This window comes from Saccostrea cucullata, unplaced genomic scaffold (genome assembly GCF_032062105.1).
Source record: "Saccostrea cucullata isolate Sc308-1 unplaced genomic scaffold, CSIRO_AGI_Scuc_v1 ctg234, whole genome shotgun sequence".
Lineage (NCBI taxonomy): Eukaryota > Metazoa > Mollusca > Bivalvia > Ostreida > Ostreidae > Saccostrea > Saccostrea cuccullata.
Window position 1 is genome coordinate 152,810 of NW_026931351.1, and position 144,179 is coordinate 296,988.

Below are 144,179 nucleotides of genomic sequence, written 5' to 3' on the forward strand. Positions count from 1 at the left end.
TGTTAATAAAGTATATCACAACAAATTTCACAAGGCTTGTGGAATCTTATATTAAAATTCCAATACAAGCATTAACAATAGAATAATGTTCTCGTTAATATTAATATTCGTCTAAGCTGACTAATTAATCTACAGTCATTCAGATGACACACACAGTAGGGACATTAATAATCATTTAACTTTCAACGACTTAATGATATTCATTACATACTAAAAATTTTGCAATATGTTTAGGATCTGATGATCATGCAATCATAATTCTGTTTTTGTAACAGCAAGATTATTATCACAAAATAATATTGCTTTTGTAACAGCAATTAAGATAATTAATGCAAAAGTACATACAAAATCGACGGCGTGGTAGATATAGCTGGAAAAAAGGGACACGATAATTTTTTCAGACATTATTTTCTTCCTGAGAAAAATATAAAATGGGAAAACTTCAAACTTTAAATACAATAACTATCTAAGTCTATCTAGGTTTTTCATGAAATATCACCTATCAAAAATATCTTAAAGATACGAAAATGACTCGAAAGTATAATTTTGTTCCTTTTCAACAGCTTTAGCAGTCTAGCAAATTATTGAAAATACTTCATACGGAAAGACATTATAATCAAGAATATTTCAGTATGTGTTAAACAGTTTGTTTTATAGAGGTTGATACACTTGGAAGAAATTTATTTTGATATAGAAATCTTAAGATATCTTTATATTAATGTAGTATCTCGTGCACTTTACTGAAGATGAAGCTATACCATATTACTTAAGGAAGAAATTAACGAAGAAAAATTACCCAGTCCAGATATTTCAGAGAATTTTTTATTATACTTTACATCAAAAAGAGATCAATACTTTCATTAGATTAACTAGATTTAGAAAGTTGTGATTTTACTTCATTAATATTATTTTCAGATATACCCCCTTGATGTCTATTATTAAATAACAACAAAAAGAAACTAATAAAATAGTGCAAAAATCCTCAAGAAAAAAGAAATTTCTGGTTTTTTACAAATAACTGATTTTGAAACAGCTTTTAATACTGTTTCCTGGCATTTTATACAAATGAACAGCACATGTTAGCTTGGACCTGATACTCATAAATGGATGGAGTTATTTTATCATAATATTATTTCTGCTATGAATCAAGTGGCAATCTCTAGCCATTCTTTAATATCCAAAAGAAGCTGAGGATAAGTAGGCCTCTATCATGATATATTTTTCTTCTTTGTGCTGAAATTTTACAAATATAAATTAAGAAAATAATTAAGATACAAAAGATCGAAACAGAAATTAAAGTTACATAATGAGTCAATTAAAATTATGTTTTTCTTTTAAGATATATTTGTATCATGCAGCAAAAGATTTTTGAAAATTACATGTATAAGTCTTAAGCAAAGATAAAACTAAACCGCGCTGTAAAGCAAAAACAGACTGCACAATACAAGTAGTTGTATCTACCGTTTTGTTGTTTTCGTCTTTGCCAAGGTCATGCCACTTTTATGTTTAGCTCAAACGCGTAAACACCATTCAATTGGTGCAAAAGTGACAAAATATGTTCTAAAAACGATTCTTGGTGATGTCTGTCTATATTCAGACCATTGTAACCATGGTAACTTATTTGACTTTTCTGCGCACGCGTACAATAGCGAAGAGGAAGAAACACAGCAATATTTTCGTGCTAGAGCACACTGAAATTATTTTTACTTACATTTTTTTCAATAAAGGTCACAAGATGAAACACACCCTTTAAGTCTGGCTTAATGGTGGCTTATAGGTCCTTAATGGTGGTTTAATGGTTGTCTTTAAGTCACCATTAAGTCACCATTAAGCACCTTTAAGTAACATTTACACCACCATTAAGTTACCATTAAGCCAACTCAAAGTCCTTAATGGGTGCTTAAATGTAGCTTAATGGTAGCTTAATGGTGGCTTACAGGTCCTTAATGGTAACTTTTAGACCACCATTAAGTCACCATTAAGCTACCATTAAGCTAGACTTACAGGTGTTTAATGTTCAAACTCCATTAAGCTACCATTAAGCTACCATTAAGCCACCATTAAGCCACCATTAAGTCACATTACGCAGTCGATAATATTGTTTATATGGGTGAAAAATTATTTTTATAGTGATTTGTTATCAATATTATAAATGTAGAGTTCGCTTATATCTTGATCTGGTAAAAATTATGAAAAAGAACGAAATTCAAAATCCAAGATAAAAAAAAATCCGCCTCAGTCGGGGTGCGATCCCATGACCTTAGGGTTGCAAGGCGAACGCCTTCTCCATTAGGCTATCGCCGCTCTTGATAATGTAATGAAAATATTAAATATTTGACCTTTATTTTTTTTTCAAATTTTTTTTGGACTTGTAAAGGTATTTACTAGTATTTTGTTGAACATTTCCAAAAGTCTTGAATTGATTTATTAATCAAAATATAAACAATTTTATTTGTGGATCTTACATTAATATATATTTCTACACTGAGTTCGGCTCTTAGATTGATGTAATGTGATTGAGTTCTTCGCTCTGTTATTCGAAAATTTTCGAAATGTAAGCATTAAATCATGATTGAAAATAAATTAATTATAGATAAAACACAAAAGTCTATCATCGAGAAAGAAAGAGGAAAAAACAGATTCTACTATTATTTTTAATATACTGCGGATATTAACGGTTTCTGTGTCAACAATTTAGTGACAATCCTCGCGTAAGAGTTACCTGGTTAATTACGTTGACAAAAACTTTTTTTAGAATATCATATTCAGTTTCAATTCTTTTTGTATCATAATGGGTATCAAAAATAATTGACTTTTTACGATGAATCATAATTTTTGATTTGTTATATGCTTGCGTTAAATTTGAATTTTTTAAAATAATTGATCATTAAAATCTGTCAGTGTACGTTGTGTATGTATAGTTTCCTGTTAGTTAACCGGGGACGGGGGGACACCTAATTAAGGTCTATTGTCTGACCAGTCGGTTTACTGTACACCGATCATCTGTTAATCTTACCCCGTTTCTCAATGTGTATACATCTGGTCGGATGTCATGTTTAGTCAGATCGGCCGTTCCTCTGAAAATCGATTTTGAAATAACAATCATTGAAGACCGACTAGATTTTGACAGATACTTACCGCTGCATTATTAAAAAAAAATAACGAATTAAATAGAATTATTCATGATGTAAAAGCCATTAAAAAGTTTTTCATGGTAAAAGTCAATCTTTGAAAACTAAACATTTGTATACCAGTAGCCCCCCCCCCAAAAAAAAAAGGACAGAGATTTTTTTTCATGAGATTATATAGTTATATTCCTATGAATTCTGTAGCGGAATGTTTCTTTTAACACATGAAATAAAAATACCATTTTGTTTTTAAAACGTAATATATATTTTGTGTTCATGAATATAGATAATTTTAAGAACAAATTGATTTTTGGTATTGTAAATTTAAGATATTTCACAAGGACTTGCTCACGGTGTGTAATAATTATTTATTTTTAAAAATCATATACACTAAAAATAAAAACAACGCATGTAATAATGATTTATTTGAAAAAAATGATATACGGTTCTGATACAGGATGTCTTGTTTTATTATCACTGTAAATGATTTTAAGAAAAGATTAGACACCTCGAGCGAGCCCCTGTGGCTATTAGCTAATTTTGTTCCCAGTGATCAATTTTATGCATGTTGACAAAAAACTCGTAGAAATTATGATCGAGACAGAATTATGAGTTGGAATAGATTTTGCGTAAATGATATTAAAATAACTAAAAGTTAGTTCAAAGATTCTATATAAGATGCGTAAAAGTTTAATGAGGGTTGACCATTAAGTCACCATTAAGCTCAGCTTAATGGTGGCTTAATGGTAGCTTAATGAAGTTTGGACATTAAGCACCTGTAAGTTGCAGCTTAATGGTGGCTTAATGGTGGCTTAAAGGAATTAACTTCTTTAAGCCACCATTAAGTCACCATTAAGCTACTATTAAGCGATTGCTTAAAGGTGGTCTTTCGGCTTGTGGGTAGATTTTACAGGTTCTGAAAACTAGTTTTCTGAAACATAATACTTTCAGGAATTGAAAATTCAGAAGGGTCTTCTTAGTTAACTTTGTCAATTTTCATCTTTGTGCGTCACTGTGTTTCTTTCAATAAAAAACTGAAACAATGATTGCATGGTTATGGTGTCCTTTTAAAAATATTTAAAATTCATAACCCCAGTGTCAAGGGGTAAGGCTTTTTTGAATGAATATTTGAGAATCCATTGTTCATAAAGAAACATACTGAATGCATTAATTTGATAAACAAGAGAGCTTCGAAAGAAGATATTCTCCTTTGCTATTTAGCTATGATATTTAGACAATGCAAATATTAACTTAAATGTGAAATGGCAAAATGACCTTAAATTAAAACTATAACAAAATGGATTAGCGATAGAGCGAAATACAAGTTCCTTTCTAGTATTTGAAAAAAAAACCAAATAATAAGTACTAGTAATTGAATAAAAAAAATGATAAAAGCTTTGCAAGTAATAGTGAAATTTTACAAGAAATATGTCTTTAAAAAGATAAATAAATACGTATATACAATCAAATCTTTTGATGATTACAATATTTGGTAATATTTGCAAGACATTGAATGTCCAAAATCAATGGTCGCGAGTTTTGCGACACCTATCCTACATTTAGTCAATGTTCAAACGTGGTTCATAACTTAAAGAGCCTAGAATCTCCCGGTTTAAATAAATTAAATGAATTAAATGAAAAGGACTACATGTATATGCGGTAAATTGTATATTTTTGTCCCATCAAAAGTTATCTTTTGAAAATGTCTTTAAATATGCTGAACTGTATATATTGTATGAGAAATTTTGATTAATAAAACATAATTTACAACGACGAATATTGTAGTTTTAAATTGTTTTGTGAATTAAGATTTCTCATTGATGTCCATTCTGATTTAAGACGTCAGAAACTATTCGGATATTGTATTATTTTTCAGAAAGAAGAAAGAATGAACTTTGCTTAATTTTTATATAAAAGTTATAGAGCGCAGGCCTGCTCCAAAACAATATTTTAATATTTCGTTAATATTATCATTCTACACATTACATCAACATATTGAACTTGAGCAGAGTTGCATTCGGTGACCTTGACTCAAAATAACGACATAATATACATCTTTTTCTGTAGAAATCATGCAAATTTAAACACTAGGTCATTTTCCTGACGTCAGAGCAAACATATGATGGATTTGCTAATGAAAATATTCACTGTTTTTAGTCTGCAGATATCTCCCTGTTTTAGAGCATATTTATATATTTCTCCGTCAAAGTTTTTTTTGGAGGGCAAATATTACTCATTACCGAGTATAGCCCTTTAAAATTAGTAAAGAACAATCGGCATTTATCAAAGGACGTTCCAAAGGTATAAATACAAGATCAATATTGGACATTTAGCAATACGGTATGGAAAATGAAAGACAGGGATGATAACTATTTTTAGATTTTGAAAAGGTTTTCGATTCGATTGAGTGGAATTTTCTTTTTCAAGTTCTAAAAAATAACTTAAGTGATAATTTTCTTCAATGGATTATAAATCTATACAATAAACCAATATTAAGAATTAAAAACAATGGTTGAATTTCTAAATCATGAATAGCATGTATAAGACAAGGATATCCTATTGCAGCTCTATTCTAGCAGATATATTGATCATTAAACTTACAAATAGCAAAAATATACAGGACATTAATTGATCAATAGGAAAAGAGATAAAAAAGTTATTCAGTGCGCAGACGACGACATATTGTTTTTAATAGATATATTCTCTGTTAATGCTGCAGTCAATTGATAATGAATTCTATAAACACGCTTGGTTAAAGGTTAATTTAAGATGAAATTATAAATATGAAGTATATATGAAAATAAAATTTACCATCATACCTATCTTATTCTCACTAGAAAACATAATGAATGTTACTTTTTAAATCAAATTATCAAATTGTTTTCTGTGCTTGTAAAATAATATGCATCAATCAACAAGAGTTATCTTTCCATTGTCGCCCTTAAATTTTTTTAGTGAAAAAAAATTAATTAAATGATTATAAAGAATTCTGCATCTGAAATTTCTGTAACAATTAAAAGACTTGTACGTTTCGAGATAGAAATCTCTCAATTTACACATTTTAAAGGAACTGAGTATAAATGTTTCAGGTACACTATTATGAATAATTAATTAAAGTACTGGCAATAGCAACTAAACATTAACGTCAGTGATTGACTACAAGTTGGTCCTCATTGATGAATGCTGTTAAATTTGGCCACACGATTCATTGGATTTCATGGAAAATAGTCCTGGATAAAAATAGTTTTAGGGTGTAGGTCACTATGTTTATAGTGAACAAGAATTATCGACAATCCCAATAATGATGCGTTATCCCATTCAAAAGATAGATTTTCAAATTGTAAAACGGCCGAGGACTCCGATGACGACTTGACCGTAATCTCACCCACTCTTAAAAATGCGTAAAAGGCTTACAAAAACATTGCAGTTATCAGCAGTTGATTATCACAATTTGTTATTGGAAGTCTACAATCCACTGAACCCCTAATATTGTGCGCACCTTTCAAAATCTTTTTTATTAAGAAGTTGTTAGTAGGGTCATTCAGACTGTTGGCTTTGTGTACAAAACTAATTGCAGACATGTGTGTTGCTATTGTGGATGGGCTATAACCCTTCAAAAACAAATAGGCTATATATTGAGTCAACATCACATGGGAAGATGGAAATGCCTGACACTCTTGGAAATAAATGTTGCAAAACTGCACATAATTTTGAATAAATCTGTTATACGATGTAAATGTGGCGGATGACAGTGATGCCTTTAACAGGGATGTAACTAAACTATCAAGAAGTGATCTGGGATATTGGTTGGACAAGGGGCCTACCATGGTGCCAATTTGTGAGCTTTCTGAAAAAGAAAGCGAGAAAGGAGATCACAAATTATGTTATGTTTCCCCTTGATATGTTTAGCTCGGAAGAAGATGTTATAATTATTTCAATACGGCTAAAACTAAACGCCTCACCAATTTCATGACTAATTTGTTCTTTGATGAAGTTTTATTGATTATATCGACAACGGCGGCATTATCCGTAAAAAAATAATATTCTATGGTTTTTTAAATAATGACCCTACAATTCTAAAGCTAACACTATAGGAAACAGTTCTTTGGCAGTAATATGCCAAGACTCCATGTCATTTGACCACTCGCCAGTGAACCATTTACAGCCAAGAACAGCTGCATAACCTCCATGCACACCTGCAGCATCAGAATATAATTTAATTGTATCTGATGAAACCCATTTATCATATAAAAAACAGGATTTTCCGTTAAAATTATCAATAAAAGTAGACCAGGCATGCAAGTCTGACCTAGCTTCAGCATTAAGTGTAATGCGGTATGTCGGACAAGAATGTCCGGTTGTAAGGTCGATCAGTCTACGTAGGAAAGCCCTGCCTGGAATAACAACACTACAGGCAAAGTTTAATAACCCAATTAATGACTGGAGCTCTTGTAAAGAAATGCTGCGTTTTTTCTTAAAAGTATGCAAAATACAAGATGTTTTAGCAATTTTTTTCCTCTGGTAAACGTGCGACCATTAACATGGAATCAATTTCTATTCCATAAATTGTAATAATTTTCGTTGGTAACTGAGTTTTTTCATTCTTAATCGGTACACCAATATCGTTACATAATTCTAAAAATTGATCTAGCGGGTGTGCACAAACACTAGTATTTTGTTTACCGACTAAGAAGAAGTCATCCAGAAGATGTGATATGCCTACCACCCTAAAGTTCTGTGATAAAACCCAATGGAGTGCTGATGAGAATTTCTCAAAAAGCTGACATGAAGATGAGCAACCCATAGGTAAACATGTGTCATGGTAATATTTACCTTCCCATACAAAGCCAAGTAAATGATAATCATTAGGGTGGATAGGAAGCAAACGAAAAGCGTCCTCAATATCTGCTTTTGCCATAAGCGAATTAAACCCATGCGATTGAACTAAACCGATAACTGTCTCTATGTTTTCGTAAGAGACAGAGCAGAACTCTCGTGGAATTGAATCATTAACAGACGCTCCTTTAGGAAAGGACAAATCATGAATGACACGATATTTTCCTACTTCTTTTTTAGGAACCAAACCTAAAGCTGAACAAACAAAATTTGGAAAGGGGGGTTGATCATAAGGACCTCTATATCGACCTAATTTTATTTCCTTATTTATTTTTTCCCAGACAATTTCGGGATTCTCAATAGCACTTTTATGATTTCTACATTTCAAAACTGACTGTATGGAAGGTCCAGCAACAATACGAAATTCAACGGAAAAACCCGAGAGTAAAAAATCTCTGTCAAATTTATTGTAGCCATTAAGATGATACGCTAGCCTATCACACTTCACTGGTGTTTTGAGATTTGGGGGAAATTTGTGATTTCTTTGCAGAGCTACATGTGTCTGATGCATGCATGCTTTTTGCCACAGTGTACACACAGGTGTTTGAGTTTACACTCTTTGAAACCACACTGCCCTGTAGCGCAGAATCTCCAGCAGAAACCTTTAGGGTATTCTGGTCTCTGCTGGATCCTGCCATGAAAGGGGTTTTTGCCACGCTTTGAATTAGAGAAGAGGTTGTAAAGGCCAGCTTTGTTCTGGCTTGTTGCCACCCGCCACAACTCATCATGCATAACTGACCACTCAAGTTTGTGGACTTGACGAAGTTTTCTAAACTCTTCGTCATAAAACCTTGCCGCATGGAAACCATAGTCTAATGCCAATTTTCTGATGTTGTTTCCATACTTTATTAGGTCTAAAGCGAGCGATGGGTATTTTGTAATGTATAGGGACATGTAAATATCAAACGCATTGTTCCATTGATGGACATTGAACAGTGTCTTTATAGGAGTTGAATGACAATTTGTTAGAAGTTTGACACCTGACGAAATATCATGTACTTCGTCAGGTCGCTTGACGTGTGGTAACAAGGCGGCAAAGTCTACATATACATCATCGAAAACGGAATTCTTAAGTTTGTCACTTACATGATAAGCTAATGGTAAAGCATTTTTGACAAGAGAAATGTTGCTAAAATTTACAGGTATTGTTGTACTACCTTCGACAGAACTAACAGATGGTAAATTATTGTCACTGGTGGCTGATGGTACAGGTTGGCTGATCGTAGAGCGTGAGGACAGGTTGCCAATTAAAGACAGCAGATCTTGCGGCATAGGTGTAACAATGGGCGGCTGGCTAGTGACAGTTTGTAAGTTTGGATGGTCGATGCCAGGCGTTGTTGAAGAAGCGGACACAGACTGGGTTGACGAAACGGGCTCATTAATAACGTTAACAGTAGGATTTTGAATTTTCTTAAGAAGGGCCTCTGCAATTTCGTCTGCGGAGGGAACATTTACGTGCTGAGAGGGAACCGATGAGTGTTGTTCAGGGACACACGGGTTAGGTGCATTGGGCGGAACTTGCCTTTTTGAAGAACGCGCCCGTTTAGTATTTGATCCATTTTGGTCTTGCGGGGCCACCTGCACACGTTTTCTCCCTTTAGGCATGGTCACCTAAGTTAAACAAAGTGTAGACACAATCAAATAAAGTTTTGTTCAATTTTTTAGCACCCATTACCTGTAAATACCTTCAAGATTAGGCAATATTCAGAAAATAATAAGACCCGAGAACCGTGTGCCACGAGCTTATAGAGGGCTCACGACCCACAATATACAACAGAGTGGGAATGTGAGCAACCGTAAATGCATAATATTTTATGCAACATAATAAAGAACAAAGGCACAAATCAAATGAGCAATTGTTCAACCACATTCACGTATGCTTCTCGTGTCGAGTATACTTGTGAGCGACCATAAGCAAGGGTCACCCATAACAGGAACTTTATGCATACTAATGTGAGAAACCAATGAGATAAACACACACAACTGCTAAGTATTGCAGATAAAATGTGTACACACAACAGCTGTTGTGAAATATAAACAAGCAGCACAAAAGTCTAGGGTCAAATGATTGTCCGAATACCATAAACAACATCATTAATATTAAACAGTGTAAAATAATATTGTCAGGGTGTTATGCCCTGTAAAGATACATTAAAACTTAAAAACATCCACGTCTATGACAAATATCAATGGCAGATCTAATGTTCTTTGTATATTTCAGCATTCCTAATGGAATTAAATGCACCCCATCACAGAGCATAAGAGATCTGCTGTTTTGCCAAAAACCGCGATGGTGCCAAAAGGTAATCTTTGGATTGCCTCGGCATAAATGTTCAATATGTTTGTTAACTTGACAAACAATGTTGTTAAAGAGTTTCCCGCAACGGCGAGAAAACCTTCGCAACAATTGACCAATGATAATATGCTTAACGTTGTAAGCTTGAACTATAAATGAGGCGAAAGAAACAATATCGCGCGCTAATTTTGCAGGATCCGAGTCAACTCGAATGTCATTGCCTCCGACCTGCAGAAAAAGCACTTGAGGTAAAAACTTCTCTAAGATATTCATATTACAAGGTTTTTGCAAACATTTCTGACCCAGTCGGACAGTTCCACCCCCAATTCCTTTAAAACTAACAAGAAATTGACCGGCATCGAGAGATAAATTTTTCCACTCTCTGTGAGATATGATAAATTCGTCAAGACGACGAATGAAGGAATGACCAAAAACTAACACCCGACAGGTCATAATGAATGCAAAAATATATTATAAAAGAATTATGGTTCGCCTATACCTTTTAAATCGTCCTTGCAGTGCGCAGCCCAATCAAGGAATGCCGCAAACGATTCAGACCCCTGGAAAATCCCGGCTATTATAAATAATTAATAAAAGTACTGGCAATAGCAACTAAACATTAACGTCAGTGATTGACTACAAGTTGGTCCTCATTGATGAATGCTGTTAAATCTGGCCACACGATTCATTGGATTTCATGGAAAATAGTCCTCAGAAAGTTGGCTCTCTTATCAGTGGGATATTCCACCTTATGTTAAATATAACCGAACAAGCGTGTAAACTCGTTGAGCTCGAACACGGATATTGCGAATTCACGGATAAAGCGAAGTCATCTTGCATCCCCAGCTATATTAATTTAATGGATTTCTTATACGGTTATAACGAATTACGGATATAGCGAGGCAATAACATAGGTCCTAGCGATTTCGTTATAACCGAGTTTTGCTGTATATACAAGTAACAAATGTCGATGTTTGGGTACACATTTTGTGACATTGTCCATCATAAAGTTCAATGTTATGAATTGATTTGGTTATAATCTTTTTCAAAATATGTAAAAAAAAAAAAACCTCTTTGAATCTTTAAAAAAAAAAGGAAAATTGACTTAGTATCATATGTCGTTGATTTATTAGTATTTAGGTTCAATACTACAAAAGTATGTTCCCGAACAGCATATTTAACTTCATATGGAATAAACGTGATAGAATAAAAAGAAATACTGTGATCGGAAAATAGGATGATGGTGAAATAGGTTGGATAGATTATAAATTGAAAGAGGTAGGGGTTCAATTGGCCAAAATCGGCCCAAAAACGGAGTTTTAAAAGTTAGTCGAAGAAAAAAGATCACTTATTGTTCACAGTTTATTATCGTAGTATTCCCTATAACTAAACCAACTTCGGGAAAGTTGATTAGTTATGGCGTCATATTTGTGATGTAAACTTTACGTAATTTTGCAAAATACATCAAAATCGTATTATTCATGTTATTGTTGCCATAAAATTATCAAATAAAATATATCCGCACTCATGCACTAAAACTAACTATTTCATGATTTAAATATATATATATATATATATATATATATTTAATAGGAAAGTAACGATTCTTCAGAATATTTTAATACTAAGTATCTTATATGCATCAACATGAATGACAAAGAGTTCAGATTCTACCATGATATTTCAACATAATATGATGTTCACAATAAAAAATAAATGTCTAATTTCTTCAATTTCATCACACATATTACAAAAAGCAGATGTTCCTAAAGATGTCAGAATAAAATTGAAACAAATGATATATCACTTTCTTATGTAATAATATTTAATAATGATGCTGATGATAAAGCAACAATATGGAATTTCGAGTATTACTGAAGTTAACAAAAAAATCATACATGTACATGTAAAAAAAAAAAAAAAAAAGATAGTGACATTTGTAGAAATGTTATAATTAATATTTGTTACTCTGTTTTACTAACTGAGTTAAACCAGGATATTTCGAAATTGCAAATTGGTTTGAATTATGATTGATAAATCACACACACATACCCTCACCCTCACACCCACCCACCCACACACACACACACACAAATAAATAAATAAAAAAAAATTAATAAAGGGAACAGGGATAGATACGAAAAAATTTAACGAAATATTACAAACCCGCAAGCAGTTTATAAAACAGGAACCTTTGGCGGAAATCAGGTGCGAATTTCTGATATTTCAAACAGTATATGAGCAATCAATGATCTCAAAACAATGTACTTTCATGGCATTCACTTTTGCTTAATTTCGCACAGCAAAGTAGAGCGAAGATGACCAATGAAAGAAAATGACAGTATTCAATCTCCAAGTTCAATTAAACAATAAAAAACTGCAGCAGATCAAACACATCCCCCCCAAAACATCAGAGGTGGTATCAAGTGCTACGGAGGAGTAAGCATCTCCTGTCGACCCGCCTTGTGGCCCTTGTTATGACCCGCAAACAATAAAGTGTGCATATATTGGTCAAACACTATGTATGAAAAACGTCGATCAGCATATGACGTATAGACGAAGGATATGGAGATAACGAAGATATTCAGTCTCAAAGTCCATAAAACAATACAAAATAAGAGCAGAGCAAACACGGAAACATCAGAGGTTGGATCTGGTGCCATGGAGGAGTGAGCATCCCCTGCCGACCGATCACACCCGCCGTTTGCTCCTTGTCATGATCAGGAAATAACGGAAAAAATCCGTCGTCAATTCAGTGTATAAATACTGGACTAACAATTGGTATGAAAAACGTCAGTCAGCATTTGACTTAATGATAAATTGTATTTGCTGACAAGGTCATTGTATCGACCATAGAACTTACGAAATGATGACTTTAAACGAGACTGCTGATATTCTTGTTTCATCAACTTGTTTGTCAATAATTTACCTCGTTTTAGAAATTGTTCATACGTAGAGCATGCTCTTGCGTATCGTATAAACTGAGATATGTATACGCCGTATGCAGGTGGTGAAGGTATATTGCTGCATAAGTAAGGGAAGTTGACGATAGAAAAGTTAAAGTCATCACATTTATCATATAGCTTGGTTGTTAGATTACCATTAGTGTCTTAGTTTCAAGTAAAATATCTAAGTATGAAACAGAAGTGTCGGACTCTGTGGTATCTTTTATCTCAAGCTCACCAGGATATATCGTATCGACGTAGGAATGGAAATTACCATTATTAATTGACAATACGTCGTCGATATATCTAAATGTCGAGTTGGAGGCCACAGCAAGTGTTTTCTCCTTTTCACGCATAAGATTTTGCATAAATTCTGCTTCATATGAATATAAAAATAAGTTTGCTAATAACGGAGCGCAATTGGTACCCATAGGAATTCCAATAGATTGTTGGAATACCTGGTCTCCAAAAACCACATAGATATTGTCAATCAGAAACTCAAGCATCTTCTTGATGTCAACTTCAGAGTACTTATGTGTGCAATCAGAATCTGTTTTAACAAAATAATTTTGCAAATGACCAATGACGAGGTAAGTAAATTTACGAGTTCCATTTTTATTGAAGAAGCAGCTGTCAATGATATCAAAAATAAATTGAATTTGCTGACAAGGTCATTGTATCGACCATAGAACTTCCGAAATAATGACTTTTAACGAGATTACAGATATTGTTGTTTCATCAACTTGTTAGTCAATAATTTATCTTGTGTTAGAAATTGTTCATACGTAGAGCATGCTATGGCGTACGTGCATCATATCAACTGAGGGATATCAACCGCGTTTGCAGCTGATGAAGGTATACAAGAGCACAAGAAAGGGAAGTTGTGGATTGAAAAGTAAAAGTTATGCACCTTTGTCATAAAGCTTAATGCTAGATTATATCTTTTTGAAGTAAAATATATAAATATAAAATAGATGTGTAAGACTCTATGGTATCTTTATTTTCAAGTTCACCGGGATATATTGTATCGACATAAAAATGGGAAAAGTCATTGTTAATTGACACTACGTCGTCGTTATATATCTAACAACACAATAAATGCAATGTAAAACAGAAATATGCATTGTATTCTTAGCAGTTGTAGGATATTCAAAACAATTATTAATGGAATTAAACCACCTCCTACCCAACATGCGTAAAACCTTTGTTGCTTTTCGCAAGGACATGCACTTTATAGATCTAGATCGGTTTATGGATCTATACCGAAAGGAAAAAGAAACGCAGGGTAGCATAATATTCGAAATTGTTTTGACTACATGACCGAAAATTACATAAGTTTGGTTGGTGGTGTTTAATATAGATAATAATTGTTTTGAATATCCTATAGATGCAAATGATACAATGAATATTTTTGCTTTTCTTGTAAAATGTCCAAATATAAAGCAGATGTATCAAACTTTGTGAACATATATGTATGGACATAAAAATGGAAATTACCATATTGTTAATTGACAATACGTCGATATACATGTATCTTAATGTCGAGTTGAAGGCCACAGCAAGTGTTTTCTTCTTTTTTACGAAAAAAGATTTTGAACAAATTCTGCTTCGTGTGAATACAAAGATAGATCTGCTAAAGAATAAATGATAACATGTTTATTTAAGGGAGAAGTAAAACACTGTACATTTCAAAGAAAATCAGATCGGAAACAATTACACTTTATGAACTTTTAAGAATTATTCAGGATGTTAAACTAATTTCAAAGTTTTCTCCAAAAAGTTTTTGAATTTTAAATTATTCACCATCTGCAAATTTGACATTTATATTTTAAATACAATTTTAAAATAATTAAAAACCGTTTTTGGAAATAAAATGTAAACTCTTTATACAACCTATCACAAGACTTTTGGAATCTTATATTAAATTCAATTCATAAAATATCAATGTTCTCTTTCTTGATATAAGTCATTGCTGACTAACAATTCTACAAGCATTCATATGGCACAAACAATAGAGACGTGTATTAATAAGCGTTTAACTTTCAATAACTTGATGTAAAATTCATTCTAAAAAGTTACCAAGATGATCAGCATCACATCGTCAACTTGCAATTATAATCTTGTTTTCGTAACCGTAACTTACATATAATAATAAAATTGCTTTTTTAATGAAAATTCAGATCATTAATGAAAAAGTACATACAAAATCTTCGATGTGATTATGCTAGAGAAAGCTGAGAAAAGGTTAAAGGGATTAGGGAAATTGTCCAGACATTATTTTGTATCTTAAGAAAAATATAAAACGGAGAACGTTAAAAACATTTTAAGGGATTAGGGAAATTGTCCAGACATTATTTTGTATCTTAAGAAAAATATAAAACGGAGAACGTTAAAAACATTTTAGGGTAATTATCGAAGTCTTTTCAATTGTTCATGAAATATCACATCTCAAAAATATTTGAAGGATCAGTCAAGTGCTTGATAAGTATCATTTAGTTCTTTTTCAATAGCATTTAGCAGCCACTCAATTAATTTAAAATGCTCAGCAGAAAGATATCATAACTGAAGACTATTTCAGTATGTATTTAACAGTTTGCTGTTTAAAGGCAGGTGCAATTGGAAGGAATTTATTTAAACAATAAAATGCTTTCTTTGTTTGTTATTACTGGAATTAACGGAAGCGGCTGTTGCAGAAAAAAAATACATAACCCGCGTAAGAGGGTTATGTAATTTTTTTCTGCAATAGCTGCGACCGTTAATTCCAGTAATAACAAACAAAGAAAGACATTTTATTGTTTATATTTATATCTGTTTAAATAATCATTTAAAGTACGATTAAAAAGATTTATTATTGTATCAAGATGCGAACGTCTTTATATGTTTCATTGATGGAACAGCCACTGATGAAGAAATCTGTACAAGCGACATGCCTACTGTAGTTCATGCAGTGATTAACGCAATGGGTTTTCTTAAGAAATAAAGGAGAAAATATTCAGTGGATGTAAATATTTGAAATTGATTGGTATTATCATTCTGTTTGATTTGAATTTGTAGAAGTCTCAAGATATCTTTATATTTCTGTAGTACCTTGTGCACTTTAAAGGTACTTGGACACAGATTTGAAGTTAATATTTTCTCTATGATATTACAACTTATATATTTTAATAGCATTTCACACAAAAATTAATTAAAAATCTTATTTCATTTAAAAGTTATTAAAATTTTAATTTTTTGGCGGGTTTGATTGACACATCCTTGCACTTTCACAAATTTTAACTTTATTCTTAATCCTTAAGAAAAGTGGCAATCTTGTTGTGTATTTTTTTACTTCATTTCTAAAAGAAATCAAATACTTTTATTAGGTTAATTGGATTATTATCAGTCAGCTGTGATTTTATTTCAGTAAAATTATTTTCAGATATACCCTCCTGGTGTCTATTATTATTTAACAACTAAAAGACACTGATAAACTGGTGCAGAAATCCATAAAAAGAAGAAAATTCTGGTCCTCAACCAGTTATTGATTTGAAAAAGCTTTTGATACCGTTTCCTGGCATTTTATACAAACTAACGTTATATGTTTGTTTGGACCTGATACTCATAAATGGGTAAATTATCTTATCATAACATTACTTCTGCTAAGAATCAAGTGGTAATCTCTGACCAATCTTTAATATCCGAAGAGGTTTACGACAAGAAGGCCTTTCATCACCGTATGATATGTTTTTCTTCTTTATGCAGAAATTTTACAAGTACAAAGAAGATAAAATATAATGGATCGAACTAGAAATTAAAAAAAGAATGGAAAAAAATAATTACATGCATGCGGTTCTGATATCTTTTTCGAATTTTAAAATGCATAACCACGGGGTCAAGGGGTTTGGTATTAGAGTAAGGCTTTTTGGAATGTATAGAAGAAATTCTTTAACCTATCTGAAATTGTAAAAAGAAATATAATTTTTTTTTTTTTTTTTGAGAATCTATTATTTATAAAGAAACATACTAAGTACATTGATTTGATGAGCAAGAATGCTTCGAAAGAAGATATTCTTCTTTGCTATTTACCTGTGATAGTTTATCAATTCAAATATTAAATTAAAATTGCTAGAGGAGCTTAAATTAGATCTGAAACAAAATGGATAAGCGATAGAACGAAATACAATTTCCTTTCTAGCATTTGAAAAAAAAAATCAAACAGATATTGCCATAATTGAACTAAAAAGGAATAATAAAATATTTGCAAGTAATAGTAAAATTTTACGAGAAATATACTTTTTAAAAAAATAAAATGTATATACAAGCAAATCTGTTACAATTGTAATGATTACAATATTTCGTCATACCGTCAAACTTTCAAAACTATCTGAAATTGTAAAAAAAAAAAAATTACAATAATTTACTTTCTCCTCTCTTTTTCGATTAATTATTTGCTAAAAATATGCGAAAAGTTTTCATCAGGTCTCCCTGTCTGTGTCATATTCTATAAATAAAGGTTTTATTACCAGGCTAACACTGATGGGGAGAACAAATGCCCTAATGAACGCTTGATGCAAAACACCCCGCTTAGGACTCATCTATGCATAATCGTTTGACCTTAATTAATCTTGCTGCATCAGTGTTTGATATAATGAAAACCCCGAAACGATACATGTGATAAATAGTTTACGCTGTTAAATTCTAGCAACCTTTTATTTAATTTTTAAAACTTTTTGTACTATATGTGCCATAGAGATATATGTGTTATGTTACAAACCTGTATTCTTTCATGCACTGTCTGAATTTGTTTTAAACTGTTATTACGGTCTTTTTCATTACCCTGTAACTGGATCCGGTTTTCTGTACCTCTGAGTGCTTTGATTTAATGTAATTTAACCTCTCATGTACGCAGTATTATTAACTGTATATGAAAAAAAGAATTATCATATTCTCAGCGATAAGCACTTATCACTCACTTAATTAAGAAAGGTGAAAAGAATAATCTAAAAATTTGCAGTCCATCGTAAAAGCTTTCTTTCTCCCAAAAAATTATAGTTTCATAAATTTTAGTCTAGAAACAAAAAGTCTTAATAATTGGAATGGACCAAGTCAACCAGATAAGAATCTTCAATAGGTTAAATTTAATTGTTTAAGAGGTGTTCTAATCCATGTGATGACAATTATTTGTCAGTAGCTTGCTTTTGTTTTTAAAAAAAAAATTAATTTACTCATAGCATGCTCTTAATTATCAAATAAGTTGGGAGTTCTAAATCTCACATGCAGATATAGCGAAATATGTCCTAAAAGGTATAAAAGAGGCAAAGATGACGATGGAAATGTAGAAGTCATATAATATATTATTAAATGTAATCGTTAGTTGGCCCTTATTGCGTAAAATTAGCAACACGCTAATACGAATCATATGAATACATGGCATATAACAATGAGTAAATCGTTTATAACAATATATTTTCTGAATCTAGAAATCTCTTGCCATTTTCAAAGAAAATATAGGAATCAAAAAGAATGATATCCATGTACAGGATATTTTTTACTTTATAAACTTTCGTTTTCCCCTATTATTGACAAATCTGAAGCTTGAGAATTTTCTTTTATAAAAAAGATATAGATAATGGTATCGAATGTGGTACGTTATTATTTGTAATCTTCACCTCTTGTAGACATATATAGTTAGTCTTCTACAATACTAGTATTTTTGAAGGATCCATACACATCTTCATATATATACATTTTATCAGCGTATATTTAGCAGCATATACAATTTTTCCTCACAGTTGAAACAATCTATTTAGATTATCTTAATCACCAACACCCCTATAATTTTGTCTTCCGTCCCTGAAAAGAAACTCACTATTAACATGTTCTACAGTGAGCTGAAAACTAAACTAATAAAAATAAAATCTGCCAAGAAAATGAAAAAGTTGACATCTGTGAAGACTGTGCTTCACAGCGATGAAGAACTCATACTAAAAATAATGTTATTTGTGGAAAAACTAGGTTTAACGTTGTATAGCTTCCAGAATAGATATAAAGATTCACAAGTTATACAAAAAAAGAATGGAAATATATAGCAGCCAAAGAGTCGATAGAAATCCAGAAACTTTAAAAAATGAATAGCACTCTTCCTTCCATTTATTTCTTCAATGCTAAAGGTCGCCCGCGTGGCGCAGTGGTCAGAGAGTCTGCTTTAGATTCGAGAAGTAAGGAGTTGATATTTACGTCGCGGGATCGTATCCCACTGTGGGACATGGCGACCGGTCCTTTGAATGAGACTGTATAAATCGAGGTACCATGTCGAAGAAGGTGCTGGCACGTAAAAGGTTTCTCAATGCTCAATGACCCCAAGTGCCGCGTATAGGACAAAATTTTCAGCTATCCATCGGCAAATAGTGGCGTCTCCATATGAGGGAAAATTCTCGAGAGGGACGTTAAACAACATATACAATCAATTAATCAGTGCCAAAAAATCAGACAAATCTCTACATTTTTTTCCGAAATATTTCTTTGATATGTTTTCTAGGGAGTGCAATTGCTATTTGATGATATTTTGTTGATGTAATAAATGTCAATGTAATTTACAGTGCAGAGTAATGAAAGAGAAAATATTAAGGTATCAATCGATGGCCTTCAAGATAACAATTTTAATGAAATAGATTATTTTGACAAAGAATAAGAATACATTGAAAACTATGGACAAAAATTCGATGTAGAGGACATCTTAGATCTTTATAAAAACTGATGCAGATTACATGCACTAATATATATATTTATTGACTTAGTTCGAGGGCAATACGCATTTAGTCGGACCCAAGAACCAAACTGTTTGCAAGAGACCGTTAGGCAATAAATCTGACAAGTAAAAAAAATAGTGACTTTCCCATTTCTTCCTGAAAAATTTCGACAATTTATGACCTTTTTACTGCAGGTGCTGATAAACTTAGAAAAGTGTTGACAACCGTAGTCGGTGCTGATAATGACCTATTTACTGTCTCTGTTAAAAAAACATACACAAGTGTTGACATTTACTGTTATTCGCTGTCTCCATTGTTTTAGCTCTCTACAAAGCTGGGAAGCTATAGTAGTGTGAAACTTATTTTTTGTTCAACTTTTAGAAATGTTAATTTTATTTTCTTCATTTAAAAAACTATTTTTTTTAAAAGAATACTAGTATATGCAATGTCACTCAACGTTTTTTCATGTTGAAGAATCCTTTAAAAAATAACATCTCCGTAAATTTCATTGACCAGCTCTTGACCACTATAAACTAAAAACTGAATTATTTAACAAATGAGATGACTTGATCTTTTCCATTGTCAATTTTTCATATTTACATATTTATAGTGATAGTATAGTTTCATCTGGTGTTTATTCGGCAGTCAAGGCCATTTTCTTAGTAAGAACAAGTTTTAAATTTATGTACGCTATTGACAGATAAGTTTAAGTTACAGTGTTTTCAATCAAGTCATTTTAAATCAGCATTTCATAAATCCTCTGGTTTTGAATATGGACTTGACAACAATGAAAGATATGGAGATAACGAACAGTATTCAAGATCAAATGTCCATAAAACATTACAAATTAGGGGCAGACGGACCTCTGAAACATCAAAGATGGGATCAGGTGTCATGGAGAAGTGAGCATTCCCTGCCGACCGGTCACACCGCCCGTGGGCGCCTTTTCATGATTGGGAAATTACGGAAAATCCGTCGGCAATTCAGTTTATAAGTAATGGACTAACAATTAGTATGTAGAACGTCTGTCAGCATGCTGACGATTTTCATATCAATTGGTTTATATGCTGAATTTGATAAAAAAAAAAGTTATGTCTACCTCATTAATCCCTAGGTATATGGATGGGTGCGTCCGATCAATAGGGAATGTTTACTTTCTTAAGAAATGAATGTTATATTTTTTCCTTTCATCAACGTATCAACGAAAAAATTGGACGGAAAACGTCATCAATGATGGAAACGTCGATCAAAGAAAAAAAAAATAAACACATTTATTTCTAAAGTTATCATTTAATTATGATTTTAAAAATTAAATAAAATGAAACTTTCTCCCACTTTACTATTAAATTAACACATCAAAGACAGTGCGTATGAATATATCACAACAATGTTCACGTTGTTGAAATTCAAAATGGCTAACATGAGCTAAACAACGTTCTCAAATATTGTCGTGTCATTACCAATCTTATAACAATAATTAAAGAAACACCGTGACGCACACAGGGTAAAATTGACAAATGTATAATTTTTGCATGTCCCTTGTAAATTTTGTTTAATTCCTAAAAGTATTAGGTTTCAGAACCTAAAAATTCTAATTTTGAGGAGAGAAATGAAAGTAAAAATAATTTCAGTCTTCCTCCCTAATGCACGCGTGCGCAGAAAAGTTGAATAAGTTTCCATAGTTACCATGGTCTCAAGTACCCAAGAATGAATGTAAGTAGACCAAAATTTTGATGAAATCTTTTTTTAAAAAGTTGTTAAAACATATTTCTCACCTTTGCATGCTCCAGTTGAATGTTATTTTCAAGTCTGAGCTAGAAATAAATGTGGTTTGACCTTGACATACACGAAAACAACAAAACGGTAGATACAACCTTTATTTTAACGGCACGTATATTCTGCAGTCTTTTCTTGCAGTTTAATTGTCATATCTTAGCTATATTTATATCTATAATTTTCATGTCTTTCTCTGTATGCTACGGATATCGTAAAAGAATCATATGAGTTTGACGAATTGTGTTACTATGACAGTTCTTTATAAACACAAAGAACTTACCTGTTATGATATTATAATCTGCTCTATCCCAATGGGTATATTTTACCTGGCACGTTCGTAAATATAAAGGGAAGCTACTCAAATATACTTACAGTTCTAAGTCACAGAAATTTTGGATTTCATTTGCGCATCGTTTCATCTGAATTTCAAACCGAACATATAAATACATATTACGCCTGTCAATGCTGTAAAATCTGGGTGTTGCTAAAACGCGGAACGGAAAACGGAACGGAAAGCGGAACGGAACGGAAAACGGAAAATTTATGTCAAACAAGTAACCTAGATTCGATGTTAATCAGATATAAAAAGCAATATTCTTGATATAAAAGTCATATCTAATAAATATTTATAAACTATGATATTTTCATGAAGCACGTGTACATACATTCAATTATCTATAAAATACATACCAGCTTGACTCAAATCATGAGTATCCATCGTATTTAACGAATCTTTTTTTTTCTCTTAAAGAAAAGAGCTCATTCATGAAAAAAAGACATTTTCTTGAAATAGCATCTAATAAATTGATACTAATATGTACATACATGTATCTGTCAAGACAAAAATAACTACTATAGTATTTTTACATTCACTACGCGCAAAATTGGCGAAACCAGGAATATTGAAATTTAGGGACCAACAGCGACACCAACAAAAATGATTTATTAAATCTTATGTATTTTTGGACACAAATAGGGAATTGCAACTTCGTAGACCATTTCGATGAGCGGATAAACACTCAAATGTTTTACGGGGTCATTCATACCCCCCCCCCCCATGTACCATATACAAATAAACTTAAACTTCATTGAATATAAAGATGCTACTGTATATTTAAATTTACCACTAATATCCAGATTTTTTTTACATAACCATGGTTTATCTAGATATCGAATATTTGAATATTTACATCCCCCAACTTATTTCCAAACATAACCTTTCACAGACCCCCCCCCCCCACACACACACACACACATATGATACACACACACATTTTGATACAATCATTGTAATTACTGTATAGCAAGTTAGTACTGTAAAATTGAAAGAAGAATCCCCCCTCCCGAATAAAACAATTGTTTCTTTCTTGACAAATTCTTATAAGCTCAGTTTAACCCCCCCCCCCCTTCAAACATTCACACATTCATTCAAATTCGATTCTACGTCACTGCTATGTCAACAATTTTCGTGAATAAGAGACTGCACATGACTAAATCAACTTGTATTTAATAATGGAGGATTGAAAAAGTAAAATATATATCGTTTCTGATAAAATTTGTCTACTTGAAGTGATTTTATCTGAAATAATATATTATGTTTTCCGTTCCGTTCCGCTTTCCATTCCGTTTTCCGTTCCGCGTTTTAGCAACACCCGTAAAATCTGAAAGAGTCTGTTGCCGACTGTTTAAAATTAAAAGAATTCCGTCCTCATTCATTCGGTGTCGTTTTTCTCGATCATTGCTTTAACGGATTTACAGCATTTCCAAGCTTTGGGAATAGAAAAACATTTCTCCACAGCTCTATTGTTCACATCAGACAAATATTTAACATAAGAATGCTGATTTCATTCCTTCTTTCCCATAACTGTATTGTTGTCATGCAGACGATTTGGTTTGTTTAGCAAAACGGGGCAATAAAAAAGAAACGAAAGTAGGAAATAAGTCAGGAAGGTAACAGACAATTTTTGAAATTCATGAAAATATATATTGAAGTAAACTATTTAATTATTCCTTTAAAAAGTAATCTGGAAGAGCGGGAAATATACACGGAAAGACAGCCAAAGTAGTTCCGGTGTAACGTTAAATATTGACCTGAGCTGAAAATTGACCCGAGGTTCATTTTTCAACGTTGAATATCGAACCGGGGGTGTTTTTTTCTCCTTTGAAAATTGAGACCAAAAGTCGTTGAATTTATACCAGGGGTCATTTTTCAACAGCTTGATATTTTTTCTTATCCCTGATGACCTCAACAAGTTGAAAATTGACAGTGTTGAATATTGACCCCACCTTTGAACATGTTTTGAACTGGGAAGTTGTTTTACTGGATTTATCAGTATCTCTACCTTTATATTCCGGTTTCGATTTTTTCCCTTTTTCAGAATAATAGAAATAAACTTATCATCCCGTGTATCAGTACATTTTGATCAGTACACGATTTCAGTTATCTTCAAGCATGATAACTTTATTTTTTGACAATACTTTCTAAAATCCATAACATCCATAAATAACCACAAAACTATGAATAGGGCATAAAACAAAAATCCTGGAAATGTGGTGTCTAGAAAGTGAGCCCTATATATATTAATAACGTGGCAGAAAATTCCATCTAGACTAAGTCAAATTCAATATAGAAATTAACAAAATTAATAGCTTAAAAATTAGAATGAAACAAATCGGCCATAATGAATCCAATGATAGCTTATATTTGTGAAAAAGATCAATATAGCGACTATAACATGTAAGTAATGCTGACTTTAAACAAGGTTGGTGAAATCCCTGTAACAAACTTATCTGTCAGTAGCCTGCCTCGACTTAAAATTGATCGTTTTCGGAGCATAACCTTGAGAATGATATTATTCTTATTCCAAAACATCATTCTTATTCGATACAATTTGATTTCTATTCGATTAGTTGTTATTCCTATTCGATAATATGTAATTTGTATTCGATAAATTGCTATTCCCATTGAAGGAAATATGACAATATGATTCCTTTATCATAATATACATGTATGAAGAAGGATATGAAGATAACGAAAAGTTTTCAATATAAAAGTCCATAAAACAATACAAAATTCCTTGTCATGATCGGGAAATAACGGGAAAATCAGTCGTCAATTTAGTGCATAAATAATGGACTAACAATTAGTTTGAAAAACGTCAGTCAGCTTCTGACTCACTGATAAACTGTATTTGCTGACAAGGTCATTGTATCGACCATAAAACTTACGAAATGATGATTTTAAAGAAGACTGCTGATATTCTTGCTTCATCAACTTGCTTGTCAATAATATACCTCGTTTTAGAAATTGTTTATACGTAGAGCATGCTCTTGCGTATCGAATCAACTGAGATATCTAAACTCTGTATGCAGGTGTTGAAGGTATATTGCTGAATAAGTAAAGGAAGTTGACGACAGAAAAGTTAAAGCCATCACGTTTATCATAGAGCTTGGTTGTTAGACTTCTATTAATGTCTTTTCAAGTAAAATATCCAAGTATGAAACAGATGTGTTATCTTTTATCTCAAGCTCACCAGGATATATCGTATCGACGTAGGAATGGAAATTACAATTGTTAATTGACAATACGTCGTCGATATATCTAAATGTCGAGTTGAAGGCCACAGCAAGTGTTTTCTTCTTTTCACGCATACGATTATGCACAAATTCTGCTTCATATGAATACAAAAATAGGTCTGCTAATTACGGAACGCAATTGGTACCCATGGGATTTTCAATAGATTGTTGGAAGACCTGGTCTCCAAAAACAACATAGATATTGTCAATCAGAAAGTCAAGCATCTCTTTGAAGTCAACATCAGAGTACTTGTGTGTGCAATCAGAATGTGTTTTAACTAAATATTTTTGCAAATAACCAATGACCGGTTAAGTAAATTTACGAGGTCCATTTTTTATTGAAAGAGCAGTTGTCAATGAAAAAGCCTGGACTTTAATTTATCGTTGGGAATGGTTGTGTATAGAGTTGAAAAATCGCAAGTTTTTAAGCTGTTGATTTTGGTAAAAAGTTGTGATTTCAAATTTGTTTAAAAGTTCTTTGGAATTTTGGAGTATCCACATCTGATTCACACCACTTCTTGAATATTTTGTTGCACAGTACTCTTGAAGTTTTTCCCTCACTACTGTCAATATCTTAGTGAGGAGTAACGAAAGAGGCTTGGTTGAACATTTACTGGAACCCGCTATGTATCTTTGTTTGTAAGGATTCTAATGAAGTTTCGGAATCCAATATGTATAGGGTAGTTCAAATTCATTTTGGCTCTGTGGAATATTAAAAACATTTTAAACTGACATATGATTTTGGAGAATTTCTTCCTTAGAAAGGGAAGTATGAGTATAAGTTGGATTACCACTTGTAGAATTAAATCCAGGTTCTTCTAAAATACACTTTATATAATGAGCCATACAAACGAAGAAAATGTTGTTACCTGCTTTGTCGGCAGGGATCAGTACGTACTGATCATGTAATCTGTTTAATTCATTTTTTACTTCTGGATTATTGAACGCGACTTTAACATGGATCTGATACATTTAATACATTCCGACAAAGTGTCAGCGCCTTCTTTTTCATATCTGGCTCATTGTATGGCGTAACCTTCAACAGAATCCATAATCATTCTTTTCGAAAACACGCGTTTCCTATTCGATGTCATTCATATTTGAAAACATGCGATTCCTATTCGCTAATTTTGTCATTCCTATTCGATATTTTATCTTTCTTATTCGATAATTATTCGGTTCATATGCAATAAAGTTGTTGTTCGAAAACATACTAGCATCCATTTCTATTCGAAAAAATACGACTCCTGTTCAATAAACTTATCTTATTGCATAATTTTATCTCTCGTATGCGATGTTGGTCTTATTCTTTTTCAATTATTGCATTCTGGGAAATACATGTATGACAAAACTAGAACTGGTTGTAAACTCAATTAAATAGGAATGACATGTTTAACGTGTTTATCGAATATAAATCATTTTATTATCGAATAGAAATGACAACATTATCGAATAGGAATTACATATTTTCGAATAGAACAACAACTTAACGGCGATGAATTCCCGAACAGAAATAACATTTTTTTTCGCAAAAGAATAACAGCTAATCGAATAGGAATCACATTTCATCGAATAGGAATGACATGATTTAGAAATAGAAAAACAAAATTTTTGAATAAGGAAATCAAAAAAGTATTACAAAGCAACATTTTACCGCAATACCATAAACAAGTGATAGCGGAATATTACTTAACAAATAAGGAAAATTCACTTTGGAAAAGATGAAGGAATCATTTCTTCTCTTATATACAGTATAGTTTCAGTTGGCCTTCATCTTTTATAGTCAGTAAAACTTGCAAACCTGAAACAGTTGTGGCACATTCAGTGGCGACTTTAATTTAAAGTTCACTGGGATATTTCGAGTCGACATATGAACTAAAGTAACTATTGTTACTTGAGCATACGTCATCGGTGTATCTAAATGTTGAGCATAACTATCTTTGCAAAAAAAGGGGGGGGCTAGCATCCGTAGCCCCCGTTCCCGACGCCTATGAATTAAGTTTGTTAAAACCAAGTAATAAAAATGTGCTTTTATGCTGTTGAATTTCGAACCGGTTTCATGATCAAAATTCCACGCCCCAGTTCAGTTTTCAACGGACTAGGGTCTAAATTCAACACCTTTGGTCTGTCTCAGTATTCAACTTTGAGAAATGACCCCCGGGGCAATTTTCAACCCAGGTCAAAATTCAACGTTACACCGGCTGCTCAGTGCAAGCGAACTCTAGATTCCATTGATGCAATTATCAAAAGATTTTTTTATCCGATCAGAATCAAGTATTTTATAGAAATTAAATGATTCTCTAATACCTTGAATCCATCTTAGGAATTTCCAGCGGTCAGAGATTTACACTCTGTTCAGTGATTCGTTTGTTTGTTAAATGTCCTTTCTAAAAATTCTCATATTGAGACGACTTCAGTTTTCCGTTGAAGGCAAAAGTGGACCTCTACTTGGAACTTTTAGCAGTGGATGAGTTTTTGCGTGCCAGTAGCTACCTCGACACGGGAACTCGGTTTATATAACCTCATCTGAAGGACCGGCCTTCAGGTCCCATTGTTAGAGCCAATGACTTAAGGATCATCTCAGTGCCTCTATAGAGAAAAAATGAGCTAACCTATGCACCTACATGTAGCGGGCGACGCTAATGAGTTACATAATGAGTCAAAATCATGTGCTGCTTTTAAGATATTTCTATCATACATCGAAAGATTTATGAATATTATGAGTATAGCGAAGATATGACAAGTGAACTGCACAGTAAGGCAAGGAAAAACTGCTCAAAATAAGTGCTGAAAAACAAAGGTTGTATCTACCACTTCGTTGTTTTCAAATATGTCAAGGTCACGTCAATTTTATTTTTAGCTCAGACTTGTAAACAACATGCAACTGGCACGTGCAAAAATAAATTCTTGGTCTACTTACATTCATTCTTATGTACTTGAGGCCATGGCAACCGTCGTAACTTATTCAAATCTTTTGCATACGCGTACAACATGGAGAAAGAAGTAAAGCAATATTTTCGTTATGGGGCATACTAAAATTATTTTTATTACATAATTATTTTTCTCCAAAAAGTAGACTTCTGAAGCCTGTAAAATTCTACGATTGTCAATTTTCCCCTTTGTGCGTCACGATGTGTATTTAATTTTTTTCCTCAAAATACAGATTGAAGACATATTTCCATATTACTGAAGTGATGCACAAGGTTAAAAAGTAAAGAGAAACTAAAAGACTATGTATTTTTAGAAATGTTTCTTTCTTTTATTCAAAAGACAAGTAAAAGTTTCAATGAAAAACACACATACAAAATCAGAAACAGTTCAAATAGTATAACAAATGAATACTGTTGTCTCTGAAGAACTGTAGTTCGTCATTAGCAACATAGCTTCAACTTGAGGAAAAAAACTTCTCGTTATGAAAACCAAAAAAAGCTTCAGCCAAATCCTAGGTGAGCACCCTTCTATGCATAAACAAATTCATAACGTCTGGACTCAATACAAATCGCTGTATTTTGTCGATTATATTCCACCATAGCGCATTTGATTCATCATTTCACAAAAGTAGATTTACTGTCACTAATTGCTTGGAAGCACAGAGGTTGATGGTACGTCTTTTGGATATAGGGTATGTTTCCTTCTTGATCCTTAGCAATGAAGCTGTTCAAACAAATGGTTTCATCTCTTTCACTGACCTCCACTTCTGGGATGCTGTAGTTTCTTGGGAGAACTATAGCCATCTTAAGTTTCTCGAGTGTTGAGTGTAGAGTCGATCTGATTCTGTATGTAGAGACATGTAACGACTCTATTTATACTACTACATCTTATACATGCTACTCTCATTGACTTCAATCGGTATGTACATTCTTACATTAGCAAAATTAGAAATCCAATGGAATGATTTCAAATAATTGAATATGGCAAGTAGGCGTGGTGTAATAGAAATCTAAAGAACAAATCATAAACTTCTAATGCTTACGATTGAACAAAAGATTAAGGAAAGCAACATTCAAGCAGAGTAGCTGACCTTTCTCAATACTTTTTTTGCAAACATGTTTTCAATTGCTATTTTATTCTCTTGCTTAAAATCTTCATCTAAGTTTTTAATTTTTTAAAAATTCCCTTTAAATTTTTTTATTTTATTAATTTATTCACAATTTTTCATTTCTTGTGATTTACATAATACATGTATATACCTTAGAAATTCAATGGAGTAGTTTTACATACTTGAATATATTGAATAGGCGTGGTGTTATGAAAATCTAAAAAACAAATCACGAGCTACTAATGCTTACGTTGAAACAACAGCAGAAAAGAAGTGTAACTGATCTTTAATAATATCTTGCTTAAAATCGTCTTTTTATAGACTTTTTAAAATACAGTTTTTCATATCTAGTGATTTATATTCGATACCTTAGTTTTGAACGTACACTGTAAGTTCACAAATTCAGATCCTTGTTTTAAGTACACTTTAAGGGACAAAATAAAAAAAGTAAAAAGAAAAACCATTATTTTCCCAATGGAATAATCGTTCAGTGCTCTTTTTTTTCGTTGCCAAAAATTGGACCTGAAAAACATTTGATTTTTAAATTCTTTTTAATCAAAAGACGATGTTTTTGATTTTAAGAACAGATAAAAATTTATTAATTAGAAACTTATAAAATTGATTTAATTGAAGGCATCTTATAAAGAAACAAATTTTCTTTCATATATCATAATTCATATGTTTTTTTTCTTGCTTGATAAGAGAAAAACATGTTAATTTCGAACAGCAAAGACATTTTCAATATTATATATGCTCCACGATAAAATTAACCGTTCATAATTTTTCTGTTTATATAATTAGATTTCATGGATCGAACTTTTGCAAAGTGTACAATATATTGTGAGTTCCACTCAAACATAATGTAACAAACATTTAATAATAGGTTGTACATGTACCTTTGCAATAAGTTATACAGTGTACAATAGAAAACGGATGCCAAAGTTCGTCCGCATGACATGTTGAGACTAAAGATCCCGCGACGCAATAAGTGTTGGCATGATGAATGCTTCTGTCTTCTTGATGTTTGAACAACACCATGGATCAGATTCTGGAACATCACCTACTACGATTCCATTAATACTGATGACTCTTAATACTCAAAATATAAAATGCAGCCATTTGAACAATAATCAATTTTCTGATACTTATAACAATTGCAATATGAACCAAAATTTCTAGAAAGGGACGGTAAACAGTATACATGTAGCAAACTATTAACACATTCTTTCAATATTCTGTAAATAATACTTCTTTTAAAAGTAGCACATTAAAACCTGTGTGCAATTACTACTGCCCTTTGTTTTAATTACCTTTATACTTTCAAACTATTCGTCATTTTTCTGACACAATGTTTCAATGCAAACTTTTTCTTTACAGTTCGCTAATTATAATCCCATTCATCAGTGTGTATAGTTATATTATTGTAGTATAATTCTGAAAAAGAAACTCTCATAAATTACATGTATATTAGAAAGATACATAACGAATAAAAAAAATGCTTGACATCCAAGCTTAATTGTTTAGAAGAGATCAACCTTTTAAATTAATTTAATACTACCATTTCAATCTGTAAGCAGGTAAATTTTCCCCAACTTTTTGCATCCTTTTAATTTTGTGGCACATTTTTTTTAAAATTAAATTCCTCTACAAGACTCATAAATTTGGTAGCAGTTTTAACGGGGAAACCAAACTAATCAATTATACTTTAATTTATCACTGAAATTTCTCTTATCAATGCAAACCACACATTAAGTGTTTTTGGTATAACAAATAAATAGTGAATTTTAGTTTTAAAATTTTCGATTTCTTGTTAAGCATTGACAATTTTGAAGTTTTAGATATTATTTTTGATACCAGAAAAAATGAATAAGTGTGACCTGTATAATCTTAGTCTTTTGTTTGTTCGATAGCATAAATCTTGGTATTTTGTTTTACGTGCGTAGTTAACTTCCATCGATCGGACCTTGTGTTTGTACGTTATTAACTTCTATCTCGACCTTTTGTAGACATTTATAATCCCCGAGAAATCAGATTTTTCATTTAATGAAATTACCTGTTTGATTTTTTTTCTCCACATTTTCTTTGACAATCATTCTTTCAACTATTTCTTTAATATTGAATTTGTTCAGACAAAGCTCTTTTACCCTCAGTCTCTTGCATGTTGCAACACTAGGGGAAAATATTGCTTTCTAGGTCGATGATGTTTAATAGATGAACTGAAAGTCAATTAATTTTGTCTACATATTCCTCTTATATGTAAAACAATTGTGCGTTAAAAGTTAAAACTAATTAGGATTTTCTCAACTATTGGTTATAATATCTTTTTATTACATATTGTATGCAATTTGTTTTAACTAGAGAAACTTTATTGCACACGCAGTCCCACTTATTAATATTTCAACACAACTATATGTAACACACGTGTCCTTTATATGTTTTATTTCAATTAAAGGGATCCATCTTGGGTAAACATAATTTTGTGCTGTTTTACATTTAATTAAGGTAACGTAAAGAAATTTACGACATTGAAGTTACAATATTCTAGCATTAGGAGCCCTCTCTACATTACACACTGACGAGTTCTGATTCCTTCATTTTTTTTTTTTTTTTTTTTGCTGTTAGATTGATCTATTCTAGATCTCAATTTTGACCTAGTAGCGCAGTGGTTAGAGCGTCTTCTATAGAGTCGCGGAATAAGGAGTTGATCATTACGTCGCGGGTTCGAATCCCACTGTGGGACGTGGAAACCGGTACTTCGGATGAGACCGTATAAACCGAGGTCCCGTGTCGCAGTAGGTGCTGGCACGATAAAGATCCCTCCCTGCTCAATGGCCGTAAGTGCCGAATATAGGACAACATTGGAGCTCTCCACCGGCAAGTTGTGGCGTCCACCCATTATTTAAAAGAAGCTATGGAATTTAATTAATTACAAAAAGATTTTTTTTCCATATTGAAACATGTTCTTCTAATTAAACGGCCAAACTATATGAGTAAAAGTGATAATATAAGCGTTCGTTTATAATTTTTATAGTTGCCTTATGTTCATGAGATACTGACGCATTTTCCTCCTATTAAAACGACAGTGAGAGATAAATCAGAAAAATTGGACGTCCACCAATTTTAATCGCCATGTTGACCTCCTTACCGCCATTTCTATAAAAGCTTTCATAATGCTTAAATTCCGGAAAAAAACCCCATTGAATCGGAACATTATACAAACTTGATCTTTACCTCAACTAGGTAAGCTCATATTCTAAATTTAAACTCAACAGTTATCTATAAGCATTTAATTAAAAATAAGCGGAAAACCCTTAGAAATTATAATAGCTTTAATTCCCTTAAAATCATTGAAGCGGAACTTATTCCAAAAACACAGCTCATAATCTGCAAGCGTAAAAAATGCAGAAAACCAAGTGGGACAGACAGACGGACGAAATGACAAGGAGAAAACCTATAGTCTGTTCCCTTCCAATTTCACCGGTTAATATTATGTTAATGTTATTTTTAAGATTATTACGATTAAGGGGAGACAGGGCACATGTCACATGACTAAAAAGACATATTGCGTCATAATCGGTGATGATATACATGTTAAACGTTGTTAAAATCAACAGTTCTTGTGTAATTTTGTTCTAAATTCTAAAATGTTTCTTAAACATCTAATTTTAGAAATTATTACTAATAAAATTTTTAAAGATCTTGCCATCATTCAGATATTGTGAAGTTGCCAAATCCACACATTTGTTTCTCTTTACCCTTCAATCTGACGTCAGTGACGTCATAGACGTAGTGTTTGAATTCTCAGTGCAGCGAGATAAAGTACACACACCCGTCATGATCAGTTTTATTTCATAATAAACAGGTCACAGTCAATGTATAGTGATAATTTCTGAAGCAGATTTTTTAATTGATATTTTTTCGTGTTTAGCAGCAGAGATTCTCTCTATTTAGATAATTTTGAATGTTTATGTTTTCGTGTGACGTCACAATTGATTTCCCGCACTCGGAAAATACAAACATGAAGCGTTTGTATCATGCTTACGTCTAATTCAACGATGCCTTCTGCGATATTGAGGTAAGCTTCACCCTGTGATATTTATGCAATAAATAATTACGATGAAGGACTGACATTCAATCGTAAATTTAGAAATATTTATTGACAGAATTTTTTCCAAATGAGGTTTTTGGCGTTGAAGCTGCCTCGAAAATGCAGAAATTATCCCACCCAAATACTATATGAAATTAAAACAATTGCTTTTAGATAATTCAAACACCATGAATATTCTGAAATATTGAGTATATAGTGTTATCTATCATATTTATCGTTTGTGCGTAAAAATTCGCATCATGGACTCCGTTATGGGCTCGTAAACATGAAGTATCTAAACTCCATAAAAACTCTAAACAGGGCGGTATTTGTGGGGTGATATCTTTTAAATAAGTCAAGAAATCCCATGACAGGACCATTTTAAAATGTTAAGTACATATTAAATTAGTAATATAATAAATACGAAAAAAAAATTCATTGACACTTGTCAGGATTTTTTTCAGCGAAAGGTCCTGTTCCTCCTTAATGTCGGTAAGACTTTTACATATCTCAAATATTTGCATCATTTCTTTTTTATTTAACCTAGGTAAAGCAATTTTTCATATTATTATTATTTTTATTATTATTATTATTACTAACCTTTGAGACTTAATTGCACACGTAATCCAGTTATTTAAAAGTACATTTAAATTTCAAGACAGCTATCATATTAAATGTATCATTTGTATATTTTTATTAATTAAAATTAAAGTTATTCGTTTTGGTAAACATGTACTTTTCAGTCTTTACTTTGATAAATTTAAAGTAATTGCTTGTACAAAATAATGCCCACGTACACATCAATGCCCACAACCGCGAAATATGGCTGAAATATTGCTGACTCGACGTTTAACAATAAACAATCAATCAGCCAATTGTATTTCACACCCCCACACACTCACAAAATGTTTTGTTTGACTTTGTAATTGTTCCAACCAAACTGTTATATAAAATAACTTAATATGATTTGGAAACAGTATTTCTCTACCACAGAAACAAGACAAAGAAGTACAAGCATTTATTTCCTCTTTTACAAAAGAAATTTTTTGACTTATGAAAAAGATGGTTTAAGTTTTGATTTTATTTTACATGTAGTTAAATATTCCATAAGAAACATAGCTTTAAAGAAGGATAGGTGATAGGAACTTCAATGCCTAAATACTGTTTTTTTTCAAATCTTTTCACAAAAGGAAGCAAGTGAAAGAAATTCCACCGCTAAAATCTGTATTATTCAAAACATTTCACGAACAAAAGTTTCATAATATTGGTTTTGGAAGGCAAAGATCCCTTGTCATATATATGCTGTTAGTTGCTTTCAGATGAAAAATTACAGCATTGTCAATATCTCAAGTGATTGTTAATTAGCCACGTTCGATGCAGTCAAAGAGTCAATCTAATAAAACATTTTCAATTTACAATCTAATTTCGTTAATATCTAGCTAAAAAAAATAAATCATTTTTTCAATAATTTTTCATTAGTTAGGGTGCAATGTTTATCAATCTACAAAATGTTTTGAGAAACAAAAACTCAGCTCACAGCGCCTTGTAAAACAAATGTTAACTTTTCCTTCTTAAAAGAAAAATAAATAAAAACAAAGCCAAAACAAGTTCCCGTCCTTCAAATAGTAAAACACGTCATGAATCATAGGTCTTTGTTCCAAACAAAAAGAGGAAGAACCACTTTGGGCCTTATTTGGCCCTGGGAATTTCTGAAAAATCAAAACCGCTCAGATAGGCTGAAATGCAGTGGAGTGTTGGTGAACAAGTATCTATTAATCATGACATAATTTTCCCTATAGTCTGTCAATGCATTATGGCGTCATAAAATGTGTCGTTTTCTTCATACTCTGTAAATTTCTTTGAAAATGGCCTATTTCATATAGAACACAACCTCTTATCCAAAATATGCAAATACAAAATGAAAGATATGTTTCTGAAGATCAGAAAACATGTTTTATTTTTTGGATCGTGGGCTGTGCAGATATTTTAATTCTTTGCCGAAGGTAGTCAAATACGAATGTTTTCTGCAAATTTCAAGAGCATTGCAATTTCTCAAAACCTGTTTTCCAATATCTAGATTCTCAAAAAGAAATTTTATTACAGGAAATGAAAGCATCAAGTGTCTACTTTATTTTGATACATTTATATGAAATGTGAAAGAGGGTGATAGTTTATAAATTGATATAAGTACAGGACCATTTTATGCATAAAGTGAACCTAGCTCTTTAAAAGAAAATATGGAATTTAATTAAATACGTGTTTAAAAAATTGTTTTATTATTTTATTATTATTATTATAAATTATTATATACTTAATGGCCATGATGGTCCTGTTTTTAAGTGGGACATCTTTAGACCAATTTTTGAGCTTATCAGATGTACAATAGTCCTGGAAACCTGCCTGGATTCTTATAGGTCAACATTAATGAAGGATTTATTAACGAAGGAATTATTCATACAAAATTCATGCAAACATAGAATTTCGTCCTGTCATCGAGGATTGATCGCCATAAGCTGACGTCAAGAAAATCACAGCTCCTCACTGAATGCTCTAATACATAAATTTTTAGTACAATTGTAAATTTATTATACACTGTACTGACGGAAAAAAAACAAAAAATTAAAAAAATTTAATTAACATTTCTTTATATATATATATATATATATATATATATATATATATATATATATATATATATTGACAAAAAAAAATATATAACAACCTTAAAGATTATGTTGTTTATAATACTTGATTTAATTAACATTTCTTTGATTTATTTATGTATTTAGAGCATTCGCTGTGGAGATGACATTTTCGTGACGTCAGCTGATGGCGATCTAGTCTCAGGACGAAATTCTAAGCTTGCATGGTATTTTACTGATAGCATTATCAACACGGAGGAATTAACATGTATAAAAGGGGTAGATTTTTTCACAAAAAAGCTCTTTTAGGGTCTCTGGATTTTTCACTAAGGAGCATGTTCCTGTGTCCTTTTTTCTTGTACAGACATCTTTGCTTGTTCTTAATGCAGAAACAAAAGTGTTTATTACATCGGATGTTTTGCTTGGAGGCTGCTTAATGAATAACTGTGTGATGATTGCAACGGTGAACTGTGAAAGACAAGCAAAACCTCAGAAACGATTTAATTGTTATAAGAAAAAGGGTCTCTCTATCCTGTGTTTACAGGATACACATTTTACTGATGATTTACTACCATACGTAGAAGCTCAATTGGGGTATAAATGTATTTTTAGTTCCTTCAGATCCAATGCTCGTGGTGTTAGTGTCATTTTTAAAGCAATTTTTGAATTCAGAATGCATAAAGAAAAAAAAGATTGTGAGGTAAATCAAGTAGACAGATATTACAGTCTAGGATAACGGATCAAATCTTATTGCTGTTTATGGTCCAAATCTTGATTAACTAGAATTTTATGAAAAAGTTCGTGAAATCCTTTTGGAATTTGATAATGAATATTTCATAATATGTGTTGATCTAAATCTTGCTTTGAACCCTGTTATTAATACATATAATTATACTCATGTTAACAACCCAAAGGCTAGAGACAAACTGATAGAAGTTATGAAGAATCTACATATTGTTGATTACCTCAGGATCTTGAACCCAGGAAAAAAGTTCATGTAGACAAGGTCGGCTTGATTATAATCTTATATCAGAAGGCTGATCCAACTTTTTAGTAGTAGAAAATTTTACAATAGAACCTGGCTATGGATCAAATCATTCCATTCATTACATGTAGTTTTTAGAGAGATGTTGTGGGTTTTGGAAATTTGATAATAGTTTGTTGTATCACATGACATATGTTGAAAAGGGTAAGTAAGAAATGAAAAAGTAAAATTGAAATATCTACGAAACACAACACCTACTTATGACATTTACTGTACTGATGATAGTTTATTTTTTGAAGTTCTTCTTTTAAAAACAAGGGGAGTTTCCATTTCATATTTTTCATATGAGAAAAAGAAGAGAGATGAACTTGAAAAATCATTAATAGAATAAGTAGAGGATATGGAGTTACAAAATAAAAGCAACACAGTTATTTATGAAGAAAAAAATCAGAAGGTGACCTCCTATATCACGTGATTCGCGCATGAGCAGAACGGTGGCAGATGTGCATTAAAATCGTAGAGGACTAACTTAAAATATAATCGACACTGAAACCAAACACTGTTTATTTTTTGGAAGTTATTCAATTAGTTTGCGAACTCTTTGATCACACGTCGTATATCTGGGTGCCCAAGTTATAGAACAAAGTCTACCATAGACTCCCTTAGTTCAGATACACAATCTGGTTTTATGAAAGGTAGATATATAGGGGAAAATACACGATTTATTTATGATCTTATGTCATACTGCATACAGGGAAATTTTCGCCACCGTTTTATGTTTATCCCTTTTGCACTACACTCGGTTGGGCGAATTTATAACGGGGCGCATTCAAAGATTTCTATATAATGTCCTAAACAAAAATGTTTCTGGGCGAATTTAAAACAGGACGAAATTGTTTGCAAGTGCTTAAGGGCGTAAAGTGCTAAAAAGCGGTGCGAAAATACCCCTGTATAAAATATACATAGTCAAGAAATATGCCATATATCTTAGTCCTTCATGGTTTTGAGAAAGCATTTGACTCAATAGCATGGCCTTTAATTTACAAAGTTTTGAATTATTTTGTCTTGGGGAATAAATTCATCGACTGTATCAAAATTTCGAATACAAATTTTAAAGCATCTGTTCAGCAATGAGGACATTGATCGGTAAATATTCAGAGAAGTCGTAGACAAGGATATCCTGTTGCACCATATTTATTTCTCCTCTGTGAGACAAAATAAAGACATTAAAGGCATTATTATTCAGGAGAAAGAACAAAAAAAATTCACAATATGCTGATGAAACTTCGCTTTCCCTTGATTGTTCACCAAATTCACCTTTTTGCTACTCTTGATACCATAGACATTTTTTCACGGTTATCTGGGTTGAAAATAAACAGTATTAAAACAAAAACTATTTGGATTGGCTTAAAAAAAAATCAAATCAATTTTTTCACCACCGAAGATGGACTTTAGATTGGATGTCAACAACTTCGTCCTTCCTGGGCACTAATTCTTCAGTAGATTTAGAAACAATTATTGACACAAATTATAATTTAATTCTACCTAAAGTAATATCATTGATGCAACAGTGGAATACTAACACCCATTGGTCGAGTCACTGTAGTTAAAACTCTAATATTACCAAAACAGAATCATTTATTTATTTCTCATCCTTCACCTAGCTACATGAAGCATTGTTAAATGAAAAAGTCACTCAGCATTTGACTCAATGATAAATTGTATTTGCTGACAAGGTCATTGTATCTACCATAAAACTAACAAAATGATGACTTTAAACGAGACTGCTGATATTCTTGTTTCATCAACGTTTTTGTCAATAATTTACCTCGTCTTAGAAATTGTTCAAATGTAGAGCATACACTTCCGTATTATATCAACTGAGATGCAAAAACTCCGTATGCATGTGATGAAGGTATATTCCTGCAGAAGTAATGGAAGTAGACGATTGAAAATTTAAATTCATGATATCTATCATAGAGCTTGGTTGTTAGATTACTGCCATTAACGTCTTTTTCAAGTAATATACCGGTATATGAAACAGATGTAACGTGGTATGTTTTATCTCAAGCTCACCAGGATACATGTACTGGTATATCGTATCGACATAGGAATGGACATTACAAATTGTTAATTGACAATACGTCGTCGATATATCTAAATGTCGAGTTGAAGGCCACAGCAAGTGTTTTCTTCTTTTCATGCATAAAATTTTGCACCAACTCTGCTTCATATGAATACAAAAATAGGTCTGCTAATAACGGGGCGCAATGGGTACATATGTGAATTCCAAATAACTGTTAGAGATTTTGTGTCTGAAGATTGTATTTTTCTTTCAAAGTCTGCCTTTAAAAATTCTAATCTTCCCACTCTAAATGGAATGCAGAACAACAGTGTTATTAGTGCTATTGCAATATGTCAATATGTTTTTAAAATCTGGCAATAAAGAGAACAATACTGAAGAAAAGTTGTCTGTCTTATTTAGCATTTTATTTGAATATATTTTTTTAAATACAAAATGTTCAAAAATTATTTACAATGTCATAAACCTGAATTGTATAAAGCCTAATAGTTTGAAAGTGGAATGTAGAGTTATTCCCTCATGGAGTGAATAATATATGCACGAAGGATGTTTTTCGAATGTGTTTCAAGGCAACAAATGATTCTGCTGTACAGTGGCTTCAATACCTACTTCTTCATAGGATACTTCCTGTCGGTTACTATCTCAAAAAATAATATTAAATCACATAATATACTTAAAATTTCAATGCACAAGTAATCCTACTATTTAAAAGTTCATTGAAATTTAAAGACAACTAAAACATTAATTTAATGTGAAATATTTAGGTTTTTATTAAATTAAAGTTGTCCGTCTTGGGTAAACATGTTCTTTTGCAGTCTTTTCTTTGGATTCACATTAAACTAGTGCTTATTGTAACGGGGACCGTTACAGATGTTCCCCAAACGCTCCCCAACTCCCTTTTGGTGCCATATTCCCTGTAAGCTTCATTAAATAAGACAAAAACTTATGCATTTGAGACTTTAACAACGCCAAGTTCATTCAAATTTTAGCATTGCACGCGTGCGCATTTGAATGCATGTGCATAATGACCATATCATCTTGTCGACACAATCTATATATTTTTATATACAAAATATTGAAATATTTAATCCAAAAGTATTAAAAGATATGCTCATTCCAGTATATTTTTGATTTAACCCATTACACGTGCACGTACGTGCATATATGAGCATGGTGACCATATCTTCTTGTAGAAGTCCATTACATCTATGTATGTTCTAAATCCCACCCCGTTTGGTTGAAAACCAAGGGAGTTATAGCTGTTTAAAGTTTCAGTGAGATTGCAGCGCACGTAACGCACGTGTATGCATGTACATGGTGATCATACCTTCTTGTAGAAGTTCCTTATGTCTATCTATGTTCCAAATCCCATCCTGTTTGGTTGAAAACCAAGGGAGTTATAGCTATTTAAAGTTTAAGCCAATCAGATTGCAGCGCACGTGCATGCACGTGTTTTCATGATAATTGCTATACATCACGTTGTAAGACATCTTAATGCATGGCTATGTTCAAAATTTCATAGGATTTCATCGAAAAACAAGAAAGATATAGAGACTTTAGTTTCAGCCAATCAGAGCGAAGCGCACGTGCATACGCGTGAGATATTGCTATTTTGACCATGTCATATTGTCTATGCCACTGAAATATCCTTATATTATGAGTTTCAAAGCATTTCATCAAAAATGTAAAGAGTTACGCCAAAATCAATTAAATCGGTCATTTCACGTGTTGCACGTGCGCGCTCTCGCAAGCACGTGCACGCAAAATGTTTTCTTCGGCAAATCTACATAACATTTTGACCCTAAAAACATTTTACCTTAGTCGGATGTGTAGTTTACAAGAACACTCAAGTACAAAATTTTCCCAGGAAGAAAAATAATAATAATAATAATAAGAAAACGAGTAAAAACAATATGTTCCCCAACTTCGTTTGGGGAACATAATAATTGTACACAACAATGCCCACGTACACATCAATGCCCACACAGTCGAAATATGGCTGAAATATTGCCGACTCGACGTTAAACAAAAAATAATCAATTAACCGATTGTACCGTATAGGTAAAAGGTATTAATTTTGGTGGATAATATTTTGGTGAATTCAAATTCATTACCGTAAAGTCGCAGGTAAAGACAGTGCTCGTGATATGATTACATACCCTCCCAAACTGGCCAAAGTTCGGAAATACTGGGGGGAACGCAGAAACTATGGATAAACCTCACACCCCAAATATGCAGATGCAGATGTACGAGGGCTGTTCGGAAATTATTGAGACATTTACTATAACTTCTTAACGAGCAGAGCTAAATTTACGAAAATTCGTCACCATTTTATAAAGACCAAATAAAACAATTACGCAAGTTTTCTAATTTATAGGACAATTTGATGAGTTGCAGTGAAATTTTAAACATGCATAATTATGTCTGTCGACCTGGAGCAGCATTACGACGTCATTTTAACGTCACGTCAGCTGGAGATGTTTTCGCATCTGAAACAATCGGAAAGCATTAACCCTTTTTTCTTTGTTACCTTATATAACGTTACAAAATTCAAGTTGTTTATTTTTTTTCTTAGATGATTCTTTAAAAAAAAATGTGTGCTGTTGCTACACCAGTATAAAATTTTCTAGTGTCGGGTATACATGATGACTTAGCAAAAGTAATTCTTTGCAGTGTATCAACATTAAATTCTGTTACGTTAAAAATTTCAATGCACAAGCTTTTGATTTTACTCTGGTTGAATTTTAAAAGTTCAATATATATATATATATATATATATATATATATATATATATATATATATATATATATATATATATATATATATATATATATATATTTCAATGAGATAACAAATCCTTAGACATGTGTTTTTTCCTTGCTATTGTTTTAGGTTGGTCAGTCTGGAAAAGAGTTCTAAATAACGCTACACAACATTTTAGGTCTCTAGCTGCTCCGCCTTAACGTCAAAATCCATTTTGTCGTCGTTATCAGATTTCTTTACCGTGCTTTATTTTCTTAATATTCTATGTATTTCCGATCAGAATTCTAACAAACTTCTCTATATGAAGTCAAAATAAAATTGAAAAATTATATGCTTGAATTAAATTATTTTCGCTCTTATTATGGGTACATCGGGGGTTTGAATGTTGATGTTACATGTACATATTTTCAAAACCTGACTTCGTGACTGCGCCAGGTACCCCTACCATTGACACATTTATATACAACTGAAGAAAAGAATTTTAATATTTGTAAAATATGTCTTGCTTTTATAAATTCTTAATGTTTGTACAACGTATATGCAAATTTTCACCGAAAAAAGTTCACAGAAAGAAAAATATACACAATGCAATAAGATGTAGCTCTTATTTTAACTGCACAAATAATTTAATGATTATTTTTAAAGTTAAATTATTTGTATCATTTTAAAACAACGAAAGTAAGACACGAACTTTTTTTTTCGTTGCAAAATCAGACTATATAAAAGCTACATTAATTTTTTACGTATATTTAAGTCTCTGTTGTATTTAAATTGGTATTTGATTATATAAGTTCATAGCTTAAGTATGTAAATATTTCTTGATCACCCCAAGCATGTTGTGACATTTTGCCGACAATGCATTCCAAGTGCTTTCCTGGTTTACCTAAATAAACCATTCCAAGCGCAATTACTTTCACACATAATTATGTATTAATTGATATCAGGTATTTAATTATAACAAGTATAGGTAATGTAAAAAATTAATTGCTGAATAAACTTGATTTGTCATGAGTGTGCTGTTTTAAATGACAGATGATTCGAAACCACTCTTAAACAAACATGACCTTTTTTACTTTAGGGTCGATTGGAGTAAAAGATTTGGCAGTGATGAAATCCAAATTAAAAAGAGATAAATATCATATGTAGAAGTAAATATTTATGTTTATACAAAATAAAAGTCAATAGTATTGATGTGTCCATATTTATAACTGTTTGATTTGGCTTAACCATCATTTATAATGGGGAAGTTTACAAACGCAAGGCGTGTAGACTACAAATTTAGCGGTTTTTATTTTGGTGAATTTTTATAAATCGCCAAAATAGGCCTAAATTACATCCTCGCTAAATAACCGGCTATACGGTATTCCACATTAACACACCCAGAGACTTACAAAAGGTTTGGTTTGACTCTATAATTGTTTCATACAGAAGAGCCGTCGAAATATGACCATACTGGCACACAAAATAAATCAACATGATTTGGAAAAGGTATTTCTAGAATTGATCCCGCGTGGCGCAGTGGCTCCTCTCTTACAATGGGATTTTTTTGACTTAGGAAAAAGATGGTTTAAGTTTTGATTTTTTTTTTATTTTACATGTATTTGAATATTCCCTAAGAAACATAACTTTAGTTGTTTCCAATAGAAGCAGACGGTTTTACAACTGCGCCACCCTTGGTCAATAGTTTACGATTAAAGAAAAGTAGCTTTTTTTGTAAGTCTTAAATATTACATTTCTAATACGACATATATTCGCAAGTCTCAGGAAGAGATAGAGCATGATGAGTAGAACGAAAAAGAGTAGAAGAGGTAAAGGAGAATGTATAGGAAGAATAGGAGCACGAGGATATAGAGGAGGATGAGTAGAGAGGAAATTATTAGGAAGAGGTAGACGACGATGTGCAGGGCGAAAATGAGTAGGAAGAGGAGATAGAGGAGTATGAGTAGGGAGAAAAGGAATAGGAGTAGGAGGTAGAGGAAGAGGAATAGGAAAATGAGGAAGAGTAGGAATAGAAGAGGTAAAGGAGGAGGTGTAGGAAAATGAGGAGAAATAGGAAGAGAAGGGGTAGCGGACAAGGAGTATGGGGTAGAGGAAAAGGAGGAGGAGGTAGAGGAGGAGTTAGAGGAGGAGTAGGAGGTGGAGGTGGGAGTAGGAAGAGAAGAAGGATGAAGAGGAGGACGGAGAATGAGATGAGGAGTATGCATTTAAAAATTTTATTTTAAAACTAATTTTTTGAACATGATATCGATTTTCGAATGAATCTAAAAACAATCTAAAGACAATCTAAACAAAATTTCAATACGTTATTGTGCTTTTAGTAAAATAATTAATTTTTGAAATTAGTTTTCAGAGTTATGATATTTCAAAATTATAAACGTGAAGATAGTTAATTGTAAAATATAATTGTATTAAAATAATGTTTTGAAAATTATTAAAACATGTATTTTATACAATGCCATGGTGTTGATTGATTGAATAAGACACACAGCAACTGTGTGCATGCCTAAGATTAATCCAAAATGATATCACAGTTTCTTAACCGCTCATTCAATTTGTGTCATGTTAAAACAGCAACATATACTGTCCTGTTAATATTCTATTAATATTTTTCTGTTTTTATTCGGAAGACTTACAGACATATCCTGGCAATGTATCGGAAATTGATTAAACAAAAACAAGTTGAATATTCTCTGATCTTTCATAAATATGATGCCACACTTGTGACTATCGAAACTTATTAAAATTATTATTCATTACATCCTTAGACATTTGTCAATATTGGCAAGTTCCCCAAAAATAAAAGTTTTATAAACATATATACGGAATTGCTTTGTAAATTATTAATTGCACTTTACATATATACATCGTTTAAATCTTGTTCGTCTCTTGTTCTGCTTGTTGATGAAAAATAACAGAATACTTTGCATATTATCTGAGTACAAGATCATTTCTATAGACTTAGGTTGTTATAACATACTGCTATATATGTGTTTAGAATTCTGTTCCAGTATTAAGTGAAATATACTGAAAAGAGAGTAACTGTAAAATAAAATCTGAAATACATTTGCAAGAAGAGTTTCAAAATCAGAATTTTGATAATAAATACTCTTTTCACCAATATGTGCAATATATGCAAATTCAGTGATTTTGTTTATTTTTATTGACGATATGTGTAAAACATTTTTTTTAAACAATTGCTGGGCATTTCAGAAAATGTGAAGACAAGAAAGAGAAATAATTCTCAAAACAGTGTCAATACGAGCCTTTTTAGAGAGGTGGAATCATGTGCAAGGAAGAATTGTTTCCCTTGCCTGAAGTGAGAATTATTAGCTGTTTCCAAATCGATCTTAACAAAATTAAGTTTAAAAGTCATGGCCTGAAAATTGACATTAAAACAAATATTCGACGGTAGTAAAAACTGCAAGGTCACTCTAAATCTTTATATAAGATAAAAACTGTCGTGTCATAGAATATATAACGTGTTGTTTCGTATAAAATACATTTTTTTCTTTCACATAACAATACTAGTATTCCAAAGAGCTCTGAAAATATTTACACCCACAACTTACCTTTTTTAATTAGCACATAATATTTGGATCTCAGACGCTTTCTTTAAATAGTTCCTTTTAAAAGAAATAACGTCAAACTACTGGTACATGTATTGCTTATCTAATTTTCGTTTCATAACTTAAGCATAGTACATGTTAGGAGATTCTCTTTTCAAAAGAATGACTTTTGTTAGTTGAAACAGCAGGAGTACATCTGAGAAGAAATCATAAAAATACACATATTCTGATACAGATGGTGCATTAGTTTCTCAGATATATTTTTGCTTTAGGCTTTGTTAAAAATGTTTTTTTTTATTTGTTGTAAATCTTTAATTGAAATTTATTTGTTTGATTTCATCTTTAGAAGGAGCATTGTTCCACGTGTTTGTAAATTCTCAGTACATTATGGAAAACTGAAAAATCATTTTGTGTGTATTAAAAAACGTTTTTGATTGGCGATATTTACGTTTTAACACTATATCAGTTGGAGATTATAAATTTAAACAAAATTTAAAAAGTCATATACTTGAAATGATTTCGTCTCTGAGATCGGTCAAGATATGAAATATAAATATTTTAAACGGTGAAGCGAAATGTTGAGATATATTAAATCGCTCAGCTATTTAGTCAGTCTACAAACTTGTTTTCGATGCCGATGGAACTTGCGGTGCTACCCTACGCTTCACGGTCATTGAGAATGGAAGTGAAATACAGTTATTTAAAACCTGAATTTGTTCCTATAAGACATCAATTCATTTAAAAGCATGTTTTCTTGCACAACACCAACGTGTTAATTATAAAAGATACAGATAAATCAAAAATAATAATACAGGTTTTAAACCGCAAATCTGATTCAAGCCTTTTATTTTGCAATTGTCATTTTTTTAATGAAATTTATTTACAGTTTTTTTGATAAGAAGATGGTAGAATTTTGTGTTTCTTACATATAATGTATAATATAGTATTACTCATCAAATATTATAGTTTGAATAAAATGTCTATTGTAGTATTTGTATAATTTGCCTAAAAATTGTCATTTTCCTATATTTAAAAAACATTGGTTCCCCCAAATGCATGTACACTGAAGTTAATGTAAGTTGTATAACAAACTTATTAGTCGGCCCCCTTAAGCCTTTTATTTTGCAATTGTCATTTTTTTTAATGCAACGAATTGAATCTACGTACGAGGGGTGATGAAAAAGTTCGCGAACTATCTTTATATTTTCAAAACCACGATTCAGATCAGAATGTAAGTTGACACATCTATAGTCATGCACATGTTCTATAAATAGCATATGGAAAGTAATGATTTTCTCCATCATTGTGACGTCACAATGTGAAAATGATGTCAACACATAGGTTACTCTTGGCGAAAAATTGTTGTCTCAGTCTTACTCGAGCAACAATCGGCTGTAAAGTTTAATGTATAACTTGGAAATTCCTTTGAAGTATCTTATAATAACTTGTACAAGGTTTGTGAAGACAATAGACTTTCAATCCAGACATTCAATCATAAATTGGATTGTTTTTTTGTGGAGGAAGGGAGGGAGATGATTAAAAATGACGTTTGTTTTTGTACCCCAAGCTAGGGAAGTGATGTGTCCTTTGGCAATTTGTTATGAAAGATCGCAAAGTTACAGCTAGAAAAATGGTTGAATATCTTAACGATATTGTTATTATTCATTCCCTAAAATATCTTTTTATTTTGACTTTTAACATATTATATATGATAAAAGAAGGTCCCTACAGCTATATTCATATTTGATAAACAACGTTCCTAATACAGAGATCTGGGGTTGTGATGGCCACAATGTTCTTTCTGGGAACCATCCTATCTCCGAGATTTGGTCATTTCTGGCAATTGGACCGTTCTTGTTGTTTTAATAAAAATCAACTTGCATGGTAAGAAATATAAGACTCAGAAAAATATTTTAGAGTCCATGAACAAAATGCTTCAGGGCATGTCACGTGAACATTATATCATTTGTAGACTATAAGTTTAAATAGAATTTCAAAAAAGATATATTGTCATAAAGTTAAAATGATTTTGCCTCTGAAATCGATAAGGATTTGAATTTAAATATATTAAACAGTGAAGCGAAATGTTGGCATATACTGTACACCAACTTTTATTCGCAACGACTTTTTTACGCGGTTTACCGGGCATAAACTAGTTCACAACGATAAATTTTCAAGATCAAGCCTTTTTTAATCTGTTGTTGATAAAACAGAGACTTTAAGGACCGGTTCGCGGCGAGAAATATTCCCGATGACGAGACTCCCACGAACCTCGCAAAAATTTCTCGCACGCGAATAAAAGTTGTTTTACAGTATTAAACCGCTCAGATGTTTAGGCAAGTGTTAAAAATTGCTATCGATGACGATAGAACTTTCGGCGCCTGAATTTGTTCCTATAAATAGGACTGGCAGTTATGTTATATACATCAATTCATTTTAAAGCACATTTTATTGCACAACACCAACCTGTTAATTGATTATAAAAGACAGTTAAATTAAAACTAATAATACTGGTTTTAAACCGCAAAATTTGACTTCTAAAGCCTTTTATTCAGCAATTGATATATTTATTTTCTAATGAAATTTCTTTTCAGTTATTGATCGAAAACTAACGTTTAAAAATTAAGTTGTGGGAAGACTTCGGTAAACAAAGGTTAACAAACTTACATATCCTGTAAATGTAATTGAAATCTAATTAAAAGCAACAAACTGAATAATTATTCCCTAGTCTTCTAAACCAAACTTTGACAACAATAGAGAGGTTGAGATGTTCAACTTGTAAGCGTACGTGTACTTGCGCATATACTTTGACGTACACGTACATGTTTTTGTAGAGCATTGAATTGAATTAGTGATAATTTTTAATCTTACGGCGAAAAAGGGTAATGATTTTCATCAATTCAGTAAAGATTACAAATTGCCATGAATAGGAAAAAACTACGACCCATTCAAAAAATAGTTAGCAACCCATGCCATTATGCACATGTTATAAGAGTAAACCGCAATCATAATGATATAAAATAATTGCCTTAACCAGGTTCGATAATGCTAATTAAACTATATTCAATTAAGACCCAATGCTTAAATTCCAGACCGAAAACATTTAGTGAGGAACTTTATTTTGTGGCGGAAGGTTTTTCAGAAGAGAATAATCAACTTTTCCTCCTTGAAGTATTCAGCATTGTTATGTTTGGATTCTTATTCTTACATGCTGGCTGCACACAGAGTAATTTTGTGCAGTGAGATGTTCTATGCTGGTCCTAGATTATAAATCAAATTAACTGTCGTGAATTCCACTATTATATTTGGCAAAAATATCAAATATATAATGAAAGTACTTGAAAAAAAAATGTAAGCTTAAAATTAGCACTATTTTTGTGATATCTAAAAAATTAAAATCACAGACTCACATTTTTTACTTCATTTTCTGAATATATAAGACCATTTTAACCACTCTGCTTAAATTTAGAAAAGTGTCATTTCAGTAATAATTTTACTGCTGTAAAATCTTTAACACCAGAAAAATAACGTTATTTGAATGCAGAAATTTCAATTAATTGACGATGCGAAGTAAGAAACTTTTTTCATAGGACTGTGTTTGATCCAATAATTCATTTGGATAAAAATATTAAAGGAAAAACCTTTCAAAATTGAATTAGGCGTTTGACTTAAATACAGCAAAAAAGGTCATATTAATTGCTCCGTAGTGCAAGTTTTGTTTGTATGTTGATAACGTCCCTCTCGAAATGTTTCACTCATATGGTGACGGCACCACTTGCCGATGGAGAGCTGGAAATTTTGTCCTATGATTGACACTCTGGGCCATTGATCAGTAAGGGATGTTTTCCGTGACAGCATCTACTTCGAAACGGGACCTCGATTTATATAGTCTCATCCGAAGGACCGGTCTCCACGTCCCATAGTGGAATTCGAACCTGTGACGTAAGGATTAACTACTTATTTCGCAACTCTAGAGCAGACGCTCTAACCACTGTGTCACGCGGGCGAAAGCCACAAAATGTTGAAGAATGGTGTAGATTATGAAATGACATCAAATGACAAAATGAAATGTACAGTTATAAATTAGAATCAATAAGAACCACTCAAAAAGAGGTGGGATCAGTTGAAATCGAATAGATGGTCCTCGAGTCGACGAATGCACTTCTACTGTGTACTCAGTATCAGAAAAAATGAAAATATTCCGTATACTTTTTTTAAACAAATTTCAGATTTAATTTCACATTTATGGATCTTTTTCAATATTTATCACCATAAAATCATGTTTTACACGAGCTCTGCATAACATGACTGGTATGGTGGGCACTACTTACTATAATGTTAAGTTTTTGAAAACTGGAACATACTATTGGTTCGTTTCTTCTTAACACCCTGTTCTCTTCGATCTCTTGTCGTTAATTTGCCGTTAAGAAATTTAATCACAAAGACGGGGTTCTAATAGTTACAATAAATCAAGAGTACCTTCTGTTTGAATTCCAGTTTCAATTACCTCTGAACGATATTTCATTTCAGTCAGCCCAAACGTGAAAATGCTTTTGACAATACGTGGCTTACCATTATTTTCTGGAAGAGACAACTTATATCCTTTCAAAAGCTTACAGTTTTCATCGACAACAACTGGGTTTTCCTTGTCCGTGTAGTAGACTCTTTCCGCTACTGACATTTGTGTCGTTGTAATAGGTTCTGAAGTTCGAATTATCTCAACCCCAGTAGTAGAAACTTTTGTTCCCTTGGCAATCAAAATGCTAAAGGATCGTTTGCATCTAAACTCACCATTTTCATCTTTATATTTTCTAGTATTAGGATGAATTCCTTCTTTAAAAATTGAATCAGATGCGACGCCATATGTGTATTTCATTATTCGTGCCGTTATCGACAACGGTCTGTGTCCATATAAGACGGCCCCCTTTAGAACTGCAAGCCCACATTCATTTGGAATGACAAAAGTTTTATCGACAATTGCTTTTTTAATCTCTTCCTGTAGAAGCCTTGATTCGCTGAAACCTCCAACAAGCAGAATGCTCTTCACCTCTTCATGTTCTTTAAGCAAATTTTGAATATGGCTGACAATTCCACCAACTGGCGTGCAAAACAGACTCTTTATTGCAGAGGGTGCAAATTTAATTTTATCACCATCTATGGAAATGAAATCTTTCATCCCAATTTCGGCAATGTTTTTCTTAAACTTTTTAGGTTTAGATTTAAATCTTTTAGATAAAGTTGTAGCTAACTTCACATTGAAACTCTCCATGTATTCTTCACAAACCAACCGTTTTTTTGTTTCAAAGTTTCTTGCTATAGCTAAGTATTCCTCCATGTCATTTGCTTTCAGTTTCTGCATGGTCTTATATCCAAAGATTTTACTATAAAGTTTCAGGTACTCTTCATCCACGATTGTTCCGGCGTAAGGCCCACCAGTTGCCATATGAATCTCTGTCAAGGTACCATCTTCATTTACCTCATGCACACTGAAATCTGCTGTACCACCTTAAGCGAGAAAATGCAAAGAAAATAAAATTAATTCAGACTGAAATGTGCCAAATAACACTGAAGCAGGTGGGTTAGTGAGTAATGCATTAAAAAAATCTGTTTTGTTCACATTTATTTATTTTTATTTCAATTTTTGTGTTATGCTGGACATATTACATTTTTTAAATTGTATATTTAGAAATGAAGTTATTTTAAACGCATATTTTCTTGTTGCTGTTTTGTATCTAAAATAACAATTTTCAAGTTATAGTAAATATGTATAACATTATATTGCAGTTTGTAAACAAACACTGTCTCAAGGCAGACAGTAGATGAGAGGAGGGAAAACAAAAGCAATTGGTACAGGATTGAAATAAAATATTACAATACAGATGACGTTATTCATAACTTTAATTACTGTTGAGATATTTTTATAAATGTTAATGTGTAACAAATACAGTTCACGTTTAGCACTTATATTTCTTCTTCAACTTGTACGTTTGATAGAAATTATAGATATGTACTAACACTTTTTTCCACAAGAAAGTATATTTTGCTATAAAAAGAAGTCTTCATTTTGTTTTTACAATTTTTAATTCAGGAATAGTTTAAAAGGAATTAGTATTTCTTTAATTAGGAGTAAGAGCTGTATAATTGTAAATTGTAATTATAAGGATCGTGAATAAAAAAAAACCATTTAGCTAGGGTGCTTACTCCTGATAGGCACTTATAGCCTTATAGCCCAGGGATCATGAAACATCGTAGGCTTAAGTCAAAATCTTCATACTGTACTTAAAATTTATAGAAGGCAAATAGATCAAAACTGTAATGTGTTTCAACATTGATCCATAAACATGTTGTTATTTGCATATTTTTAGATCAAATCAATAAAAATTAAACATTTTACAGGCGATTGAAAATTTGACTTAAGTCTAAGTCTTTTTCATGACCCCAGGGCCTGATTCCACCTCTGGACTTTCAAGGAGTACATTTTCCTGCCCTCGTTGCATATTTGTTTTGTTTATCAATTTTTTCTTAGATCAATTTAATTGTTTGTTATCTTCTCCTTTTGCATTTATTTAAGCCAACACTAACTGATTTGTATGTACACCAGCCTGTAAAGATATGACAATTTTCTGAAGATGATTACAAATATCCTCTACCTCCTTCCGAGAAAAAATTATAATTGTAAATTGTAATTATAAGTCATTCCTTATAATTTAATTTTAAAATAATTATTCAACTGGGGATGTAAAATTGTGTTGTTTTTATGAGTTCAAATTTACCGCGCAATAAAACAACCGTAGTAACTTAAAATTTATGGGAAGGCAGGGGAGGTAAAACTGATACATAGATCTAGCAGCCATGATGCTTGTTTACATGATTTTTAAGATCAAGTAACTGTTTGAAATTAAAACATTCATTAAATCTGGAATTTTCCATGAATCTCAAGGACTGGAAATGAGGGGATTGATGGATACAGATGATTATGCTGGTTGTCAAGGGGGTGTGTCCCCATACCAAACCAGATTATACAAAATGTAATGCGTTCCTTTTTGGAAATCAACCAATGAGAGGCAAGAATACAAGCAAAATTAAATTATTCATATTAAAAACATTAAGGGAATGATTTCATTATAAAAGTAATCAATGTATCAAGCATTTAATCAATGTATAAAAAGCTGTGGATGGCATAAAGTGTATAAATTATGATTTTATTTTTAAAAAGTTATTCCAACGTGTCGTGGAAAAACTCTTAACATATACAAAAGGTTTTATATGAGAAAAATGTCCCATTGTATTTAGAAAAAGGACCTGGCATTTGCCCAAACTTTAATGTTATTTAATATCCAGAGCGATTCAATCTTAAAACACCTCCAATATAAAATGCATATTCAATAAATGAATACATTCTTTGCTTTTCGAAATAAATAAAAAAAAATACTTTTAATCACATTCGCTTCATTTAAAATTTGGTGTATGAATTGATAGATATATATTTCTGCGCTTTTTTTTTTTTAAATCCATTAATTTTTAAAATACCCGGTAATACGCTACCCTTAAAAGAATCTTTTAAAATGTCTAATTTCTGATTTCTTTTAGAAAATGTTCAGAATCATAAAGTTTGTCTTTTCGTCTTTAATTTAGAATTTTTAGCAATTTTTAAAGGCTTAATAGAAAAATATTTGAAGAGAAAACTATATGTAGCTAACAATTATTACCTCAAATACATCTTTTCGAACATAAATTATGCAAAGAATTCAGAAAGCCATATTATGAAAAATCTTACAATCAAGGTTCAAAGATAACAACTCTATAATTTATTTGTTCAAAAATATCATTTTTTCCATTAAGGATTATTCACAATAAATATTTGTGTAAAAGAAATTTATTTTTTATGATTTGGGACAATTTAGATTTAAATTCAACAACACTTTAATTTTATTGTTTAAAGATATCATTTTCAACATAAGGAATTTTCACAATGAATATTTGTGTTATAGAAATACATGCATGGTACTTTTAGAAGATTTTGAGAAAAATTGTGAGATTTTTTATATGAATTTTTTACTGATTAAAACCTGAACAGCCGCTGTCCTCATAAACTGCTTCGCGGATTCTGTCCAAATGGCGGGAACTGTAAGTACGAATAATATCTGACTTGTTTCCACTGTGTGCCCTCTGTCTTCAAGGGTTTGAAACAAATGATCCTTCAAGTACTTTATGGAGGAAGAGAAAACCAATATAGCCGGAAGACCTTTTCCAGTGACGTCATTGATTTCCGTGTCGTGTGTCATATCCTAAAACGTCATAACATGATTATTTTTACTTTATTCGTTTCAGTGTGAAATGGGAAATTTAGGTTAGTTTTATGTATTGAAAGTTTGTCCAGCTAATCATGAATTAAATAAAAAGAGCTCTAATTAATGAATTTTTCTGATTTTATTTTTTTTTATAATACATTCTATCAACAATCATTCTAAAGTATAGGAAATAAAAGGAAAAACATATTAAAGCATTATTTCTTTTTCAATACATACCTTCCAATGAAGATCCATTTTAAATCTCATAAAGAAGTAATAGTCTAAGTGTTTTCCTTCCGAGGCTAAATGCACATACTTGTTTTCTGCAGCATAACCAAACGAGTTAAACGATTGATCCGGATTCAAGAGAAGACAAGTGGGGGTCTTCAGTGATGATAAATTCCCTTGCCCCGCATACCATGTTTGAGGACAGAAAAATGTCAGCGGATCATCATGGAAGGAATATGCATATCCACTGTAAGTCGTTCCAAAATCTATTGCCGCCACTAATCGAAATTCGAAAATTTCCTCATAAACACTCTCGGTATTTGTACTATTGGACATTTTATTTTAAATGTAAATGCTTGCTTTTTCTGTATCCTTTCAACCCTGAAAAGTCTCTGTTTTTAGTCACAACTAAATAGATCTTACTTCCTGGTACATATGTACTCTGCATACCTGTCAGATATTTCTTACGTACAAAATGGGGTGTTTTACGGTGTAAAGCTTTTATTTCAAGGTTAAATTTTGTTGTTAAACTCTTTTATTCAACACAGTCACTTAGTCAAAGGTTATATGCATTACAAAGGCAAAATCGTTTGAAGCATCGATATTCATACTATATATTTATCATTTGTTGAAATAACTCATGCTCTTTGTAAAAATACAAACCATGCCAAATAAAAGTTGCCTTTTTATCACTGATTGTAATCTATACGTCTTTATACTTGGCCATTAAGTAAGCATATTTTGGATTTAAAAACGTGAGAAGAAAATGAAGTTGAATGAAAACAATAGAAACTGCAATGTAAAATCACTGATGGGGGAAAGGTTCAAATAAATGAAATATGAGATGTATGACGAACATCAAAATAGACAGTAATTGTTCCTTCGACTTACGCTTGGCACTTTGAAGTGAATGTTGCGGGTTTTTTAAATGGAATCTTAAAAAACCGTGTCACGACATGCAAACCCTTACTGCTCAATGGCCCTGATTGTTCAGTAAAAGTCTAAATTTGAAGCTGACGTGACCAGTAAATGATGACGTTTCTATCTGAGAGAGAAATTCTCGAATGGGACACGAAACAGCAAACTTGTACAATCAATCAATAAATCAATCGATTTTTTTTATGAAGTAAAGAAATGACCTCATAATTAGGAATTTTCCTGTGCAATGAATTTAACCTATGATGTAACAGATAAACAGCCATCACAAAGTCCGATATTGATCAAAAAGTGCGATATAAAGTACAAATCTGTTGTCTGTTCTGATAAATACATGCACAGGATCAAAAGGAACAGAAACAATAAAATGTGCATACAAAAACATAGCATTTTCTTCAAAGGCACGATTTGATCGTAATCCTATTGAAAATCTTAATGACTTTTATAGCAGACAATGAAAGCCATTTTACATAAGTTTCTAATCATTAACATCTGTGCATGCCAGTTGACAACTTTTTATTTATTGCCGTATATATAGCTAAACTATATCTTGCATCACCAAATTAACATATTTCTCTCAAAGTAAGTTTATACAATACGTGATGTGGTTTTACAGATTCTTTTTCGTTGCCCTGTTGATTCAAGTGGCATTTACTTTCAGTAAGTAACATTAAGTTTGATTCTTTCTTTATTTTCAACGTTCCTTTTGAATAATTTCCCTCGTATGGAGACGCCACCACATGCAGGTGAAGGGCTAAAAATTTATATCTATACTCAGCACTCGATGCCAATAAGCAATGAGGGATCTTTTTCGTGCCAAAACACTTGGACACGGAGTCTCTCTTTCTACGGCCTCAACCGAACTTGAGGGACCACGGTCACCACGCACGTCTTGCAGTGGATTCGAATCCATGACGTAAGAATCAGCTTTTTCCCCGCAACTCTAGAACAAATTCTCCAATCAGTGCCACGCAGGCGAAGAGTAACAAGGCCTGATGTAGATAGATAGATATCCTATATATAATTGTATGAAACATGCTAAAGTATAATATATTCTTTCCGCATCAATATAATTTTTGTCTTCCAGCAAAAAGCACTCCTTAATACTTGGAACTTCACGGCATTGCAGAAAATTGCTTAGCATACAGTTTAAAAGATTCATGACACCTTCCAAGTTTTCAAAATGAAATATATGGAATTAATTTCAAAGAAAATGCAATCAATAATTATTTTTCTTCAAAAACGTGATGCATAGGACATGACTTAGATATCTCTAGGACATAAAATGAATTTTATTGACGCATTAAAGAGATTTCAGCATCAGCGCTAATATTTTAATTGTGATTCCCTTCCTCTATTCAAATTCTCGTATTCATACAATTTTTGATTTGTTAGTTTTTAGGTTAGGTTAGTTGCACCGAGAAAGAAATCAATCTACTATTCTACTTAAACTTTGATGTACATGTACAAGTACACGTATCATCTATGTCTTTTATATATAGGCCTATATCTTATAGGTTTTTATTTTTTGTGAGGCATTATTATGTTAGTGTACTCCTTAGAAAAACGGCCATAGTAGTAACAATCTGACAAGGTATTTCAAAATAAATGAAAAAAAAATTCTTTTGGTTGTTTGAATCAGATCAGCTATGGTCAGCCAACCAATCATGGACATTTGAACCATAAATGTTTCGTACAAATGATTCTGCAGATCGCACGCCAAATACGCCCATCTTCTTTAAAACATAAATAATGCAGCTGTGTCTATGCCCCTTTGACGAGTAAAAATGGATTGGTACATAATAAGACCTTTGGGTTTTATAAAATTCGATCACAAAATCATGCAACACATCTTTACATTCCGATGATATTTTAGAAATAATAATAATATTATATTTCCTAAACTTTTGAACTCATAGTTATTAAGTGTTAATATATCACTTAAAGGTCAAGTTCTGTAAATTCACGTAAATCCATGCAAGATAATTAGTTATTTAATTGGTATTTGTTAATTTGTTATTGATTTTTATAATGAGATTTTTTAACAGATTTTTTTTACAATCTACATGTTTAAATTTACAAGTATACATGTACTTATAAAAATAAGGCAACATGGATTTTTTTTTCGAGCAGACTGTCACGCATTATTTCACTAAAATAATGTTCTCACATTTTTTAACGGCACAGAATATCTGACAGAGTGTCAGAATACCTAATGTTTAAAAAATCTTTTGCCTAAGCATATATTCATGTTGCATTGGTATCCATTAGAAACGCCAATTTACCGTCAGAGTTAGTTATGGTTATGTTACCAATTAACCATACCAGTAACATACCTTGCAGTACCATGGTCATTTATACATATGTTACATGAGAGTTTAACTAGTTTTATAAAAATAGAGAATTTAAAACTCACTGTAACCAACTGTGCATTAACTGATGTTGTGAACAAAATAGATAAGTCTGTTACAACCTTAATTTTGGGTTGAAGTCTCATGACAAATTCTATCATTTTGAATTAAAGTGCGAATCAAACCAAAGCCTGGAACAAAAGTCATTCCTTATAACGCTGATGAGGAAACCTTGAAAACAACAGGTGATAAATATGACTCAGCCCTCAAAGGTGAGTGTTTATGTTTTTCCTTTCGTTTAGGTCGAAATATATTTCACAATAGATCTAAATATGTATATATATATTGAATTTTAATCTATTGTATTTCACCCTTTTATTAAAACATAAGTCATAAGATACTGGTTTATTCAAAGATATTTTGTTCTTAAACGTCTGTGGTGAGCTAAGAATAAAACTTATTGCCAAAACATCTACTTGTTTTCATATCTGACAAAAAGGTGAATCCTTCAGGTAGGTAATTTTTTGTATGTCAACTCTTGATGAAGAAAAAACAATAAATATTATTGAATGTCATTTAAGAAGATAGACATTCTGACTTGGACACAGTTTATAAAAAGAAATATAACATAAATCATTGCAATATTTCACAAAAAGGTGATAATATTTAGACCTTTTAAAAAAATCACACCATTCTGAATTTGTTATGATATTAAAAACAAATGTGACATTCATTAATTGTTTCGATTCAATTATTTGCAATCAATAGCTTAAATTCCTATTTGATGGTTGTTAAATACTAAAAATTAATGAAATTACTTTTCAACAGAATTTTCAATATCTTACACTTGTAGAAGACAGATAATACATTTTTTACTTATAAAATAATCTAATAGATAATTATATCATTTGAATAAGGAGAGCATCAAGGTTAAAAAAGCTTAGAGTTGAATTTTTTAATGAATTCGTAATACTTTTGTGACAATCAGGTATAATTTATTTTCCTTTCTCACTATGTACTTATTTTCAATACGGTAATTTTTTTTAAATTTATTTTATTTTTTGAACTTGTGAGAAGATTGATGAAATCTGAAGACTAAGCTTATTTTTGTATATTTTTTTCTTAAATTTCAGTCTTTAGCCTTTAACGATATAGTTATTTAAATCAGGGATGGGGTAATTACTTTCAAAAGTAATTCATTAATTAATTACAATTTGTTTGAAATTTTTCAATTACTAGTAATTAAAATAATATGCAATTATGAATTAATGTCAATAACTTGTATTTAACGGTTTAACTTGTAAAATTGTATTAATTACAGTCAATTACAATTACTTTTTTCAATTACCAAATCCCTTATTCAAATCATACAATATTAAACTATTTATAACCTTATAAACTTACAGACTATAAAAAGTACAATAATATAAAAAAAAAATCAAATGTCCAACAAGAAAAAAATACCACTTCAAAATGTTGTGTAAAGACTTAACATGAAATATTTAAAAATAATAGAAACAAGTTAAAAAACAGAATTCAAATGAAGTTAAAGCAAAAAAATAAATAAATAAATAAAAATAAAAAAGGGGGGTTCTGGTACGCAAAACTTTGGACATTCGCTGGATGTCACGTCTTTAAATAACTTATACAAAGGAATACTACATGTTGCGTTGCAAAGTTGAATAAATGAAGTTTTCAAAATATCAAGTTTAAATCCTTATCTATATTTTTCATCATCAATAATACCAGTATGCACAATGATACTGCAATGAACAAAATTATTCGACACTTTGTTTTAACCAGAAAGTTGAAAAAGTTATTCATCAATTCATTCATGAAGTTATTCAGAAATTAAGATAAAATTATATAATGTACTTGATCTATGCAAATACTCGAAAATGAAATTTGTTCAACCAGACCCATGTACTAGTAATTATTTTTAATAAAATTTTCGTTTAAAAGAAGTGTTTTACAATAGTAAATATATCTTTCAAACTGTGCAGTTTAATGTCAAAATCAACTATCAAATAATTATATATCTTTTTTTAGAATGCGAGACATTTTTGGACTGCTTCTCTCCCCCTTGTCACTGGAGCACTTGTGACCCCAAGACGAAGAAATGTAACTGTATCATATGACTTATGTTATTCAACAGGTTCCTTAAAAAATCAATGATCGAGAAAATGCAATAAATAAAATTGGATACATACATGTTTTATACAGCGTTCGTTCTTGGAATGCACACAAAATTGTGAGCATATGTTTTGTATTTGGAAATGCATTAAAAGATATTAAGTTAACTCTCTATTTGTGATCATTTTGATTCTAAACTACTTTTCAATATATTTTTACGAATTAAATATTTGAAGATATATTTTACCAGACAAAGACATTGACTGCTTAAAACTTTGTGTAAACTTCCTGTATTTTTGTAAAAGTAAATCCTCACCTGTAAGGGGTGTTTATGTCTATAATGTGTAGCATTACCACCTGCATGTGTTGTTTACGTCTTTTATATATCCAGGGAGTCCCTTGATAAGCAATAGGCCTTTCTTTACAGGATTGAGAATTCCCTCTACCACAGAATGCTTTCTACCAACTTTGGTTACATGTACAACTGCATTCTCCACTTGCATCAATACTTTGATGAAATGGACAATATTTTGACTAAATTAAAGGTTTTTTAAATGAAATATTAACAAATTTTGAATGGAGATTATCTCCATTTATATTTGTGCTTTTGGTTTAAGAATTGCCAAATATAGAATTGAATCTTAAAATGCATCGTTCAAATCATTGAGTTTCTATCCAAAATTTAAAACTGTAAAACTCGTCATTCAAAGAAAGAACTCGATATCTCAAACACATTTCTCGATGCATTGTGTTTGTTCAGGATTTTTTAAGTGATTTGATATTTGCCCCTAAAGGTTTAATATTCATTAATCAGTCCTTTATACAAAGAGTAAGTGAGAAAATTCTTAAATTTATGATATTGATAGGTTTCATAAACAAATTGTTAGCTTCTTTAAAGGATAAAAGCCACCCCATCCCCCAAAAATAAACAAAGAAAATTCAAATTTAAAAAAAAATACATTGCTTTCACAAGATGAAGCAGAAGTATGTCCACTGGAATAAAGGGATTTTGGAATCAGAGAAAAAATATTCTTTTAAATTTAAGTGTTGTACAGTTTGTTTTTTTTTTCACAAGTAATTGACCGATTTTTGATTTGGCAATGGAAACTATTTTGTATATTTAAACCCCAGAAACTTGGAGAGACACTTACACATCAATATTATGTGCATATCTGCATAAATACATAGTTGAAAAGAAAATGTTAAGAGATGACGGACAGAATTCAAGCTCAAAAGCCCATAAAACAAAACAAATCAATCCATTTTAAATAAAATTTCATGACGTACAAAGATGATAAAAAGCAAGCCTTAGGGGAATCGCGTATAACTTCTCTCAGTACATGTACATAGTGTAGTACATGTACAAAATCCGGAATTTCATAACCAATCAAGAAAAACTCAACCTAATTGACATAATACCAATGATTTAGGAGCCACGAATGGAACAGTTTTTGTTTGATAAGGTATTCGTGTTTATCACAATTTTGAACTATTTTTTTAGGTAGACAATCTGCCCTAGGCTCAATGAACCATGTGGAGGTAACGAATTGTATTCAATATCAAAGTCCATAAAACAATACAAAATAGGAGCAGAGCAAACACGGACTTCCAAAAACATCAGTGGTAGGATCAGGTGCCAAGTTAGAAATTTTCAATGAGTTATTTTTATCTAAATAATCAGTTGAGTTCCATCATAATTCAAAATCTCCAGATCAGGAGCCAAAAAGTTTAAAATTTTAAGAGAGTTATCCTTGCTCTGAAACACAACTATATTTAGGCCTTCCATATGATAATAGTGCCAATAGTGCCAATTTAAAACAAAGTTTCCCGCAGCTCTGTTATTTTTCAGATTGAATGAAAAACCAAGAATGAGTATAATTGTAAATTTGTCATTTATTAATGACACCAATGTAACACATGAAATTTGGGAGATCCTATGACTTTGTACAATTTGTATCTACACCTTGTTATGGATCTCCCAAAAATTGAAATAACATCATGACAATACTCAAAAAAAAAGACAAATATATCAAACATTTAAGCTGAAAAATAAGGTGGCAACAAACAATAGGCCACCAAAAATCCAACTACATTGGATTTTCCGCCACCCAACGGAAACAACTCGTGTACATGGACAACATATGAGACAAGAGGCCCAAGGGCCACAGGTCGCTCACCTGAGCACATCGACTAGGCAAAAGCACATATCAGATCAAAACTGAAAGTTTACTGGGGGGAGGGGGGACAGTTGACACTTTCCTTGTAACCCCCCTGGGTGACACTTTCATGATTTGACAATAAACCTAAAAGTAGAATGCTACGACTAACCCTAATCACAGAGGATGATTCCATATAAATAGAAAAATATCACTAATCATGGCTTTGAAGTATTTGAAAATCAAGATTTTTTATCAAGCTATTAATGAGACTAACTTTTCACATTAATATATATTCCTATGTAAAACTTTGGTAACCCAGCCATTTTGGGTCAACTGTCCCCACCCTAGCCCCATGGGTCATGATTTGAAGAAACTTGAATCTACACTAACTGAGGATGATTCCACGTAAGTTTCATCTTTCCTGGCTACCAGTGGTTCTTATATTGGAGAAGAAGATTTTAAAACTTGTTTTTCCAAAAATTGAAATATATATTCAAAAAAAGACAAATATATAAAAATTTCTGAAAAATAAGGTGGCAACAAACAATAGGCCACCAAAAATCCAACTACATTGGATTTTCCGCCACCCAACGGAAACAACTCGTGTACATGGACAACATATGAGAAAAGAGGCCCAAGGGCCACATCGCTCACCTGAGCACATCGACTAGGCAAAAGCACATATCAGATCAAAACTGAAAGTTTACTCTTGAATTTTAACCCCCCTGGGTGTCATGATTTCAACAAAGTAGAATCTACGCTACCTGAGGATGATTCCATATAAATAGAAAAATATCACTAATCATGGCTTTGAAGTACTTGAAAAGAAGATTTTTAAAGATTTTTCCTATATATTCCTATGTAAAACTTTGGTCAGCCATTTTGGGCCCACCCTAGCCCCATGGGTCATGATTTGAAGAAACTTGAATCTACACTAACTGAGGATGATTCCACATAAGTTTCATCTTTCCTGGCCCAGTGGTTCTTGAGAAGAAGATTTTAAAATGTTTTTCCTATATATTTCTATGTAAAATTTGGTTGGCAATTTTGGCCCCATCCTAGCCCCGGGGGTCATGAATTGAACAAACTTGAATCTACACTACCTGAGGATGATTCTACACGAGTTTTATCTTTCCTATTCCAGTGGTTCTTGAGAAGAAGATTTTAAAAGATTTTTCCTATATATTCCTATGTAAAACTTTGGTCGGCCATTTTGGCCCCACCCTAGCCCCGGGGGTCATGATTTGAACAAAATTGAATCTACACTACCTGAGGATGATTCCACAAGAGTTTCATCTTTCCTGGCATAGTGGTTCTTGAGAAGAAGATTTTTAAAGATTTTTTTCTATATATTCCTATGTAAAACTCTGGTCGGCCATTTTGGCCCCACCCTAGCCCCAGGGATCATGATTTGAACAAATTTGAATCTACACTACCTGAGGATAATTTCATTTAAGTTTCATCTTTCCTGTCTCAATGGTTCTTAAGAAGAAGATTTTAAAAGATTTTTCCTACATATTTCTATGTAAAACTTTGGTTGGCCATTTTGGCCCCACCCTAGCCCCGGGGGTCATGATTTGAACAAAATTGAATCTACATTACCTGAGGATGATTCCACAAGAGTTTCATCTTTCCTGGAGTAGTGGTTCTTGAGAAGAAGATTTTTAAAGATTTTTTTTCTATATATTTCTATGTAAAACTCTGGTCGGCCATTTTGGCCCCACCCTAGCCCCAGGGGTCATGATTTGAACAAACTTGAATCTACACTACCTGAGGATAATTTCATTTAAGTTTCAACTTTCCTGTCTCAATGGTTCTTAAGAAGAAGATTTTAAAATATTTTTCTTATATATTTCTATGTAAAACTTTGGTTGGCAATTTTGGCCCCACCCTATCTCCGGGGGTCATGATTTGAACAAACTTGAATCTACACTACCTGAGGATAATTTCATTTAAGTTTCATCTTTCCTGTCTCAATGGTTCTTGAGAAGAAGATTTTTAAAGATTTTTCCTATATATTCCTATGTAAAATTTTGGTCGGCCATTTTGGCCCCACCCTAGCCCCGGGGGTCATGATTTGAACAAACTTGAATCTACACTACCTGAGGATGATTCCACATGAGTTTTATCTTTCCTGGCCCAGTGGTTCTTGAGAAGAAGATTTTTTAAAAATGCTATTAATTTTTCACTAATTCATAATTATCTCCCCTTGGAAGAGGGCGTGACCCTTCATTTGAACAAACTTGAATCCCCTTTACCCAAGGATACTTTGTGCCAAGTTTGGTTGAAATTGGCCAAGTGGTTCTTGAGAAGAAGATGAAAATGTGAAAAGTTTACGACGACAACGACAACGACGACGACAACAACGACAACGACGACAGACAACGGACAAATTTTGATCAGAAAAGCTCACTTGAGCCTTCGGCTCAGGTGAGCTAAAAAACCTTAATAACCTTAATACATGTGTTTTAAGAAAAGATGATCGCTCTGTATACCTGAATAATAAATGGTGGCCAGCAACCCCTATAACTTACCACGTTTTAATTGAATAAATGATAAACAATATTTCCCGTGCAAAGGTTTAAAACATTTGTATATTTGTAATGAACAACATATCAGCAAAGGTTAACTACAATTAATTACATTGCAAACAGTAATTTAGTCTATACAAATGCTTCGCAGTACACATTCCAAATGCCTGAGTCCTTTATTTTATGCTCCAATTTTATTTACTCTCTAATCATCCATTGCACATGACTGAAAATAACTCTGGGGCAATAAATTGTAGGGGGGAAGGGGATGACAGACCTAATCTGAACCATTTGACGCTGACCTAAGGACAACCTACATGAATATGTCAGACATAATCTGACCCATTTACAGCTTATTTGGGGATAACCTACTTGAACATGACCGATATCATCTGACCCATTTATGGCTAATTAAGGGACAACATACATGAAGATGACAAGAATTCTGTTTAATAAAAAATTCATTGCAGGTTGACCTTTATAAGCAGATGTTTTGTGATGTACTGTTATTATTAGGAGAGGGTGGTAGACCATCCATTATCGATTCAATCAATTGTGGAAAAAGACAAACTACTGGAGAGAAAGAGTAAAGGATCCTGTCCTTATATATCTCTTGACTGCATCAGATTTCCATCTACCCATACGTTGAATTGCATTTTCAGAAGAACCCAATCTAGCTGCATGAGTTGCTGTCCCAATACAAAAAACTATGACCTTTGTACATTTTTTGATTCAAACCGATGAATGTAATACTTGCATCTAAATGTTTTGAAACAAATGACTGTGAAACTGGAGTGCCATCAAAAAATTGAAAAAGGGTCCCTTTTGAATGTTTAAATTGGCGCAGATATTACTCAAAAAGGGCAAACACAGGACAGAGTTCTTTTACAGACTGGACTTCTAGGTAGATGGTAACTGACTGATCTGATTGCATAGTTTTTGTGTGTGACGCAAAATCAAACTTACACACTTTTCAATTTCCCTTTCTCAGTTTCAAAATGTATGTCTGACCTTAAAAACATTTGATTCATAGATTGCGGTGTCCTAACAAATAATTCTCCCAATCTAAAAAATCCAAAAAAAAATGCTGTAAGAAACAATGCTCTTAAAAGAATTCGGTGACTCCAAGTAGAGCTTGTATGACGTATAGCTTCTATAAGTTTTGCAGGAATTTCCCCCGTTACTGGGAGTCTTGAGTTTGTTCCTTGGCATGATTTTTGACACCCTTTTAACAATAACTGAACAAGAAAATTCTGGGATGGGTCTAACAAATTCAAAATTTTATGAAAAAATGAAATGGCCAAAACATGTGATGCCAATGTGCTTGGTGAACAACCTCAAAGGTCTCTTCAAACAATGCACATTGTAAGCAGACAACAAATATTGACTCTTGAAACACGAGACAAAGAAAGAGGAGCCATGGAATAGTAGTAAACAACCCTTACCACCGGTACACGCCTTCTTAGTCCTTTCTGTTCTGTATGATCAGGTAACCGAATTCACAATTCCTTACAGTAGCCAATGAAGTGTGAAAACAATGACCAATTTTTAAAAAGAAATTGTAATTTGCCAACGAACAGTCGACCTAAGGATGGATTGTATTTAGAAAGAAATTAAGGTGTATTTTATGTTAGCAAAACATCGACACTGCCATTCACTTCTGTAATATTGAAGGGTACCAATCTCTTATCCGCAACTCCTTCTTTATCGCTGAATAAAATTTAACGAGACTTTCACAGATTCTTGTTTACATAATGCAATTGTGCACCTCCTATTTTAATTTTTGATCTGACACTAATTTCAGGTCTCCCAGATCAAAACATGGGCTTTGCCATTATTAAGTCAAATGGGAGGAGGGGGTATATATCATTTAGTGAGCTCAGTGTTCACAGTGTCTTTATTTATAGTTTATTTTGTTTGCCAGGTACAGCAACATAATATGATGCATGCTTTTTGAAACATAAAAAAAAAAACCAGTTATAACCATATGGGAGGCGGGGGGTATCAAGTGAAGAAGAAGTTTATAGATTTGGTACAGCACGTAACATGATGCATGCCAAAAAAAAAAGAGAGAGAGAGAGAGATTTGTCGAGATTTCGTTTTCTTCTGACCATTTTAGATATTTAGATGAAAATATTAAAATGAAACAAGCAAATGATGCTTAATTAATTGCAACTACAGGGTGTTATTTTGAAACGTGGTGGCTTGATTTCAATTTAGTTAATGGGTTCAATGCCTATTAAAAACTACGAATTAGGACATCACCGATCATATTATCTACTGATATCATGATCTAGTTAAAATGTGGGACGTAAAACACGAAGTGTTTAGATCCAATAAAGAATAATGTTTCAATTGTGAAAATAGAAGCTGTTTCCTGGATTCGTTCACTGAATTAAAGCCATCTAATTGATTTCAGACATATTATTATCATAAGCTCCTCCGGTTAATTTGATTGCTGAAATAGAATATTAGCTTATCTATATCTTACTTTTAGATTGACAATGATTATTTGTAATTAATAAATGGGTTTTAATAGCTGTAATCAAAAGAATTGAAAGTATATATCTCTTGTATAAATAGTTACATTAATTTAGAATGACAAAGCAAATATGAGCTTAATAGGACATTTTGTTAATGATTCGCTCAACCATACTCCGATTCGAAAGAAATTTTATTATTGTAGCATTGCACCAGTAGGTTTAAATCTTGCAGTTAGCATAAACATGAGACTTTTATTTCCATGTGCTGTGTTTTTATTATTCCGTGTCTGTCTGTGCAAATCTTCCTTCGAGACAAATCTTTTCAGGAACTATAGCTCAATCTTAAAACCAAGAAAAAACCAAAGTGAAGCTGTAAACGTGAGCATTCAAATGATTATTAATTCAGTCCACGAAGTAGAGGAACAACTTCAATACATTTCGTTTTATGCCTGGTTCAATGTCCAGTGGGACGACGAATTTTTGACTTGGAACGAGACAGAGAATTCCGAAATAAAAACGATTGTTTTGCCTTTTCAGAAAATTTGGGTTCCAGATTTATCCATTATTGACTCTGAGAGCAACTTTTATAAAACTGGGGCTCATTCGTTTGTAACGGTGAATGCTAACGGTCATGTGGTTTGGTTTCCTGGAGGAAAGTTCGTTGTCACTTGTGGGCTGAAGATGAAGAAATTTCCTTTCGATAAACAGACATGTTCTATATTAGTTTCTCCATGGTTATTGACCGATTCCATGCAAAAACTTATTCCAAAACAACGACCCGATTACGATTTAGACATTATTTCAGAAAATGGAGAATGGGAGTTCACAAAGTTTTCACATACTTTGATATATTATAAGGAACTTGATCAGACTATGTTAAATTACGAGCTTCACCTGAAAAGACGCTATCTTTACTCTGTTCTAACTGTACTCGTGCCCATACTTGCAATGGCTATCTTAAGTTCTATGACGTTCGTCATCCCTCTGGAATCAGGGGAGAGAATCCAATATTCATTGACTCTTTTACTGGCTTTCACTGTCTTTTTAACATTATTTGAACAAACGATGCCTCAGAATTCCACAGACGTGCCCTATCTTTCTGTGTATGTTGGTTTCCAGTTGCTTCTTTGTGTCTTGTCGACTATTGTTTCCATTGTAACAACATTAAAGAAGTATAAATATAAAATGAAAGAAACTAATTCTCACAACGGACTGTGTGACTTAGAGAAGGGACAGGAGGCCAAGATGGCTAATGGAAACAAAACGTTGGATACCAATGACCAAGCGTCTAACCACGAGGAACAATTCGGTAATGCCACCTTGGACGAAATTTCCTTTGAGCGTAGAGCAAATATTGCAATGATTTTTATCAACAGCCTTTTGCAATTTCTATCAACTGTTATCTTATTTGTGTTGTACTGGATTTAAGGATTTATTTGCACAAGATAGAAATATCAATATACTGCACTGCAATACTCAGTGTGGGATATATTTCTTGGAAGATTTGATTTTAAAAAGTTCCAATTAAATAAAAAAAATTAATACACAGTTGAACTTTGGTATCTCTATCTCGAACTCCGATATCTCGAATACCATGGATATATCGAAGTGATTTGTAAGTCCCAACCACATATTCTTTAAGGTGTTTCCATCCTCACAATTTTAATGGTTCAAAGTAAAAAAAAACTGCATTTATTTTCATTTAATATACATTAAATTTTCCAATTATTGCAAAAAATGTATAGGTCACCATATTATTTAACTTGAGAAACATAAATAACCAGATGTGTATGTCAACATAAAAAAACATTTTTTTAAAAGATTGAAAAATTGATTAAACTGGTTAAAATGCAAATTCTGATGCTGAATTTTTAAAATTCTTTTAAATTGTGAATTAAAATATTTACATTAGAACAATAAAGCAAATGCCTGAATGAAGATAACTTAGAAGGAGTAAATGCCCTTGGCAACATTTTTAAAACATTGAATAATTGATTAAATTAAGAAATTATGCATTTTTAAAACTCTTTTTTTTGCAAAAACCTATGACATCATAGGAGGGTGGAATTACCTTAAGTATTTTACCCTCAATATTTCGAATCCTCGGATATCTCGAAGTTTCTTTCTCAGTCCGATAACGAAGGCATTCATGCAGACACTAAAGAGGTAAAAAGTAAAATAACTTTTTGAATGAAAATAATTATGTAATTTAAAGGGTTGGCCCAAAATTACAGTTCTAGTCAACAGATTCAAATATATGTGCCATGATTTTTTAAAACCTCGTTTCATTTAAGAAATGAAGCTTATTTCAACTTATGTTATCCGATATAAAATTACTTGGGACAGTTTACGCTTTATAAACTGCGAAGCGGTTTATAAATAAGCGTAAACTTCCCCAAGTTTTGTTATATCGGATAACATAAGTTGAAATAAGCTTCATTTCTTATAATTTAATTTCAATGTAGACAATGAAACAATATTTTCTCCAGAAAAAGGCTTCAAGTTGAGCATTATTTTAAAAGTAACGTCAACCGGAGTGATACGTTTTTGACGTAACTCATTGTGACGTAGGCAAGTTATGTTATACGAAATGGATTAAATCTTTTACCCAATCAAATGACGTGTTACAGCTGAAATTAAATTATTTCGGCTTGCATGAATGGTACACGTTCCATGTTCATTTTCCAGTTATATACTACACAGCAGAAACCAATCATAGGTACGTATTGTGCCTTCTCAATGAGAATGGCTGTAGATCTTTTTGGTATGATCCCGTTTTTAAAAGCTTCTATTTACTTTTTGATGCCATCTGGACTTTGATTAGCGCTGATTTTTACAGTTGACGGTTTACTTTTACACTAGGACAATGTACGGAAGCTCTTTTAAGATAATTATGAATATTTAGCTCATCATTGAATTCAACTAAAATATTTGGTTATTTCATAGCACAAATAAGTTGTTCTTGAAAAAAAAATCAATCACACTACTCTCAACTTCCAGTCTTCAGATGTTAGAAATTAATGATTTATTATCTATTACCATTTCTGTACCTCCATTCATGATATAGGTAAGCAGTCATTTGTAAAAGTGCTTCTCACAAAAGCCCACTAAGGCATGAAAAAATCCACAAATTCAAATTTTTCTTTCTATATTTACATGTATCTACAAAAAGACAAGTGAACTCGGTGATGATTTTTATTTATTACAATATTTTTCTTATACAGGAACAGAACATTGAGCATATCTGGGATACACAAATAAAAATGCCATTGAGGTTAAATGCAACTATGTTCTATTCATCATATCTAGCTATAGTCTGTACAAAATGTTATGAAAGAAATGCAGTATCATTTCTACTCATAATCATGTAATTTTTTGTGAATTTTACTCAAAACTGTATTTGTCTGTGTTTTTTATTCATTGAATGAATCTTTTATTTGTTTGTGTTTTGTGTACAAAAAAAGTTTCTTTGTTTATGGAGTTTTGTATTTTGTATTAGTCTTTCTTCTGATTACATTTTTGTTTCGGCTTTGTTTTGTTTAGAGTGTTTTGTATTTGAATGTATCTGTGTTTATAAATTTTTGCATTTGTCTGTGTCTCATAAGTTTAGTTTTTGACCGTGTTCTTAAAATATTGTGTTTTAATTTTTTTTGTCTTTGTTTTGTTTTTAAAGAGTTTTGTATTTATCTGTGTTTTTAAAGTTTTGTTTCGTTTTTAGAGTTTTTGTATTTGTCTGTTTTGTTCATAGGTTTTTGGTATTTGTCTTTCTTTAATTTACTGAGGTTTTTTTTAATTTGTCTTCATTTTTTGGATTTGTTTGTGTTTTATAGAATTTATATTGTCTTTGTTTTGTTTACGTATTAGATTTGCATTGGTCTGATTTGTTTACATAGTTTTGTATTTGACTTTGTTTTGATTATTAATTTTTGTATTTATCTTTGTACTATAGAGTTTTGTTTTTAATTTTATACTGTAGAGTTTTTTTTTATTTGTCTGTGTTTCTACAATGTATGGTTTTGTGTTTATCGGTGGTTTGTTTACTAAGTTGTGTATTTGAGTTTGTTTTGTTTATAGAGTTTTATATTTGTCTGTGGCATCCAGCAATAGAGATGCAGTCCCAGACTCCTTGTTAGAATGTCCAGCATCAGGTACAATATGAAACTCAGCCTCTGGCCATTTCTATGAAAAAGAATATGCTTTGAAAAGTTATAGAGATAGCACCCTAAAATGTACCAGGTACCTCTTTTATAAGTTTATAAGTTATAAGATGATTAAGGAGTGCTAAAATAGCAGTTGGAATGGGATGGTGAGCAAGAAATGACATTGCCCCCCTTCCCCCCCCCCCCAATTTTTTTTTGCCAATTTATACTAAAAAGCTGCAGGACTGTGGCTGTCTGGTTGAGAAAATCTCTGTTTTATCTGTCTGTATATTCTCAATTTGCGAGCAACAGTTCTGCAGCTATTAAAAAAAGTGCAATTTGAATTTAAATGTACAGATAATTGTATAACCTTGGTAATATAAACTGATGATATCCTTTATAAGTCAGTCATGCCAATTCCCTCAAATCCCCAATCATATACAACTTTTAATAAGGGACTTGTCTATTAAATACATGTAAGATTGAATGGGCAAAGAGAGATAACTGCATGGGGTAAATTTTCCTATAAATTACTGGTAGAAATGTACAAACCCCCCCCCTCCTTGCACCTATAAAATGAGGCCCAGAATCAAAATTGGATCAAAATATATATCTTTCTGCCTATTCAACCAATATTTTCAAAAAGTTCAAATTTACAATGTAAATTACCAATATTAAAACTAATGCAACTGTAAAGGTTATCAAACAAAAACCAGAAAAACTGGAGATGGAAAATGGCTGCCAGACAGACAGATTACATGTAGCTACTACAGAGCACCTGAAAGCCAATAGGCTGGTAAGAAGCAATTTCTGTTTGAAGAGGGGGGGGGGGGGGGGGGGGGGGGGGGGGGGGGGGGGCACAACCCATACATTTTCAGTTGGGGGAAGGGCACTATCAACAACAAAAATTTCTTGACAAGCAAGCAATAAAAAGGCATCAGATTATTTTATAGAGAGGGTGCACCAGCCTATTGTAGCTATATTTTCTATAATATTTTAAAATCAGCAAAATTATCTGGGGAAAGGGACACATACCCCCCCCCCCCCCACCCCTTCTGTTCTTCTTTTGATTAGTACTTTTGTTATAAAATTAGTTTTTTTAATTTAAAATACTGTTTTTTAAAAACAATTTTCAAAAGAATTTACCTTATGCAGTAACCAGGCAGTTTCAGCAGGGCAGACTACGTCATACCTGCCCTGGACAATGGTGCATGGAATGTGACGAATTTTATCTACTTCATCCAGGAGTTGTCCATCCTTCTTCATGAATCCCCCATTGACAAAATAATGACTGAAATTTCAAGCATTACAAATAATTAGTTTTTCATTGTGGATTGCATTGTGTTGTACACAACTACACTGTACTTGTAAACTTCAAGAAACATTTTTAAAGTCCACGATGTTTTAGTTTTAAGAGGAATATTTTTAAGCATCATTTATAAGATGTAAAATAACTTATTTTAGTAACCCTTTTGCCCTAGTCATATGATTTTTCAAAACAGGGCAAATTGAAACAAGAAAGCATATTAATCTCTTTAGCACTACTTGCAGACTTGCAAATAATTTTAAAATTGGATAAAATTGCATGTGGATTTGATATGGGTAAAAATAACCCTGTATTTATTACATATAAGTAAACAGAATAGATAACAATAAAAACACAGTATGTCAAATTAAAGGGAAAAGATCTACTCATATCATGTTTAGAATCATAATGATTCTGATTAATGAAACATTATTCCTGAATATCAGAATCAATCTGACTCTTTATCCTGTTTTGTTGTTATTGTTACAAGAATGAAAAATCAATATGTCGATCTCCTGCAAGTCTTCTACATAATCTCAAAAATCAGTTTAAAAACAGGATGTTATGATTAACAAAGGTAATCAGAGATTACAGAGCTCACCTCAACGAATGTTGTCTTTAAGTAAGGTAAAATCACACAATTAACCAACATTCTAAAAGTGTACATCTAAAAATGCAAAATTTATGCAATTTTGATCTGAAAGGGCTTGCAGTTACTTTAGAATAGACCTATTCAAAAACTTCAAACTAGTCCTTCATCAAGAAAATGCCATTCAAATCCAGCATCTGAAGCAAGTTTGAGAGTTTTCATCCCTTGATGCATCAGTTGTGCAAGTTTGGCTAATATAGGCCTTATAGTTTCTTGGTGATAGATCTGAACCCATAACTTTTACCTGGTCCATTATCTGGAAAATGTATGTTGAATTCAGCATCCGAAGCAAGTCCATTAGAGTGCATCCTTAGATGTATCATCCATGCAAGTTTGCTCAACATAGGGCTCATAGTTACTTGGAAATGAAACCTGCATAAAAAACTAAGCTTTTCACTCATCCAGAAAATGTAGGTCAGATTCAGTATCCGAAGCAAGCCTGGTTTTGGACAACATAGGGCTTATTGTTACTCAGAAATGAGATCAGCACCAAAAACATTAACCTGTTCACTCATCCGGAAAATGTAGGTCAGATTCAGCAACTGAAGCAAGCCTGGTTGTGAACATCCTTAGATATATCATCCATGCAAGTTTGGTCAACATAGGGCATATATTAACAAGAAAATTAGACCAGCACCAAAAACATTAACCTGATCACTCATCTGGAAAATGTAGGTCAGATTCAGCATGGTAGTGTACATTCTTAGATGTATCAGCCATGCAAGTTTGGTCAACATAGGGCTTATAGTTACTTGGAAATGAGACCAACATCGAAAATGTTAACTGCTCCAAAAACATTAACCTGGCCATTCCTTTGCTGAAACTGCATCATCTGCAACATTGACTTGTACAATGAAACACACTAGAAGCATATTCAATGCATGTCTAATTAATACAGGGCACAGAAGTACTTAAAAAAGAAAACTGCTCCAAAAAACTTAACCTTAACCTGGGACACCGATGACAACGCTGAGGGTATCACATAAGCTCTCCAAACTTTGTTGAGGTGAGCTACAAATGACAAAATTATTTGAAGACTTATTTGAAGATATTTATTATAAAGCCCTTTTTAACCCCAGTTTTTCTGTCAGTTGAATTAAAGTGATTTTAAGACCAGGCCACCTGTGGTCCCATCAGGAGGCAATAATTATATACTGTTACATGAAACAGTTGTCTCCCCTTTACTGATCATTAACCATTCAATTCTGGCAATATTTTTACCATAAGCGTCGGAAGCGGACTGAAAGTGGGTGGCTAATACGTTTTATTTTCATTACAGAATTCTTCAGAATTAGAGGTGCGTTTAGTCGTCTGACTGGGAAAGCATGACGTTGCGGATAATACAAAACATGCAAATCTCAAGTTAAATGTATTTGTCATTCCGATTAAAGAATAGATAAACTTATAGATATGTGTAACGCAGCACAGTTAAGGTTACAGTAAAGAGGCCGGGCCTAATATGTACGGGAAATGTTTACTATGACGTCACACAAAAAATAAGATCTTCAAAAAAATACCACAAAATGAAATTATTCAAACTGCTGAAAGCTGTAAACTACATAAAAACTTACTATTACATGCAGTTTTGTTTTTGTTAAATACCACACAACAAAAATTAACGATGCATCGATCACAATGCAATTGTCAAAGTGACGACATCTCGCAAAAATGACAGTTTGTACAGTGAGAGGCTGATCAAGTCATATTTTGTACAATGAAAAATGTTCTTGTTCTCAAATAAAATATCATTTGGAGTTATTTAAAATGCCGTTAACTTGGATGCGATGTCTATGTTACTATATATATTTTATTTATATACTGCTTGAATATTCTCCAGACAAGTGATACTCTCGTGTGTTTGTATGCAGATTCACTGAAAAGTAATAGAAGGGCCCTAATAAATCGATTTATTGCAAGGGCATACCCTCGGTGTATCTTGCCAAGTTTTTACACATACGAGGGTTGTTCAATAAATAATGTCCTCGGTGCTCGGAAAGAAGCAAAAGACGCTTTTCAATGAGTTAGTCTTAATGATTTAAATTAGTATTCTATTTTTATTAAAACACAATCATGTCGGTAACATTTTTTATCCAATTTCTGATTGTTTTTAGAACTCGTTTTGGGGTATGACCCTTAGTATACTGGAAAATGGCAGATCCTATCATTTCTTAAGCTTGTTTCTTCCTTCTGAAAGGTGTTTTTTTCAAGTTTGGAAATAAAAACAAGTCAAAAGGTCAAAGATCTGGCGAATATTGTTAATGTGAAAAAACATCAACTTTCCGTTTATCCCAAAAAATCCTTTCTCTTCAGGGCGTGCGGATTTGGGCGCTGTCATAAAGAAATTCAATGTAGTGGATTCCTGATTCTAGGTCCTTCTTCTAATAAACCTTTCGATTTTTTTTTTTTTTTTTTTTTTTTTTTTCAAAATGTTTTGCTTTCTAGACTCCTCAAGAAATTAAACTACATTGTATCTCCCCGAATACGAATTTGAACAACAATACCACTAATATTTAAGAAAATTGCATATAAATCTGTCTTCGTGCTCTTGCAATTCTTTGCTCTTGTCAATCCTTGTAAAGAACATCTTATGGTAAATGTTGTTTAGAGGGTTTTCAGCAATAGATTCAAGTTTCATTATCTGTTTGAATTTCAAACAAACGTGGATAACTACAATTACTGATATTTTAAAATAATTGTTAAGACATTCGTACACGCTGTCGTTTTCACTCATTTTACAAAATATAGGGTGACCTTTGAGTACTAACCTTTTTTTCCGTTAAACGTTTCTTAAAAACAGTGTAAACTACTCCCGAAATGATGTCTATCAAATTTGCTTTGTGTCTTAAAGTAAATCATACATCATCAAATATTATTTGTTGAAATTTGGCAAACAGTGCATAAGTTGTTATAATTTTTTGTTGGCAAGGACGGTACCCATTTTTGATGCCCATTACTAGTATATAATTTTTTTTATCGTTGAAATCCACCTGCTCATTTGTCTATAAAACAGGCATTAGTTGCTGTAAATTTCACATATTTCAGTGAATATTTGATTGGGATTTTTTACAAGTTTTACAGCAGTTTTAATGAAGCTTTTAATTTCACTCTAGTTTACAGATTCTTTACCATTCATTTATAATGCAGTGTCTCGAATAGCCCTTGTTTTCCAGCTTCTCACAATGAAACTATGTGATGACAAGAGGCCCATGGGCCACATCGCTCACCTGAGCATCATTGGTGATGCCGTTCTTTACCCAATTTCCCCATTGTAATACCTAATGTGACCTCCCCCCCCCCTCTGGGGGATCATGATTTCAACAATCTAGAATCTACACTACCCCAGGATGCTTCCACATAAGTTTCAGCTTTTTTTGGCCTGTTGGTTCTTGAGAAGAGGATTTTTAAAGTTTGTTCCTATTTATTTCTATGTAAAACTTGGATTCCCTATTGTGGCCCCGTCCAACCCCCGGGGGTCACAATTTTAACCATTTAGAATCTAGGCTACCCCAGGATGCTTCCACATAAGTGTCAGCTTTTCTGGCCCAGTGGTTCTTGAGAAGAAGATTTTTAAAGTTTTTTCCTATATATTTCTATGTAAAACTTCCCTATTGTGGCCCCGCCCAACCCCCGGGGGTCATGATCTGAACAAACATGAATCTACACAACCTGATGATGCTTCCATATAAATATGATCAATTATGGCTTTACTATTCTTCAGAAGAAGATTTATAAAGAGTTTTCTTACATATTTCTATATAAAACTTTGATCGGCCATTTTGGCCCCGCCCTACTTCTGGGGGTCATGATTTGAACAAACTTGAATCTACACTACCTGAGGACACTTTCAAATAAATATGATCAATTATGACTTTACTATTCTTGAGAAGAAGATTTCAAAAAAATTCCTATATATTTCTATGTAAAACTTTGGCTGGCAATTTTAGCCCTGCCTCTACCCCCAGGGGTCATGATTTGAACAAACTTGAATCTACACAACTTAGGATGCTTCCATATTAATATGGTCAATTATGGCTTTGTTATTTTTGAGAAGAAGATTTCTTAAGAATTTTCCTATATATTTGTATGTAAAACTTTGGTCAGCCGTTGTGGCCCCGCCCTACCCACGGGGGTCATGATTTAAACAAATTTGAATCTACACTACCTGAGGATGCTTCCATATATTAAGTTTCAGCTTTCCTGGCACATCGGTTCTTGAGAAGAAGATTTTAAAAGAATTTTCCTATATATTTCTTTGTAAAACTTTGGTCGGCCATTGTGGCCCCGCCCTACCCCCAGGGGTCATGATTTGAACAAACTTGAATCTACACTACCTGAGGATGCTTCCATATAAGTTTCAGCTCTCCTGGCACAGTGGTTCTTGAGAAGAAGGTTTTTAAAGAATTTTCGTATATATTTCTATGTAAAACTTTGGTCGGCCATTGTGGCCCCACCCTACCCCCGGGGGTCATGATTTGAACAAATTTGAATCTACACTACCTGAGGATGCTTCCATATAAGTTTCAGCTTTCCTGGCACAGTGGTTCTTGAGAAGAAGATTTTTAAAACATGCCACCAAATTTTTATTAATTCCCAATTATCTCCCCTTGAATGAGGGCGTGGCCCTTCATTTGAACAAACTTGAATCCCCTTCACCCAAGGATGCTTTGTGGCAAGTTTGGTTGAAATTGGCCCAGCGGTTCTTGAGAAGAAGTCGAAAATGTGAAAAGTTTACAGACAGACAGACAGACAGACGGACAGCTAGACAGACGGACGGACAGACGGACTACAGACAAAATGTGATCAGAAAAGCTCACTCAGGTGAGCTGAAAAGTGGTCGCAAAAACTGTTATAAATTCATTAAAGATTAAAAAATGAGAGAAAGTCAAGCTTAATGTCATATGATATCTGTATTGTATGTCATACAGTTCAGGACATTATTTATTGAACAGCCCTCGTAAACTCAAGAAGCATTAAGTTATTTGAAAAGTGCTGCGAACCTCATGAAATCTTGCAAATAAATTAATTGTAGCTATATTTAATGTAGTTAACCAGCAAAATATTCAACCTGCTGTCCAACAAATTAAATTTTAGCAGTTAAATAAGGGATTCTATAGAGGTTTGCAGCACTTTTCACAAACTCGATATAGTGTTTAAAAGAATTATAAATTAAACTTAGATTTTTACTTGGAATTTATAGAAGACCTCTAAACTGCAAGTATAAATGCTACAATCATGTGACTCCGACATCAAGTGACAAGTCTAAATAAACAAGAGGCCCATGGGCCACATCGCTCACCTCAGCACTGTGGCTAGGAAAAAGCAGAATTGGTTTATACTCGAAAAGCTTAAATCCAAAAGTAGTCCCATGACCAATCATAGCTTTGCTATTCTTGAGAAGAAGATTTTTAAAGAATTTTCCTATACATTTCTATGTAAAACTTTGGTCGGTCATTTTGGCCCCGCCCTACCCCTGGGGGTCATGATTTGAACAAACTTGAATCTACACTACCTGAGGATGCTTCCATATAAATATGATCAATTATGGATTTGTTATTCTTGAGGAGAAGATTTTAAAAGAATTTTTCTATATATTTCTTTGTAAAACTTTGATTGGCCATTTTGGCCCCTCCCTACTCCTGGGGGTCATGATTTGAACAAACTTGAATCTACACTACCTGAGGATGCTTCCATATAAATATGATCAATTATGGCTTTGCTATTCTTGAGAAGAAGATTTTTAAAGAATTTTCCTATATATTTCTATGTAAAACTTTGGTCGGCCATTTTGGCCCCGCCCTACCCCCGGGGGTCATGATTTGAACAAACTTGAATCTACACTACCTGAGCATGCTTCCATATAAATATGATGAATTATGGCTTTGCTATTCTTGAAGAGAAGATTTTTAAAGAATTTTCCTATATATTTCTATGTAAAACTTTGGTCAGCCATTTTGGCCCCACCCTACCCCTGGGGGTCATGATTTGAAGAAATTTGAATCTACACTACCTGAGCATTCTTCCATATAAATATGATCAATCATGGTTTTGCTATTTGAAAACTTGAATCTACACTACCTGAGGATGTTTCCCCATAAGTTTCATCTTTCCTGGCACAGTGGTTCTTGAGAAGAAGTTCTTTAAAACATGCTACCAAATTTTCATTAATTCCCAATTATCTCCCCTTGAACGGGGGCGTGGCCCTTCATTTGAACAAACTTGAATCCCCTTCACCCAAGGATACTTTGTGGCAAGTTTAGTTGAAATTGGCCCAGCGGTTCTTGAGAAGAAGTCGAAAATGTGAAAAGTTTACAGACAGACGGACAGCTAGACGGACAGACGGACGCCGGACAAAATGTGATCAGAAAAGCTCACTTGAGCCTTCGGCTCAGGTGAGCTAAAAAAATCTAAATGCCCTAAACGTGTAGATTTGAACCACATTACATTTTTTTGATATCAGTGAACTCCTAAAAAGAATAGCCCATCCTTATAAAGTACAGTGGAACCTCGTTTATCCGGACGCTTTGGTTCCCAGTCAATTTGTCAGGATAGTTGAAGGATCCAGATATCTGAATTACCAGTTAAACAAGACAAAATAACATTAAAAAATTCTGTTCTGATGAAAAATCTTCCGGATACTGAAGCGTCCGGATATCTGAAGGTCCACTGTATGTATATTTTATCTTTAAAAATCACTGATATTTCCATTTGTAACCTTAACTATACTGCGAAGAGAGCGAGAACCCTAAATTCATCATCCATTAATAAAAATACGACATTTTCGAGGCATGTGCATTGTAATTAGATGATAAACAGATACATATGATAAACAATAGATAAAAATTGATATCAATGTCATTTCTGCTCTTGATGCATATAAAGTCCACATCAATAAAATGATTCATTTGATTTTTGTTAGGATTTGTTCACCGACATCCAACATATGGTTTACATGTTTATGTTACGTTTATCCCAGAAATCCCGCGAGATTTGTATATTTTTTGACTTTTTTAAAAAAGAGCACACTATTAAAAAACTTTAACTCTTCCTTAGTGGAAAAAGGAGGTACTGAAAGAGCTGTGTGGGGGAGCTAATCCAACAAAAATAACTAAGCCCCAATTTTCAATGCCTATATAATGTCTAGCTTTGTAAAAAGAAGCGTTGAGGGGCTATGCCCTCCCCTCTCCCCTCCCCCAGTTCCAATGCCTATAGTAACATAATAAAACAGTTGTCTCCCTTTATCAATGACATGAAGGATATAGAGATAACAAACAGTATTCAAATTCAAAGTCCATAAAACAATACAAAATAGGAGAAGAGCTAAAATGGACCTCCAAAACATCAGAGGTGGGATCAGGTGGCATGGAGAAATGAGCATACCATTCAATTCTGGCAAACTGTAATGACCACACATCACTTTCTACTTTCTTCAACATCTCCTCATCGATTAACAATCTGGATGTGGCCATTTCCCAGCCACTCCAGGCTTTAGCTGCCTCAACGCGAGTTTTCTCGTCCTCACTGGTCAATCTTCTGTAGTAGGCACTCATTATGTCCCCCCTCTCTACCTAAATAGTAAGTAAACAACTATCCACATACAAATGTAGTAAGTTAGCAATTATTAATTAAGTTAGTAAACCACATGTACTAAGTAAACAACTACCTAAGGGGTGTTAAGAAAGTTCGTTCCATAATGAAATATTTTCAAAAATTTCAAAGTAGTGTTTAACTAAAGAGATGAATTTTCAAGTCTGACAAAATCACACGAAAGCAGAAAGCTATAGGGTTAATTCTTCCATATGAAAATATAAATAAACATCTTTAAAGCACCCAAATGACTGAAATGCTGGTCATTTTGTGTGAAAATATAGCATTATTAACTTTTGCTTCTGAACAGCTTATCTTGCATCATAGAAAACTGATGAGTTAAGGCATAAGAAAGATCAATCACTTTTCAAAAGAATACCTTTGTCTTTTTGAAATTCTTCATGAACTTGATAAATTTTGCATAACATTTAAGGATTTTTTGACCTGTATGCTTAATTTATGTCACAAATATGCTGTATCCCTGATTTTTCTGCACAGACATCATCTATTTTAATACCTGCCCTCCCCTTATAGTTTCAACAAAAGACAGTTTAAACCTTATCAGTAGCAAGAATAGACTCTGTGAACATGAAATACATGTATCACAAATTGTTAATATCTTCTCATCGTATTTCTTTTTGAAAATAAATAAAAATGTGGATGAACTTTCTTAAAAACCCTTTACATATATATTAAATATGTAGTAAGTATACCACTGTCTAAGCAGTTAGCAAAATCACAGAGTAGAAAAACGTTACAACTTAAATACATGTATTAAGTCTATTACTTAACATACTAAATGTAAGAAAACAATTAACTACATAGTGAGAAAACCACTATCTACATAGTTAGTAAACCAAATATAAATTGCTTTAATTTGGTTTATAAAAAGTTTTGCAATTGAATTAGAACTATTCTATACAAAGCTCAAAAAAAAAAAAAAACTACAACAAAAAAAAAAAAAGAAAAAACAGTTGAATGGATTACATCAAAAGTTTGATTTATAAACTCATGAATTTAATAATACAATTCCTGCGATCAGTTAAAATTGGGAGTTTTACAAACAATATCAAATTCTTAACAATGAAAATGCTTCATGAGAACCATCAATATGATCAAACTAGTTAATCAAAGTGTACCATACTATGGAGAAATAAATGATTTATTTAAAAACAGCCTAACTTTCGATGATATTTCACTGAATACATTTTGCCTTTTCATTTATTTTTATCATGAAAGAGTCCTACCTCAGGAATAGGCTTGATGTAATCCTCCCATTTATCTGGAAAAATTAGACTAGCGCCATCTTGGTAGAACCAAAGCAGCTCACGTCTGTTACAATAAATATATGTAATAAAAATGCCGAAATTGTGTACAAAGTTAAATATGCCAATGTAAGAGTTTTCAATTCAATACATATAGGATCTCACATGATTTGTAGTTGGATATGATTTTTATCCAACGAGTTGTGTGGTTTTTATCCCCGAGACTTGGCGAGGGGATAAAAACACACAACGAGTTGGATAAAAATCATATCTAACTACAAATCATGTGAGATTCTTTTTATCCCATGTTTTTTACACCGCAAATAATGTTTAACACTGTTTTATATAGGACTCAACTTCATTTTCCTTCATCATTCTAACGAAAAACCCATTGTGACGTCACAACTGTGTGATACGAAAACGATATCACATGAGCTATATCAACGGGATAAAGGGTTGAACATGGGATAAAATAAAATATATTCATCATTTCTGCGTAAAAATCATTACACTATTTACCTTTAGAATTTTTAAAAAAAATTACCTTCTACAAGTAAAAATGCTTAACCTTTCATATTACATTTTAAACAATTAAAAAATTACCTTCTGAGAGTAAATATCCCCCTTAAAACAAGGGCCTTAACTCTGTCAGGGTGTGTCTCGGCATATGCCAGGGAGAGGGTGGAACCCCAGCTTCCCCCGAACACCACCCACTTATCAATGTTATAGTGCTGTCTGATCTTCTCCATGTCTGCCACCGAATCCCAGGTGGTGTTCTCCTGAAATTGTAATGCATAAGTCAGCATTAAATGATAAACAAAAGTTACCTTTGCAGGAACGTAGGATCTCTCTTTTGGAGAGAGGGGAGGTTCCAAATTTCTTTTACACAATTAATATTTTTCTTTTTATACCTTGGGATAAATTAACAATTAACATCATGTTAACTATACTGATAAACACCAGAAGTCTCTGTCGAGACAGTAGCTCTACTGGTTTGTACTTATCAAAAACCATTGCACTATTTTATGTATCTTTGTGTAGTTAACTTGTGTGCCAACTTATTTTGAAATCAAACTAAAACTGTAGAAGGAGTAGCGTTTTAAAGGAATTTCACAGAAAATTCTATTTTTAGTAACCATGGTAACACTGTTCATCAAAATCAAAAACCGATGCACTATTCTATGTATCTTAGTGTAGTCTACTTGTGTGCCAAGTTATATTGAAATCAGACCAAAACTGTAGAAGCAGTAGCATTTTTAAGGAATTTCACAGAAAATTCTATTTTTAGTAACCATGGTAAAACCGTTCATCGAAATTAAAAACCGATGCACTATTCTATGTATCTTAGTGTAGTCTTCTTGTGTGCCAAGTTATACTGAAATCGGACCAAAACTGTAGAAGGAGTAGCGTTTTAAAGGAATTTCACAGAAAATTCTATTTTTAGTAACCATGGCAACACCGTTCATTGAAATTAAAAACCGATGCACTATTCTATGTATCTTAGTGTAGTCTACTTGTGTGCCAAGTTATATTGAAATGCAAAACTGTAGAAGGAGTAGTGTTTTAAATGAATTTCACAGAAAATTCTATTTTTAGTAACCATGGCAACACCGTTCACCGAAATCAAAAACCGATGCACTATTCTATGTATCTTACTGTAGTCTACTTATATGCCAAGTTATATTGAAATCAGACCAAAACTGTAGAAGGAGTAGCGTTTTTAAGGAATTTCACAGAAAATTCTATTTTTAGTCACCATGGCAACACCGTTCATCGAAATTAAAAACCGATGCACTATTCTATGTATCTTAGTGTAGTCTACTTGTGTGCCAAGTATTATTGAAATCAGACTAAAATTGTAGGAGGAGTAGCGTTTTGAAAAATTGTTTACAGACACAGACAGACAGACAGACGGACGGACGCCACGCAACTATCGCATAAGCTCTTCTGGTCTCTGACCAGTAGAGCTAAAAAACTTGGAAGGGAGGGGGGCTGCTTTCAATGAACATTTAAATAGCAAAGGTTATGTCGTGAAAATAAAGGGGGGGGCTTCCTGATACTAAATGCCAGCTACATATGTATGCTTATAAACAAATTTCCTTAAGTCACTTGTATATACATATATCCACCTACATGTGGTTCTTAAATTGTGGATAAACAATAATTTTCCCTTTGCATTGGTAAGTGAATGCAAACTTAAACCACAGGCCTTTGGATCGCTTAAAAAAATTGTGTGTGTAAAAAAAAAGATAAAGGTACAGAACTCTTTTACTGGGTACCCAATTTTACTAACAAAATATTTTTTAATCAAATGCTCTAAAATTTTAATTTCTATTAAAATCTATTTATAGATAAACAATCTTCATTTCTGTCAAAGCTCATTCCGAAATTCCATATACTTCTCCAGATATTCTGAAATCAATTTCAACCAGAAGTCTCTGTCGAGACTGTAGCTCTACTGGTTTGTACTTATCACAAACCATTGCACTATTTTATGTATCTTTGTGTAGTCTACTTGTGTGCCAACTTATTTTGAAATCAAACTAAAACTGTGGAAGGAGTAGCGTTTTAAAAGAATTTCACAGAAAATTCTATTTTTAGTAACCATGGCAACACCTTTCATCGAAATCAAAAACCGATGCACTATTCTATGTATCTTAGTGTAGTTTACTTGTGTGCCAAGTTATTTTGAAATCAGACCAAAACTGTAGAAGGAGTAGCGTTTTAAAGGAATTTCTCAGAAAAATTTTTAGTGTGTGTTCACCGAAATCAAAAACCGATGCACTATTCTTTGTATCTTAGTGTAGTCTACTTGTGTGCCAAGTTATATTGTAATCAACCAAAACTTTAGAATCAAATGCGTTTTTAAAATTCCACAGAAAATTCTATTTTTAGTAACCATGGCATCACCGTTCATCGAAATCAAAAACCGATGCACTATTTTATGTATCTTAGTGTAGTCTACTTGTGTGCCAAGTTATATTGAAATCAGACCAAAACTGTAGAAGGAGTAGTGTTTTAAAGGAATTTCACAGAAAATTCTATTTTTAGTAACCATGGCAACACCGTTCATCGAAATCAAAAACCGATGCACTATTCTATGTATCTTACTGTAGTCTACTTATATGCCAAGTTATATTGAAATCAGACCAAAACTGTAGAAGGAGTAGCGTTTTTAAGGAATTTCACAGAAAATTCTATTTTAAGTCACCATGGCAACACCGTTCATCGAAATTAAAAACCGATGCACTATTCTATGTATCTTAGTGTAGTCTACTTGTGTTCCAAGTAATACTGAAATCAGACTAAAATTGTATCAGGAGTAGCGTTTTGAAAAATTGTTTACAGACAGACAGACAGACAGCTAGACAGACGGACGGACGCCGGACGCATTACTATCGCATAAGCTCTTCTTGTCTCTGACCAGTAGAGCTAAAAATGGCATACATTAGCTTGGGCCTATGGTCATTCACATGTAAACAAATGGTGTTTGAAGTGCAGTGAAGAGTTGCATGGTATTTGCAAATCTTTCAACGTTTTAAAGTTGATTTCTTACTCCAGTTTGTAAGGTTAAGTCTGTAATAATCCCCTTCGTGAAAAATTAATTTGAAAACGTCTACATCAACAACTGCACCGCCATGTTAATTGTGAATGTAAAAGAAGCTATGGTTGAACAAATTTTTTGTTGGAATGTATAATACACCTTTCAATTTTAAAAACAATTAGACCACTAAAATGTTGTTGATGACTTAGTATAATCATAATTATGATTAAATTAGAGAAAATCTTGTAAAGCTCGAATGCAAGTGAGCAAATATTCATTGAGCATAGAATAAATTCCGAGGGAAATTTTTCCCATCGTTCCCAATTACAACAGTTAGTGTAGCTCTTCAAAGGCCCAAGCTGATGTTGAGTAAAAAATTAAGGTCAATTTTGGAATTGATTTCAGAATATCTCGAGAAGTATAAGGAATTACGCAATGAACTTTGGTAGTAATGAAGATTGTTTATATATGAATAGATATGGATAAAAAGTAAAATTGTAAAGCATTTGATTTAAAAGAAACTTCATTGGAGAAAGTAGGTACCCTATGAAAAGAGTTCCATACCTTTAAATTTTTTTAACACCTAAAATTTTTTTCTAAGCGATCTAAAGGCCTGTGACTTAAACTCATTCAAATGTGAAACTTGGCTGCCCAAAATGATAATTAGGAATATTAATTAATCCATCAGCTTGAGAAAAAAATTAGAATGCTGGACAGTGATGGACATTTCCTAAATGTTTTATTTGTTTTAAAGATCATATTTGTGCAAGAGTTACCATTCTTACACCAAAATTACATTCCTGTGTTGTATTAAATGTGCATAATGGAGTTGTTTTCCTTTCAGTTGAAGGTGTCTTATGAACAGTCACACTCCTCATTGAAAAATTTTTTTTTTCTCATCTGTTGACAACTATTTGATCAGGATAATTGTTGTGATGTTGCGGACTGTTTTATTTAATTATAACAAACCTTGAGTTCTGCAGATGGGGTGCTTTTCCCACTTCCTCTCTGGTCAAACAAGATAACTCTGTACACATCGGGGTCAAAAAATCTTCTGTCACGTGGACTTATCCCCCCTCCTGGTCCTCCATGTCTAGTCAAATTTAAAGTTAATAAATAGAAAGCTAATTATTAAAATATATTAAAAGATGAAAAATATCAATATAAACATGTACATGTACAAGAGCTATTTCACTTAATACACAAAATGGCCCTATTGATGTTCATTTCTAAGAAAGGTTCAAAATATAAACTTTACATAAAATGTACTTATTTTTTTAAAAGATATTGTCATAGACATACATAGTGTACATTTATGTTTAAATCATATATTACACTTGTATTTCATAGCCTTGAGCTTTGTAGATTATTAGTTATTTTTTATGTTTTTTAATACTACATTTATAAAATTTGAACATGTTTTCTCTGCTAAATTGTCTCTGTATACCTATGGACATACTTACACAAATATCACAGGTTTTCCAGACTTTGATCCACATTGCTCTACATAAATATTATGTATATCTGAGACCTTTAGATGCTCTTTAGCAAATGGTTCTATTTCAGGATACAACTCACGAGGTTTTGTGGACATTGTTCTAGATATGGGAAATGGTTCTGAAAATAAAAACAAACAATTGAAGCTTAATGGTATTAAACTCACTTGTAAAGTGACCATTAGCAACCCAGTGTTGCTTTTCTTACCTTATAGTGAAAGACTGCAAATAAATTTCAAGATACATGTAAATAATGGAATTATAAGTAAAGGTATATTCATAAACACAAGCAACAGATGTCTATTGTCTATATTTCATACACTAATTCTCTGTTACATGTACATGTAGCAACACCATAATTGCATAAACAAGTTTTCCTTGATGTACTCCCCAAATCAAACTGCTGTAAAAGAACAAACCCCATATACATGTATTTACATAATAACTGTTTTACCTACTTTTTGATATTCCAGCAGCTAATTTCGTCACATAAAAATGCTGTCGATACAAATAACACACCGTGGACTTCAGTCTCATGAAATCAGGTGGTTTTTTCTCAACACAGGATATAAACTAGGGGACACCAAAAATAAAAACCAACCTGGTATTTTTTATTGTTCCGGAAAAGGTTATAAAGCCTCATTCCCCCTCCACACCTCTCTCTCCCTTTAATTCAAAATGCAAAAATGAAGAAAAATAGCTTGGTTTCAATCAAAACTGTAAAAATGTTTTTGCAACCACGGGAGGCTCACCGCGGGTATCTATTCCGGAAATATGCAGGATTCTCCTCCTCAATAAGATCGATGACGTCATTTTCAAAACATTGAGATTCGTCTGCTGTCACAAGGACATGGAAAATTCAACAGGTAGGCTAATATTTAATGTATTTTCTACTCTTATTTTTTGTTACTCGCGTATCTGAAATGACTAAAATTTATGAATAACCACAGTGACCATGTTTTAAGAAAGGACACAGGAGTTGGTATTTTCATCCATTAAATGAAAATACGTGAGAAACAAATATGAAATCCATCAAAGAACCTGGCAGTTACAGGTATCAAATCATACACCACAACTGAACATGGCGAAGAAGTAATTAAAGAAGGGGGAGGGGGTACCAGGACGGTAATTAATATTTCTAAATAATTTATCTTCTTCCTGAAATCTGCAGATAGCTTCCTGAAATAGATGCGGTCGAGAGCTTCAAAAAGTGAGCGAAGATGGCTGGTGGGATTCATATTTATAATCTTTCCCGATGGAAGAAATTAAGGGGGTTGATATTTGGATCAATGTGCAAAAGTCCAAATTCCCTCATCCCCCAGGAGTCGCAACACTTGCTGTTTTATATATATCAGTTACATTCTAGGTTTAGGTCACCTATCAAAAAGATGCTGATGGTCATTAACCCCCCACCCTCCCACCCCAGTGCGAAATATCTGACGAAATATCTGACGTTTTCCAGACTTTTTCACGAGTTTGATATTTTACGTTTTCCTGGCACGTAATATCAAAATTTTTTTTTTTTTAAAGCTTAGAAAACGTCATATGTTTCGGACTAACCCCCCCCCCTCCCCTCTTCATTTGAAAAAATGTTTCATCTGAAAAAAAATATCTACTTGCCTACTTGATAATGTAGTTGTAGGCCTAATTTTTGTTGGTGTGATTTTGATAAATTTATATTCAGAATCTGATTGGACAACACTGATTTTGGACAAGCAATACATTTTCTCTCTAGCTGTCCATTATGCATTGGTTATCCACGAAGTCGGGAGTGAAGCACTTAATGGAGCTATGGAGCTGGGAACCAAAAGTTTGGATCATGTTTTACAATCCCTGCCTACTTTACAACTGGAAACGCAACTCATCCTGATATTTTGCACAGTATCATTACTGACTTGTTGGTTCACATGCGTGAAAGGTAATGGGAACTTGGATTTGTAAGAAATGTACAAAAAATGCTTAAATCATTTATAAAATGATTTTTGTATACTTTTTTAGTATTATTTTCATAATCTTTACTTAAAATTTAATTATGATTAAGTTATAATACTTATTATTCATGATCTTATTTTTAATAAACGTAAAAGATAATAATTTACCTGTTTTTCTCCGACAGTGTCAAAATATCGTCGTGATCACCTTTTCCCTCCCGCTGGCTCAAACTCGATGTATGATTGGAGTGTGTTCGATTTAGCGAAGGTATTTGTTAAACGGAATGTCCAGAATTGCATTGTTTTTATTTTTTTGTTAAATAAGAATTGAAATCTGAATTTATTTACTGAATGCCTGGTTATTTTCGCCCCATGTTATTTTTCTCCCTTTAATCATGTTAATACTTGCTAATAATTTTGCCCTTTATTTAAATTTTGCTTAGTCACAAGCTTAAGTACGGCGAAAAGGACGTAAATAAAAAGGGGCGAAGATTTCATGTATACACTTTTAATGGTACGAAATGTTAAAAAAAAAGTCTATATTATATGACACATCAAAATACAATAAAATAAAATACATAAATAATATGACACATCAATAATTATATATTAAATTAAATACAGTAGCAAGGCATGTAGTCACTGTCGCCAATTTGCACAAGAAAAGTATGAATGATAATAAAAAGCACAATGCCCAGTGTACCTCGCAAAGCATCCTCATAAATAAACAAAGGCAAAATGTATGATCCTCTCCCACTCTGGCCGGGAAGGAGAAAGATGAGCGGACTCCGGAACATGGCTTGAGACGATGCTCGCACAGCATTTTTAAAGGTGTTTTGAAGACAGAATGCGTTATGTAAAAGAATGGTTTCTATAATGGCACAAGATCTGTTAGTGCAACATCCAAGAAAGTCCATTAAGTCATTACAATTTCCATGCAGAATTCAATTGTTTTCCTTGATATTGTGAATCTAAAACAAATAAGACATAATGCTATTACTAGCATTTAGTGGCGATGTCTAAGAAAATTCAGTTTCATTTTAAACAATTCAATTTTTCATTCTTATTTCGATTAATTTTAGTTCTGTTAATTAGTGACTCAGATTTGACTTTAAAGCACTGAACTAAAAAACGATTTTCTTTTGAAAAGATTGCTTCTGAAAATTCTTTTGTCCGCCCAAGATTTATTTTTAGATCATGATCTCAAGGCCTTGATGTTCCAACCAAATAATTTTTCTTCTTCTTGAAATTCTAAAATATCGCGGAGACGTGAAGACCGGTCCTTCAATGAGACGTATAAAACGAAGTCCCTCTTCTGCCTCATGCGCAGTAGGTGCTGGCTTGAAAATGATCTCAATATGCTCAAATGCCTTTAATTCCGAGTGTTGGTCTAAATTTGCAGTCCTTCACCGGCAAGTATTTGGGTCTCAAAGTATGAGTGAAATTTTCTCAGAAGTGGCCTCAAAAACAAACAACAGTCTGTTAAAGGCTCATCTCATTTAAATAAACTAAAGGTACTGTGAGCGATGAGCTCACTAAATAAATACCCCCCGCTTCCCATAAACAAAATATGTGTCGGATCAAAAAGTAAAATAGGAGGTGCACAATGGCAATATGTAATAAAGATTCTTTGAAAGTTTCATCAAATTTCATTCAGTGGTATGAGAGGAATTACGGATAAGAGATGGGTACCCCAAAGCGTAACAGACGGACGGACGGACAGACAGACGGACGGACGGACGGACGTACAGACGGACGGACGGACGGAATTAACGATTACTATATACCCTCCCGCTTTTCAAGCGGGGGGTATAACAAAGACCAAAATAAATAGGTTATTTTGTTTAACAATTTTGGGGTAAAAGGCGGATTCTTGGATATTTATAATATCAGATTTATAGACAGTACACTTCACTGCATTGATTTATTTTTATCTTTTAGAAAAAAATAAAACTATAAAAATAATTTTAATTTCGCCGGGGAGGGTGGGTAGGGGGGGGGGGGGTTTATTTCATCCCTCTGCGGACCATAAAAATCCCTGCTTTCAGTCTGATTTTTAAATCACAAACAAAAATCTTTTGAGACTGACAGAAAGTAACAGCCGTACTTATTTTGTTTGGAAAATTATAATAAACAAAGGATGGCCTTTTCAACAACTATATGTAATTTTAATTTAGAATATATACATGTACAAGAGCGATTTTTTTCCTCAACAGACTGCGTATGAACCAGGTCATACAGAAGCTGTTGTTAAATTGGTGGAACAGTACGGATATGACGTCAACTACGTTATGCCGACTAACGGACTCTCACTATTTCTGGTCAGTGATTAGTGCTACATGTTCTTTATTTGTCCCGTCTGTATAATACGGGTTTAAATTCTAAAATATCACTTTATAAAATGTGATTCTTATGGCGTTTTCGTTACAGTGCGCATGTCTTAGTGGGAGAAGAAATTTAATTTTGTACATGCTGGAAAGAGGTAAATTTTAGTGTCAAAGATGTTGAAAAATTTCCATTAAATATTCCATGTAGTAATTTCATTAAAAAATATAAATATCTGTAGTATATAATTCAAGTAAATTGCTACATGTGCTATTTATAATGCATATTATGACCATTAAAAGTTTTTATTTTAGGAGCCAATGTCAACGTGACCACCTCCTCTGGGGACACCTCGCTATATTTAGCTACTTACGGTGTCCTTAACTCCCCCCAAAAGGAACTAGAAATCCTTTCTGATCTGATACAGTCAGGTGCAGTATGCATTTCAATACTATCCCATGAAATAAGTACTCGGAAAATTTGGGACGTCAACCCAGTACCACACCTCAAATTTAACTCTTTTTCTAAGTTGTTAATAAATTAAGGTTAATAATATTATAGTTGAAGAAAAAATATAGTAAAAGCGAGATAATTTATGGTATAATTATTACATTATTTGGAAAAATATATTTTTTAATTTGTAAAAGTCTTACAGGACTGATCTTAAAGTTAAATCAGCGCATGATAAATAATTTTAAAAAGTTCTTTTTATTTCTTGTTTTATTGTATTTAATTTATTTAATTGGAACAACATTTTATTTACATTTGATTTCTTTAATTAATTTCGGGTATGCTCAGGATGTGATGTGAATAAACAAAACCAGAAGGGTTACACCCCTTTACATCGCGCGGCCAGCAAAGGAAATATACCGGTCATCAAAACTCTCCTCAAACATGGTATGCTTTATAAAATAACTATTTTTATAAAGTATATTTGAAGAATACAGTTAGAATGATAAAAGATTAAACATTAATTGACATTATTACAATATTCAGGTGCGGATCCTTACCTATGCAGTAAATCTGGAATCTATCCTATTGACAGTGCCATTACAGCAGGTAGGAGGTGCAGAACAGATTTTATACCCCCCTTTTTTTTTTTTAAAAAAATCCCTTTATTATATTGTAACAGAAAGTAAAATTTTCATATGGTTTTTATTTTATACCAGTAAAGAGCAGTTATCGCAGCAGGGATATTTCAAAAATATATTTGATTACATCTGTATAATATAAATAAATTTAGACCAATATCGTACACACTACACACTGTTATATATTACTATTAGGTCATGTTGAGGCTGCAGAACTGCTGAAAATTAATGTTAAGAATCCTCATGTATGGGACGTGGTGGACCCCCACACCCCTCCACGGATACAACTGGGTCTTCAGAGTCCCCCAAGACGCCACCTAATGGAGTCCTCACGTAAACGGTCCCTCCACAAAGTAATCACATAGTGATGACTGCTGATATTGATATGGAAGAAAATGAGCAGATCTAGACTTTCACACAGGAAAGTTTTATGTTAGGTTTGATTTTCATAAAGTTCTGTAAATTCTGTATGATTGTTTACTTACATATTAAAGATATGAAAAGGTCTCTTGATAAGAAATTTCAATTTCTGTGATAACCTATAAATGTTGGTATTATGAAATTTTAAATGTACATGTAGATATAAACATTTTAGTGGGGAATATTATTGGTGTATTTATGCCTCCTCCTTCCTTTACCTATTGTTATGAAATTTTTTGAAGATTCTTAAGCATAAGCTAAACAAACATTGCTGAACCAGATGGAAAATAAATAAATATGAGTAGAATCTACAGCTTTTTAAACTTGTTTAACATTCTTTTTAAATTGCTGCACTATCTTTGTGCAGATTATATCTTTAATAAATCCAACCAAGATGAATTACTTTTTAAAGATAATTTCAGAAATATTCATTCAATCAGCAAACTTGCACATTTTCAGGTCAGATAATACTTTCATGTAGCTAACGGAAGAGACCCATTTAATACCAACTGAAATTGAAGGAAAAATTAAATCAAATTTTTTAAAAAAAAAATGGAGAAAAGCAATATGGCCAAGTTACAATGCTGTGTACGATTGTTCAGTAGTCAACTTATAAACAAATTAAACAATGAACAGTGTTAATTATCTTGGAAATTGAAAGTTAAAATGTGTCTCACTTATAGTTATCAATTGATTTTTTATGTGTGAATGCTATATCTAGTGTGACAAGTATACTGCTTATCGATCTACTAAAAGGTACAAGGTTCCGAATGGTGCTTACACATGTCACTTTAAAAAATCACTTAAGGTTGTTTATTACTGTATTGGAATTTTCTATATTTTTTCATTTGCTTTATGCAATGTGTAATTTGTTTAGAAGAAACCAGAAATTATTTCTAATCCAGTGAATATAGTCCCCAAAATTATACAGACATAAAGTTAATTAAAATAAGGAATTGATTTGGTAATTTATATCAGCTTTTGCAAATTACTAAAAATCAATATACATACTCGGTAATGTGCACATATATAATGTTATTGAAACTCACAGAGGTATGGAGAGAGATAGAGAGAGAGCCGTTATGAACACGTGTTACAATTTAATTTTCCTTGTCCTGAGATGTACCGTTGCACCATCTGGGAGTTTGGACGGAAACAGCTCAATACCATCCCAACTGTTACAGATAGCATAATCTTCAATTAAATTTAGCTTCAGTTTTAATTGAGAAAAAATACAGTAATTTTTAAATTTGGTTAAATTCAAAATTTACATTTTAAGCATGTCAAAAACAGCTTGATAATCAAAGTTTGAATAATTACTGCCTGATTAAAACAAAATTGATTGATAGCTCGGATGTTAATGCCTCCTAGGTGATAAAGTTAAAAGCTGAAAAAAACATCGTCTGTTATTGAAGCATGGATAGTATGTTAGTAATTTTATCTGTCCCTAGTCATAATTATTCATTAGATAGTGCATGTGCAGTTGAACTTTACCTGTATTTTCATAGCTCTAGTGACATCGTGATTTGAACTTAACAAATTAAGATTCCTTCAGATAAAATCCTAGACCGTTTGGGCATATCAATTAAGCTACAATTTGATTCTCTTAGAGATATTACTCTTTTTTACTTAAAATGTTTTAAAGCGTGCAGTTTTGAAGATATTGTCAAGGAGAACATTAAATATTTAACATTTTTATCACACTTTAATAATTTGCATATCTCTTGCATTAATATAAATTTTGCATAAATAAACCCTACTGTTTAGATTTTTTCACTAAACTAAATTGGAAAATAACACATTTTAGATTTAAAAAAATCTAGCCAACGCCGATTTGTAGAATTGGACCCCATTGTGTATGAAAGTAGGTCCAATTTTTTGAATGCATTTAATTTGCTGCGTATTTGTTATGTGGCAGATGATTTACAAATTAAATTTTAGTTTCTTTTTTTTTTAATAAAATGTTTAAGCTTCTGCTGAATTATCAGCGTCTTGAACATTTGAATTATCCTGATGGCACTTTATAAACTATTGTAGAAAATATTAAAGCGTCCACGTTTTTTTTCTTTTCTAAAATATATTATGCATTCTTTTACTGAGACAAGTATACCTTATTGCACTAGTTTAGTAAGTAGAGTTTTAGTGAGTAGACTTTACTTTTTCCAAAAAAATTATTAACAATGTTTTATCATTAGAAAGATTTGTAAGTTTTTTTGTCATCCTTAATTAAAACATGCAATGATTAAACTAATGAAAGTTTGTTCGGGATTATTTCTATACGTCGAAAACAGGTCATAAATTTCTTGTCTGACTCTGAAATAGGAGTGATAAATACATCACAATATGTTACACCGCTGAAATACTTCAATCAATATTCCACCAAATGTTACCTAGACTCACTATTGAAGAAGGAAAACGTTTTGAATAAAATCAATTGCAAAGTAATTGTACCTTGAAAATATAATATTTCATATTTTACCGTTTTTATCTAGCAGTATATATACATATCAACTTGGATAGATTAATATTAATTTTAGAAAAGTATGAAAACACGAGAAAATGATGAATTTCATTTTGATAGTTTTAAAAGTAGTTAAACAGTCTGAATGATGATAATTAAGGAAAAAAAAACTAAGTGTCCTAACTCCTTAGTCATTCATGAAAAAGACTATCGAATATTCTTAAGACCCTCTAACTGTTTGCTAAGATTGGTACAATATATAAAAATGCAGGAAAGAAAGAAATTCTTTTCTCCTTGATTAAAATTTATCCCAGGTATCTTTTTCAACGTAATTTTTCTTTATGTTTAAAAAACGTTTAGCTTATTATTAAAATAAATTAAGGCTATCATAGATATCCCAGTGATTTAAAATTGTTTTTTTTTGGCATGATCTTTGTAGTCATTTTGGTCAAATTACAAAACTATATAAAACATTTATTTATCTTCTTTCCATTAAAAAAAATATTAAGATACAATGATATTTTTAAAACCGGTGCTGTGAATCGGATAAATGTTTGCCTCTTATGAAGCATTCAAATATCAATGAATTCAAGAAAAGTTTCCTCTTTCTGGTGATTATTTTCATATATCTAGTAAGTAAAATATATTGACTCTGTTTTCAAAAGAACTTAAGAATAGGTATAAAATGTCATTTAGTTCTAAAATTTTATCAACTTCATTATATTACACTATATGACATTATATTGTTAAAATGAATGTTATTGGAAACCCCTTACATTAACGGCATTTAAAATTTACATTCACGTTAAAATCACAGTAATATTAGAAACCGAGTAAAAACAACATGTTCTCCTTTTACGGAACATAAATATTGACTAAAAATAAAATGCACGTAAATTGCAAAAAAAAAAAGATTCTTTTGTGTAAAAAAAGTTCATTTGTTCTTAATGTTTTAACTTCAAAGTTGGATTCTTACAAAGATATTCAGAGAGATCCTTAGCTACTCCCTTTAATTCAGATTCGAGATTTAAAAAAGAACAACACAAATGCGCTAAAAATAGGTAATTTGTTCAACAATAATTTTCCGCCCCACTCGTTTTAATTTTTTTTAAATTTTCAAATCTAAACATTTGTATTATACGAATGAGTAATTTTCTTGTAAAAGCAATCGAATTATTTTTTCCTGTGAAAAAAGTTATTGTTCACCTATACCAAACCCATTATATTTTATGTGTTAAAGATAACTTGCTTTGAAATAAAGGGATTTTAATTCTATATATTATATATATCTCTATACTGAGTAACAAGCTATCACTCTCTGTTCCATTTCATATGTCAAAATAAAGTAAAGACAGAGCTCTTATTTCCTGTAAAAATTCTTTTTTAGAATCCAGGTATTGGAAAACAGGCTTTGTGAAAATGCAATGTTTTTTGAATTTTACGGAAAACATGGATCTTAGACTACTTTCATCAAAGAATTGAAATATGAGCACAACATTCGATCCGAGAATTAAAACATGTTTTATGATCTTTGGAAACATATTCTTTATTATGTGATTGCACATTTTGGATTAGTTGTTGTGTTCTATGTGAAATATAGATGGTTTTCCATTGAGGTGATTTAAAGAAGAGTTATTCCCCATGGCAGCCATATTGTAGGGCAACATTCCCAGATCCATTCATTATTCAACCAAGTTCAATTCGTTATACTGGTTACTGAGGTAAAGATAACACTATGTTTCTTATGAATATACATTTGTTAAAGCCTCTATTAATTCATAATTTTAAGATTGTAAATATTTTCCCCCATCTATTTCTGGCATGCTTGTTTAAATTGGTTGCTCAAAGAGGAAAATTCAATGCTTTGCCCTACAAGATGGCGGCGAAGGGGAATAACTCCGAGGTTAAATATATCATAGGAAAACCATCTATTGAAAAAAATACTTCAACTTTTGGCTAATTTTAGCGAAATTTACAGGATATCGTAATAAAAAAAAACGCATTTCATGACATGGTAATGTATTAAATAGAGAGAAAATTACACCATGTTCAATAGAAACACGGTTCAATTTTCAGAAATTCACAGGGCCAAAGGAGACCCTACATTTAAGTGGCTCTTGCTCTTTAATCGTAATTGTCAGAACTGAATATCTTATTTTAATTTGGATACGTCATCAAATACACTGTATGTTGTTGCACTTTCATGTTAATCAGTTTTGTTTAACTGGTTGATAAAGTAATATAAAGCCCAAATGATGTTTTCATATTTATAAATAAATTTTATTTTATAAATTATATTTATAAAGGTGAGATTTTATGAAGTAATTCCTTTAAAAGACAAGGGAATCAGAAAACTAAATGATATACCTATAATTAGTGTGTGACAATCACATAAAAGTTGATTTTTTTTAAAATTTGAAATCGATGTTTAATTTTTTCAGAACTTTAGAATCCGTGTATATGTAGATCTATTAGTGATAAATATATTTTTTGGTATGTTTAAATAAATAAACATGAAAAATGCATAATTATTTTAATTTTTAATTTAAAATGTTGAACTACAGATTAATGTATCATACAACTGGAAGACATGGGTGATTTAGTTGAGATTTTTAAAATCAAATGTAAATAAAAATAAAAGCACTTTCTTCCCTTTGGCTCTATAGCAATGTTTTTTTAAAAAAAAAAACACCAATGATATATTCATGAATGAAATTGTGCAAGAAAATGTCGAGAAAAATATCATCAAGTATAACACTCACATTTTAAAATGTTTATACATATATGTATAATTTTTTATCTGTTCTTTTGACTTGAATTGATATGTAAGTACGTGGTGAGTTTGTCAACATTTTCAAGAAAATAGTTAATAAAATTTCACTGAACTCATCACCTGATAAAAAAACATGCAAAAAACACACTGTAGAATCCTTAAAATATATTTTCATCCGACAAAATTTTTATCATGGGATTCTTACACTGAATTTAAACATTCCCGCATCTAAATACTGTATCAGTCCTCGATTGATTCGTTACCATAATAAGGACTGCTTCCTTCTCTGTGCATGGAATTATACGCCTCGCTTTCCTCGGTTTTACAGGGTCTTAATTTTATCTTTTGAGGGTCCTGGCCTTCTGAAACACCCTTCATAAATGAAATATACGTCATAGCCAGTCTAAGTGTTTCTATCCGCGATAACCTTTTTTCATAGTTAAAAGCAGGAAGACGTTTGCGCAACTCGTCAAAAGCCTCGTTTAAATGAAACATTCTCCGTCTTTCGCGAACATTAGCAGCTCTTCGTTGGGCAACAGACTGGACTCGTTTTCGTTTTGGCTTCCCGTTTTTCCCGATGACCTGCTGACCCCCTGTAGACATATTGCTGTAGTCAATCCCTTGTGCTGAGTCAGAGTGGCTGGTGTAGGCAACAGGGTAGGCTTGTATCCCAGGATGGATACCAATGTCCCCAGCTGGCCAGTAGGCTCCATTCTCAAGCTCACTCTGCGGTAATGATGGATATCCAAAGTACTGGTATTGTGAAACTACGTCTGGTTGTCGACTAGCGTCAATTGCTGTATGATGGAATTCGTTGTATCCTGTGTAAACAATTCCATGAAAATTTGCCCCCTCTGAATATACGGGTGTTCCAAATCCCTGCATATTATGCGAATCCGAAGATGGTATATCCATAACAAAACACAAAACCTACACCTGCTCTCCAAAAACAATTTTTATAGGAGCATGGTTCTGTATCTCCTTCCTCTCCTTATCGCTTTATATCCTTTAAAGTTAAAGATATTAATTGAAAGGTCTAAAGAAAATTAAGGAACCTATTCTGTATCTTATAAATTATACAGTAAAGTTGTTGTCTATATTGAATGTTGGCAACAGGTTTTGGCTGCGGAAACAGATTTTCACAATCCTATTGGTCTGATTTACTTCGTCAAACTTGGTCAATATTTATGCTAGAAAACATTGATGTACGATGATTCATAATATATACTTGAGTAATATATATTATTATGTAATGCAATTGTAATATTTTGTCTCAATGATGAAATATTGTTTGAATATCGAATTTTAAGAAAATAATATGGCTAACGACTTATTTACAGCCGTTTTAAAAAATGGTTGTTCGTTACAATACTGAGAACAAGGTATGTTTTCAATACAAATCTGGCCCCGTATTTTTCTTAAATAAGAAAGTGTAGTAATGAATTAAAATTGATGCTTTTGAATCGATGAAATCTCTTAAAGTGAAAACATACAGATCGTATTTTTCATATGACCTCCTAGCTGCAGATCTGTAGCTCTCCGAAAAAAATAACGCTAATTGTGTATATTTATTCAAAAAAGTGCGCTCGGTTCTGCGATTTATTTCTCCATGTTTTTAAAACTGTAAAAAATATTACTAACCGTGTGTTCATATATTCTTTCGCTGTTCCACATATTCAAAAGTCATCGAACATTTCGCTTATTTATCTGCCTTCAAAGTATTTGTACTTTTTATTTTACTCAAAAATGAAATCTTTCCTTTTTTTGCAAAGTTTTAGAAGAATTTCACCCTTTTTTATGCGAATATGAGCAATACGAGCTGCAATATAAGTGTCGAAATATTTTGTTGAATATTTTTAAAAGTTATTTCTCTGGTATTTTTAAAAACATTTTACTTTTTACAAAAATTTTTTTTTCAAAAATGGAGCAATATAAGTGTCGAAATATTTTGTTGAATACAATCTCTTGATCGCAAAAAAAAAAATATATATATATATATATATATATATATATATATATATATATATATATATATATATATATAGCGAAAACTTCTAGGATTTTTTTTCCATTTATATCTGTCGTGTTGAAAATACTGTATAGCATCATCCCCATATGCATTACTGCATCCCCATATACACAATTGTTTTTCTTCTCATTAGACTGATCGTTTATAATAGATATTTTTTCTTCATATTATAAAAATTTAAAATGCTCAGAATTCCTTAAACCATTAAGTACTATTAGAAAACAACAGATAAATTTTAAAGAAATACAAAGGTGTAGTGACCCTCTGATAGGAGAGATAACTCCCAATAGATAATATTCCACACTCTTCAGGTGTAGCTTCTTTGGCCAAATTCCTGTCCTGTTTCACACATATGTCATTTGTGTTGAAGAAATAAACTCAGAGACATTGATTTTTCTTGGGAAGTGTATATTTTAATATTTGTTTATAGTATTGGACAGCTAACATGTGTACACGTATTTCGGTTTCCTTGACATGCCTAACTAAGAATAATTATTATTAATATTAATATTTTATTTACATGTAATTAAAAAAAACTTGATTAATTTGCTAGTAATTGTACGTATTTTATATCTTTACGTCTTTTTATTTTATGAAAAAAAAAAAATTTAAAACCCTGTTTGTCCGTCCTCTTTTAAGTCTTCTTTGAACGTGCCAACATGCAAGGAGCGAAGTCTGTATGTAAATTTTGCTCCAGACTGAGAATCTCATCTGAACTAAAGTCTGTAAGATTGACAGATAAAGAGCTCTTTGATTCGGTGGCTGGTGGTACACGATTGTTCTTTTTGTCAGGTTATTTCCGATAAGGAACGAAAGTCTAACTTTCAAAGTAGTTCAGTAAATATGGTATACTTTCAATATTTGAAAGACAAAATACAAAAATTTAGGTTAAGATAACTTAAGAATAAAATATCTGTGGCATTTCACTTGAAAGTATGGACAACTTCCAAGGCAAAAAACTTTTTGTCAGATTTTATATTTATAAATTTTAAAGAACTATGACCAATCCGATTGTAAGGTCTGCTCTCATCTTACATTCCATGTCGATATGCATGTGAAATATCTTCTTGGTAAGAAGTATTTATCTTTACAAGTAACAAGTGATAAAAGAATTATTCTTAAATCTCTGTTATGCTTTTACAAATTTGCTCATGTCAAAATAAACAAGCTGAAAATTCACAATCACCTGGTTTTTGTTATACTTGGAACTATTTTTTCATTGGGTTATTTTTTTTTTTTTTTTTTTTTTTTTTTTTTTTTTTTTTTTTTTTTTGATTTTCTTTTTCATATGGATAATCGTTTTAAACGCAAGGTTTGTTTAATATTAAAGAATATTCCACCATTCGTAGTTCATTTTTTGTCATACTCCTTTGTTTTTTTTGTTGTACATTTTACATGTTTATGTTTATATGTATGTCATCTCATTCTAGACCACCTACCACTGCCCAAATCAAAGATGCGACACCTATTTATCATTTCTACCACCTTGTTGTCACGGAAAATATTAATGCAAAATTTTTATGACTCCTGTTTCTATTAATTGCTAAGGTAGAAAAATCATTTTTTTTTTCCGTGTCTTCTCGCGTGCCAGGCTCGCTTAAGCTCACTTGGGGCGTGACTGTATTCATTACGAATACAAAATATGTAAACAACCAATAATAAAAATTGAATGAAATATGACTATTTTATGTAGATTTTTACTGATTACAATACGATAAAACGTTTAGCACTAAAAACTAAAACAAAGATATTAAATTTAACACATGCGAGTCCTTTTTCTTTTAATGCCAGTAGATCAACGCTTATTAATATTGAAAGTCCGAAAGTCGAATTCAAAGCCCTTAGATATATAATATATATTGGATGCCGAAGAAATATAAATTAATGACACATAAAATTAGGCTTTAGCAACAACAAATTAACATTTATTCTGAAGAATTTTTGAAATAGGTTTTAAAAAAGTATCATAATCATGCATGAATGTAGGATACATGTATAAATTGAACCATCTTCAGTCATATACATAAATATATTTATATGTTCTGATTTGAAGTCAGAAAAAGTAGTATATTTGGCTGTTATAATATGACAGGAGACGCCTATTATATATCACTGTTATGATCTTGTTTGCAATTTTAGAATCTGACTAATATTCTAAATATTGGACCGATTTTGAAAGACTCGTTTTGAATAAGATGAAATCTTTCTCGTTGTGGTCTTTGACTGCTTGACAGGGGATATTTAATCTTTGAAGGCATCCGGTCCAACCTTCAATATAGGGGTACCTATCCGGTCCAACCTTCAATATAGGGGTACCTGTCCGGTCCAACCTTCAATATAGGGGTACCTATCCGGTCCAACCTTCAATATAGGGGTACCTGTCCGGTCCAACCTTCAATATAGGGGTACCTATCCGGTCCAACCTTCAATATAGGGGTACCTGTCCGGTCCAACCTTCAATATAGGGGTACCTGTCCGGTCCAACCTTCAATATAGGGGTACCTATCCGGTCCAACCTTCAATATAGGGGTTAACTATCCGGTCCAACCTTCAATATAGGGGTACCTATCCGGTCCAACCTTCAATATAGGGGTACCTATCCGGTCCAACCTTCAATATAGGGGTACCTGTCCGGTCCAACCTTCAATATAGGGGTACCTGTCCGGTCCAACCTTCAATATAGGGGTACCTGTCCGGTCCAACCTTCAATATAGGGATATCTATCTATCTGTCCTGTAGATAGACTGTGCTATTGGTCCCTGTAGCTAGGTTACCTTCAACTTTACTCTCTCTTTTTGAATTCAAAAATTGTATAAACAACGATACGAAAAGATGTATTCAAATACTTTTTTAATTCCTACTATACTCGTTTAATTAAACTTTAATATGTGACTAAATTGAAGTGATGTTATTCATATAATTACATGTATATAGAAATATTATGCATTTGACACGAAATCAGAAAATACTGATTATTCAGCAATCAATCTGAATACAAATTTGCAAATTCTCTGGCTACCGGGTAACAACATTATTTATTTAAAAAATAATGCACACGCTCTCATCGTGCTATAGTTAGAGAGGAAACATCAGTTGAAGTAGCTTTTGGATTAAAAAAAGATTAATTGCTCATTTCAAGGTCATAACGGGTTATCTTGGTACAGGATACTAACATGGCGAAGAAAAACTTGTATAATTGTTTTAATTCCTGTCTCAGCATCAAAACTTGCTATTTTTCGTCACTGTATGCAACAATTTCTAACGACAAATCAGTAGCTTTTTATGCTTTGGACAATTTGTAGGCTCACCTTTCTTGTATGCCTAACACAATATGAGATAACCCCTCTTGTATGCCTTATACAATATGTAAAATCAGATCTCAGGATTGCTCTGGGCAATTTGTATGACCACCAATGCTTTGGACAATATGTGTGGTCAAACTTTTTTTTGCCTTTAATTTGACAATATATAAGATCACACCAATTTATAGATTCGTATTCATCAGGACTGTTTGTGTAATTGTAGGAAACTTCTGTTGTATACCTTGAACAGTATGTAGGATCACTCCTATTCTGTAGGTAGAACATAAAATTTACAGGATCATTTTTAAGCGGTTAGCTAGCTAACCGCTTTATGGCATGGGCTCCAAAAAACCGGAAACTTCCATAAGGCGCTACCTATCGACATCGCTTTATGGCACGTAACCTTATCCTTCTGCAACCAAAACCGGAAATTTCCACAAGGCGCTACCTATCGACAACGGTAACTTCAGCAAAGCGCTTCCTATGATTTGTATACTGTTGGCGTAATACGCCCCCTGGTGAGAGATTGACAATATGCTGTGTATGAAGAGTGGCTATTATAACGATTATATCGAATTCTTATTTAAGTATTTACCAAAGCATTGACAATACTTAGAACAATAACTTAAAGTACTGAGAATTTGGTCCTTATTACATGTACATCGTGCGATCGCGATTTATAGCAACTGTTAGTTTATTTTTGAAAGTTGAACGATACGGTTAATTATACAGCAGGTTGAAGGTTATTACAGACTGCAAAAACATCAGCAAATCTCTCGATCGAGTTTGATTTTCCTTGCCAAAGTATTAAGAAACACCATTTATTAAGTTAAGTAATACCTGAAAAACGCTGTTATAAAAACACCGAATACATCTGTAAGGTTTACACTTTTTGTAACGTTTTTATGGAAACAATTGGATTACCTCCACAATGAAACGTATGTTTTCTTCTCTTTTCTTCTCTGTCTAATAAACAGATTATAAAAGCTCTGCTTCCAGGGGTAAATTCTCTACCCCGTCTTTGATAATTTATTACAAACGATCATAAGGGATCACTTACTCTTAGTTTTGAAAAAAAAAATAATGGGGCACTTAAAGTAGTAAAATTAATTTTGAAAAAAATGGACAAATATATATTAATCTTAATCGGCATTGTGATCCTCTTCTAAAAATCAACCGACATTATTATTCATAGAAGAATGAGGTATGAAAAATCTTGGCAATTAGCAAAAATTTAAAATATATACTAATGCTTATTTATAAGTTTTGAAAATTTGATCAATTCCTAGGGAACGTATTATTAGCTGTGAAAATACTTTTTAAAATTTGAATTTATCCAATTTGTCGATTATTATTTTGAGCGTTTGAGAAGAATTAAATTAAAATACAGGTGTTTAGAGGCACATTGATAGAAAAAAAAAATCAGTGTATATTGTTTAACCGACATATTGAAGAAAATGACACTGATAACTTCTTAAGTTACACTGACTTTTAGTGTACATTTGAATTTTTAAATACTAGTATTGATTGATTAGACAACTTTCCTTTTCACATGTTTTATTTGAGAACAATATTGCATATAGAGTATATGGCAAATACACATTATATGTCCTTATCTAGACATATTGTGCAAGACTTCTTTTAAATGATTCTCATATACCATTTACTTTATTCGAACATTTACTTGTTTGAAAAGTCAATAAAGTACATTTCATAAAGCTTGATAATCTTGTTTACTCGCCAGTCTTCCCGTAGAAGTAGTAGTTCATAATATTTCTAAACGGAAGTATCTGTATCAAAATACAGAATGATCAATGATCGATTTAAGAGGAAAAACTGACTCCTGAAAGTTCAAGAGGTGGGATCCGTTGCCTAGAAGAAGTAAGCATCCCTCGTTGACAGGTTACACCCGCAGTGAGCCTACACATCTTGAGCTCTCTGATATCAATTCATTTACAAAGTCTCTGTTCAGCCATCCTTTTTTCTCTGACTAGCCAGCTGTAGATCTACACTACTCCAAATCCATTAATCTAAAGAATTTAACTTGTCATTTTTTTAGTTGTTTGCTATAGTAGGCTTTACAATTACCTAATTTCAGATTCAATAGAGCATGAAAGACAATTAAAATTTCAACATCAACATAATTGTTTTCATCCAGAGAACGATTGGATGCCACCAAGAGAGAAGTTTTAAAAATGCACGTCCTGTCTTTCAAACTGAAGAAATCTCATGTTTGAATTTTGAAACATGCATTTCAATCTAATTAAAATTTATTTAAATGTTCCAAATCTGCTACCGCTTCTCAAACATCTAACATCCCATTCGGGGTCACATCAGAGCGACCTTTCGATTATGAATACATGTACTAGTAAACACAAACACTTTGGCTATGTAGATTCAAGCCTCGGTAAACAATTCTCAAATTAATTCCACGGCAACATATCATCATTTTTGATACTGTCTTACGTTGAATTAAAGTAATTTTGGAATAAATTTCATGTATAGTCTGCAGTCTGGCATCTGAACGTGAATAATGCAAACGAAAGAGCGCAAACTATACAAGATACCCCACACGTCATACATAACACAACTTTTGCAATGCATATTTTGTTTACTACAAAACTCCTCGGGTGTTTTGGTTCGGTGGTGAAAACAAGAAACCCATCTGAACTATAAGCCAAGATTTCGGAGGAACCATTTTCTTTGGCTAATCGAAGATTCACTCTTACATGACCCCAAATAGGATGTTGTTAGATGTTTGAGAAGCAGTAGCGGATTCGGAACATCTGATTTTAATTAGATAGCATCCATCTGTGACATCAGTTTGGAATGTTATTGGTTTTACTATTAAGTAAAGTATTAGAAAAACAGAATGTCTGTTTTTTTTTTTCTCTGATGGTATTGGACAAAGATATGCATTCTTAAATATCATTTCATGCACTTTTTTCGGTACATATTAGATGAAAGCATGCTAACCGCTTTTCAGTACTTTCAGTACTTTGATTGTTCATGCCTTGTCTTATATTTAGTATACTGTAGATTCCTTATTTTTTGCGACTACTTATTAGACCTTAAAAACCGAGGCCCCGTGTCAGCGGCAGGCGCTGGCACGATAAAGATCCCTCACTGCTCAATGGCCCTGAGTGCCGAGTAAAGGTCAAAATTTGAAGCCCTTCACCGGCATACGGTGACGTCTCCATATGAGTGAAATTCTCGAGAGGGACGTGGAACAATATACAATCAATCAATCAACGACAAATCGCGAGAATTATAATTCGCGAATGGACGGTTGATGAAGACATTTTACATAGATTTCTGATATGCTGAACACCATAAAAAAAAGGCGAGTAATTTTATTTCGCGTGTGGTGCTTCTCGCGAAATTACGCGATAATTAATTCCACGCGTATATTTAGGAATCTACAGTAATAACGCTTCTTCTTTGCGTTGAACAATTTGTAGCACCATCCTTCTTGTTTTCCCGGTTCTTTCAGGATTCAATCAACCATCTGATTAATTGGACGAATAAAAGCATATCTATTTATAATAGTAAACGTGTTTAATATATGTGCTGCAATTAAGCCAAGCAAAATTTACTTTCAAAACATTATTTGTACTGAAAATCTTTTACTGGTTACAAATAATTCATTTTTTTCTACAGTTTATTTATTTCGCACAAACCATACAAAATAGTACATGAGGAACATAAATATAAATCATCTATTAATTAATTAATGAATTACGGTAAGTATTTTACACTTGCATGTAAAAAGGATACACATATAGTCAATAACAGTAATCTATTCGAATTTGCCATGAGATGATAGATCTTTACATTTGGTCTGCTGCAGTAACTGCTGTGTAGTTACCCTTATTTCTAAAAAAAAATTGTACCAAAATGTAGTGGCATTCATCACATAGTTTTCCATTGTAACATATTTTACATGTATTAAAGTTTAAAAAGTTGACAATGTTGTAAAAATATGCTCATTTGCATTGTAATCAAACACTGTACCCTGCGGCCATTCCATTTTTTAATTCTGAACAGTCGCTATTATTTCCTCTTCTATAATTTCACAATTGATAATACATTTCTACATGGTCTCATTCATCATCTAAGATAAAATCCATGTTTTCACCGTCAGAAAAATCATTGGAAATACCTTCATTCATTCCTTTTAAAAGTTGGAATATATGAATATCAACAGCGCACTTTTTATCTTGACTTCTTGCTTTTAAAATTCTTCAATGATCTTTTAATTTGGATTTGTTGAACGAAAGTGTTCCTGTTCTTATTCTTTAAAAACATTTTATAAGTTAAACAAGATTCCCAATTTAATGTATGCTCAGGTGATGAAAGAAATGATGTATTTCTAGGAAGGTTCCACAAGACTCTGAATTTTGAAGCAGCCAAAGGCATGGTATTGGAATTTTTCTCCTATCGTATTTATTCTTAAAACCCGATCACACTCCCCAAAAAGCAGAGAATTCCAGCTGGTCCATATTCTCTTTTTTTGAAAGTGCACTTTTCATCTTAGGACCGTGTGCTTTTGTGTCTTGAGACAAATAGAGGGCTTACTGTTTTATTTTTAAAAACATTTCGAATCCGCACGTGTTGGAGACCTGATACCCTTTTAAGAGGCACGCGTCGCTGACCGATTAGAATCCTTCGTTTCAAATTTCATCTAGACAACAGATAACATCGTGAAATTTTGAACTCAAATGTTAAAATGTAAACTAATTTCAATGACAAGTGTTTAGAAAACTTCCTGTTGGATGCTGTGTTATGTGAATGATTATGTTAATTCATTAGACAGCATATTTTATGATAAGGAACGTCGCCCTACGATCTGCTTATGGTCGTAGAGAATTATTTCATTTATTACGCAATTTGAACGTCGGGAAGAGTGGCACAAGTTAATCCCTTCATTTCTCTTCATCCTTAATAAAGATGTAATTTAGATCAATGATTTAGCATGCCATGAGGAATTCAAACGTAGCTTATTAAAATTTAAATGATATTGCAACATTTATATTCAGTTCTTGGTTTATAATTAACAAACTTAATAATTATACCTTATTATTATTGAAAGGTTTCTTGAATTAGAAAACCATTTTTGTTTAAAAAAAAAAAAAAAAAAAACAGTCAGGAAAACATGCTCTGTTAATTTAGGTATGCATACTGGCAAAAGACCTTGAGTAGTGAAACTCTCTGAATTTGTTTATTAGGAGTTCTCTATTATTAATCTGTTCAAAAGCTTATTTCTCAATTCAGTTTACTATAACTTTATATTTCCCAGTATTTGGCAGTGTTAAGAAAATTTGAAGTATTTAGTGGGACGGGAAAACCGGTATTCACCCCCCTGGAAATTCCCACCACTGGTATTTCCCGGCCAACCTTGTCTCTATCCGTTTACGGTACCCAGCATAAATACTTCTTGTATCCTCCTGATAATATAGAGCGAATGCATTGCCCACAATAAACGTGATTTTTTTAAGAATTTAAAACAACATGGCTAAATATTAATTTTATAATTTTTTCTTTTACGCCTGAAAGTATTGACTGTAATTTTGAGGGGGTTTTTTCTGTTCAAAATTTAGAAATGTACAAATTGAATGACATCATACATGCCAGATTTCCAGTATGGCCCTCCTTCATAGCATATTCTTTCATAGTTTATCAAATTCATATACTCTACTCATAATGAAGCTAATTTCGTAAATTCTTGAAGGCACAATAAGACCCAATCTTTACCTTCTTCTAATTTCATCTTTATTAATTTAATTAAGATATTTTAGATTTGCAAGACTGATAAGTTGTGCGTACATCAAACATTTTTATCATTCAAAAGTCATTCCTTATCTCAATTGCGCCTTTTTAGAAACCAAACTTTAATGTATTATGTCAGCTGTGTTGATACTTTTGAAAAAGCAATTAAGTTGTTTTAATTTTAATTGCCAGAATGACATGAAATCCAACTTGAAGTCACTGGTCATTTAATTCTAATTAAAGAATTTTGATACTTGTTCTAACTAGTTGATGACAAATTAATGAATTGGGTATTGGATAATAGTCAATAAATTAAACACTTGTCTAAGACACGCGACAATGAGGATGCGTAAAAGTCACACAAAGGGATCTTAAATATATAGTGCAGTCATTCGATCAAAATGTGGTCAATTTCTACGAAATAAATGATGACATCTTTTGAAAAGATGAATAATTAATGAATCTCTGAGAAAAAACCTTATTTTTCAAACATGACACTTCTCGCTGCAGTTTACATAACAACTCAAGGGATGTGTCAGTGGTTTAATGAGATGACTTAATTTGATAAATGTATTTATATATCAATGTTATTTTCTTTCCGACTTATGTCGAAAATTCCTTTAACTATTCCTGTTCAAGTCATCAAATATCTTTATTTCTATGAATTAATTAAAATCTTAACTCTGATCCTGATTAAGTTTGGTTTGTTTAAAATTAGGAAAGAAATCCCCTGAAAAGTGTAAATTGAATCTTCCCTCAACAAGAATCTACATATTTACGCTCAAGAATACTGTTTGCAATTGGGAATTGACGAATATATATTTGAAATGATTAAAGGTGGATACAACAAATACCAAAAGATATTATTAAAAAAAAACAATACAAAATTTAGAAACCCTATCCAATAGTATTTTTTATATTGATTGGTTTATCGATCAATTGATGTTAATGTCCTTTGAGAGAATTTTACAGTCTTGCCAGTCGACAAAAAGTAGCAGTGCAGGGCTTCAAATCAACACTTATATTCGGAGTTTAAGGGGAATACCCGTGACTTTACCTCTGATGCCGTGGGACTGGCGAAAGAACAGCCAAAAACTTATCCCAGAAATCGTAGGCTTTAAACAGTGTCAGGTAATTAAATCGTACCAGGACATCCTTATCATGAAGATTGATTGTATATTGTTAATGTCCCATTCGAGAATTTTTCGTATAGAGACGTCACTATATACCCGTGAAGGTCTTTAAATTTTGAGCTTTACTTGGCACTCAGGGCCACTGAGCAATGAGGGATCCTTATCGTGCCAACGCCTGCTGTGACACGGAGCCTCAGTTTTAAGGTCTCATCCGAAGGACCCACAACTTTTAATTCAAAGTGCCTATCGCATGGCGAAGGAACAGTTGCTAGCTACCACATTTTATTGACTTAGATGAACTGTATGGAGATTGTTGTTTGACTGATTGATTGTATGTTGTTTAACGTCCCTATCAAGAATTTTTCACTCATATGGAGACACTACCACTTGTCGGTGGAGAGCTACAAATTTTCTTCTATACTTGGCAGTCAGGGCCTTTGAGCAGTGAGTTATCTTTTTCGTAACAGCACCTACTTCGACACAGAACCACGGTTTATACGGTCTAATCTAAAGGACCGGTCTTCACGTCCCACAGTGGGATTCGAACCAGCGACGTAAGGATCAACTCTTTACTTATCGACTCTAGATCATAAGTTCTATAACCACTGCGCCTCGCGGACGACACTATGGAGGTAACAAACAGTATTCAAATGATTAGTCCATTAAACAATACAAAATAGGAGCAGAGTAAATACGGACCTCCGAAACATCAGAGTCGCGGCCGAGATTCGAACTCTCGACCTCATATTGACGAAGTGAGCTACCAACTGAGCTACCGTGAAGGATCCGATCATGAAGAGAGTGACCTACGAGTATAGCAAAAGAGACCTGTATTGTCTAAATCTCTAGGAGAACATGCACTCCATTTGTGTACATTCAAACGATTAAGAGATTTTAATAATCAGTCAATTCTACTGCTTGCCTTTAATTATTTTTTCATTCTTGCTAGACAAAATGGTATTGACTGAACATTCGTGAATGTGAGCTTTTCCTACAAAACAAAACGTTGTCTAGGTGGCGCAGTGAACAGAGCGTTTGCTCTTGTGTTGCGGCTTTGGGAGTTGATCGTTACGTCGCTGGTCCGATTCCCACTGAGGGACGAGGAACTGGTCCTCCGAATGATTCTTTTGAACAGAGGTCTTGTGTCGCAGATAGAGTCGAGTAGAAGCCTTAAATTTGAGCCCTAGCTAAATCAGCAAGTAGTGGCGGAAGAGGAGAAGTGGAAACTTCTGAAAGGGAAGTGTAACTTTAAAAAAAAAGTTCAGAAATAAATTTTTAAAAAGGAAAACAAATTAAAAAAAAAACAAAGTTAAAAAACCAAATTAACAAAAACAGAACTCAGACAAAAGAAGAAAGGTGTAAGATATCACTTCTTTATTGCATAAACCTGTTTGAAAAAGTTCTACTTGAGTGATGGAATACGTTTTTATCATTCTGGATACTGTAAACCAACTTTTATTCACGACGACTTTATTTCGTGATTTACCGGGAATAAACTAGTTCGCGACGATTAATTTTCACGATCAAGCCTATTTTGGATCTGTTGTTAATAGGCAGATAGACTTTAAGGACCGCTTCGCGGCGAGAAATATTTGCGATGGCGGAGCTCTCGCAAACTTAGCGAAAATTTCTCGCACGCGAATAAAAGCTGGTTTACAGTATACAGAAGTTATTAAAATCAATTTAAACAAAGTTTCAACAAAGTGCTCTTGAAAGTTCGTGCCGCTGTTTTGAGACATAATCATCTAATATTAAGAAGATATGAACGGTTTGGGTTTTTTTACCTTTTAAAATTAATATTTATGTTTAAGATCCTTCTTTTAAGTTTAAACATTTACTGGTAGGATATTTGGGTACATTCCATGGACTTTTAGACACTACATCTGATATGAAAAAAAAATAACATTCATGACATGTATTTGAGTATATTTTAATGTGATTATTTGATATAAATTAATTTATAAGAAACCAGAATTTTATTTATAATCAGACACAGCAATACCACGTTGATATCTATCCTCACATTGTCAAGGTTTTGTTAATTCGGAACTCCACACAAAGTTCCTAAATCACAAAACCTTGGCATTGTGTGGATGGTAGATATCTTAACCAAAACGATGTATTATATGATTAAAATTATGAAGTATGTAGCTTTATATATAATTATTCGTTTATTTCGTTAACATTTATCAACGAAATTAAATCATTCACGAAATTTTCATATGACTATGAAGGATATGGAGATAACAAACAGTATTCAATATCAAAGCCAATAAAGTAGAAACTATTTTAAATGACAAATCAAGGAAATTTCATCCCCAAGAAAATTGTGCTTTCTACTGAAATCTATCTATTAAAATACCGAGTTATAGTTTACGTGCATTTCACTAAACAAATATTTTGAGGGGAAATCTTTAACAACACATGAATTTAAAAAATATCCTATAAAAAATTGACCTTTTATGTGAAAGATTGTCCAAAAAATAAACATCATTTCGAGAAAGAAATCCATATTTTGTCGGTTCATGCTGCGAATATCTGCACATCTTTAGTGATCAAAGAAAAATATGCTGTTCGCTTACATAGGAACAAAAGATGGTTTGTTTTACAGGTGTCTTATAACTTGGGTCAAGTAATTTTCGTTATTTTATTAACGCGAAGAGCTTTTCTTTTAGGACACGTGTTGTTGACTTAGAAAAATAAACTAATATTCAAAGCGATTGCATGAATATTATTTTTAAAGATATAACACAGATATTTTTAATGTGTTTATGAATATTACGATCCCTATATATTCCATTCAGATCTCCCCCTTTAAAAAAGGATCACTGCTTTTTATTTACTGTTATTTTTCAAAATATCATGTTTGATTAAATCGTATCTCAGCAAGCATTTTTGGATCACAAGGGCTGTATGAATAAAATTTAATGTATTTTTTTTAATGGAAAGAAAACAAAAAGAAAGAAAAAAAAAGTCGGTTTAAAGTACGATGTTGTAGATGAAAAGTCAGATGTATTTTAAGATTTTTTAAATAGTTGTATTTTCTATTGACATTATCTTTAAATATTAAATTTCTTGTTGTATGAACAATAATTTTTTATTTCATGTTTGTTCACATTTTCAAATAATTAAATGGCATACAATGAAGAGAGCCAGAAGTAAATATATTGACAGTTATTCAATCCAGCCAATGAACTTATAATAGAACATGTATGACTCCTAATATCTTTTTTTAATATTACGATCTAATGTCAACTCAAATATTAACTTAACTTGAAATTAAATTTTTTACATTCAAAAGTCAATAATATCAAAACACACAAGTTGTCTAAAATTAATACAACCTTTGTTTACTATAAAGTAAAATCTAAGCTTTCTGTAGATAACTGCTTCTTCAGTAGAAATAGAACTCGGACATTTTTCATGTTTAATCATGAACGAAATAACTTTCAAATTTTACATATCACACTTTTGTTAAAGGAAAGTAATCTGAAGTAAATACTAAAATATTCGATAGATCAGTGCTACTTATATCCACCTTCTTTTGTTTGATCAGTTTTAGGATTTTTTTCATGTAAGAGAAAACCTCAGGGACCATTTGTGTGAAAACTATTAAGTTTAAATTGTAAAGAAGAGTATTTTTAATGAACAATAGAAAACAATCAAATTAATGAATAATTGGATGTAGTTATTCATTCTTATCAATGGAATATTTTGTCATCCAAGTAAACGTCATCGTTAACAATGGTCTATTTTAAACTTTCCTAGAAAAAAATTATAACATTCTCTTCGTTTCATGATATTTTATCTTTCTTATTGATAAATATACTTAGTTTATTAGATTGTATCTGTTACTTGATTGATTTAGGGTATTGGTTTACGCTGATATGCCACTATTTCATACATATTCGGATGATGTATTGTCATTTGACGTATGTCGTGAAACCGCATGGCACGTTCATGATAAAAACAGTAAGAAGTTAAATATATGTACGCATACCCTCATGGGGCAGTTATTTAAGCGTTGCGAAGTAAGGACTTGGTTCTTTAAGTTTCTAAAGGTTTCGGTTTGAATTCCACTACAGGACGTGGAGGTAGCTCCTTTGGATAAAACCGTATAAGCCGAGGTTATGTGCACCAGTAGGTATAGGTGGAAATAGATCCCTAACTGCTTATAGAACCTTAGTGTGATAAACATATCTAAATTTATAACAAAGTCTCCCGCATGGTGCAGTGGTTACAGCTTCTGTTCGGTCTAAAGTCAAGAAAAAGGAATCTGGTCCTTTCTTTGTGCTTGAATCCACTTTGGGACGTTTAGACCGATTCTTTGGATGAAACTGTAGAAACTAAGATCCTGCGTCGCAGTAGGATTTGACACGAAAAAGGAACCCTCGCTGCCCTAATTGTCGAGTATATACACGTATTACTAGTTTAAATATGATTTCAGGTTGATATTCTCTAAAAGCACTAAATCAACAGATAAGAATCTGTATTATTTACATGTCTTTAACAGGTGATTAAAGGGAATTTATTTTAGAGAAAAAATGGGAAGTGTACCTAAATCTGAGATTTTTGCAATATTTGCATTATAGTTTATGCTTTAACTACACAGAAATGTCAAAAGTAATAAAAGAGCTGATTGAAATTTTATTCCCCGCTTAAGAAAAACAAGACATTAATATTAAGTTGAATTTTAATTCATTTAAGGATGAATGATGTATTTTTTAAATGCAAAAATTAATTCAATTTTTTTTTTTACAAATTATGCTTTTATCTGAACCTTGTTCCAAGTTGCCATGTACTAAACGTGTAGCTTAATTTGATACTTTTCACTTTTATGCCAGATCTAATAAGGCAGCTGAATCGGAATAGATTGCCTTTGGAGTGTTTAATTTCGCTTACTCTTGGTAATTTAACTTCTGGCGGATATGTGCTAAACTGCAGAATAGCGGTTTTAACAGAATAAAAACTCTAGTGATTAAAATCATGTCGCTGATACCTTGTGAAAAACTAAAGGAAAAAAGAAGTAAAGTAGTTTTCATGGAAATAAAGTAGACCGAAGCTCTACATTAGGCAATGTATATGTATTAGTCGGAAATTCATATAGAAACTATTCCTTCAAAGGTTTTTCATACGTTTAAGAGATAATATTTTTGACATTATATACTAAAATGAGAATTGGTATAATTGTTGAAGTGTATGTTTCCATAGAGAGAACTACACGTTTTGATCATTACATGGAGACAATGGCTCAAGAAACAGATAAGACAAAAGCAGTAAAATTTTACTCATAAAATCATTTTTTACATTCTTAAATTAATGCATCTTTAAAATCAGACCTTTATTTTTTTTCTTTGCTTTGAAATTAACAGAGGTAGTAGGATTGTTTTCTTTTCATTAAAAGAGAATATAATTGAATATTCGACTTTGAGGAAATCTGACCTATATTTAAGTGTATGCATATACAATGTACATACACGAAAAGAAAAACACTACTATTTTTCCTGGTCGCAGAATTTCATGATAGTTTGCTTTAAAGTATATTGTACAAAAAGCAATAAAACATTAAGAAAGCTTAAAAGCATGCACTATTATTCAAACAATAGTCAATAGTATTTCTATTCAAACATACTTGACAACTGGAAACATTTTTCATTCAAATTTCATTAGAAATCAAGAACACCGCATTGCATTTAAGGAGAGCAATGCACTTCAACTGTTTAACATTGACAAGATGTGGTCGGTATATAGCTTAAGCTTTTTGCTCTTCAATATTGCAGTGCAACCATAGTAAATCTTGTCTCTGTGAAGTTAGAGTTTGTTCATTTCTTCCAATTGCACTTCAGACGTGCTCGAACATAGGACGTCTCTGTTTATGTAGGATTTCTAGAGAGAGTGTAAATCAAAAGCGAACGGTTTGGTTGCCATTGGTGTGTTTAATGCTTGTGTCTGTCGTCGATATGTTTGGTACTGCGCGTGTCACTTAAGCCTTCGTAAAATCTGATACTTGAGGAAAAACCGAATTTCGCACCTGGATAATCCATTTATATTAAAAAGCATCTTTCCTATGGATTTTTTAACATCCTGCTTTCAGAAAAAAATAATACCGGTACTTTTCTATAAATGTCATATTTTCTTCGAAAACATTTTATATCTGTCGTTAATGAAAATAAACTTCACTTCTTATATTTTGAAAATAATATAATTGTTTGCAACCCATGGCTTTTAAATACCTTCCAATTTGAAATACAGTACATTTTATTATTTTTTGTTGAAAAACAGAACTTAAACACAATGATTCTTTTCAAGGTTTTAAGGAAAAAAAAATGGACTTGTGTCTTAGCAACAACTTCCAATTACATCTGAAAGCACTATTCTTTATCATTTTATTAATCAAATAACTTATTCTCATTTTTTTTTCCTAATCTTACTCTTTCTCATCACTAAGATACAGATTACGCTTTGTTAAGATTTGTGCTAAAAATACATATAGGGTCAGAGTTTTAACAATAATGAAAAAATTCTTTAGTTTTAAATGTGTCCTCAAGGTTAAATCAATTAACTTGCTGAATGAACCAACATAAAAAATTAACAAATAATAGAGGACAGAAAATAACAGAAGAACAGAAAATATCAGATATATATGATGTACTTACTAATAAGAAAATTTTAGTATGCAATATGAAAACTGTAATGACCCCACACTTTTAATTATATATTACACGTTCTACTATATCTATTTTAATACAGTTTTTGTCATATATATCTATATATTGTATAAAGTATTATCCATAGGATATTGTCAATTGTCACTTACTGATTGTTTATTCTATTTTATTTTATTAGTTGCCTTAAAACTCATGTACTCATAGAAATCTAAATTAATAACACACATCATGACATAACACATCTAAACAGCATTCATTTAGGTGGTCCCATCTGGAAATTGATACAATTGAAATCTAATCGTTTTACACATCTTCATATCTGATCTGAAATGATATGATAAGCATCAATGTTTGGGGAGATGTCTTAACATTACAGCGTTATAATTATACAGGAAATAAAAAAAACATCTTGGAGTGTTGCTCGGATTTTGTATTATTATATCACCCGTATATAGAAGCACAGGAACACACGCGTTACTGTGTAACACACAGATGTTATCGTATTCTGCTATTTTTCGGGCATATCATCATGTTGTTACTGTTGCTAATATTTCCATGAAAAATTTGTAAAGCTTGATGGCGACAGTTTATATTCTTTATTTTTTAAGTCATATATAAATACGGTTGATACACACTTGCCTCATTTTATTTATTAACATTGTTAATTAACAGTCAATTACGTACAATATACATTTATCATGTTGTATTTAAAAAAAGAACAAAATCGGAGACAAATCAGTGTGTATCCTTTTTTCTGCATTATTTTGTATTTGCACTCCTTGAGCGCAAATTTAAAGATGTGAAATATAGGTACAACATAACAAAAACCAAATAAGTAGATGTGTTATATATACTCACTCTTATTTTAAAATAATCAGGTAATACTCAGTAATAATTTTTTTTTCATTAGCAGTGTAAAACGTAAACAGTTGCTGGTTATGATAGAGAAAATAAATATTAAAATATTCTAACAAAATTATTCACAATAGTCATTTTTAATTTAAACTGTCATTATTTTAAAACACTCAAGCATATCAAGTAGAAATTCTTTTAAATGTTTGCCAGCGTGTGACATCCACGTTCCTACAAAATTATTGCATCTTTGCGTGCAACTTTATTCAGTGTACCTAACATAATATGAAATCTCAGATATATCTAGTCCGTGTATGAATGGTTTTAACTGTGCCATTCGATACACATGTACTATGCTCTCCACCGTAGAGTTTAGCTCCTATATGTATCGTTAACAATCTATAGAATAAGGTCATGTACTGCCTTTGAAATGATATGATGTTGATTATTTTTGCTTCCGGGTCTGTAGGGATACACGTATCAGCTTTAAATGAGCTAGATATTAACTCTGATAACTTCAGCAATACTCTTCATTTGATATCGCATGTATTCGTCAACTAGGTTGAATTTGAACCAATGAAATAACAGAATAGAAATGAATTAATTTGATCATTGTTTGTGTGAAGAAATTTCTCGGGTAAATATATAGGTTATATCTTTACATTCCCCTGTTGAATACTTATAATTAAAACAATCATTCGTTTCAAATGTTATATCTCTGTTTGAATAAAAAGTCAATTCATTAACCTTCATTTAACCTTTCATTTCTCAAAAATCAATCTTAATAAGAACTATGATTAAAGAAAAACTGATTATCATTCAGAACAAAGCAGATATACTCGATGTTTGTTCTTTATGACAGCTGGAAACTACACGCGGTCATCTCCAAAATACTGTTTGGTAACCCTCTCCTGACCGACTGACTAAAAATGGCCCGACTCATTTTTGCACATTTACTAGAAACAATATTTTCTTCCATTTATATTGTCAATAAATATGTTTCTTGAAAAAATATTTTCCTACCTACCACCCGACCCAAAACTTTAATCCTGGGTCGAGAGAACGCAGTAAACATTTTAAAGATGATCAAATAAAGAATAAAATACATTGTTAAGTGCAAAGTTCTAAAAACGATGCATTCATGTTTAAGATTTCACTTTCTAAATTTATAGAGTAAAATGAGAAAGAAATCATTAGTGGAAAGGGAAGATATTTAAAATAGTACAATGAGGAGTTCTAGGTTGGGTTTCATTGTTTTATTGCTTTTAACAAACTGGATATACATCACAATGGTGACAAACTATATATAAACCTTATCAAATTTTCATTTAAACTTTATAATTATACTCTTCTGAAAAAACCCCTTTTACATGAAGTTAGAGAATTTGGATGGAAAAAAGGTATATGAAAAAGGGGTAAGTAAACGTTTGGAAAACATGAATATACACTGTATTTGTATAAAATTTTGATAGTCAAAAGTCAAAAGCTATTCCCTTCGAACGATATTTAAAAGTAATAAAGCCTTTTGGGAACTTTTAGAAAAAGTGTTGTCAGTCGCGTGTTAAAAAGTGGGCGTGTCTGTTGCTCTGTAATTGACATGACGACTTTAAAAAAATCTTATATCGATTTTCTATCGTCCATTCTGTGTTTGTGAATGGAACTTATTTAATAAAATGTTTCATTTTATGAAAAAGTAAACTATAATTATTTTTCAATAAATTCAGGCATGCCAATGAAAAGCAATTGAAATGACGCAAATTTTAGGTTAAATTCTTATCAATTTTACATTACTTCTTTTTGTATTTCAAAAAAAGATTCAATTTTTATTCTTATATGAAATTGTGGAAAATAAAGGTGTCCAAATCTGGAAACTCCTAGGACCTGCACTTTATATCATTATTATTATATTTGAATACCTGCTTCCAAGCATGTTTATAGTGTAACGGTATACATGAAGTTGTCACACACATGGGTTAACGTAAGCTACCTGTGCTGTCATCAGCGGTTGCTGGATCTCCACGTAGCATGTTTTTTTTTATCATTTGTAGAATGATTTATTTGTTTGATTGCCATTAATCCCACATTTATCTTATTATGGTCTGTAAGGAATAGTTATATGTATTTGAATGGATCAGCAGAATTAAATGATGTTGACAATGTTTTATACCTGTATGCTACCTGGATTGCATTAAATTATAAGATAGTTTTTCCTTAAAATAATCTGTACCATTTCGATTTTTTTTTAATCTTATATGAAAGCCAATAGATAAGTATGCATATAATATAAATTAATAAAATAGCCTTATTTAAATTGTCTTCTTAAACAATAATTTAGGTCAATAATGTATTTGAGAGCATTTGAATTTACAAACGATTCAAATGTATCAATCACTATGCGATAAATGGACTTTTCCACTTTTATTTCCCATAGTTCTCTTTTTGGATAACGAAGCTTAATTTTCAAAATGTCAGTTTTTAATGTTTCATATTCTCAACAAACAAAATTAAACCTTGTCTGTATTCCTATTCTTTTTATAAATCCTTGCAAAGGTTACAGCATGTTACAGTAAATATTCTACCAAGCCTCTTTCTTTACTCCTCACTTAAATACATGTATTAACAACAAGGAAGGAAAATTTTCAATAGTCCAGTAAAACAACATATTTTGAAGTGGTGTTAATCACATGTGAATACAAAAAACTTCAAAAGAACTTTTAGAAAATTTGAAATCACAAAACTTCATCAAAATCAATAACATCAAAACGTACCATTTTCAACACTTAATACTACCTTTCCCAAAGATAAAATAAAGTCCGGGTTTTTTGACATTGTTGACAGGTTGCTTTTTAAATAAAGATGGAACTAAAACTCTATAATTATTGTTGGGCCATTGTTTACAAATTGAAATGTTTAACTCTCACATTAAGCGATTGAGGGACAAAATGTAATCCAGCTATCCTGTGTTCAGTAATTTAGAAGTGAAAAAAAAGAATTCGATAGATTAGACGGTCAGTATCTGCTGGTCTCTGCGACAAAGCAGGTAACAACATTGTCTTTGTTTGTAAGGACAATTATTTAAGAAGATGGGTGGATAAGGCGGACGAAGTGCCTATAGTGCGACAGATAGGAAGTGAAAAATTTAATCTCAATTATATCCAAATTTTAATTGATATTTCATCTAATATTAAAGTATACTTAATGTAAAATCTCTACAATTTACAAAAATCTCACCAAGACTGAAAATATTTGAGAATATGATTTCTTAATATCCGACGTTATAGGCATTCTGCCCGCCTTGTTCCCCCATCTTCTTATTGTCCCCCGCTTTCGCGAAAGCGAGGGGACATTAAATCTCATTCGTCTGTCCGTCAGTCTGTCCGTCTGTCAGTCTGTCCGTCACAAAAACTTTAACCTTGCCCATAACTTTTGATTTAATAGAGCTATGACTTTCATATTTCACATGTGTATTCCTTGTGACAAAACCTTTCTTTGGGTACAACCAAATTTGACCTTTTGACCTTGACCTTGGAGTTTGACCCACTTTTACACAGAAATTTCAAACTTTTACTTTTGACTTTTGAATGGAAGGTACTAAATCATATTTCACAAATGTATTGTTTGTGGAAAGGCCTTTCATTGGATACCAACATCCTTGACCTTTTGACCTTGACCTTGGAGATTTCCGTATCTATGAAAAAACTTTAACCTTGGCTATAACTTTTGAACAATAAGTACTACAGCTTTCATACTTCACTGAAAAGATCTTTCATTGGATACCAAGAACTTTTACCCTTTGACCTTGACCTTGGAGTTTCAACTACTTTTTAAAAACTTTAACCTTGGTCACAACTTTTAAACAGTAGATACTAAGACTTTTATATTTCACATATGTATTCCTTGTTGCAAGACATTTCATTGGATACCAACAATCTTGACTTTTTGACCTTGACCTTGGAGATTTACTTACTGATGGAAAAACTTTAACCTTGACCATAACTTTTGAACGGTGAGGGCTAGGGCTTTCTAACTTCACATATGTAATCTTTTTGAGAAGACCTTTCATTGGATACCAACAACTTTTACCCTTTGACCTTGACATTGGAGTCACAACTTTTGAACGGTAGATACTAGGACTTATATTTCACATATGTATTCTTTGTGAATTGGATATCAACAACTTTGACCTTTTGACCTAGATCTTAAAGATTAACGTACCTATGTAAAAACTTTAACCTTGACCACAACTTTTGAACGGTAAGGGTTAGGGCTTTCATGCTTCACATATGTAATCCTTGTGAGAAAACATTTCATCAACAACTTTGACCCTTTGATCTTGACCTTGAAGTTGACCTACTTTTAAAAAACGTTAACTTTGGCCATAACTTTTTAATGGTCAGGATAAGGGTTTTCATCCTTCAAAAAAATCAACTTCAATGATAATTTCTATGAAATGACATATGATAGGATGTTCATATTAGACACAATACGTCATAAAAAATAACATCTCACCAACAAGGACACCGAAAGCGGGTGACCACAATTCTTTTTTAAATTGTATTTTAGTGGAACTGGGATTTATTTGTACTTGTGGTAATTTAACTTTTACCAATAGCTTTCTTTCTGGGAAAGAAATTCTTCAAAATTTCATATGTTTTGAATATTTTATATTCCAAACAATCAACTTGAATTTGAATTACGTACCATATCTATATTGGATTCTTAAACTTCATAAAAATCCTTACAGATAAAGATTTATAGAGGGTTCCAGTAAATTCTACCAAGCCTCTTTCTTTACTCCTCACTAAAATATTGACAGCAATTAAGGAGAAACTTCAGGATTACTGTGCAACCATGTGTTCGAGAAATGGTGTATATCAGATGTGGATCCTCAAAAATTCCATGAAACCTTTGGCAAATTTTAAATCACAAAGTATTACCAAGATCAACAGCTTAAAACAATTTGACTTTCAGCTTTATACACAATTATTCCCAACGATAAAATAAAGTCCAGGCCTTTTGATATCAATTTTCAATAAAAATGGAATTCGTAAATTTACTTACCTTGTTATTGGCTATTTGCAAAATTATTTTTTTTCAAATTCTGATTGTGCATACAAGAACTCAGAACTTGATATTAGAAAGACTCTTCCAACAATCTTGGAATTCCCATGGGTACCAATTGTGTCCCGTTATTAGAAGACCTATATCTGTTTTCATATGAAGGAAAATTTGTCCAAAATTTTATGCGTGAAAAGAAGGAATCACCTGCCGTGGCCTTCAACTCGACATTATATTTTATGTAGTTGAGTGTAACATTGAAAAAATTCACCCCAAGAAAATCATTGTCAGCTGAGGCACAGCCGAGATTGACAATGGTTTTCGAGGGGTAAAAATTTCACTGAACTACACGCAATATTTATCATATTATACTGAATGTTTTAACAGTGAACTGTGCACACATAAATTCTGCGCCGTCACTATTTTTTGGAATAACACCCGTCTTCAAGCAGTGTTAACTGTTGCTACGCTGGAAGGCGTGGATTCGATATTAAGCGGGTAATAATGTTTTTAACAAATGTTTCTCGACGAATCAGATTCAACTAATTTACTTTAAAGTATAATATTTAGATATATCGACGACGTTTTTTTTCAATTAACAATGCTTATTTCCTTTCTTATGTCGATATGTTATATCCCGCTGTGCTTGAAATAAAAGATAACATAGAGTCTGGCATATCTGTTTTATATTTAGATATTTTACTTGAAAAAGACATTTATGGTAATTAAACAAGCAAGCTTTATGATTAACGTGATGACTGAAATTTCTCAATCGTAAAATTTCCTAACTTATAGCAATATACTTAATCACTTGCATACGAAGTTTAAGCCTCTCAGTTGGTTCAATACGCAGGAGCATGCTCTACATATGTACAATTTCTTAAACGACGTAAATTATTAACAAACAAGTTGATGAAATAAGAATATCAGCAGTCTCGTTCTTAGTTATCATTTCGTAATTTCTATGGTCGATACAATGACCTTGTTAGCAAATACTATTTCTCACTGGGTCGATCAAATGCTGACTGACGGTTTTCATACTAATTGTTAGGCCATAACTTACACACTGAATTGTTGACAAATATTTTTTCTGTTATTTCCCGATCATGACAAAGAGCACACGGCGAGTGTGACTGGTTGGCACTTCTGATGTTTTGGAGATCCGTGTTTGCCCTATTCCAATTTTATATTGTTTAAGATATTTTGGGCTGGAATACTGTACGTTATCGTCAACGGATTTCACTGTTTTCCCTATTCATGACAAGGAGCACACGGCAGGTGTGACTGTCCGACAAGGGATGCTCACTCGTCCATGGCACCTGATCCTATCTTTGATATTTTAAGGATCCGTGTTTTCTCTGCTCATTATTTTTGTTTTTTGAATTGTGCTTGCATACTATTCTTTATCTCTATTTTTCACTTCATAATATGTACAAAGCATAATTAAACATTACTTGATTTCTCAGTAACGTTGCTATTTTTTCAATGTAAACGCTTTTATATCCTTAATTATAGCATTAAAGGACATATTAGAGGAATAAAGGGGTTATTTAGAAAAATCAATGCGGAATCCATCCCAAAGATATTTTATAAAGAAGTTCATACAAATACAGGTTCGTCTCTTTTCATGAATTATACACAGTATTCGCCAGTTACCGCCTGTCAAAATTCAATGCTTGCATACTGTTGTCGCGTGCCAAGAAACCCTGTCTTGGAGAATTGACAAAAAGAGGACGGGTTTTAAAGAATTGTATGTCTTTATTAACAACAGCGAAGTGTTTGAACTCTTTGAGGACAATCTTTAGCGATCTCTGTTCAAGACGTTTCATTAGCATTAGCCACAGTTTGTTTCTTTCAGAACTTTAATACCATTGCTTCGAAGCACTGTTACAATGCTGCGCAAATATCCCTGCACGTCTCGCACGAACTCGCTTCTGAAGAGGAACTTTTGAAAAGAAATGAACTAGCATTTTATTGTAAGGATGACACACAACTGTTTACATATACACTCCATGAAACTTGACACATTTTGAAAAGACCAACATTCTAAGTTTACAGCTTTTGAGTGGGAAAATTGTATGTTCTGTAGGCGAAATTGCAATAAACTATCCATCTTGATTATGACATTGTTTTAAGACCAACGTAAAACCATACGATTGACTAATTCGACAGATGGAAGAGGTGTAGAAGAGGTATGTTTATTATGTTCAAATATTAATTTTAAAAAAATGTTACAGACAAAACCCAAACTAAATATCTACATGCTGTATATTATTGAATAATCGATTTTGGGCATATGAAAGCAACTCCTTTTATAATATTTAGATTGTCCTTACTTCACCAATGAAATAATTACGGAGTTGGGTGACGTGAAACGAAAAATTGGCCGTTGGTGTTAATGCCAGTATGCCAAAATTAAGATCTGCAGCTAACAGTAAAAACTGAAGTTCTATAATGACACAGCCGCTAAAATACGTCATTGTCAATGAAACCTTTTGCAGCGGCATAAACACAGAATAGAGAACAATAGAGAATGTACGACTAGATCCACGCTGAGCGAACGACCATTTTATGTACGACAGTTGCTACGCGCCAAAACCGGCTAATCGAGAATTAAAGTGCGCAGGTATGCACGTGCTAACGATCTATTTGCAATCAACAACCACGTGTGGTATTAAGCGCTTTAAGCATTACATGGAAATTATTGCTTTCAGAAGGAAATGAGTTTTTCTATCTCTTACTGGTCAAACTGCAAGCCATATACAGATGTCACGCTTGAATTTTATATTTGTCTCATTGAAGCATAAAATGCTTAATGTTCATGACCATGAATACGAAAGAATATTTGAATTAGATCCATATTTAGAAATGCTAAAGGATGTGAACGTTCTGCAATAATCTTGATATAAACAGGAAAAAGTGTAAATACCAGTACATAAATTCCAACTCCTCTTACATTTTAATCACAGTAGCCTAATCATCTTTTGGGCTTGGTTGGCAGTGTCTTGCTTTTTTTTAGTATATTGGAAGGGGGTTATTTAGTTTTTTAATTGTTTAAAAAATACAATGATTATGTAAAAAAGGCCATTACCTTGCAAAAAAAGCGCTCTGATAAATAAAGGAACTAACACAAAAAATTTTTTGTTTCATCGTAAAATGTATGTATGTTAAAATTTTTGATCCAATGCGCGAAAAAGTAAAATTGTATACTTTGTAACTGTCTCGTTAAAATGTCTATTTTTTTCTTGAAGGTTTTACGTACAAATAGCTCCGCTACAGTAATTTTGTATACAGCAGACCGACTTACTAACTTGGATAAATAATTTAAATATGTTATTTTAAAGCCTTTTAGATGTCTCACACTTTAGACCCTTAAACCCAAAACCTTAACAATGAAATCTATAAGAGTAATCGCTTACACTCGTATTTAATTATTATAATTTTCTAATTTTAAAGACCTTAATGAGTTGTGATACATTCAGTTTAGAAAATTGTAAATGGCAAATTGAACCAATTTTAGCGATTTTTCATAATTTCATAAAAAAGAAATTTGACTACACTTACTCAACAAAGAGACCTTTTAACACCACTGAATTGGCTAATTTGATGGCCGATCACGGCCTGTTGCGTCATTCAGTGCGGAACTTCATTCAATGACGTTCTTCTTCCTGTCGCGTGCCGAGACAGACGCCATTGTATACAATGATAACATGAAAACCAGTCTGTAGCACGACAAAATGTTTTGTCAACACTTGAGTATGTTTTGGACAAACCACTAGGAATTTGCACTGTGTAATACGATCAAGTTTACACCGTCTGAAAACAGCCGAAGTGGGTATCAATTGAATTGACAAAAACATCGTTCTTTTCAATTCATAATATAAGACATACAGAAACCACACCGAGATTTCCCCTTCGATTAAACTGAAAAATACATGTTTTTTTATCTATATTTTCTAAATTTTTCATTCTTGAATTTATATATTTATTTATTTTATTAAGTTTAATAATAACTGCGTCTTATTAATATAAATCAGACAAAATGGTATTTTATGAAGAGAATTTTATAAAACAAAAGATATTCATTAGCAATATTACATAATTGTAGACAATATCCTGTACAGGAATATTTACATATGTGTAAATATACTTTTGTTCAAATATACTTATGTGTAAATATACTAATTTGTAAATATGTGTAATGTGTTAAGTATAATAAACTTATGTAAACATATCTTGCAGTTTTAATGTACATGTATCTATATGATTGCATATTAAATGACTTTTGTAAGCAAATAGTCAGGGACAGGTGAAAATCTATTTTACTGATACTCTATACAGAAACAGTTATTGTGTACTAAATGGTTCATCTGTGATGCCCATTATGAAGAAACCAGTATCCCTTCTATGGATATGATGATGATCTTTCTAAATTGATAAGCTTCAAATGAAACATATGGAGATAACGAACAGTATTTAAAAACAATCTTATAAAAGGACCATAATAGCGAACTAGATATTTTATATGTATTGCAAGGAGCTTTTACTGAAATATAATTAAGTCATACATGATTGTATAGATGTTTTTGGAATTTATGTATTGTGAGGATATTGAATTCAGATGCTGTTGTTTTAGAAAAGTATTTATCAAAAAAGTTTGCTATATATTCACGTTCGAATATTTTCAATTGAACACATTGAGGTAAGTTGTAGGTTACATCATAAAATATAACATTTCAAGAAAATTTGTGTGGTCTTCAGCAATTTTAATTGTAGATGTTTTTGTGGTTACTTTATTAAATAAATTGATAGTTTTATATGTGTTAGCCTTTGTTAATATTTAACACATCAAACACAATTATATTGTGATATATAAAAGTGAATATACTGTAAACTTTTCTTTAAATGAATAAGATCCGTTCGAAATTGATAAATTAACATGCCCCTGAAGAGTATAAAGTATTACTTCCCAATTTTTGATGGGGTAAGTCAATAAAACAAATTAAAAAAAATAATATGGTAACCTTATACCATGGTACCATAAGGACATCGAATGAAAAAAAGACAACAGAGCTCTTCTGTGGCGTCAGTGCATGATGACATAAAAATAAAGCAGACTAATTCTCCTCCATCGCTACAGGTATTCCGATCTCAGTCAGCAATTGCTTGCAGCTGGTACATAAGTGACCTATGATATTTTTACGAGTAACACGTGGAATTTTTTTTTTTTTGACCTGCACATCGATTCAAATTTCTTTTCACAAATTTCATTGAATATATGCTTGTTCCCGGCTTTAGTGACGTAAAAAGATGCACTTTAATTTTTTTCCTCTTTTGGTCCATTGAGTTCACATGACGTCAAGTTCTGATCAGCTGAATAAATGATTTGCCTATTTTTCTTATTTTGACATGTTTTAAGAGAAAAATATGCAATATTTATGGTTTTTCAACGATTAAGTCTTGTTTGCCACATGTGATTTTAAAAAAAGAGGGATTTTCTTTCTGAATTAATACATTTCAAATTTGTTGTCATCTTTTAAAAACAGATTCAATTTTAAAAATTCCTATCATCTACTTTCCTTATTTTTATGAAGTTAAATTCCTCTGTCAGGATGGTTTCCATCTGATTACGTTCAATTTTAAACCGAAACAGACTCCTGACGAACAAGTTAATGCTACAGAGTTTACTACAAACTAGTTTAATATCAGCAAAGTTTTTATTATTATTATATTGTCCTTGAAATATAACCTTCACTTGAATAGTATTTTTGGCTGATATAGAGTATATTACTCACAATTATAGGCCAAATAAAAAAAAAATATATACATTTTCTATGGATTAATCCGTTTACTTAATCAATACAGAGGGCTTATGGCGGCTATGACCAGTCGATAGCGGATATTTATTCCTAAACTTCGGAATCAATGATTCCGGATATTTTATACTTTGTATTGATAGACCAGTTCTATGTTCACATTAATAAATATGACAAAAGCATTATGTTTTATTATTGTTATTAAAGCTATAAAAAAATTCCCTCTGTACAAGTGTCTCCTTTAATAACAATTTTCATCACATATTATGGCTCTTGAATGAAGCATTTTCTACCCAAAGATAGCAATACGAGGTCATTATCCGCTCACGATTGTAAATTAGCCACAATCCACTGATTTTTAGTCTGAGGATTCATAGACACCGATGGTTTTTTTCAATCTGATTTCACAAATTGGATTTCAATATCAAATTCATTAAAAGAAATGAACAAAAAGCTCCATTTATTTCTGATAAAAATGTTCTACACGAGCAATTTTTTTAAGAAAAAAATCTTTTGCATTGGTCTGCATCACCTGTGTGGCAGACAAACGTAAATTCGCAGCTTTAACAATTATATATTGTCAAGTCTCTTTTTGAATCAAATAAGCGTATGCATCGTCGGTATCAAAGTGATCCATTTCTCGAAAATATGCATCCATTTATACGTCCCAAACATTTACATGAACATGATTAAAAGTCGACATCTGATGCGGTAACAAAGCGCGATAGTGTTTGAATTCGCTGATATTCTTTCATCAATGATTCTTACAATTATATGTCAAAATTCTGATAAAACTGATAAAAAGAATCGGGCATTTTATTTGAAATTCTCAAGATCGATTTCTTAATCTGTGTACCGATTTTTAAATCCCCGGGATTTGTTTTTTCGGCAAACACCGAGGGGTTTGTACTTAAAGGACACCGGGTTATCTGTTATATAACATGTTCACCTGAGTTTGTTGACGAAAACTCCTGAATGAGTTAAGCCACTAATCAATACCGTTAATAAATATTTGGCAATGCATCCTCTTATTCAAAAGAACTGGCTTTCAATTTCAATTTTATCAATTAACATAAAATTTTGAAGAAGCGTTGTAAAATTCGTTGCTGCAAATTGAAGGTATAAGTGATACTTCATTAAAAGAAATTTTATTTGCATTAAATTAGCAAATCTAAAATTATCCAATCCTTAAATTTTATTGCTATTCCTGTCTCACTTAAAACCATGCTATCTAAAGAACATAAAACGAGAATTTTAACAACGATCCTTGAAACTCAAACCTATTCAAGTTGTCATCAGTCAATACTTTTATAATACTCTACTCACCGTAACATACATCTTTTTCAGGGGTGCACTTTTCATTAATGATTGTACTTTAACAGGTTTGTACTCTAGCATAGCAAAGGCTACCCTGCTTTTCTGCAAGACCCTAAAAATAAAATTTCCCTAATTTTTTTTTATTATTATTATTTATTTATTTATTTATTTTGGACATTACTAAATTCATGGAAACGTATTCTTTCAAATAATGCTTTTTTTGTTTAATATATATATATATATATATATATATATATATATATATATATATATATATATATATATATATATATATATATATATATATATATATATATATATATATATATATATATATATATATATATATATATATATATATATATATATATATATATATATATATATATATATATATATATATATATATATATATATATATTAAATATAAATAATAAATTATCATAAAATGATAAAGAGAGCCATTACATCAGCTCAATATTAAGATTGCTTCATGAAATGTGAAACGTTTTATTCACAAAAGAGACTGAGGTTGTGCAGCAAATCTAGCCTTTTTTAGCTTTCGGTCTACATGATTATCAATGTGAATGAAAAAAGGTTAATTATTAAATCAAGAAAGCAAGGTGTAAAAAAAAAAGTAAATTGAACTTGCATTGTAAATAATATCGTCACGAAAGCTTTGATATTTGACTTCTTTTTGTCATGTGAAGATGCTTATTTAAATTAAATGTTCACTTGCATATAAATCTGAGTTTGTCTGATAAAATAAGTCCGTAAATTTTCTTGTTATATGTGCATTACATGTACATGGTATAAACTCTTTTGAATATTCTATTTGAAAACTTGTTTGTCATTTTTTTATATTCAAGAAATTTATGATACCTCTTCAAATTGTAAATCGCAGCTTGTTGACATCGTTATTGATACGACAGAATTTATTGCTGTATTTGATGAGTGATTTTCAGTACAATGACCTTTCAATCACTTCCTTTTTAGAAAAATAAAATACCTGAAAAACTACCCTTTTAGCACATCATAAATTGAAACTAAAAGAAAATTGTATGAATTAATATGGATTAATGTTCATAAATAACGAAAAATATTTCAAAGACCTATACAAAGTTATTATAGTATAAATGAATCGACTTAATCATATTAAAGTTTCATCAATCTTTACAAAATATTTTAAAAATATATTAAAAGAGTTAATTCAAATGTTGCTTATATATAACTTACTGTTCAAAAAAGCTTGACCTATATTTGTGTGTCAAACAAATCATGGCTAATGGTTAAACTCCAAATCATCGGTTATTCAAATTAGCTTAAATCTGGTAATAGTATTTCTAGTTTTCAAATGGATAAAACTTTCATTCTTTTAGAAATTTATTTGACAGGAGAATGGAAATCTTTTTTTGAGAAGAACACTCCATTCGTTTTGATTTCTCTTTAAAAGCCATTAACTATAAATAAACATAAATGAAAAATTGACAGCAATTACCCATCAATTACGTAGCTTTGTGGAGTACTTATATCACTTTCACTTTTTTCGCGTGCCACTTTGTCGTATAGCAAACATTGACGAACATAATACCTGACAACTTCCGAGACAATATACCATGTTCTCCTATTTATCTTAAATCCCTATATAAATCTTTATTCGGAAGTTCTACTTGCCTTTCCATTTGTTATTCATTTGCGAAAAAGATTCTTATCCCTTGCACACATACATGTAGTTGAATAAAACTAGTTTAGGTTATGTATCAGTTTTATAGTGTGTCTGAATGAAATTTGAAATTTTTGTTCCTGTACTAATGTTTGTTAAAAAGAATAATCTTATAATGCTTATTTATCCTTAAATACAAGACTTTTCTTCAGTCTTAAGTCAAATGTCAGCATGTAAATTTCAAAAGAGAAAAATTGCTTGGTAGTGTTCTTCTTAACCTTGCCTGTATTTTTAAGGACAAATCCAATTATATCTTATTTATAATGGTTGAAAAGCGTGAATTGTGCATACTTTTTTTTCAAGTCCTCTTGAATTGACACTGGAGGGGGATATTATTACTTGGGGAGATCAGTATTTCACCAAATGTTACCTGGCGATCGAGTCGTGTTCACCTGAGGAGATACAGGATCGATAGCGCTCAGGTAGACATCTCTCGACTTCGCTACCTTTCTATATCAATGTCATTTGGAACATTGGAAAGTCAGCTAAAAAAGGGGATTATAACCTTCAGGGTTTTGTTAAGATATTATGAATGAAAAGTTTTTTAAAAAAAATCTTGCCTGTGTGCATTTTGAGAGAGAAAAAATAGTGTTTAATTTGATATTGATCATTTGCTCTACTTTTCTTTCCAAAAAAAAGAGAGAGATTTATCGTAAAGCCCAAACGGAAAGTTACTCTAAAGTGGCAAAATTATACAATAAAATATGTTTTAAACATAATGATATAATGAGTTATTTAACCATTTAGATAAAAACAAAATTTCATACAATAAATTATTAATTTAAAAGTAAGTTATTCAAAGAAAGAATGAAAGAAAATTTCATAAGTAGAAAAGAAATATTCAATACCAATTTAAAGCTCAGGCAGATTAAAAATTCCTTTTTAGCTTATTAACACTGGTATTTCATTTTTTTTTACTTACTACAGTGTAAATTGCATGTATTATTCAATCTGATTCAAATCAGATCTTTGCTACCTCCGGAATCCTGATGGTCGCAGCGACCAACCGAATTTTGGAGCGTAACAAAGATCTGATTTGAATCAAATTGATGTATTAACATTATTTGCATTTTCATATAACATTTTAGTTTGTTGCCATGTAAAACAAATCCATTTAGAAGTAAGACTTAGCTTCAAAGAAAACAAAAAAAAGGAACTTTAAAGGTAGGCATGTAAATCTATTGTTGTTTTCTAACGTGATAATATTATTCTCAATTTCAGGTTGAAAATGATACATGAAAGATCAAGAATGTGTCATGAAATGTTTTTGAACATCAGATTGAAAATCAATCGACACTCTTATACAACTATAAGTCAGTTGTGCTCATGATTATTAAACTCTGTACTTTAGAACTATATACAATTCATTTTACAAATTGGCTACAAGATTTATATTTGAACCTGTCGTTTTGTGTGACATATCAGCGTTCTATCAGTTTTAATTAGTAAACGCGGCATGGACAGATGTTACAGATACAACTAAAATGATGTCGTAAAATTTCAAGTGGGTTTAGAGGTTCAAAAAATTTGTATAAAATAGCACAGATTGCAGGGATATAGTTTTCTATTCGTAATTTTAGTAGGACTTTAGAAAGGACAGTATATAAAATGAGTAAATTTAGCTCTTGTTTAGACATGAAATAAAAAATAGTGAAGACAATAAATATTTTTAGAACATTTAAGAATTACTTGGTTAAAAAGGGTTTTAAAAAGTAAAATTGATTAAGTTTTACTTATCTTCTAAAGAGATAAAATGATACACAATTTGATATATAAAGGTGGTAGCAGAGATGTAGAGTTTCGAACAATATAAGGGAATTTACAATCTTTAAGAAAATATTATGGAAACTTTTTATTTGATTCATTTAATACGATTGAATAATTAGATTTAATATGAAAAGCAGAAAGGTAGGGTTTCTACAATGCTGTTTTTTTGTTTTTTTTTTTTGTTTTTTTTTTTTGGCCCATGATGAATTTCAAATTAATGCCTTTAGTTATGTCTAGTAATGTTTCCTGTGTCATATTTTATAATTTATTTGCAAAACTAACCTATATTAGTCACGTGACCAAGAGTCTCTAAATGATCCCTCTAAAAGCGTCTAAGAGGGTTATGAAGATTTATTACTTGTAGAAGACTATTCATTGTGAAAAACCAAAGACAGATTAATCATATATCACCACGGAACATAGAACAGGGCTGAAGTAACACAAAAGGTTAACTGATTTAATTTTTTTTTTTGGAAAAAGAACTTCTGTAATTGTAGCCATAAAAATTCAATTGAAATAGTGTACGCTTTCTTATTAGACATCTTTGCTACTTATAATAACATAAAAAGGGTATGAAAAACAATCAATTATAAAAAACAAAAGCTTTCAATATTAAGATATATCATATATTGAGACAAATCATTTAAAATATAACTTTGCTTGCGACCCATACATGTGCTTCCAAGTATAAAGTAGGAAAAAAACCTGTACGAATTATAAGTAAGTATATCGATTTAATAGTATTTCGTTTAGATTGACACACATATAAAGGAAGTGTAAAAATCTCTTATCAATAAATTGTTTTGCAATACTAAAAATATTTTTGGATAAAAAGAACTGATTCTGTAAGTGTATACTGTACACAGGCAGTAAACATTATTTACATGTACTTATTTTATTTATAGATATTGGATGCAAGATCTGAGATGTGTCTTGTATCAAAATTCATTTTATATACATTTTTTTTTAATTCTAAAGATATATCCTTTCATTCTATGTCTGTTCCCATTTTTGGTGTGAAACGTATCTTAATTTTTTTCTGATTTTACTTTGCTCTGACAATACTAACCACTGCTTGTGATAATTGGCAAGTGCCATTAAAAGGTACTAATATCTACAGATATCTCTTGAAGATACATCTCCATATGGACATGGCAGGATTGAAACCTTGCCCACAACAGATCAACACTACCTTAGTTTATATAGAGAGATTCTGCTTGTGTTATTGGAGGCATCCTTTTCGACCATTACTTTATGTGGCTAAATTATATACAAACTTTTAAAAAACATTTAATACAATGTAGCTCCATCAACCTATCTTATACAAAATTATATATTGTCAAAACGTCTTCATTTTACTACGTTATTACCGTGTCCCAGAGATGATCATTCAGAAATCTCCCCTGACATCTGAGGTGCCCCTTTGAACTTGCCCAAATGACCTTGGATCAAGGTGTGAAGTATTATTTCTTATATGTTCCTCCGTAAAAAAAATATGAACAGGACACGTTTGCACAGATAGATGGACAGACAGACAGACGGACAAGGTGATTCCTATACATACCCCCAAACTTTGTTTGCGGCGGGTATAATGATAAGACCACTGGTTATTTGAGCAATAGATTAAGGACAGATCAAGGCACAAACTGAATCATCAACATCTTGTAAAATTCAAATTCACATTAAGTTGAAAGGAGCTGGTTACTGAGGGCATTGGGTTTTTGTAAACAGAAAAAAAAAACGTACATCAAATCTGTGAAACGGCAACATACCCAAATCAAGAAATGCAATAAATAATTAATATTGTTTACTATGAAACAATAAGTCTGAGCTTGGTCTTTATATATTGCAACTACCATCTCTAGTGTCAAAGTTTTTGGTTTTCCTCACAAAAAGACATACAGGCATGTTAGACTCTCATGAATCAATCTCACAATAATATGGCATGCCTTAACAAAGTGTGTACTAAAATTTCAAGAATCTGCAATGAGTATTCGCTGAGAAAACTGTGATGGAAATTTGGTACATACAGACACACAGATAAACAGAAAGTTGAGATTGTATTCATACATAAATAAATGTCACCAAATAACATTCAAAACGTGTGTTAAAAGCATCAATTATCTACTATGAGTAGTTGCCGAAAAACTGCGAAGAAATGTTGTTACAGACAGACACACAAACAGCTAGACAGACACACAAGGGTAAAAAAGTACCCCTCTCTTTCAGAGCTAGGGTGGAATTACTAGTAATCTGTTTGATTAACTGGACAATGTTATAAATGTGTATGAATCACTTTCAATGTTTGAATAAAATTAACTACAACTCAACAGATTGCAAAATTTGCAAAGTCACCAGTATTTAAGTGTGTGTTGCATTGCGAACCACAACCATATTTCAGTATAATGTTTCTGTACATATAAGTAATTAAATACCAAATTATGGCTTTGGTTCAGAATGCAACACGTGGTATACTAGAAGGTTAAACAACATAACCCTCCAACATTTTCCCATATACTTAGTACTCAATGTTAAAGCGGTTGAGGGTACCATACTTTGATCGTTTATTCCAATATTATCCTAACTTTTTCTTACAAAATAAACACACAGCACAAAATTAGACATGTTGAAATAATTAAAGTAAGTTTAATATTGTGGGCATCTAATTTTATTTTTCGTAAAAAAAAAAACATGGGCCAAAAAACAGCCTTATGGAAACCTCTCCTTTCTTTTTAAGCTAAATTGGAGTAACGTGACTTTGAATATGTAGTCGGGTATAAAATATTATAAGATGATATTAATTCTATAGAAATTATATCAGTCGCTACATTGATTATGGGTAAAGAAATATATTTTTTTCCAAATCTAGAACCTGTTGTTTCTTTTTTTACAGACGTACAAATGCATGGAAATTTTCACAAAAATACAAATGAAAAATTCATACATGGAATAATGGTTTTGAAATTCCGTCTTTTGAAAGCAAGCATAATCAGGCGCTGTAATATGCGGGGAACAATCCGACCGGAAGTGATGCGATTGCGTCGGTATTATTTTACTATGGTAACTGAAGCGAAGACGAAGGAATATTAAGAAATAAGAGAAAATCTGGCTTTTTATGCCAGGAATTATCTTATACGACATCTCTTTTCAGAAGTTGTGGGGACGATTATTTAGCCTATTGAATAAAACTGAAGAAAAGCTACAGAAGGGAATAGTATAAAAACCACTACATCTTTTGTCCGCCATTTTATTGCAGCTGTAAAGAAATCGAGAGGAGTTTAAAAGCGTGCGAAGTTCAATAGAAAAACTGGAAAGAGATTTATCATCTCTAACGGATTAAAAACCAGACGGCTAGTTCAATGGGGCGTGGAGTTTTTATAATTATTTATTTACAATTATGAGAAATGAGATTTTTGTTACTTTTGCACGGTGTCTGGCCTAGCTGGTAGCTTAAGGTTCTTTAACGCTTTTGTGATTGATGTCTTGATATAACTTGTGTTTTGTTACCAATCCAAGGATTTTAGCTACCAATCCAAGGAATTTACCCAGGAAGACTTGGGGCGGGGGCAATTAAACAACTGTTGCAAATTAAATTTCAGACTCATTTAAAAAAAAAATATATGATAATAAATACCTTAACTAAACAACATGGGGGGGGGGGGGTAAAAGAAGGGACACTTTCATTAGTCAAATTTCTTCTGTAAGACAACTCTCCCTACCCTTTTTTAACGGAGTGTGTGTTTCACAGGGGAAGTCCAAGGTCACCCTGTCGTTACTTTGTGATACAAAGATATTTAAGGAAGCTCTAAACACTAACAGAAACTACTTTTTGAACTTGGAGAAAAATATATCATATAAAGGTGTGCATATTGAGACTATTTCATTCATTTGTAACATGGGGTACCTGCCTTATTTCCGCGGGGAAAATGTTCAAAGACAATGGGCTATTTGTGAGCAAAAATCACCGCTGTTTAGTTACATTGGAAAAATTAATGAAAATAAGGAATTCAATTACTTATTCTCGGTCTTATATAATGATAAAAATATCTTAATCTATTAAAAATCTTGTAATTAATTGTAAATAACATTTTTTAAAATCTTACATCTAAGGGCAGATTACTCTTACTGTACAAATCTACTCTATAGGTAGAGCTCTTTAGTGTGCAGTGTTTAGAGCTTCCTTAAATTTGTCCAAAATCTTATACAAACACTTGCTGGGGCCTTTAACTCAACATTTAGATATATCGACGACGTATTGTCAAAAAATAATAGTTATTTCCATGCTTATATCGATACGATATATCCCGGTGAGCTTGAAATAAAAGATACCACAGAATCTGCATGACACATCTGTTTCATATTTAGATATTTTACTTGAAAAGACGTTATAGGTTATCTAACAACTAAGTTTTATGATAAACGTGATGACTTTAACTTTTCAATCGTCAGCTTGCCTTACTTATGCAGCAATATACCTTCATCACTATCCTCACACTGTCAAGGGTTTGTGATTTCTCGAACTCCACAGAGAAATCACAAACCCTTGACATTGTGAGGATGCTTTATCACCTGCATAGTTACGGAGTTCATATCCGTTAGTTGATTGGATACGCAAGAGTATGCTCTACGTATGAGCAATTTCTAAAACGAGGTAAATCATTTACAAACAAATTACTGAAACAAGATTTTTAGCAGTCTCGTTTAAGGGTACTTACCACAAACAAAAAATGGATGCGTGGGTTGATATAAATTTTTTGACTGATTTTGATTGGTATTGATGTAAATAATAAATCCCTGAAATATAAAGAAATCGTAGGTTTTCCTTGGTGTTTAGATTTGAGATTTTATTTTGCCTTCTATATAATTCCATACAAAATTTTGCACATTTTTTTAACTTTATGACAAAATCTTATAAAATTCTCCCACTCTACTTGGTAAACATTCTTCAGGTTGTCAATTTAAATTTAAATCTTTAAGAAATAATGCTGATTTCTGAAAAAATTTGTTTGTGTTATTTATCCTTAAAGTCATCATTTCGTAAGTTCCATGGTCGATACAATGACCTTATCAGCAAAAAACAAATTTTCATTGGGTCAAATGCTGACTGAGATCCGGTTTTCGCTCTGCTCATACTCTGTATTGCTTAATGGACTTTTGAGCTTGAATACTGTTCGATATCTCCATATATTTCATCTAAAACCCGATACTCTCTAGATCTGCCCATACCTTTTTCCAATTTGCTTATACCAACATCATCAAGTGTGTAGTCAAATTTATATGAGAGATGAAAAGTTTGTTTACATGGAGATTTGAAACAGTAACAAAATATATTATTTAAGATTTGAACATATTTTATTCTTATTCCTAACTACAAAGGGATTGAGTACAAGATGAAAACTTATTATGTCCTCTCCCTTCATGTAAATTAAACATTTAAATTGTCACTGTTAGATATAAAGTTTTAAAAGTATACATTATTTGCAAAAAGTTACAAATCAAAGCATTTACTGATATTTATCTGAGTACAATAAGTTTTATACATATATCGTGTATATTATTAAGGACAGATGATACAAACTTTTGTCAAAAAATTTAAAAAAAAATAATAACTTGAGTCATGTTTAAATAAGAAAATGTAAATAAGTTTCACCGCATAGTTTTTATTTTTTATTCAAATTTTCACAAAATTGGGATTTGAAGTGAAAAATATTTGTATAGATTTATTAGAATGATTTCAGAAAGGCAGAATTTTTAACATCATAGAAGGTTTACAATTTCTTTATATTCTAGAAATTTATTATTTGAATTATTATCTTGATATTCTTTGCACCTTGTCGTGCATCAAATTAAATGCATGCAACAAAGTTAAAACGAAATCAACTCTTATTTTAATGTATTTTTTTTCAATTACAAATTGGGAAATTTGAACACAGCATTTTGCGATAGCATTTTTTACAATTTGAAGAAAAAGATAATTTTTTTCTCTGCGTTTAATATATTCACCAAAATATTTGTAAGAGAATGTAAATCTCTAATCCAGTTATGTAATTTATACATATGATAAATTATAGCCATCACTGATAATTGCCCCCCTGAGCTTGTTTTGCTACACTTTAAAATAAAAAGTCTATGAAGATTACGGATAAATCTTGTTAAGCAAAAAACTGTAATTTTGCTCTAGCTTATACAGATGTCTGGAATATTTTAAAAACCGCAGTCCTATATTTCTTTTAACTCAAGAGTCAAACAGTTTGCATGTTTAAAGATGAAAAACAAACAATACATGTATTTTTAAACTTGATTTCAACCTTTATTTATTTACTTCAAGTGGTTTTTTGATGCATGCGTATGCGAAAATTAATGTTTGAGGGGACTAAAAAAAAAACATTACAAAAAATACGCGTTTGCAGAAGTGGTGAATTAATTATTAATTATAGACGATATCCTAATAATGACAATAGATTGATTAATAATTAATCGCTTATTAATGAGTAAGACTCCTGTGTCCTTAATGTCACGTGTCAGGGTTTAAATATACCCCATAATCCTTTGTACGATGAAATGACAAGCGCCATTCACAGGAAAGTGCCAATATACCGTTAAGGAAGGGTCCGATATATAAACAACATGCATCGACAAATGCAAACGTGTCTGATTAATGAATAATCCTTAATTAGATACAAAATAGCTCTAAACGAGCAGCGTCCTCCATCATTATTGGAACTGCGCATGCTTGATGACGATTCTGAGAAGGTTTCCTTTAACAGCACGTGACCATCCTGTCTGCTGGCAAGGAAGTGTCAAAGATGAAGAATGTATGCATTACACATAGTCCAAAATACCTCACGGCATTATTTTTTAAAATTTAATTGTGGAACAAGCGTGTGCTTTTAATGGTGGCTAATGCAAGTTTTCCCCCAAAAAATGATAAAAGTTTCATTTCCAATTCATTTTATTCATTGTACGAGTACATAAAATAAAACTTTGGCACAACTAAATTAAATATAAAAAAAAATCGCATGAATTAATTTTTTTATATGCTACATTTAAAATATGTTACATATAGGACAAAAGCAGTGAATTATTTTAATAAAGCCATCTTTGAAATAAGGTTTGCTTGTGCTGATCCGACTCAGGGTAAAATTATTGGGTCGGTAGGTAGGTGGGACAATCTTTTCTCCTGAAAATTTCAACATCTTTGTTTACAGGAGAAGATGACTAAAAAGAAAAAATATCCTGTCCTCGACCTGGAATGTAAATGAGAGTTTTCAGTCAGGCCTTTTTAGTCAGTCAGTCGGAAGAGGGCAACTTAACATTTTCTTTTTAAAGATGGCTTGATTAAAAAGTTCTGTCTTAAAGTATGGACCGAAACATTTTCCTACAGTGTTACATGTATAAGCATACGTACAAGGAACATGCAAGCTGTCCAGTGCAGTAGTGTCCACCTGCAATAAATCAAAGACTCGACGACGTGAGGAATTAAACAATCCGTGGCGAACACTGATTGTTTGTCACATTTGACGTCCACTATTAAATTTAAAGCGTAACAAATCACAGCCGTGTCATCTAGACCGGACCCTATACTCATCCGAACATTAGCAGTCCTAATTTGTTTCGGAAAATTAATGAATGCATATGAATTTATTATCTTTGCAACCACTATTGTATGTAAACTTTATTTCAGGTGAATAAAAGATTTAACGCCATTTTTGTTGAATATATGATAATCGTTGCAGAAAGCATTTATGTTTAAATTTAGCAAAAACAAATTAAAGCTTGTGATACAGTTTGATGCCTTGACGGTTAAAGATAAATTGTAGATTACAGAATTGTCTTTAGTTACAATCCGGATACTTTATATTCTGTCTGAAGAAAGTTGTGATTATAGTTATTGGAACCAGACAACTTAGATTTGGCAGAGGTACACTGTATGCCTTTCTTTGTCACGTTCATTGCTTTGTAGACATTGGAAGTCCATTCTTTCCACAAATTTTACTTGTTATTAAAAAAACTTTAAAGGAAATGCTCCTGCTACAGTGGCAAACTATATGTACAAGGTCAAAGAGAAAAAGATTTTAAATTTTATTCTCTGATTTGGAGACTTCAGAAAAGTTAGTAAGTGGCCATTGAGAGTTATATAAAGCCTAAAGTATGAAAAAAAAAAACAGAACCAAAGAGTTTAGACAGGGTCTAGGTCGGAAAAGATAATATTCTAACATTCAAGATTTTATCAAAAAAAGTTCTTTTTTTTTTGTCATGTATATTAATATAAAACATGTCTCGTATAGAATCAATATGATTTTTAATTATATACATGTATATAGCAAGTTTTTCTGTAATATAAAAGTTGAATAATTAAGTAGTCATATGAAAATCACATGTTTAAATTTAAGCGTATTAACGTAACAACATTGCTACTATCAGCAACAATCCATTTCAATTTCAATTGCTTTGTAAGGATAAATAAAGAAAGGGATCCTTTTTCATTTTTTTGTTTAATCTACCATCGTTTCATCTGATTAACACGTATTTTTATCCTACCTTTTTAGCATAAATCAGACTGGCTTTTGACGAATTTATTTAAATCAGGTATTGTGAAACATGTAATATGAGTTTGTGCAACATGCAGAACTGCAAGAAACAGATTTTGATATTTTCCAAATTGTTACAGAAGCTGATATCAATTAAAAGGGCTTCAACCGGAGGAAAAGGTATTATGTGTACTACACATTGATTCTTTAACATCTTTTCATTTTATTAAAAAATGTGAGATTTTTAAAAAAAGATATCAAGTTTTATGTAAAATTTGTAGTTTATTACTCGGTGAATAAAGGTCGAGGTTCCTTCGTAGACCTTGCTGAGCGCCCAATAAAGAATGGAACCTAGAGATTTGTATTTCTTTTGTTATCTAAATGAAGCACAAACGAGTTTTATTGACAACAAAAAGAAAGCAATATGCCGTGAACTACTTTAACATGACCCCCCGATTTTGATGAAACTTGGCTTTATATTAAACCTTGGCACCAGAGATTTCATATTTCCATATAGTAACCTTTTTTTAGAATCAGCTTTGATCTATATTTGAAATGTAGAACCATAAAGTTTGAATACTGCATTACTGTAACATGCATGTTCTTGTTCATTTTCAAATTTATTTTTTCTTTCTTTATGTTTACAAATACTTAACATTGGTATTTTATGATTATCAAACATTTGAATTTCAGTTCGTACAAGGTACAAGACAGATTTAGAGCTCCAAACCTTTGTTATGTAGACAAAGCCCGTGCCATGCTTTTGTTGACGTACTACAGGTTAAATATACTAGATTTTATGTTTCTTGCAAAGACGATTTTATGATAAAGAATTCAATTCTAAATACGATTAAATAGACAGTTTCTAGTGATTTGTTGAATCTCGTTTTGTTATAAAATATTAATATATTTTCTATATGTAAACGAAAACAAGGCACGAGCATTGTTTACATTATGAAGAATTTTAAGTTCTGTTTCTCCTTTGTAAATCAACAAATGATGTTCAAATTTGTGCTGATCATTTCAATTGCCTTAATTAGGAATTGTAAACATTAAAAGTGGCTTTTAAAAAAATCAGTTGAAGCTGTGTCCATGTCCCTTTAAGGACATATGCAAGGTACCTTACTTACTGATAATTTTTCAAGATATTCTTAATATAAGATTATAGTGCCATCAGATGTTCATTAACAAAAATCAGTGCGCATTACCAGGGGTTTTTGGAAGATATCAAACTATGAAAATTTTTGCATTATTCAAAGAAAATTATACAAAAATTAGGAAACATAAATTTCAGATTTTTTTTTCATCAAAATTTGTTTTAGAAGATGTGTACAAATCCATATATAGACATTAAAAGTATTACACACAGGTCCTTCGTTTGGTGGAACTCTTCAACTCCAGGGAAGAGCCCAATAAACTTCACATTACGTTGCGTATGACCTTAAAGGGAGTAACTGTATGTCGTTAGTTATAAGAATGTTTCTGATCCTGTTGATTCTTTCAATAAAATATGTTCATTTATCAGATATGAGGTCCGTGTTTGCTCTGCTTCTATTCTGTATTGTTTTATGGACTTTTGATCTTGAATATACTGTTCGTTATCTCCATATGTTTCAACAATTAAAAAGAAAATGTGAAAATATAGAAACTAATTTAGTAACTATTTAAGGTTTTATTGCTGTACAACCAATAAGAATAGTACCACTTTTTAAATACTTTATTTACGTTACAAATACAAGGATCTACCATTTGTTAAATAGTAATCTTTTCAACTTATTTTTGCTTTTTTTAAATATTGTAATCAAAATATAGGAATGAAATTGTTGCTTTTCAACAAGCTTTTATGTGACTTGTGTTTACGTTTATCGCGTTGCGTAATTTGAATGCATCTCAATTTGCGGTGTAGATTTTTTAAAAGAAATAATCACTCCTGTTCATTGCCCAGTAAAGGAAGTTATTTGTACGTCTTATGGAAAAGAATGTATTTTTATAAATTTCTATTAAATTTAACATATTTCTGGAAAATGATAAAATCATAAAATGATTTTAAAAAATCTTTTATTTCATGTCAAATATCTCTATTTTTAAAGCTCAGAACCGTGTTCTATAGCTAGAAAAAGAAGCACAAGTGTTGATTTATATAACTAATTTTTCAGTCAAAAATTATCGTGTAAACAGGCTGGTAACAGACCGTCAGCTTTTTATTGGATTATGTACATAAATAATACGGCGTGCAGTCAGTCGCGTGCTGGGCGTGATCGTCCAGGTGGGCGGAGCCTAGCATCTGAGCATGAATGAAATACCACACAGATAAACAAACACATTAATGGCACTCAGGTAAGAGATTGGTCCATTTTTTTAAACACCGATGCGGCTTGTGTCTTCCTCAAGTCAGTACTTGGGTAGTGAGAATTTTCTTTTGGCTTTCATTTTTGAGAAAAACATCAAATTATATTTATCATGTTTATGTTTTTATGGCAACTCAACAGCATGCAGCATTTTATATACGAGGCCTCAGAGTTCTTCTACGGAATGGGAAAAATAAAGACAGGTCATTCAGGTTACAATAGTGCGTATATAATTTATCATACGTACAATATCATATAT

General features: G+C 32.0%; 5 protein-coding genes across 6 annotated transcripts; 2 read left to right on the top strand and 3 right to left on the bottom strand.

Annotated features, from left to right (window-relative positions):
* Nucleotides 1-49,084: 49,084 nt before the first annotated feature.
* On the bottom strand, nucleotides 49,085-54,366 carry LOC134232293 (heat shock 70 kDa protein 12A-like). Its single transcript, XM_062714247.1, has 5 exons — nucleotides 54,040-54,366; nucleotides 53,581-53,799; nucleotides 52,088-52,113; nucleotides 51,176-51,243; nucleotides 49,085-51,016 (listed from the first exon to the last, which is right to left on the bottom strand). The coding sequence occupies exons 1-5, from the start codon at nucleotides 54,364-54,366 to the stop codon at nucleotides 49,971-49,973; spliced, it is 1,686 nt and encodes a 561-aa protein (XP_062570231.1). The 3' UTR covers nucleotides 49,085-49,970.
* Nucleotides 54,367-67,013: 12,647 nt separating this feature from the next.
* LOC134232294 (neuronal acetylcholine receptor subunit alpha-7-like) lies at nucleotides 67,014-68,051 on the top strand. The gene has a single exon (XM_062714248.1). It carries the CDS (start codon nucleotides 67,014-67,016, stop codon nucleotides 68,049-68,051), a length of 1,038 nt encoding a protein of 345 aa, XP_062570232.1.
* A 1,751-nt stretch (nucleotides 68,052-69,802) lies between these two features.
* Nucleotides 69,803-87,167, bottom strand: LOC134232308 (probable proline iminopeptidase). 2 transcript variants are annotated; one of them, XM_062714260.1, is made up of 8 exons: nucleotides 87,065-87,167; nucleotides 86,574-86,727; nucleotides 86,080-86,203; nucleotides 82,170-82,345; nucleotides 81,549-81,633; nucleotides 80,095-80,282; nucleotides 71,909-72,053; nucleotides 69,803-70,802 (listed from the first exon to the last, which is right to left on the bottom strand). In XM_062714260.1, exons 1-8 carry the CDS (start codon nucleotides 87,141-87,143, stop codon nucleotides 70,692-70,694), a joined length of 1,062 nt encoding a protein of 353 aa, XP_062570244.1. In that variant the 5' UTR covers nucleotides 87,144-87,167; the 3' UTR covers nucleotides 69,803-70,691. The 2 variants fall into 2 exon arrangements, with proteins under 2 accessions (XP_062570244.1, XP_062570245.1); XM_062714261.1 differs by having other exon boundaries at nucleotides 87,053-87,160.
* A 289-nt stretch (nucleotides 87,168-87,456) lies between these two features.
* Nucleotides 87,457-92,730, top strand: LOC134232295 (poly [ADP-ribose] polymerase tankyrase-2-like). Its single transcript, XM_062714249.1, has 9 exons — nucleotides 87,457-87,472; nucleotides 88,291-88,524; nucleotides 88,723-88,805; nucleotides 90,754-90,858; nucleotides 90,968-91,019; nucleotides 91,177-91,293; nucleotides 91,661-91,759; nucleotides 91,859-91,921; nucleotides 92,149-92,730. The coding sequence occupies exons 1-9, from the start codon at nucleotides 87,457-87,459 to the stop codon at nucleotides 92,316-92,318; spliced, it is 939 nt and encodes a 312-aa protein (XP_062570233.1). The 3' UTR covers nucleotides 92,319-92,730.
* A 4,731-nt stretch (nucleotides 92,731-97,461) lies between these two features.
* LOC134232315 (protein Fer3-like) lies at nucleotides 97,462-98,670 on the bottom strand. The gene has a single exon (XM_062714269.1). The coding sequence runs from the start codon at nucleotides 98,520-98,522 to the stop codon at nucleotides 97,848-97,850; it is 675 nt and encodes a 224-aa protein (XP_062570253.1). The 5' UTR covers nucleotides 98,523-98,670; the 3' UTR covers nucleotides 97,462-97,847.
* Between the last annotated feature and the right edge of the window lie 45,509 nt (nucleotides 98,671-144,179).

What these genes read in the sequence shown, in the direction of transcription:
- LOC134232293 (XM_062714247.1), bottom strand. Translation starts at nt 54,366, where the DNA reads ATGTCCAATAGTACAAATACCGAGAGTGTTTATGAGGAAATTTTCGAA. An exon ending in AAATGGATCTTCATTGGAAG is followed by an intron (nt 53,800 to 54,039) that starts GTATGTATTGAA and finishes ATGACGTTTTAG; the next exon opens with GATATGACACACGACACGGA. An exon ending in TGAGGACAGCGGCTGTTCAG is followed by an intron (nt 52,114 to 53,580) that starts GTTTTAATCAGT and finishes ATATCTTTACAG; the next exon opens with GCTGGTGTACATACAAATCA.
- LOC134232294 (XM_062714248.1), top strand. Translation starts at nt 67,014, where the DNA reads ATGATTATTAATTCAGTCCACGAAGTAGAGGAACAACTTCAATACATT.
- LOC134232308 (XM_062714260.1), bottom strand. Translation starts at nt 87,143, where the DNA reads ATGAGACTGAAGTCCACGGTGTGTTATTTGTATCGACAGCATTTTTAT. An exon ending in GGAAAACCTGTGATATTTGT is followed by an intron (nt 86,204 to 86,573) that starts GTAAGTATGTCC and finishes AAATTTGACTAG; the next exon opens with ACATGGAGGACCAGGAGGGG. An exon ending in GGGATATTTACTCTCAGAAG is followed by an intron (nt 81,634 to 82,169) that starts GTAATTTTTTAA and finishes TTATTGTAACAG; the next exon opens with ACGTGAGCTGCTTTGGTTCT.
- LOC134232295 (XM_062714249.1), top strand. An exon ending in TTGGTTCACATGCGTGAAAG is followed by an intron (nt 88,525 to 88,722) that starts GTAATGGGAACT and finishes TTTCTCCGACAG; the next exon opens with TGTCAAAATATCGTCGTGAT. An exon ending in GTGTGTTCGATTTAGCGAAG is followed by an intron (nt 88,806 to 90,753) that starts GTATTTGTTAAA and finishes TTTCCTCAACAG; the next exon opens with ACTGCGTATGAACCAGGTCA.
- LOC134232315 (XM_062714269.1), bottom strand. Translation starts at nt 98,522, where the DNA reads ATGGATATACCATCTTCGGATTCGCATAATATGCAGGGATTTGGAACA.